General features: G+C 35.5%; 13 protein-coding genes across 19 annotated transcripts in view; 7 read left to right on the forward strand and 6 right to left on the reverse strand.

Annotated features, from left to right (window-relative positions):
* The first annotated feature begins 14,172 nt into the window (after positions 1-14,172).
* On the forward strand, positions 14,173-45,352 carry LOC6648760. 3 transcript variants are annotated; one of them, XM_047011454.1, is made up of 11 exons: positions 14,173-14,344; positions 31,824-32,125; positions 32,317-33,303; positions 39,128-39,224; positions 39,286-40,204; positions 40,274-40,801; positions 41,238-41,351; positions 42,931-43,212; positions 43,274-43,429; positions 43,842-45,026; positions 45,103-45,352. In XM_047011454.1, the coding sequence occupies exons 3-11, from the start codon at positions 32,653-32,655 to the stop codon at positions 45,161-45,163; spliced, it is 3,993 nt and encodes a 1,330-aa protein (XP_046867410.1). In that variant the 5' UTR covers positions 14,173-14,344; positions 31,824-32,125; positions 32,317-32,652; the 3' UTR covers positions 45,164-45,352. The 3 variants fall into 3 exon arrangements, with proteins under 3 accessions (XP_046867410.1, XP_002071837.2, XP_023034927.1); XM_002071801.4 differs by having other exon boundaries at positions 31,824-32,112; XM_023179159.2 differs by lacking the exon at positions 41,238-41,351 and having other exon boundaries at positions 31,824-32,112.
* LOC6648733 lies at positions 27,931-29,433 on the reverse strand. Of its 2 annotated transcripts, none has more exons than XM_023179272.2 (4): positions 29,174-29,433; positions 28,811-29,118; positions 28,305-28,731; positions 27,931-28,244 (listed from the first exon to the last, which is right to left on the reverse strand). In XM_023179272.2, exons 1-4 carry the CDS (start codon positions 29,287-29,289, stop codon positions 28,163-28,165), a joined length of 933 nt encoding a protein of 310 aa, XP_023035040.1. In that variant the 5' UTR covers positions 29,290-29,433; the 3' UTR covers positions 27,931-28,162. The 2 variants fall into 2 exon arrangements, with proteins under 2 accessions (XP_023035040.1, XP_023035039.1); XM_023179271.2 differs by having other exon boundaries at positions 28,305-28,734; positions 29,174-29,431.
* Positions 34,825-37,054, reverse strand: LOC6648761. The gene is made up of 4 exons (XM_002071802.4): positions 36,797-37,054; positions 36,508-36,672; positions 35,912-36,375; positions 34,825-35,854 (listed from the first exon to the last, which is right to left on the reverse strand). The coding sequence occupies exons 1-4, from the start codon at positions 36,849-36,851 to the stop codon at positions 35,702-35,704; spliced, it is 837 nt and encodes a 278-aa protein (XP_002071838.2). The 5' UTR covers positions 36,852-37,054; the 3' UTR covers positions 34,825-35,701.
* A 5,624-nt stretch (positions 45,353-50,976) lies between the features above and the next one.
* LOC124460470 lies at positions 50,977-51,609 on the forward strand. The gene is made up of 2 exons (XM_047011343.1): positions 50,977-51,029; positions 51,099-51,609. The coding sequence occupies exon 2, from the start codon at positions 51,109-51,111 to the stop codon at positions 51,424-51,426; it is 318 nt and encodes a 105-aa protein (XP_046867299.1). The 5' UTR covers positions 50,977-51,029; positions 51,099-51,108; the 3' UTR covers positions 51,427-51,609.
* A 1,202-nt stretch (positions 51,610-52,811) lies between these two features.
* On the reverse strand, positions 52,812-59,627 carry LOC26529302 (regulator of G-protein signaling 7). Its single transcript, XM_015177249.2, has 4 exons — positions 59,611-59,627; positions 59,325-59,559; positions 53,387-53,483; positions 52,812-53,325 (listed from the first exon to the last, which is right to left on the reverse strand). Exons 1-4 carry the CDS (start codon positions 59,625-59,627, stop codon positions 52,880-52,882), a joined length of 795 nt encoding a protein of 264 aa, XP_015032735.1. The 3' UTR covers positions 52,812-52,879.
* LOC124460442 lies at positions 55,563-57,803 on the forward strand. The gene is made up of 4 exons (XM_047011233.1): positions 55,563-55,815; positions 55,941-56,105; positions 56,238-56,698; positions 56,756-57,803. The coding sequence occupies exons 1-4, from the start codon at positions 55,761-55,763 to the stop codon at positions 56,906-56,908; spliced, it is 834 nt and encodes a 277-aa protein (XP_046867189.1). The 5' UTR covers positions 55,563-55,760; the 3' UTR covers positions 56,909-57,803.
* Positions 59,628-61,326: 1,699 nt separating the features above from the next.
* On the forward strand, positions 61,327-62,965 carry LOC124460443. Its single transcript, XM_047011234.1, has 4 exons — positions 61,327-61,470; positions 61,596-61,760; positions 61,893-62,347; positions 62,405-62,965. Exons 1-4 carry the CDS (start codon positions 61,416-61,418, stop codon positions 62,555-62,557), a joined length of 828 nt encoding a protein of 275 aa, XP_046867190.1. The 5' UTR covers positions 61,327-61,415; the 3' UTR covers positions 62,558-62,965.
* Positions 62,966-66,905: 3,940 nt separating this feature from the next.
* LOC6648765 lies at positions 66,906-68,929 on the forward strand. The gene is made up of 4 exons (XM_002071806.4): positions 66,906-67,050; positions 67,176-67,340; positions 67,473-67,933; positions 67,991-68,929. Exons 1-4 carry the CDS (start codon positions 66,996-66,998, stop codon positions 68,141-68,143), a joined length of 834 nt encoding a protein of 277 aa, XP_002071842.3. The 5' UTR covers positions 66,906-66,995; the 3' UTR covers positions 68,144-68,929.
* Positions 68,930-69,440: 511 nt separating this feature from the next.
* LOC6648764 (phospholipid-transporting ATPase ABCA3) lies at positions 69,441-77,535 on the reverse strand. The gene is made up of 12 exons (XM_047011186.1): positions 77,237-77,535; positions 76,582-77,185; positions 76,372-76,515; positions 74,545-75,589; positions 73,870-74,474; positions 72,918-73,816; positions 72,507-72,853; positions 71,239-71,574; positions 71,021-71,168; positions 70,752-70,949; positions 69,775-70,695; positions 69,441-69,706 (listed from the first exon to the last, which is right to left on the reverse strand). The coding sequence occupies exons 1-12, from the start codon at positions 77,533-77,535 to the stop codon at positions 69,508-69,510; spliced, it is 5,745 nt and encodes a 1,914-aa protein (XP_046867142.1). The 3' UTR covers positions 69,441-69,507.
* Positions 77,536-79,712: 2,177 nt separating this feature from the next.
* Positions 79,713-81,633, forward strand: LOC6648766 (beta-ureidopropionase). The gene is made up of 4 exons (XM_002071807.3): positions 79,713-79,978; positions 80,315-80,577; positions 80,652-81,271; positions 81,336-81,633. The coding sequence occupies exons 1-4, from the start codon at positions 79,875-79,877 to the stop codon at positions 81,507-81,509; spliced, it is 1,161 nt and encodes a 386-aa protein (XP_002071843.1). The 5' UTR covers positions 79,713-79,874; the 3' UTR covers positions 81,510-81,633.
* A 3,069-nt stretch (positions 81,634-84,702) lies between these two features.
* Positions 84,703-137,523, reverse strand: LOC6648767 (nuclear factor of activated T-cells 5). Of its 4 annotated transcripts, none has more exons than XM_023179031.2 (10): positions 107,084-107,354; positions 102,662-102,786; positions 100,977-101,428; positions 96,332-97,090; positions 94,854-95,274; positions 94,624-94,780; positions 94,304-94,551; positions 94,049-94,232; positions 85,175-87,313; positions 84,703-84,999 (listed from the first exon to the last, which is right to left on the reverse strand). In XM_023179031.2, the coding sequence occupies exons 1-10, from the start codon at positions 107,337-107,339 to the stop codon at positions 84,995-84,997; spliced, it is 4,746 nt and encodes a 1,581-aa protein (XP_023034799.1). In that variant the 5' UTR covers positions 107,340-107,354; the 3' UTR covers positions 84,703-84,994. The 4 variants fall into 4 exon arrangements, with proteins under 4 accessions (XP_023034799.1, XP_023034801.1, XP_023034802.1 ...); XM_023179033.2 differs by lacking the exon at positions 107,084-107,354 and adding an exon at positions 136,802-137,523 and having other exon boundaries at positions 84,704-84,999; XM_023179034.2 differs by lacking the exon at positions 96,332-97,090 and having other exon boundaries at positions 84,705-84,999.
* A 636-nt stretch (positions 137,524-138,159) lies between these two features.
* LOC6648768 (DNA ligase 4) lies at positions 138,160-142,310 on the forward strand (the record flags this gene model as incomplete). Its single annotated transcript, XM_002071809.4, has 5 exons — positions 138,160-138,538; positions 138,609-138,794; positions 138,853-139,778; positions 139,839-140,291; positions 140,366-142,310. Coding segments are annotated over 5 exons (2,856 nt in total), but the record flags the coding sequence as incomplete, so codon positions are not given.
* Positions 142,311-142,801: 491 nt separating this feature from the next.
* Positions 142,802-143,697, reverse strand: part of LOC6648769 (platelet-activating factor acetylhydrolase IB subunit beta homolog) — a 1,533-nt gene continuing 637 nt past the window's right edge. The window contains exons 2-3 of the mRNA XM_023179214.2: positions 143,624-143,697; positions 142,802-143,551 (exon numbers count right to left, since the gene is read on the reverse strand). The exon at positions 143,624-143,697 is cut by the window's right edge and continues 426 nt beyond it. Coding sequence (XP_023034982.1) covers positions 143,270-143,551; positions 143,624-143,697 — 356 coding nt within the window. The 3' untranslated portion in view covers positions 142,802-143,269. The remainder of the gene's footprint in view (positions 143,552-143,623) is intronic.

Genomic DNA, 143,697 nt, shown 5'->3' on the forward strand with positions numbered 1-143,697 from the left:
AAAAGAACAACAAATATCACAACACACTTAGAAAATTTAATTTACTTGTTTTGTTTTGTTTTTATTACACAACATGAAATCTTCATTAAGTGTAATTTAACATGAGTTTTTCCCACTTCTTCCAATGAATATATAAGTAGGAATAGAAAATATTTGCACATCTTTTGTATATATATACAGATCTAAACAAAGACGAATTGCTGCTAATAAAAGTTTCTTTGAGAATGATCTAGAAAATTCATTTTAAATGGTATTTCCTAACCCCAAGGAATACTGCATCGATTTTTCCAAAAACAAAAGAAACTAGAGAATATTAAAAAGCCAATTTGCAGAGGTTTTTTAAAACGTAAGTAAATAAAAAGAAACACACACACAAACACATAGGGTTAGTAGCTGCAAATATAGGACATAAATATATATGTTCTATTATAAAATTCGTTCTTGTTCTTATTTATTCACTCGTGTTTTGAACATTTTCTATTCACTCATTCATTAATTTTCAATTGTAGAAATTATCTCATATGGTAAATTCCGAAAATTATTACTTGTATGATTTCATTGTAGAATCTTTTCCTAGAAATGAATGAGTTACACGAGAAATGGTTGACCTGAGCTGTGACATTTCACATCATTATACCCATCATCATTAGAATCGTGGAACGAATGCAGATTTCTTCGAACTGGCTAAATAAATGGGATTCCAAACCAATGAAGAATTTCAAATTAACCAAAATCTGGTCTGTTTGATGCAATTATTGAAATCAAAACTAAGACAAGTGAGAGGTTGCAGTTGTATATATTTCATTTAAGCTGAATTGCTATACATATACTTAACTAATGACTAACTGATTGCAATGGAATGTTATTCAGTGGAAAAATGATTATTCAGAAAATTGTATAAGAACAATTCTTAGGAATTTGCCTTTGTATCTTAAGTAAAATCGAATTTTCCAAACAATTCGCATGAAAATTTTAGTAAAATTTCCTAGGGATCAACATAAAGTTCAAAATTTGTGCAAATATATTTTCAATTCGGAGAACGGTTCTCCAATCAGTTAAGAAGGTAAAATAAAGGTGATGATAAAAATGATGGAGAAATTGAATTGCAATTGAAATAGAATCTTGTTTGCCGTTAAAATATATATTTTACTACATATATATTTCTACACTTGCGACTATAAGTATACGGCGTTTATACCCTTATTCATTTTGGCCAGAAGTGTGCAACGGATTAAAGGAAGCAGTTCCAACCATATAAAGTATATACATATGTGATTTGACCTGCTATATAGTTCAGGGGTTGAATCGGTTGTATCAGTCGGACCATACACCCATAAAATGAAATGGTATATTAAAGTCGCCAAAATGTATGTAACAGGCAGAAGGAAGCATCTCCGACTCCACAAAGTATATATATTCTTGATCAGGATCAACAACCGAGTCGATCTAGCCATGTCCGCCTGTCCGTCCGTCCGTCCGTCCGTATGAACACCTAGATCTCGGAGATTATAAGAGCTAGAGCCACCAAATTTGGTATGCAGTCTCGTGTAGTACGTACAGTTATCGAGTTTGTTTCAAATTTTTGCCACGCCCCCTTCCGCCCCCGGAATTTACAAAAAACAGATTTTCTTAAAAACTATGTAAGCTACTGACATTAAATTTGGTATGTAGGCTAGCTTAATAGACGCGCAGATATTGATTATTTAAAAATTTTGCCACGCCCATTTCCGCCCCCGAAAATTAAACAAAACTGATTTTCTCGAAAACTAACAAAGCCAAAGTCACCAAATTTAGTATGTATATTAACTTAATATGCGCGCAGAATACATATATTTTAGTATGTTGCCACGCCCACTTCCGCCTCCATAATTTAGAAAAAACCGATTGGCTCTTGCAATTTTTTTACCATCGCGATCAAATTTGGCAGACTAATAAATCTTATCTATTTCTATCAAACTACCAAATTTGATTGAAATCGGACTAGAAACATACAAAATATACGTATAAACGTATTTTGCCACGCGATCCATAAGGGCAGAATTGGCCGTGGCGGCGCTAGAGTGCTCGTGTGTTTGTAGAGTGAGCAAGATAGCATATAGTATTTCACCTGGTGTATGGTATACCCAAGTCGGCGAGACGACTTACTTACTTCATTCTTAATAACTTTGTTATTTTCTACATTATTGTCATAAAAATATAATATTTGTCAAACTAATATATATTTTAATGAGTATGTCATATATCGTTAACATCGGATGCCTGTATTAGTGACTGCGATTATCAAACTAGTTAATTAATTTTTCCATATGATACCCTATAATTCTGAAAATATATACAAACATATATAGGTATATAATATAATGTCACCTAAAGTTCAGCCAAAGGTTTTACGCCGTTCTTTCGCGGAAATTCGACAACTCATTTTTAGATGAAACGTTTTTCCCATTTGATACCTGTAGGTGAGGAGAGAGTAACAGGGAAAGCTTTAAGGGTATACAAACTTCATAAAAATCAGTTTTTATAGCTAGTGAATAAAAAAACATCACATATTTTCATTTGGAATTTAAATTTTTATAAGTTTAAGTATCGGATATCGGTATTGTTTATCAAATTTAGATTCAGACTAAAAAAGTATCAATCCATTAGTGGATAGAGAAGTGCATAAAAAAATATGTTATATCAATTTTGAACAACTTCAGAAGTTTCAAGTCTGATTCAAACATTCTCCCAAATGCTTCACAGTTGTCAAAAACTAAAAAAATAAATTGAATTCTCGATAAAAGTTTTTTCAATCTCATTTTGAAAATGATCAAAATGCTGAGAGATGCAAAATTTGTTGCTGAATGTTTCGTTCGGTCTATGCTTGAATAATTGCAATTTCCACAATTTTCACTAAAAGAAAAGAAAATGTTGCCTTGGGGAGGGGCGAACCCCTATACCCAATAACCCGTAACCGCTCTTGCGAGGCGTCTCTTAGCCCACCAAGCCAAAAATTCTAATTACATCTGGCAAAAATACAAAAAAGGAAAAACAAAAACCAAAAAGAAGAAAAAAAAGAAATAAGAAACAAGTACAACAAATTTGAGAGAGCGCAGCGTTTCGGTTAACATTTATTCGCCGTAGACTATTGTGTGGGTGTGAGAAGAGGTGGGGGGTGGGTGGAGGGGGAGTTTCTGTAGATAGTGGAAGAGGTAACGGAGGGAGGCATGGGGATACACTGCAAAAGGCAACGCAATAACAGTACTTTCTGCTATGGGGTGAAATTTATAGACACATGAAAAGTGCCACACGCACACTCGGCCCCAAAAATGCCAACACCCACCCACCCAACCACCCAGCCAACCACCCAATCACCCACTCTATCCCCCATCCTTAATCACCTCTCTTCCGCTTTCGTTCTTTCTCTCTGTCTCTGCCTCTGTCTCATTCTTCCTCTCCTTCTCTTGCTATGTTTGTTATATAAACTTTATTACACACTGTCTGTGTGTGTGTGTGTATGTGAGTCAGATAGTTGCCTCATGTTTTATAGCCCATTTTATGCTATATCCCAAGCCTAGAGACGAAGCCGGGGCCAAAGTTGGCGTTTTATTTTTAAAGGCTTATGCTTTTTTACGTCACGAAGAGATATATACTAACATACAAACATACACACAAAACATTCATTCAACCACACATCTACTCTCTACTTATACAATACATACATACACACTTACATACAAACATACATACAAACATACATTTGTATCTGTAAGTGGACTTGCGTGCAAGTCGTTAATTCATTTCATTTCACTTACTGCACTCACGCCCGTGCGCCACTGTCACATTTTTTACTCACACACACACACAGAATGAGAACCGTTAGATTTGGAAATGGGGCCAAACAGCTGATCCCCAAAAAGCTGAGCCGCAACGAATTAAACTTTAGAAAATAAGGCCAAACTGGGACATCATAAACGCCTCCAAATAGGTTCAATTCAATATTTCTTTTCCCATTTTTCGATTATCTAATCAATAGAGTTGAATCTCGATTGTCCAAGGTTAATGGGGGAAACTCAGATAACACAGACAAATGCTACATGGGGAAAATGCAACATAATTTCTGTCATAACAACTATTATGAAATATTGACTTTCCAATGAGCATGCTCATGTTCTTTCTTAGCAGTTTCTTTCATCAGCAGGCTTAGCTTATCACTCCAGACTCATTAAGACAACACTAAGCCAATGCTGAAACTAGTTGTGAATTACAACTAAATTAGGTGTAAAAAGGAATACACAGCATAATCAATAGGCGTCAACAGTTAAGCAAGTGTCCATTTGTGTCCAAGTCCTTAGTCGATGGGTCAAACTATAATACTTTTGTTCTCGAATTCGATCCCCGACTTAGGTGGCGTTTCTCCAGCGATGAATTCTAATTACTTAAAGGTCATTCCATCGTGCATAATGGAAGGGCTTGTGGAATGACGTATCGTTAAAAACTACAAACTAGAACCCTTAATGATATATATGTAGGTTCTCATGATATGACAAAATGATGATTTGGTGGCATTTTGGACAGCTAATTCACATAGGTTTTGCTTTTTGCTCCTTTTTGTAAGTTGTTTTGTACAAAGAATATATTAGGCAGCCCAAAAAGATGACAAAGTATTCTCTATGGCAGGTCCTTTAATGTTAAAACTAGTGAGGAATCACAACTTAACAAAGCAAATAAATTTAGACTAAACCTAATATTGCATAAATTCCCTTTTTGTGGAATATCAGGAAGGTCACATAATAGACAGACTGGACAAATGTACATCAATTTGTATCATTACATATGGATTTTGCATTCCGAATTTCTGTAAAACGTTTGTTATCTTATTTTTGCTGATTTATCTCTACGGCCGGTTGAGTTATGGGAGCGGAAGGAGTGCTCGGTGGCATATGTCGATCATACGTCTTGATCATGTGCTGCACACGATTGCGCAAAAACTTGAATATATTCACCCAGTATAAATTTTTACAAAAATACACAACAAAACTTACTGGGGCCGACTATATAAGTAGTGGCCTCTAACCGAAGTTTGTATACCCTTGTGAATTTAGTGTTTCATCAATAGAAAGTGGGACAAAGTAAATACGGTTTGAAGCAAATTTGTATCCAAAGGATGTGATGATTTAGTTTACATGCCACAGTTGTGTGCAAAGTCCGTATGCTCTGTCGGTTAGAGTATATAAATGGAATGAAATTGCAGACAAAGAGTGTCCGGTCGTCCAGTCGTCCACCTTAACCAAACATGTGTGAGTCGAATGGGCATGAGCATGAGCATGTGTGCCGCCTGCTACCGCTCCCATTACCCTTTCCACAGTCCCGTTCCCTATTGCCTATAAGTTATGCCCACATTCGCCAACACACACACACACACACACACACTACCTCTCTCTCTCTCTTGCTCTCTCTCACTCTATCTCGCACATTCATGAAAAAGTTGAATAAAAACGGTTCTTGTGTATACAAAAGATACAAAGATAAACAATAACAGGCAAAGGCAAAATGTCGACGCGTCGATTGCAACAAGAGATGGATTAACAAAGGGAGGCGGGGCAGTAAGTAGCGGGTCAGTGGTCGGGAAACGGGAGAGCGGGGGAAGGGGGGTTCAGCAGCAGCAACACAATGGATATATCTGAATCTGGTAGCAGCCAGCCAGCTGGTGGCAGGAGAAGAGGCAGAGAGAAAGAGACACACGGAGACAGAGGGCGCTTATCAACAAAATGAATTTTGCTCACGAATTCGAATTGGTGAAAACAAACTGCCAAAAAAACAAAAAAACAAAAAAAAAAAACCCATGGGAACAAATCATTTGGATATCGAACAAAACAACATTTGGCTAAAATTTATGATTCAAAGTTCCAAATAATCATAATTTTGGTCAAATGCTAAACGATTTTAGATGGCATGATAGATTGTTTTACCACCAAGCCGTACACTGCAAAAAACAGAACAAAAAAGGAAGAGAAACAAACCTCTTTCTGACACAAATAAAAATCTTTCTTGAAAATCTATAGGAAAGATTAAAATATTATTTCAAGTCTCGTTTATCATTTCTTCTCATATTTTTAAAAACCAATAGAGCTCAGTAGAGTTTATTATTAGCTTCAATTCCATAAGAAGAATTTAAAAATTCGTTTAAATTTGCTAAAACGGGTAATGTTTGAGATTTAGCTTTCAATATCTTATTATAGGAAGGATCTTGAGATCTATATCAGACAAAAGCCTACATTTCCAGTTTTGTTATGTAATTTTTCGATTAAGAATAACGAAAATATACTTAAAAGTCCTTTTAAATTCCTTGTTTCAAATTATATAGAACCCTAGAAGTATGCAACGAAAATAAATTTTAATCCATTTGTTTAGATAAATTGTTTGTTTTCGAAGGATTTATGATTTCTTGTGATTATTTCATCGAATAATATCTCTTAACAATTAATTAAACTAGATAATCTTTCTTAACTCGATCAACTGTTGTTGGAAATATTGAAGTAATAGAAGAAAACAAAACTAAGTGTAAAATCGTTAATATAAACACTGAAATTCTAACTATTAAAAAAACAAGCCTTTAAAGTAGGTTGAATTAAATTCCAATTCTGTACTAGACAGAGAAAAGAAGCATGTGAAAAGGAAAACCCAAATTTTAGCTTGGCTAATAGAACTTTTGTTTTTCAAAAAGAACGCCTAGCCACTTTTGCGATAGGAGCCAGCTTGTTCTACTTTGTCCATGGCTTCGATTTGCGTGCCAAGCTAAATGTCAGAATATTCCGTCTTCGTCTTTGTCTCCGCCTTTGCCATGGAGCGTTTGCGCGGTTTGGTTTTGGTTTTTTTTGTTTTGCTATAAGAAAATATGACCATGACCATGGCTACCTAGCATTGCTGCCGCCATTCGCAATCTTCGTCTTAAACACCTACGCAAACTATGGGAATGAAACGAGGACGACGCCGACGCCGAGGACATAGACGAGGAAGAGGATGAGGACGAAGAAAGAGTAAAGTAAAGAGATTCAGCCTGGGGCGGTGGCTGCAAGTTAGGGCAGCTTATGCAGCTTTTTAGAGCTGCATATTCGAACTTTTGAGGCGCCAGGCCTGGGATATTTTTAGACAAATCCAACAAGAAAGAGAATTAGAGAGACAGAGAAAGGAGAGAGAGAGAGAAAGCGACAATGAGGAAAGTGTGTGTGAGAGGGAGAACGACTGGCTAAAGAGGAAAACGAGAGAAATCTATGCGTCTCAGACTTGTAGGTGGGGTGGGTGCTGATGGCGAATGAATGTGGGGTCTGGGATAACAAAAGCATCAGCCACTGCATAAGTAAGATCAAATATTTAACAATGAGAAATGCCTGAATGCAATCTGCTTAGACCTTAAGCGATTTTATATGCACAAAGACGAATACAAATACAAATACAAACACAAATATAAATACCAACATGCACTTAATCAATAATCTCTTTTCTTATTTCCCGTCTGCATATCTCAATATTAGTATCTCAATCTCTGTATCTGGCCATCACCCAGACCTTGAAATCTGTTATGTATGTATGTATGCATGCATGTACATACATACATACATATATATGTACTTATGTATGCATATGTAAGTGCCACATCGACCAAAATGGGCTGTCAAATTGCTGCCACACCCACGAACATATTTGGCAGATTGATTAGCTCTCGTAGTAAATACTCAAGCCTCTACATACATTACCAATAGCAATATCTGTCATTTGAAAATGTGTCATATCTCTCTCTCTCTCTCTCTCGCTCTCACACACACACACTTTTACCCGGGGGCATTCACAAAATTAACATGCCAGTTTATTTTCGTTAATCGACATACTTATCTAATGAAACAATCTAAATTTTGTTTCATTGCAGACAATCAATTTTTAATAGACATCAAAATATTTCACAATTTTCATTCCCAGAACATTTCATTTTCAAAATGCGCTTTGATTTAGAGGATTTTGCAATGCATTTTTGTCATCCTCAATTCGAAATGGGCAAACAATTATTGATAATTAATTATACAATTTTTTTTGTTTTTCTCATTTAATTGAATTTTAAATCATATTTACTAATTTGTATAAAGGATTTTAAAGGATCGCAGAACAACAATTTCCGTCCTTGAATTTTCCTAATCAGTGCTCATTGTTTAATGTTGAGGCAGCGATTTATGGACGAGTTTGCACCTTATGTTTGTAAGCTGAATACATTTAAGGCTACAAATGAACAATCGCAGGTCCTTGATGTCCCGAAATTCGCCAATAGACAATTTTCTTGGGCCGAAAAGCCACAAAAATTCAAAAATGGCAATTTAAATGTGAAATGGAATTGAAATCAATCGTATTCAAATTCGCAAAGAAGTTAACTTTGGCTGAGTCCTTGAAGTGCGTGCCATTGTAAAATCGTTAATATCGTTAACATATCGACTCATCTTTTCATGCTGATCCAATATATGTATATATACATATATATTGATGCATCGGATATGTCTCACGTGCACTGCGATAGAAGGAAACAAAATCGATCGAGTTTTTACTACTTTATTTTTAGTTGTTCTTAATACGGGCTTAAAAACAGTTACATAAAAGGTAGAAGAAGGTATGAGGTTGCAGGATTATCAACTCAATGGAGTACCTACACCATGACGTGGGTCTAGGATGGGCCATCTTTTTAGGTTTTCTAGCAGGTTGATGGCCAATGGGTTAATGTGCCTGTCGGGGCGGTCAATATGGGATTCCCAGTGCCTTCCGTCTGTGTCTTGGATGGAGAAGGTTAGCATTAGATTCTTGTTCCCAAAACGTTAAATGATAGGTATAATAGATATGCAAGTGGTTCTTCAGACTGGAATTCCATACGTAAATAGAGGTTTCAAGATTGTGTTAGGGTTGCTCTGAGTGCCAACAGCCTGAGGTATTTTCTAAATTTCCTGTCCATTAACTTCCGGCCCAAAAAACTTATACTTAAAATAATTTACATTCTTTAGTGCTAGGGCCCCAAAGTTTTGGCTTTTGGGTTTAATTCCTTCTGGTCCTCCTCTTTCTGTAATATGGAAGAATCTTTTTCCACTGATTCTAATCATGTTTAATATGAATCAACAAACTTATCAAGCTTCATAGAGTCAATAAACTCATCAACTCACTTTAAGGCATTATAATTTACAAATAATTATAACCATTAGCTAATGTATTAGATCAGCTTAGCGAGATAACGAATGAGACTCTTCAGATTTCTAACAAAATAGTGTGAATTCGCATTAAAGATAATTATCCATCGATGTGAATACATATAGATAAAATCACTGAGTAGATAGATATTCAGCAGACTTTTGAAGAGTATTTTCATTGTCACACTGCTTGCTAATTGCTCCTATAGGGTATATGAAAAGTTGTCAGTTTGTATGCTTAAAAAATTTCATTTTTTTCCTCTTCTCTTTGCTGTAATTGAAAATTGGAAATTTTGTTCATTTTGACTTTCGAGCAGGGATGGGAATCAAGGAGCATGATGATGACGTGCCGCAAGGGTCGAGGATGTGGAAATGAAGATTGGTTTGCCCATTAACAAATGAATCATTGAGCAGGCAGAAATCAAGCAGGCAGCAGAGATCAAAAGGCACGCGGAATGGCAACTCACACGGGGCGCATTCTTAATGAGCAGACCGAAAAAAAATAAAGTAAAAAATAAAAAAGTACAAAATGCGAAACAAGAAAAAAAGTGAAAAACAAAAGAGAAGGCAAAAAAAAGTAAAAAAGAAAAGGCAAAGATGAGTGGAGAAGCAGAAAAAAAGGAAACTGTGAAATTGCAAATCTTTGATATTAAGATGATATAGCTGCCACTCGCCCTGCACTCCATTTCTCTTCACTCCAACCCTCCCCCCCTTGCAGAAGTTGGTGGTGTGGTTGGGGTCGGTTTGGGGGCCATGGGAAGGTATATACTTTTACGCTCGTGTCTGACCCAAAACCGGGACCCACTTGATTTATTTATTTGTAGGTACTCAGTTTTTGTTTCTTTCTTTTATTATTTTTCTCGATTTGCCGATTTTCACAATTTTCCTCAATTTTTTTTCTATTTCTATTTCATATTCTTTTTTTTTTCCTTTCCTTTCATTTCATTTCGTTCTTGCTGCCTGGCGCAATTTCGAATTATTTATTTTTGCGGAACTTAATAATTTTCGACAAGCGAAATCGTAGAAAACACGCAAAACAAATAGCCACGCCAAGGGGAATGCCAAATAGCTAAAGTTGCCCCAATATTTTATTTATTTATATAATGGCCAACACACAACAACAACTAAAAGAAAGAATGAAAAAAGAAATACAAACACAAACACACAACGAGTGGGAAAAACAAAATGATAAAAAAAATTCAAGAATAAAAGAATTTTTAAAAGTCGGCCAAACTAGATGATTTCTATATACTTATATTCCATAGAATAAAAGCTTTACTTTTTTTTTTACCCTTGCAGAGGGCATTATACATTTTGTCAGATTTAATTAAATTTAACGCAGACAAGAAGACGTTTTCGATTCAATATATTATATACATTCTTGATCATTGTAAAGAAAATTACATACACAAAAAAGTTCTCAGGGTTTTCTGAATGGATCACTAAAACATAAACACATTTAACCACAGGAAAAAACAGTGCTACTGAGTAAATTTTTTAACATTCAAAATCAATCAATTAAGACAATTAGAAGTTTTGTAATTTATCAGAAATTGCAAGCAGAGGAAATAGTCTCTAATTCTTGGTGGATCTTCATCATCATCTTATCTTAGGAGTTTTTAAGCTCAATTGCAAATATATATATGTTGTTGTCTGATACTTTCAAAATAACTAACTTTGCTATATATAAAGACTACATATCTTGCCGCTCGTTGAGTTCTCAAAAAAAAAAAACAACAAAAATTTTTAAATGAGACTAATGACTTTATTGGTTTTCATAATATTCCCATATTTTTCCTTTTCCCTTAAGACACCTCCAACACACGGGTTTTGAACGCTTCAACTCCTTATTTGTTGACCAGTTTCTTTTTGAACTTAAAGGAACAGAAAGAAGTCATTAGGCCAAGTCAGCCAAAACAGGACTCTTGGGCGTATGAGTCATCAGTTCTATATTTGAACGGCTGTACAATTCACAATGAGTCGTCTCTGGCAGTTCAATTCATATGTCATAGGCGGATGTAGGGCTACAAAATGGTGACACATTGCCCCTTTAAATATGCAATATGACAAAATAGTATTCAATGCCATCAACGAACTTCTCAGATTTTGTAAGCATGGTAACTTAGAAAGTCTTTAGAATTAATGTTTGCTTCAAGGATTATTTTTATTTCATGGTACAATCAAATATTTCTTTATGAAATACACAAAAGATATTTTGTGGTCTTTTTAATTACCTGTTATGAACTTTCTTAATATTTTCTTACTCCAATAGTCGACAGTCTTTCTATGAGCTTTTATGACAATTAAGTGTGGATGATAAAATATTGTCTTTGCTAGTGATTTTCGATCTATGAAGAAATAAGTTTATTGACTTTAAACGTTGTGAAAATTAATCCAATGATCGTACCCTCTCGAGAAATTCCCATTGTTTTGTCAAATTTATTTCTTTAGCTTATTGTAAACCAAAGAAGAACTAATTGTAAATAAGAACGTTTTACGTACATAAGTAAATACATTCAATTTGGCGTCGCGAAATTTACGTATTGACACTAGTATTGCGAAATCGCGAAACCCAGATCCTCGTACAACTTCTATCCTTACTTGTTACATCGTTTTGCTTGACTCCTTTCGGACTTAATAATTTGTCCGTCTTCTAATAAAAACAATAAACGAAAAGTTGACTGCTTATTAAAATATGAAACTTAGTTTTTGTTATCGAAATCGTATAAAGAAAGCTTGAGAAACCTTCAAACAAAAAAACAGCAAAATTATTTGAGCGTCCCATATTGCACATTTGTATGTATGTGAGTTTTGCTTAATTATGCGATTTGTATTTCAGTCCGCTGGAACATCAAGTTAACATAAATGATCTGAGTATGCAGTTAATTATTGCATTTGGCAGCAAAATTGAAATTTAGATTTGAAATTCGACATGGATGAGTCGCATTTATTGTAAATTGATGTTGTTTAGCGTCAATGGCAGATGGTCCGATTTAGTGCGAAATTCAAAACCGAGTCGAAGGAAATTCGATCTGCTGACAAGGTGTGTGTGTCTGTGTATGTGTATGTGTACGTGTGCGTGTATCATACTATGAATGGGAAGAATGAATGGTTGAATAAAGCAGGCAGGCGCAGGCCGAGGACGACGAACCATTCATTATCTGCCATTGTTTATGGCAGTTGCACTACCCACATCTGTATGCATGTGTCTGTGTGTGTGTGTGTGTGTGTGTGTGTGTGTCTGTGTGCATATGTCTCTGTGTTCCTTGGTCAAGCGAATTAGTACAGTTACGCCTTCGACAGTTGAATGCTTGGCCTAATTGTGTGATAAATTGAATAGAATCGAACCATGTTATTATTGGACATGATGATAATATTGTGTTGGCAGACATTTTGTTTGTCCATCTGAGTGAAAGTCAGATTTCAAACTCTGAATAAGTGAGAACTCGAAAACCAAAAGGCTTTTTCATAACAAATTTCATAGAATTAAATGACAATGAAGAGATGTTATCGATATTGGATGAAATGAATATCATATATCATATACTTTTGATTCAAAGGATATATATAATAGGCATTTTGTTGAAATTGGAAACAATATATGAAACATACATACTTACATATCATACATACATAGATATAATATATATATTTCTATATATTAATTCTGGATTCTCTGTCTCTCTCTCTCTCTGTCTATGTTTTCGCCTTTCGCAGGAACTACAATAAAAGTTTAATTGCAAAAAAAAAAACCAACAACAAAAAACGTTTAGCAACCAAAAAGTGGAAAAGAAACGAAAAGGAGGAGAATCTGCTCTAAGCACACACACATACATAAACACGAAAATAAAAAACAGAAGAATAAAATTAAAGGAGAGAGAGAGAGAGAGAGCAAGAAAGAGAGAGTGCAAAAAGAAAGAAGAAACAAACGAACGAACGAAGGAACAATAGAAGGAAAATATCGGCGCGTTGGCATTTATGCGAAATAAAAACAACAAAAACAAAAAGGCGCAGCAAATTAATAAACTTTGTGCCAACTGTGCGCGGGTGTGAGGCTATATACATCTGTACAAGTTGTGTGTGTGTGTGTGTGTGTGAGCGGTGTGTGACCGTGTGCATGTGTGTGTGTGCCAAAGAGTCAACCAAAAGCAACAGCCATAACCATAGCCAGAGCCAGAGCCAGAGCCAAAGCAGGAACATAAACAGGGCAAAAGGAGAGCAGCGACGAAGGCGACAGCATAAAGAGGCATAGAGGTGGCAGGAAACCTCCTTGGCAAGGCGGAAACTCATTTGCCAACAGTTTGAAACCAACTTCCGGCCCCAACAACAAAAGTCACATTTCAAATCAAGAGAGAAAGCGAGAGAGCTAGATATTGAGAGGGAGAGATCCAAAGAGGGGGAGCGAAAAAGAGCACAAGGCGAAAACCAACGACGACGACGAAGCAGAAACAAAACAAGTCAGAGAAGTGAAAGAGAAGAGCCAAAGCCAAAACGAAAGCCAAAGGCAAAGCGCGAAACTAAAACTGAAATTGTCGCCAAATTAAAAGCTAACAAATTAATTAAAGTTGAGCGAACTTCAAAAAACAAACAAGAAGAAGAAAGAAAGGAGAGACGAAGCGGGGACATCAAGAAGCGAGCAAGAGACCGACACAATACAAATACCTTTACCTCTTTTCAACTGCTTACAACAAAAAAAGGAACACAACACTTACACCTACACACACGTACACGCACATACACACACTCACACACACACACACACACCCACACACACACACACATATATATATACCGGGACATACTCAACACATGCACACGCACAACACTAAGAAATTTTATCATTGAGCAAAACTGAAAAGAAGAGAAGAAAAACCAAACTGCACAGCATCAATTGGTGACAACAATTTCGCCATCGCTCGTCTGTGTGTGCGTGCGTGCGTGTGTGTGTGCGCGTGTGTGTGTTTGTGTGTGTGTGTGAGTGGGTGAGTGTATTAGTGTGTGTATATATGTCAGTGTCTGTTTATACATGAGAGCTAAAACATTCCACCACAACCACCACCAAATACCAACAACCACCACCACCACCACCAACACAAACACCACCAGCCGCACAACAGCCGCCGCCATAACTCACAAGTCCAGAATCGGTAAGTTATTCACATTTACTATATACATACGTATGTATGTAGAATGTACATTCATTAAACGTACATATATTTACCCTAATCTATGACAAATTTGTCTAACATTTGCCTAATAGTTGGCCAACTAACGCTCAAAACATTAAGAGGATAAATAAAACAATAGAATGTTAGTAGAACTGCACAACCAACAAACCAATTTGCCTTTCAGCTTAAAAATATTAAGACATCACTTGGGCTCAAAGGCGATGCGATTAGTCAAAGAAAAGTGCAATTAGTCGATCAATTAAATAATTAATCTGTTCCAAATATCAGTATCAATAACACCTGCTAAAAGGCACAAGAAATCTATATACCACAAGGCACTTATTGGTTAGGAGTGTATTCTTGGTTAGGAAACATTTTATTCCTTGGAGTATTCAGAATATCGTCTGAGAAGAATTTTTAGAAATTCAAATTTTTCTTGAGTCATTGTGATATTTTCATTTGAGGCAAACTTCCACCTTTAAACTCGTTTGCCTTGAAACTACTTTTTTTGAACCGACGGCAAAGATACTATACAACTCGTAACTCTAAGCCCATTTCAATGAAAGAGAGCGCCTTCGACGCAGAATAGCCACAGTTCTGTGGCCAGTAGGCATTGGAGGCCGCGAACTATTTAAACAGCACTCCTATCGAGGAGAAGTTTTATTTTTTTAACTTCAATTTGCTCTTAAGTAAAAAAACATAATTCCATTAACTCTTTCCGTTTTTTGTTTCAAAGGGTGAGCCAATTGCATCCATAGCTATTTAAAAGGACCAACAAACCGATTTTGCTAAGGACAAACTGCAAACTTCTTAAACGTTGAAGTTGAGAATCATAAGTCACTAAAAAACACACTATTTAAAGTAGAGACGAACTTTGTTCAGCAATTGTTTTGAATAACAGATATTTATTATTTTACGGGTTTTAACCTTATGTAAAGTTTACTCCTTAAACCTTGAAGCTTGTTCGTTCGAAAGTAATATTTGAACGTAAAGCGTATACTTGTTATTATTTCAAAATGAATAAAAATAAATAAAAATTGTAAAAAGAACCTCTGTACAATAATATAAAATTATAAGACAGTTTAGTTTCAAATATGCAATATCATATCACTCGGCAGACGAATGGCAACAATGAATGAAAAATTATATTGTAAATATTACGTATACGCCCTGTTAGATCTGCTAACTAAATATTCGAAATCCTGTATACTCTATTTCATTCCCGACACCATTTGGAGTTTTTCAACAGGAATTTGTTTGATAGGTTTATTTTGGTTCCTCTAGTTGAAAAGAAATGATTATTTTCATACATGATTAAAAGAAGACTCGAAAATGATTCCTGCAAATACGATTTTTTTTAAAGTAAGCCGAAAACCAAATGCAAGGCTAAAGAGTGTAAAAGAAGTTAAACTTGATTAAAGCAACTTATCAAGATAAGTCGTTGCTAGGGCTTTTTACGATATAGAAGATGATTTTAAATTATATTCGTATATGAACAGAAATGTTATCAATTGCAGAATGGATTGTTGTTTTTTTCCCCTTTTTTTGTACACTATCTTTCTGTTTGTAAACTCGTAATGGTTTATTTTTCTATCGATTTCAAAGCTGGGCTTCTTGTCGGAGTAATAATCAATTAATTGCTATTGTGCGCATGCCATAAAGTGCATTCAAATCGCTGTTAATGACACAATGACGTTGTTTAATATACATACACGTATGCATGTGTGTGTATGTGTATGTATATCTATATATGTATAGGTGTACACCTCTATACAAACAATTGATTGATTGACTGATTCAATTATGGGCCAATCTGAATGCATATCATTCGAATATGAATGTCAATAAGGATCGCATTGAGAGTGAAAGGCGAGTGTAAAACACAGAGGTCCTTCCAATTGCCATCTGCATTCATTTTAATGCTTTCAGGCCAAAGAGTCAATCGATTGATGACCCCCTCCCGCCAACGACGCCAACGACGCTAACGAGCCAACGAGCCAACGAACCATCGGATGTGAACATGCAAATTGCCCGATGGCTGGGTCAGCAGATGAAAAGTGCAATGCTATTGGCTAGGCAAAACGAGGCATGCGAACCACATAATGGCCAAAGGCCATCTCTCTCTCTCTCTCTTTCTCACTCACTGAACTAAATTGAAAACTGCCAGCTGATTGTGATTGTGAGAGGAAAAAAACAAACTTGATAAAATAAAGCCTTTATCAAGTGTTTACCCATAAGCCATACTATTAAATTAATAAATATTGAAAAGCCAATTGAATATATTACCTACTAAAGCAATTGTAATTCCCATTGATACAATTTTGCAAGGATATTGAGTCTTAGTTCTTAAACGAAAGCTTAAACAATAAAAAAAAGACAAGATGAAAACGACCAATATTATATAGTTGTTTGGATTAGCATCGCAAAAGACAGAACTTACACAAGTGTGAAGCACTTCTGGGATTGCGGGAGTGGCGGGTGGGTGGGGTATTGCTGCTCCAAAAGAAAACAAGAAAAAAACAAAACAACAAAACAACAAAAAGAAAAAAGAATAAGAAGACAACAGGGCCATTTCATCTCGCTTTCGTTACATTCTCTCGGTGTATTGGCGGAGCATCTTCGCCTCTTGTTTGCCTGTCCTGTTCTGTCATGGCCATGCCAACCGATTAACTCTATATACTTACATACAAACATATATCAGTCTGTCGGCATTATTCTGTTTCAATCGAGTCCACTGATGACCGACAATTTAATATTAATATGCGGAAAGACAAACACCAACAGCAGCAATTATTTACTTTCACTCAATTTTATACATTTTAGCACTTGTATATATAAAAGTATGAATACACTTAAACTAATACATATATAGTTGGGCATTTCAACATTCAAATTGAATTTCATTAAATAAATTACCTTAAATGTAATTGAGGCAAAGTAAACAGTGTAGTGTGCAGAATTCTATAATGTTAAAAATATAAATTCAATTTAATAAAATGGAAAATTCATTCATTATTTAAATAAATGTTAAACGAAGGCTTATTTTAGAACATCATTATTTTCATAAAATATTTGAACTTATGTATATCTAAACAAACTCTGTTTTAAGCGGGGAAAAATTAATAAAAAGATGACAAATTACAAAAAGAAGCGGAAATCAAAATCGTTTTTTATTTTCATACATATAATGTTATTTTAAATCATTTTACTGTTTAAGGAATTCCCATAATCTCATCTAAAATTAAATCGGCCTGAGACTTCTCGTACGACAAATTTTTACCTATTATTCTGATCCAATAAATCAGTTAAAATGTTTTGATTCATAAAAAAATCATTACTTTATGCGTGCTCAGGTTAATCTTATTCTTAACTTAGATTTCAAAGGGCTAACCTGGCTAAAAACTTTATCTGTTTCTGCATTTGGCAACGACAGAACTTCAAGGGCAATTATGGACAGTTCTAGATACTGACTGTTACCTCCCGAATCTTCATGATTATATACTTTAAATACAGTGATTACCGTTCATACATATTGGACTTTCTGTAAATATATAGACAGATAAACACATTCATCAGTCATCAGGCTCAGTCAAGGTATCCTGTATTGTAAAGAAAACTCAATTATTAGGCTTTTCAGCTATGTATGTGTGATGAATTCTAGGATACTATGAGTTATATGGCACATAAAGCCGATGGACTTGTATATGTAAACTTGGTTGGTTCCTTAGGGCTGACGAGTTATACATATGTGTTAATATAAAGCGTTTGCTTATGTGTTCACTTGGGCGCAGTTTGATATGATTTCAGAAGATAGAAGGCACTGCATGTATTTCACTCAAAGTAGAATAATCCAATACTCAGAGATGTTAATTAAAACATGACTTGAACGAGTTCAACGAGTACCCGTTTACGTTTTATATGGCAATTACACAAGGTATATATTTTATTGTTGTTTCAAGAAAAAATCCATAATAAATACATAAATGTAGTTAAGTGCTTTCAGTACACAGAAGTTGGAGACTGTAATGCACACTAAATTGTTTATTGAAAAAGGAAGAACGAAACAAAAAAAAAAAAAAAACAACAAAAGAAAGTAAAGGACGAGATTTTCATAATTAAATTAAAAAACCTTTTTCAATTTACTGGAAAAGCGGGCAGACTATTTGCACAATTTGCTGCTGACAGGATGCTGTAAACGATGATGATGATGATGATGATGATGATGATGATGATGATGCTGGTTATTATGGAGGCGATATGAAATACTGTTGCGCCAAAGTGTTATTATTGATTGCAATTTAAATGTGGGCATACGCACACGCACACACAAATACAAAGAGAGACACACTTTCTTACTCACAAATAAAATGTCAATCGAACATGACAATGCTACTGCGTGGGAGTGTAAAATACGAGGCAAGTCTAAACAGTTATGCAATAACAAGGGATGAGGTGGCTCTGAGTCATTTTAAGATCATTCATTAGCAGTCTTTGCTAAACATTTTAATGCCAATACTAGTTGGGAATTACAAGTAGATGAATTGGAAAGACAAAAGTATAGCGTGCAACTTTTTAATTCGTTACAAATTAAAATCAATATTATGGAAACTCTTTTTAGAATATTCAATACAAACAAAACTTTTCTCCACAAGCCCATGATCAAAACGGAGCATAGCTCTAACGCTAAAAAAGGTCCCAATTCTGTAGCGCATCTCAACTTATAAGCCCGCTAAGCAACTAATGAAATATCCAATAATGGATACACGGAACTGATAAAACATCAGATGAATTCCAATAGACATTGATGATTCCATACCGTTTTAGAGTTTATAAAAAGCAACCAAACACACATGAATATAAAGAATTTCTAAAGGGAATTTCGAATAGTTGACTTGTGTAACAAAATAGGACCCTTTGCAATAGTTTAGATCCAAATTAACTATCCTAGAGTTGATGTACATAGATATCCAAGTAAAATAATATCTAGCTAGATTGTTAACCATAAAATTATATCAGGAATTCCATCTGCAAAACGCTTAGATTACATTTATGTCAATCGACTTAATCTGTCATCATCTGATCAATCAAATATAATTCAGTCCACCCTCGTTTGTACAAGCGTGGGCGTTGTGTGGTTGGTGGGTGTTTAAGCCCATGGGTGGGCATGCATACAACGCACCTTTTCTGTGTTGCTTTGTTTTGTTTTGCCTTTTGGTTTTTTCTCTGCTTTTTTTTGTAGTTTTGTGCTGACAGTAACAAATAAACAGTTAATGCAGGCAGCGATGTTAAAAATAGCTTTCAATGTGTAGTCTTTGTGTGAGCATTAAATACACACACACACACACACACATATGAATATTGGACGTCTAATCAGCGTTGCAGTTGCAGGCATTGTTGCTTTTATTGTGGTGCATTTAATTGACTTTTCATGTGAAATTGAATTTCTTTGCAATTGTTGTGGTGGTTTTTGTTGTTGTTGCCTCCTCTCTGACATTTCGATTGCAAATTTTTTTAAAATATTTCTTGTAATTTGTTTTTTCTTTTCGTTTATGTATGTGTGCGTTTGTGTGTATGTACGTGTCAGTTTTTATGGCCTAAAGCAATTATTTATATTTCTGTAAATTTTAGTGCAAATATATACCTTTATTCAAATATTTAATCTAAATATTATTTAATGTACATAGTTTGATTTCCATCCGGAGGGTATTTTTAAATGTTTTGGTTAGAATTTCGGGTTCATTTGAAATATATGGTGTGATATATATATAAAATTGTAGACAGAAAATATATGAACAATAATATGAACGAATATGAATGAATAATATGAACAATTTTTTGACGAATTTCATTTGCATTTCAAATGATAATTAATATTTTGGAAAATTTTTTAGCAAAAAAACTTTTATACCATTTTAAAATATGGTTGATTAAAATTAAACTTAAATGTAACTTTTGAAAATCTATAATGCTGTAAATGTTTAACCAACTTTTCACGTTTTTGTAAAGTTCTTTGCAATTTAGATATAAAACCCCTTACTAAGATATAAAAATATCTCCCTTGTGGAAATACTAAAATAAATTTATGATACTAAGAGTTTCGTTGCAAAATTTTCGATCTAAGATGGTCTTCTTAATGTCGATTCACCATATTCAACGGCTTGATTTCTTTTTGACAAATATAATAAAAAAATGAAAACTCAGCTAATAGAGTCGTATTTAAAGTTATTTGCATACTTCAAATTCAAAATTTGAATTAAATATTATTTAGAAACAAAAAAACGGTCACAAAACTTTAGTACGATTGAAACAGAAGAGGGAATAAAAACAGAGAAATGTAAAATGGTCCACACCCTGTCCTCTATGGCAATCGTTCTTTCTCTTTCTAACATTTTATAAACCTTTCATTTGCTTTTTTAATTCTTTTGCACTCTATCTCATCCTCTCTCTCTCTCTCTCTCACTTTCTTATTGTGTGTGTGTGTGTGTGTGTGTCTCTCTCTCCCTTTCTGTTTTTCTGTGGTTCTTTCGCTTTCTGTTTGCAGCAGTTCAAGGCTGTTTTAGGCAAGGTCAACTGCACAAACACAAAGGTGCAGGCGGCTGCAGCCACACAAAAGCAAAGGGGAAAAAAATGTATATAGGTGAGTGAAAGTCACAGCAACACTTTTGCTCGTGTTTATGTTCAGCCTTGCTCCCTGCATTAATTGTTTAAATAAACCTCAATTCAATCCGCATGACCCAAAAAAGTATGCTATGAAATGTTAATGCTTCGTTAAAGGTGCATTATTTAATTGATTTACTCAATTTCCAACTGCATCTATAAAATAAATAATCAATTTGATAATAACCTTTCCCCACTAAAGTCAAATGAAACTTTATTCATGTAAACACATGCCGTATACGTAATGTATGAAAAAAATTTGGTCATTTATAAGAACTATAAGAAGTTGATGTGGAACACTCGATATTTAGTATAAATATTTTTTAGAAGTGATTTTAGTGAGCTAGTTAAAATGTTCCTTAGTGAGTTCAGTAGTCGGTTTTTGTGTTCTCTGAACATTTTTCCCCTTTTGATTACTTCCGACGATTATTTCTTCATTTCTCACACAGTGCTTCTTTTTGTCTTAAGATAATTCGAAAAATTAAATAATGTATGATAATTCGAAAAATTAAATAATGTAGAAAATTAAATAATGTATGAAAGAGCGAAACCTTTAATCAAATGGTAGACAAAAGTCATTTATTTGAGCCAAGTAAAACACTCGAGCTAACTTAAACAAATTTTATTGATATAATATCATTAAGAATGTTTGATTCATTTCATTTGTTTTTCTTTTTTGTCATTTTGAATTATTTGTTTCAAGATTTCTTAAAATAAAAAAAAGGATTTACATACCTTTATGTATGTCTCTTCATATCGCAACTCATATTCTGTTCCTGTTAGGACTACCCATTTAGAGGGATAGAGTAAGCGAAAGGGAAACAAATAGAACAGGAAGCACTCGAAAAGTTATTAAAATTTTGAAAACGTTGCAAATGCAGAAAAAGTTACGACGTCACAGAATTCACTTAGACGTCCACATCCTGCACACACACACGCACCCACATACACACACTCACACATGCATATAAGGAATCTGCAGACCACAAGCCGTTGCCGTATACTCGTATGTGGACAGCTGCTGTTGCTTTGTCGCCCTCCTGCACCAAATGACCTCCTTGCCTAGTCCACACTAATTACAATGCCTAAGACATCAAGAGACAGTTGGCCACGGGGGCGTGAAAGAGAGAGGCAGCCATAAGAGCAACATCAGCAACAACAACAACAACAATAAATACTTGAGCTTTGCACAGGGCAAAAAGGGCGAGTACCAGGAAAAAGAGATGAAGCAAAAGCACTGAATGCACAACTGTGTGTTTGTGTGCGAGTGTTGGCCGTTTGTAGGTATTTTCTATTTTGTACAAAAAGTGCATCGTTCAAAGCCCACTTTCGTACACAACACGCCCACACACACACACACACTCGCACACGCACACGCACACTAAGTACTATAAGTTTTTCTTTAGGATGGACATTTTATTTTATAATTTGCATAAACATGACTTGTAAATGCCCTATACCTATACATATACATATATACCATATCCTGTTGAAATCGGTATTTAATTTATTTGAGGTTATGTTGTATATTCCTAAATTGAAAGACGTTTCTCGGCTAAAGTCGATAAATTAGTTCAGATAAATCATGGATAACAATACACTAATTTGAAATACAATAAAAAAGGATTTTAAAGAAATCATGAATAAGTTTAATTTTAAAATAAAATATTAACATATATTTTGATATTTATTAAGGACTTTGTCAAGCATAAAATTTAAATATTATTGAATTTTGAGCCTCAAACAAAATAAATAAAAAATAAAGCAAATCAATAAATTCTTGGAAATGTTTTGCAAAGGAAATAAAGGGAATAAAAGAAACAGAAGATATTATTATGCTCACACACACACACACAAACAAATAAATATACACACTCATACAGAGAGAGAAAGAGAGAGACAGAGAGATTAATGTATAGAAAGAGACAGAAAGGGCAGGGAGAACCACACATCGCATGTATTTCATGAATGAATTTTCCAAGCTGCTGATTTTAGTTTTTTTTTCTTGTGTTTGTTGTTCTTTTTTTATCTGTAGTTTTTTTTTTTTGCTTTTATTTTCACAAAAAATCATAATACCCGGAAAGTATGCTACGAAAAAGTTTACAGCTGCAACAAATTTTTGTCGATTTTCTTATGAATGCAATATTCCGATTTTTTTGAATCTTAATCAACCTCCTCTGTCCTGTGTAACAATAGAAAATCCCAGAACGAGAGAACGCAAAGAATGAGAAAGATAGATAAAAGGTTAGAAAGGGATGGTGGGAGGTAGCTAAATTTTTAGTTAGCTGTCATCCAAGGCATTTCATTTTACCTTGGACTTGAAAAAGCAGAATTCACATCTCTTCCGATGAACAATGAGTGGCTCAGTTCGTATCTCAAGCTTCCACACAAGCTTAAGGTTTTGAGTTTGAGAAAATTGCAGAGGAATAGAAAAACAATATGGAAATCCTCTCTTAACAGCCAGTGACAGCCAGGCTTCAAAGAGTCTTGGATTTAGTCTTGGTCTTAATTCCTTAAGATTAAATTCTTTTAAAGTTCTTCACAATACTTTACACATATGGAATATATATATGTATATATATATATTTATAAATAAATAGGCTGGTATATATTGCATAGATTTATTTTCTTATTGACCTCATTGGGTTTTCCATTTAGTTTTGGCTTACGATTCGGTTTAGTCACTGAAATTTTTCAGTACGTTTCATCAAGTTGGCTTAGAAAATTGCCTTCAGCGTGTGTTTTATGTCTCATCACCCCAAACCCAAACCCTACCCTACCCACCCACGACCCACACACACACACACACACACACACACACGCACACATACGAAAAAAAGAAGAAAATAAATAAATATGTATTAAATTTTTCTCTATTTGCGCTTTTCGTCGTCGTCCTCATCGGGGCTTCCTTTTCTTGCGCACAGTGCGCACAATTTATCTAATGGAGGCCACAGTCCGCCATTGCCAAATCTAGGAATAGAGAAAGAGTGATAGACGGAGAGAAAAGGAGAGAGAGAGAGAGACTCAGAGAGGTAAAGTGACAGGCTACAAGAAAAAGAAGAAGAAGAAGAAAGAAAGAAAAGCAAAAGAAACGTCCATAAAGTCAGACAGAGAGAAAAAGCAACAGACAAAGAAAGAGACCAAGAGACATAGAAAGTGCGAGAAGGAACGAGAAAGTGACAGCCTAGCAGAACCAGAAAACATACAAAGTCAGCGTCGTCAAAAAAGAAAAACTTATATAAAAAAAAGAAGAAAAACAGCCAAAAAAGCAACAACCAAGAAAAAAGCAACCATAACATAAAAATACACACACACACACACACACACCCATACATACACATATCCATAAACTCAGACAAGGCAGCAAATTGAAAAACACTTTTCCGCATGGGTGCACAAAATACAAAAAAAAAAAAAAAAGAAACAACCAAATTAGGAAAAGAAAAGCAAAGCGACGAAACAAAAAAAAAAAGAAAGAATAAAACTAAACCAAACTCCAATCGAATCGAAACAAAAAGCAAAGTCGTCTCTTTTTTTCGCTACATGCGTTCCCCCGTTTGCGTATACGCAATATTTTCAATTGTTAACACAGACTTTTGCTCTCTTCTCAACATTCTTGTTTTTTCTTTTGGTTGTTGCTGGTTTTATTCTTCTGTTTTATTTGTTGGCGGCCACTTTGAGAGAGAAAAAAACAACAAAAAAAAAGAAAAAAAAAAAAAACAATAGCAACAGCTTCTATTGTAAGTTACACGATTATCGCTGGAAGACAATTCTTTAAGAAAGACATATTACAGAAGCAACAAATCTGAAAAATACCAAAAAACTTTTCACAAAAAATTTCAATATTTTTAAATGGACAAGGGAAGCAAAGGAAGAGTAAATACAATTTAAAAGAGAAGTGTTGAAAAAGTATTTACAAGTAGATTGCATGACTTTGTAGGATTTTTTGTAGCCATTTATATTAATTGAAACGCTGAAATCGTAGACAGCTCATCATTAATATCGGATTGTGAATTTACCATATTTTTCGGTGCCGATTGGCTGATTTCCGTTTATAAAGCAAATATCCCATGCGAGTAGTAATCGAAATCAGTGTTGTAAAACGGCATTCAAGTCAAGAAATTTGTAATTTCAAGTTTATTTATTTATTTATCTTATGTCTTTGTTCGCATTAGATAGATGTAAAAATCGAATTCAATGCGATTTAGTTTATGCGCACATGTAAGAAAAATATTTTTAAAATAATATTAAACCAAACAAACACGCACACAGATGTATGAATTTATGTGTACGTGTGCGTATGTTTAACCGAGTGTGTGCATTCGTGGATGGAGTTGGAGAGGGTGTAGGGCAAGAGGGGAGCAACGAGCTGCAAAGTCAAAGTGAAACGCCGTATAAATTATTCATCAATGGCTTGATGATGGCATTAGCTGAGGTGAGGTAGATAGGTAGGCGGAAATGTTACGGGGTTGCGTTGCAAGGGGCTGAATTGGTGCTATATATATATATATATACCTACATATATATATAATATATACATATACAAGCTTTTGGCTCTGTTTGAACTGCAGCTGCTGCCGCTGTTGGGAATTAAATGACGAAATCGGGGGCGACGCTTTTCTACTTTGTGCGTGCGCCTGATGAGCGCTTCACACACACACACACACAGCACCCCTCTGCCCGCCGTGCGCGCAGGTACACACGGCCATTCCACCACACTTCACTTGCGACCTATCTAGTTTATGTAAGTATGTCGCCAGAGAAGGTTGCTTGCGTGCAACTCGATGGCGTTGCTTTTTGCTCTTTTCCACTTCCATATACATCACCTGCCATCACCACAACCACCACCTCCTCCATCACTTTCTCTCTCTCCCTCTCTCTGCTGCTCACTTCTTTTTTATGCAGAAGGCACAGGCAACGGCAAATATGAACAGTCTTTGTGCAACGCAGCATAACTATATGTGTATATTCATATTTGTATACACATACATATGTACCATCTGGCAATTTGAAAATGATCAATTTTCTTTTAGATACCCTATAAATACATAAGTCCACATCAGTGCATACTCTTAAACCTATCTACAGCAATAAATAAGTATGTTTGAATAAACAATTTCTTCAACAAGGAGCAAGTTATATAATTTAAATCAAAATGATAATAATGTGGTCTTAGATGGTCTCACTAGGTTGTTTCTCTTATGTTTAAAGTTGTTTCGAAAATTAAGTTTTTTGGGTTTCCAGCATTTCCAACATTTTTAATATTTCTGGACTAACCAAAATATCTGGGTATGCAAGGAGATCTAGACTTCTAAAAACGTAACAAACATTTTTAAAACTACGTAAATACAAGAAAAAAATTTATTTAAAATTAAAAGATTCCAAGATGACAAAACATTTTCGATGCCAATTTCAAGTCCATTCAGTGGTCGACTATTTTATAAATTGGCGTTTTTTATTAGATTTAGGTAAACTATAGTGTCATAACAATTTGTTTTTGTCTTCATTTAGTTGTGATTCTCAACTGACTTAAGTGTTAAAAACAGTCCTGTACCTGGTGAAGGCAAATACAAACTGATTAAAACGACTAGTCGAAGAAAAAACAAGTAAATCGATGTTACTTAAAGGGTATATTCAAATTTGTTCCATTTTATCTTCTGTGAAGCAAATGATATTTAAAAGAATTAGAAAAGATATTTCAAAGCACCAAATTTGGGCATAAAGTTACTTTGGTGGAGCTCTTGCTTCAGAGTAAATAGATACTCCATTTCTATGGAAATTCCTATTGCCAATTAAACAATATCGACAAGCTGAAAGGTAAGAGGTTGAACTCGTCCTGAATTTGAGAAATATTATTGGTCCTATAAAGGCGTTTGTATGTAAGAGTTTTTGTTGTGAATTTCTTTTAAAGTAAGTCGATTATTTAAGCAACTAATCGGTTAAACACTAAATTCATCGAAAGATATTTTTCCCAACAGATAAATCGTATGTTTAAGCAAAATTATCGATTGTTGCGTATCATATGATTAATAGTGCCATCACTATTTGCACCTGTTTTAATTACTTATCCTAAGTTAGTTTTTGCATGTCTTTTAATAATGTTTATTTGTATTTCACAATCCTCCTGCCTCTTGGATGAGTAGCTAGCTGCATGCTCAGCCATAGCTCTTCGACGTCCCAATCTCGAAATGACAAAAACTTGGATTTGGATGTTAAATCTTATGCTCGGCGCTTTTCCTGAGGCTCAACCTCTGCATTCTGCTTGGAGGGATATGCTTTTGCCGAATTCGTTTGTTAAGTTACCAAGTAGTTGCTGGCTGTCATTGTTTCTTGGCCTTGTCGTAGACATCCATCCAAATCCCTCTCACTTTTATCAGTCTCTAAGCTAACCCCATGTCGCTATCTGGCACTCGCACTCTCACTCTCCATTCGCAGTCTCATTCTCGGGCTTGGTTTTATTTTTATTGTTGAAATACTTTAATCAAAAACTCAAGTAAGCATAAACAAACAACAACAAGAGCGACAACATTGTTGTTGTTGTTGTTGGTAATAATAAGGATAATGTCTGTTGGATGCTGACGTCTTTCTGCCTTTGCTGAGAGGTTGTCAATGACGGAGAAAGTGAGACAGAAGTAAATATAGAGGACAAAACGGGACAGATAGATAGATAGAAAGTAAGAGAGAGAGACAATGATGTTTACAAGGTTTCAGTTTTTGTTCCTCCATCTTCTGCTTCGGCTGGTACGTTGACAAGGCAAACAAAAAAAAAAAAAAAGAAAAAAAAATTATCCACTTAGCTAAAATAAAATCCCAGTGAGCGGAGCACATCCTCATAACTAGAACAAAGGCTAATATCTATGTAAATACAAGTGCACATAGACCGCACACAAACATACACAGAAAGATATTCACAAGCATTTATATACATACATATAAATGCACACATATCAACGTGTGCGTGATTCTCCAGTTCATTGCAAATTTGTATTTTTCCTTTTTGATTCATGGCTTAAAAAATATAAAGAAAATTTCCAAATACATTTTTTGCTACCAAAGTTCTTTGATTTTTGACCCATTCAATCTTTAGCATTATTGAATAAGCCATGGATAGATATAAATGTAAAGTATTTCATTTGATTATGTATCGCCAAAGAGAGCATGATGGACTGCGTCCACGTCTACAGCATCCGGATGATTCGAGTTGAACGCGGCACGCGAACTAGAAGAAGAAATAAATGTTGATTATAGAAATTTAACATTTTTCATTTTACTTCCTTACCCATTGGTCAGAACAAAACGCTTTGCGTAAGGCGATGGCACTAGGACACAATGCATTGGCTTGTTATCAAAATAACGATTATGATAGACGAAAACTGCTTTCTCGGCATCCTTAAGGCACTTATAGAAAACTTCGGCTGTGCCTTGTCGAATCACAGAGGCATCTACTATGGGCCCAATATCAGCAAAAAGCTCTTTGATATCGTGTGAGGTAACATCGCCTGCCAAATTGCTGACCAATACACGAAAGCTTCGTGCCGGAGCTGCTGAAGGTTGTAAATATTGCGCTTGGAAATGATATTTAGCTGCTCCATTCGAACAAAATTCATTGTCATCATCTTGTGACACTTCGAAGAGTTCTTCGGTAACAGAACGAGAAACACTTGATTTTTTCGTACTCTTCGAGACGAGAAGACGCATTCTTTGTTCTTCTATTGAAATTAATAGAATGGAAAGGATACACACAAACGGAAACTAAAAGGGAACCGCTCTCAAAAATTCTCTTACCAGCCTCCAGATGACTCATATCATCATAGTCCACATACAAGTTTTTGACATGTCCGCCCATTGATTTGGCAAAGCGCCGGTTTCTGGTCGTCAATGGTCTCTTGAAAAAGTCATCCCTTAAACCTAAGGATTGAGTCTTTTGTTTTTTATTTTTAGGCTCATCAATCGTTAAGTCGGCTAGCTCCTGATGCAGTCGTTTACGACTGATAATCTCACGGGCATCCGTAATGCGCGACCGCTGTTTCTGCATTATGATCTGACGGGCATCAAAGCCCGGGGGAAACGATGATCTCTTGCCTTCTTGGTGGCTGCGGCGAAACGGAGGTAGAATCTGTTAAACTTCTTAACCTCTACAAAACTTACCCACTCCTTTGCAAATTAGACGGTCTTAGCTGCTGTCTAGATAATTTTTTTTTACGTTGAATAATCTCATCCAAAGACATCTCCAATGCCGAAGAATAGTCGCCATTATTTGCCATCTTTATACGGGGGGAAAAAATTGCGTGAAAAAACTTCCTCCTGGATCGAACTTAACTCGTCAAGAGACAGAGTAAAATAGGCTTGGACACTCGAATGACTAGAATGTGCTGACATTAAAAGCAGAGGTATTTACTTTAGATGACATTTCTGTTTCATTTCTTTTTTTTTTTGCTTGCTTCCGATAAGAGGATTCGATGTTATCGATAGCAAATGTCAGCTGTTCTTTGAATTATACCGAGATCCTACACAACGCATCAATTCTGCGATAATGCCATAGACATAGACTATTCTATCGATGCTTTTCCCAGCTCTAATGCCAGAGTGGTGTGGTGGTAGTTGGGAATAGGATATTTAAAGAATTCATTGTGCCGTTTTAACCATAGACAAAATTCTATAAATATTTATAATTTACCAAACGCAGATGCTTTGGAACCAAATATTTTACCTCAGACACAAAAGTAAGCCCAAAACTCAGCTTTGATTTGGATAAAAAATATATTTCAAAATTCGTAGTATGGCAATACTGCACAAAGTTTCATGATTGAATAGAGGCAATAATATTTAAATCAAGTATCGTAGAAACTGTTATTTTCTTTGAGGAATCTAACAACTGTCAATAAATGATTGCTGCTATCATATGTTCCAAAATAAAAAACCAAAAATTGTACTTGTCTCAAAGGAAATCTAACTTAGCACTTCCCACTAAACTAAACTAAAGGGTTATTGGATACTTTTCTTATTGAATCTATCAAAGCTTTTCCATTGTCGTTTTTGAAACTTTTTGTTTGTTGGACTTCATCTGATCAATCTTGATCTTAATTTTAAAATAATTGGCTTTGCACTTTTTAAGAATTCGTTCGAAAATTCTCCAAAACTGGTGATATTAAATTTAATGTTAATTAAATATGTAGATATGTAGAAAATATGAATATTTATAGAGTAAGTACAAGGCAAAACTTAAACGTATGATAGTAAAGCTTTTCTCTAAGTGTATGTGTGAGTGTGTGTGTGTGTGTGTGTTTGTGTTTGTGTATAAATGAAATTACATTCTTTGTGCAGAAGAATATGAAGAAACGTTCTTTGAAGGCGCATAAGAGTGTAGAAATAAACGCAAATCAAGTGCGGCACTGAGAGCATCTAAGCATCTACACATGTATGGGCATAATTTTTCATTAAGGACATGAAAAATACTTGAAACGTCCTTGATTAAATCATAACGCTGAGAGTGCTTTTGCTAATCATAATCATGTTGTACACAAACAAATCAACGAACGAACCAACACACAAAACACAAACAACAACAAATATGTAGTATGTAGATACATGCATATATACAGTGGCAATGTCAGTGGGCAGAAAATACGAGGATGTGCCAAGGAGACAGTAGACCGAGAAAACGAAAGGGAGATATGTACATTGTAAGATAGAGAGAGAGAGAGAGAGAGAGAGAGAGAGAGAGAGAGAGACAGAATGCCAAAGACACACACAGACTCAGACACATGTGCGCACTGAAGTGCCCCATCAGGAGGGGCATCATCATCGTCAAGTGAAAAAGTATCCTGCTGACTTTCAGACAGACCAAACTACGACCATCTCCTGCACCCTTGCACACTGGGCCGAACCTTCATTTGTCAAATATTGGACATATTCATCTGAAACGGACCACCCATATATGACAACAGAGCGTATATGCAATCGGCAAGAGTTTTAAATAAAAAAGCTAAAAACTGAAAGCGAATCGAAATATTTTTTTAAAGTAATAATCGTTATTTAGTTTTTAGTTTTTTTTCCTGTTTCGTTTTTCCACATTGTTGTCGAGCTTCCCGTTCTTTTCTATCGAGTGAATCAATCGAGTGTCAATCGTTTTCGAAGCTAAGTTCGAAACCTTTAAGTTTTGCCTACTAAGTCAGCTTACAGGGTTGCCAAGGTCTATAATATTTTAGGCATAAATTAGTTTTTAATTGCAAATCCTGACAAAAATAACTCGGGTTTCATTTGCGAATGGTTTTCAAACTAATTTGATTGAATTTTTTATGAATTTTTGAATTTTAAACAAATTTCACATCGATGTTGTTTATCGTTTATTATCAACCATCAAAAGTGGCATAAACATTTTAAAGTCTTTTAGTCTCTCTTTTTGAACAATACAAATTACAAATACAATGCATTTTCCAATTTTTCTTTTATTATCCAGGTGAATCATTTTACATACATTGTACATATATGGACAATCCGTTAATCTATTGAGCTAAAAGTATGCCATCTATTTGATAATTCGTCCCAGTGTGCCTTGTAGTTTTTTCAGCTCTTCCTTCCCTTCCTCATATGTCACCAATTCAACTTGAAAATGTAAAAGGAAATTGCGACCTTAGAAATCGTTTCCGTCTGCAAATTAATTGCAAAAAAAAAAAAAACAGAACAGGGAGGAAACCAAACCAAAACGAAGAAGCAAAAGGGACCTTAAACTGCACTTCACAAATTCCTTCAGCTAATTAATATTTATGCTCTTATGTCTTGTCATCTTATTTTACAGGAACAACTACATGGACCATGGCAAGGTTCCAGTGCCAGGATCTGCTCTTCCTGCTCCGTCGCCCGTTCCACAATCGCAGGTCCCCCATCAAGCAGCAATAAAGAAAATTTCCTTTACTATAACTACAACTGCAATAAGCAAATCAAATTCTGAACAACAAGTGTTCAGATTGAGCCAGAGGCGGATACTTCCAATTCCATTACATTTGAAAGGACATTGAATGCGAATGGAATAGATGAGAGCTAACGCCTTACAGGCGACTAGAAACGTTAAAACAAAATGAAACATTGTAAGTGGTAAAGGTGAGCCAAAATAAAAATGTTATCGATCTATCTGATTGATACCGACTACACTTTGCTGAAGTATGATTAGTCGAATGATCGATTTAAATTAAAGCCATTAAATATATCGACTGATTTTGAATACACTAACCAGCCGAACAAGTTAAGTTTCACCTTAAAAGTTATCCTTTTTTCTTTCCTTTTAATCGCAGCAAATATTTCCATACAGAAGGATATGATGGAATTTGGCTAAATAAAGAAAAAAGTCTAAAAATAAATCAAAATAAAAAACAGGCCAACATTTAATACCAGAGAAGAGCAACGAAAATAACAAATAAAGAACCCAGTTTTTTACATAAAAATAAATAACAAGTGTCAAGAACAAGAGAATATTTAAATTTTAAGAAGCGTTTCCCAGAAACCAAAATTTAAACAGCAACAACAAAAAGTTGGGCGAAAACAAAAGAGTATAAAAACCGAAAATCAAAAAGAAAAAAAGGAGTGCCATATTAGAGAAGGAGAAGGACCACGACGACGACGGCGTGGCCATGGAGCCACCCGGCGGATTGCCGCCCGAACGGGATCGTCAATTGGTCCTTGCCAACAATTCGACGGCCTTAGTGCCTGTCCCAATTGCAAATCAACTTGCAATTGTGCCAGCATCACAGCAGCAGCAACACCAATCGGTCCGCCTACCACAGTGCATTAAGCCGACAACCCTAAGTCTCCAGCCTCAGGCAGCAACGTCGGGTACGGTAGCAGCCGCCTCCTCCGTACATCAGCAGCAATTATCCCCTTCGGCAGCAGCTGCAGCAGCAGCGGCTGCAGGTAACAATAATCCGGCCACTAGCAGTGGCAGCGGTAATGCCAATTCCGGCACTAGTCCAGCCTTGGCCTCCACTGCCACCGCCATTTCGGCGACCACACAGGCGGCCACAGCATTTAGCGGCAGTTCGGTTGGCCATCATCATCTGCAACATCATCATCCGCACCATCCGGCACAGCAGCAGCAGTCGACGGCATCGACAACTGCTCCGACCCATCATCACCCGCAGCAACATCCTCCTCATCATCATCACCATGGTTCCGTTTCGGGCACAGGTGCCGCACTCCTGGGCTCAACTGGCTCTGGTGGTGGCAGCCAACAGCAGCAACAACAAACCATCGAGAAGCTTTCAAGGCCCATGGCCTTTGATAAGGTGAGTGAAAACAATAAGTGGTTTCTATATGCTTACCTTAGGAATAAAACAGAGCAAAATTGTTAAGCATATTGTTAGTGATTTTCACTTATAATTCCCAACTGGTTTAGCCCTGTCGTTGTAATACCTTTCTGGTTATGCAGATTTGTGCTCATAATGTTTATACCCTTGCAAAAAGGGTATATTAACTTTGGTCAAAAGTGTGCAACGCATCGAAGGATGCATCTCCGACCATATAAAGTATATATATTCTTGATCAGCACGACGAGACGAGTTCAAATAGCCATGTCCGTCCGTCCGTCCGTCCGTCCGTCTGGATCAACGCAAACTCCTCCTAGACCGTAAGAGCTACAGAGCTGAAATTTTGCATGTAGGCTTGTATATACTGCAGGCGTTGTATATCTCGGATTCAGCCGGATCGGATCACTATATCATATAGCTCCCATACAAATGGCAAAGTCACGAACAGTGACTTTTCTTAATAACTTCGTTATTTTCTGAGCTATTGTCGTGAAATTTAATATTGGTGAGTTAATTACACATATAAACGACTATGCCAAATTTGATCAAGATCGGGTGACTATATCATATAGCTCCCATAGGAACGATCTTTCGAAAACAGTGACTTTTGTCAATAACTTCGTTACTTTTGACGCGATTGCTTTTAAATTAAACATTTGTTAGTTTAATATATCTGTCAATGGCTGTGCCAAATTTGATAAGGATCGGGTAACTATATCATATAGCTCCCATAGGAACGATCGGTGGAAAACTGTGACTTTGTCCAATGACTTCGTTATTTCCTATGCTACGACTATTGGCCGTTCTTTCGCAAACATTATCCTTTTTAGATAAAACGTTTTTCCACTTTGATAGCTATAGGTAAGGAAAGAGTTACCAAAAAAGTTGCAAGGGTATACAAACTTTGACGCGGTCGAAGTTAGCCCCGGCCCTCTGGTTTTAAAATCATCTGATAGCTTCCTCAATTGCGAAGTATTTTACAGTTTTTTGATTAAGTTTTCAATTTAAATTAACTAAATTTAGTACCACCATGTTCTCAAACGCATAGAAAGCAGCTCCAATCATGTAAAGTATATACATATATTTTTGATGAGACGAACTCATATAGCCATGTGGGTCTGTTCGTCTGTCCGTCTGAATCAACGGAAACGTCTCGTAGACCGTTAAAGCTAAAATACTTCATATAATCACTTCGTTATTTTCTGAGCTATTGTCATAAAAATGAATATTTGTTAGTTTTGTATGCATACAAATGCATGTACTCAATTTTATCAAGATGAATATATGAAATAGTTTCCATAGGGTATTGATACCCCCACCCACAGACTGAAGAAAACACCTTGAGCCACCAAGTTGTTTGTAATAATCAGCTTCTCCCGAAAGTCCGACGTGCTTATCATCGACCCATTTGATTACTCCGGCATTAAGTGAAAAGATTGTCCCCAAACCTTGGAGGGATATGGGATACACCCTTGTTGGCTTCAGATAAAAGTCCAATTGTACACTTTGAATTTGGGATTTTATTACACATTAAAATTTAGATGATGACAATACGAAAAATTTTGTTTTGTCAGACGAAGCGAAATATTTTACAAATTTTCAAGATTAAGTCCTTTTTGTTTTAGATGCGTTTCCTTATGCGTTAGTATTGAGCAACAAGAAGTTTCGTAACCAGGAGGGCACTTGGAGGTGTATGTACGTCTGTGTTTCAAGGTGTAGTCCTTTTTGTTTTAGATGCGTTTCCTTATGCGTTAGTATTGAGCAACAAGAAGATTCGTAACTAGGAGGGCACTTGGAGGTGTATGTACGTCTGTGTTTCAAGGTGTAGATACCATTGAGCAACAAGAAGTTTCGTAACTAGGAGGGCACTTGGAGGTGTATGTACGTCTGTGTTTCAAGGTGTAGATACCAGTAGAAGCGCGCCGTTTCGATCGTGTACAAGTGTGAAAGCCCTAATCATTGTGTATGTGTCTGTGTAGTGAATGATTTTGCTTGCCTTCGGTGTATATAGTGTATTAGGTGTCCTTGATCTTTCGTGTATATAGTGTAAGCCGGAGTAGAATTGAGCAGAGCAGATGCCAGTGCAGTTTTCCGTGTGTGTGTGTGTGTGGATAAAAATGATTTTCTATAAAATAAACTTTAAAAAATTATAGAAAAATATGCAAAGCAAACTTTTTAACTTAGGAACTACACAATGTAAAACCTATCTATGCTTTCTTTTCGAAACTGTCTGCTACTTTAAAAAATAGGATTCAGTAGAAAACAAAAAGCAGGATTCAAGAAGACAAAAAACCACAGAAATAGATTAAAAAGAACACGTTAAAACCTTTCCTAACCTACTCTCCAATATAAAAATGTGTAAGTGTTGATCTTGATTTCAATAGCACGAACAAGATGATGCATTATCACCATGTCGATCCCTCCGCTTGCTCAGCGCATCCATCCAGTTGTCATTTGCAGATAGGATCCTTTCGTTCAGTATTTTAACCAGCTGATCCTTCAAATTGTAGAGTTCTTTGGCAGTTACGGTCTGAAAAAGGAACTTAAATGGTTTTGCCAGGAGATTTTGTATTCAAACTCGACTTACATCTTTGGCTTGAGACACGACACCTGTTTTCGTTCTCATTTTTGGCTGACGTTTGCGTCGAAGCGAACGCGTGGGTCGCATTGAATGGCCACTACTGGGCAGTGGTAGTGGCGGGCCTGTTGGTCCTGTTGGTCCTGGTGGTTCTCGTGGTGGCCGTGCCAACTGGGCAGGGTTGGCAACGTGAAGTTCTTGGAGCTTTTGTAATCTAGCTGCCATGGCCTGTTCGTAAATAAAGTCGACGAGGGGACGCTTTATGAAGCCGCAAACATTCTCAACCCAACGCATTCGCCTAGCCTTGTCATCCTCCTCTAGCTTTACGTCATTTGTGTGGTTGTTGTCGCTGTTGCTGTTGCTGTTATATCTGGACTGATTTCCTTTGTCCTGTTGCCGTTGTCGTGTCGTGATGGGTGAGCACTCAATATCGTTCGGTTGTTGCGGTCGGAGGACTGCATCCCGATTGAACACTGCACACCCAGACCCAGACAGGGACAGAGACAATAAGAGTGCGAGCGACAGAGAGATAGAGAGAGAGTAGGATGGAAATGGTAGTATGGCTTGATTGACTTTCACTTGGCACTTTTTACAATGAAACTTACTTTTCATGGCCACAGCCTTGCCTTTTTCTGTTTTTGCTGCCGTTTCTTCACCTCCATCATCACGTTGTGGTTTCCGTCCCTCAAACCGTTCTGACTCTTCTTCTTTGGCCACATTCCGTTGCTTATAAACCTGCGAAGCCTGCCGTGTGCAAAACGCAATACCAACTGCGCAACAAATTTAATTGGGATGGAAAGCGTTGGTAGAGCACGAGAGGCAGAGAGAGGGGGGAAGGATATGCCATGCATGTGCAAATGGATGGAAATTTAAAAATTTTTATTTTTCACATACCGCACATAAGGAACAGCCATGCCAGCCAGAAGCTTGAGCTGGTCACGACCATCATCGAGAGACCGTCGAAAGATGTTGATGATCACAAATTCGTCCCGTTCTTTTCTTTTTTTTTTTTGTGTTTTTCCTGTTTTTTATTTCAATTTGTTTTAATAATTTTGTTCCGAAAAAAATGCTCTAGAATTGTTTACTTGATTTTTTTTCCACTTTTTTTTCACATATTTTTCTACATCTTACTACACGGACGAACTAAAATAGACTGAATGTTTAGATTGCCAGCGTCGAGTACCTCAAAAAAATTTCGTGTTGATTCGAAGTCATGGATTGCTTTGATTCCCTAAAAAACAATCATGCTACGATTTAACAGCCTACTTTGTAAAGACTATCGATTCCAATTTCATGCAACACTCGATTACAACGTAGTTTACTTTCTAATGGGCATGACCGCTCTTATACAGGCAGTTTGCCTAAATCATAAATTAGAGTAGCCATAAATGTAATCACACACATCGTCATTTTCAGAAAGAAAAACTACTTACAAAGTAATCGATTACAAAGCTGGTTACTATTGGGGGAAAGTAAGCTACAGTGTGACCAATTTCTAATCCACAACTCTTTCCATTATCTCCGATAGAACTAACTTTAAGTATAGTTTCATCGTTATCGAAACTCGAGAGCAACACATATAATCACTTACTTATCTAATTACTGCTGTGAAAAAGTAAGCAGCTTAGTAATCACATTCTCAGTAAGGACCCTTAAAAATATATTAATATTCACATCGATGTGATGTGGATCACTATTTCGATAGTGATCGAAGCATTTAAAATGTTGAGATTTGAACCCAAGTCTTAATTGTATTGTGGACAAGGAGTTGTATATCTAACAGCTGCTTTTATGGCTTGTACCCGTTTTATTAAGTTATTCCATAAATCAAATGATTGAGTCGCCCTGCTATAATTTACCCAATTTTCCAAATTTTACCTTGAAAAGATTTAAATTGGACCTAAATCTTTTAGTGCAATTTAAAGGAAAACTTCCGACTATTCTCTTAAACATAATTCCGCATCCAATAGACTTGGAGCACTGTCCACCACTTACGTCTGCAACATTTTAGAAATAACTCCATATACTTTAGCTTTATTATTGTTTTTCTACCATATTAAAAAGTTAAAAAAGAAAAAGAAATAGAAAGTTTTCTTTGAAAAGATTTTCGTTTTTTTCACAGAGATTTCAATCTCTACTTTGTATATGTATATATACATACAGTGGTGCTCATAGACTTAAGCCACAAGACTTCAACCAAGAATTTATACGATAATTAAAAAGTAAATATTTCACAGCTCCAATTTTTTGTGCCACATTAGTTCTATATATCAGTGTTGTAATAGTAGAAGACCAAAGTTATAAAAATATATATTCAACGAAAATTAAAAAAATCTAAAACCATCTCCGAAATGTCCTGCTCACATACTTAAGCCACCTGGAAAAAATGGTTGAAAAAGTTAACATTTGCCTAATATTCCCTATAGTTTTAATAAATTTACTTTAATATTGAGTGGGATGAAGAATAAACGATTGAAAAATTAATTGTCATCATTTTGTGGCATCAATAAGTACATTGCCATGTCCTATTTCTAAGTATAGAAACAAGAAATAGTCTAGAAAAATACCTAGATCATTGCTCTCTTGTTTTTATTATTTTAGCAAATATTATTAAATGAAATCATGAAATGGGGTGGAGTCATCAGTCCGTCTCTAGACATCGCTAAAAATATATTATTCTCATTGTTAGTTTCATTCTCTTTGGTAAAAAGATGGCAATTCATGAAGAAAGTCTTGTCCCTAATCAATTGCATGGGAGTGAATACATACATACATATTTTGTGCTTTATATGAAAACTTTCAATTAAATGGCATTATTTCATTATGTGTTGCAAAACTTTATTTACTTTCATGAGATTCGGATAAATGCACAATTTTCAATTTGGCATATGTCAATTACCTGTCAAATATGATTAAAACTTTGCCTTCCCTTAAACAAAATTGCCAAGCCGCATGAGTTTCATTGCAAACTAATTTTTCAATTTTCATTTTAATTAAGGGCGAACTACTGACAAATTGTGGTTATCATATCTGCATATGTTCACGTACATACATACAGAAAAAAAGGGAAAAGTTTTATAATTAAATTTTCCAAAATCGTTTTCAACATGGCTAACAAAACTTGAAGGCTCACAAGGAGGATTTTTTAGTGTCACCAACTAACTCTATGCCAATCGAAGGCTGTTTGATAAGAAGAGCTAACCATTTCATTCCTTTTGCTTGCAGATGGAGTTGCTGGTGCGCGAGATGCAGGATCAGGAACACGGGGTGCCTGTACGACAGCAAAAGATGTTTCTTACCTCCATTCCCTATGCGTTTATGGGTTAGTATGATGGTTTATGAGAGAATTTTCGGGGGATATTATTAATTGTGATTTTTTGTAGGCTACGATCTTATAGAATGGCTAATGGATCGACTACAAATCGAAGAGTCCGAAGCATTGAATATTGCCAATCAATTGTGCCTTCATGGCTATTTCTTTCCCGTTAACGATTCCAAGACGTTAGCTGTCAAAGATGATTCGTCGCTATATCGCTTCCAGACCCCATACTATTGGCCATGGCAGCACAAGGCGCCCGATAATGTCGAGTATGCCATCTATTTGGCCAAGCGTTCTCTACGCAATAAGCAGCGACACGCTCTGGAGGACTACGAGGCGGAGGCTTTGGCCTCGTTGCATAAAAATCTAAAAGGCAAATGGGATTTCATTTCAATGCAGGCGGAGGAGCAAGTGAGATTAGCCAAGGAGCGTAAGAAGGGTGATAAGATCGTTGGGGACTCACAGGAGCGGGCCTATTGGCGAGTCCATCGTCCGCCGCCGGGTCAATTCACACCGTTGGAGCCGTGTCCGGTGCCATCGCGTGACCGCCAGGGCGGCCTGAAGACCAACAAGAAGAAGACTGTCGACGATGTGCAACGAGAGGTGGACTATCTGAGCAAATCGCTCAATCGCACACGCATGAAAATGTCACAGGCCTGCGAGTCGCTGGTCTGCTATTCGGAAACATTCAGTGAATATGATTTCTTTCTGCAACCGGCTCTACCCTCCAATCCCTGGGTCACAGAGGATACTGCCTTTTGGCAATTGAACAACACCTTTGTGGAGATACCCACGGAGAAACGCGTGAAACGCTGGGCCATTTCGATTGAGGAATTGGTATCGGATCCCACGGGCCTCCAAGAATTCACCGGCTTCCTTGAAAAGGAATATTCCCATGAGAATATTCGTTTTTGGATTGCCGTGAATCGTCTGCGGCGTTCGGCTCACTCTCAGGTGGCACGCAAGGTCAATGAGATCTATGAGTGAGTATCTTTTGTCGCTCATCCATCGAGAATCGTTAAATTGTATATTTTTGTATGTGTTTGCCGCAGAGAATTCCTTAAGCCGGGTGCCCCCTGTGAAATAAACATCGATGGCAAAACCATGGAGAGTGTCCTGCGGGGCCTGAAACAGCCATCGCGCTTCACCTTCGATTCGGCGTCCGAGCATATTTACATGTTGTTGTTGAAGAAGGACTGCTATCCACGATTCATACGCTCCGAGCACTATAAACGTCTCCTGGACACTGGCATTCAACCGTCGCATAAGAAGCGTTTCTTCAATTTCGGTGGCGTTTCTGGTGCCAAAAAGAAAATGACCGCCGCCTTGTCCAGTCAACCGAATTTGGGTGCATCTGGCGATGGGTCGGGCAAAGGGTCGAGCTCTGGTGCTGGAGGCAGTGGCAGCGGCTCAATGATGCAGGCACCGCCGCCAGGCAATTTGGCGCGTCGACGTGGCTCAGATCGTAGCTTAACCGGATCGGCGCATGAATTGGCCGTAATTGGAGTCAATAAGGATGCCGCTGGCACGAAAGTGCCGCATTCGCATTCACAAAGTAATCTAAGCGAGATGCCCTACAGGTAAGTAAGCAGTTGGTTACACTCGGTGTGTTTGTGCGCCTGTGTGTGTGTGTGTGAGGCAGAGTGTATGTGTGCGTGCGAGCGTGTGTATATGCCAATATATACAAATACATGTTTGGTTTTCTTATTGTTTTGCATTATTCTTTTGCTAATTATAAAACGAAAAAAATTAATTGTCATTAAATTGAAATTCAGCTGGTCGTCGGGGTCACCACGAATCGCAAACCAAAATGAAAGAAAGTTGAAAACATCTCAAATTGAAAATCGTATTAACCGTTTTATTTCTCCTTTTATTTTTCGCACTCATTTTGATTCGAACAACAACCAACCAACCAACCAACCAACCAAACCAAACAAAAAACAAACAAAACAACAACATTTTCACATATCATTCGAATATAAATATATATACACAAATCTTGGGCACGTTTGGCAGTAGCGATTCCATATACCGAGGCGATATGCCGCAACGCCATGCCATGGCGTCTGTCATTGATGCCGGGATCTATGCCGCCTATGGAAATCGCGAAAGTAGTTTGCAAACACATCCGTAAGACATATTTGCCTTTTTGCGTTTTGTTTGTTCTACAAAAACTAAAAAAAAAAAACAAAAAAAAAAAAAACTACTTATAATTAATTCCTACTAAGAAAAAACATTACAAATAAATCAAAACTTCTTACTTTTCAACTTCATTTTCTGTAATAATGCGAAAACGAACGTTTTATCCTCTTGTTTTCTCGTTCCCTCATTCCTTTGTTCGTTCGTTCGCTCGCTCGTTCGTTCTAATTGTATCCTAAATGATTCCTTAAAAGTTCTTTACCCTTTCACTACCACCTCCACTTGGCTCGCTATCTTCGAAGCTTTCTTTTTTACATACATATATTATATATACATATATATATATCTACATACTTTTGTTGTTTTTGGGCGTGTGTTTATGCTCCTTTCCAATCAATCAATCAATCAATCAATTAAGCAAACCACCAATAATCGTCTTCTATGTAAACCATATTCATTTTCTAGTTAGTCCCCTCTAACTATTTGCTCCATCTGTGTACCCGAACTTCATCTATGTATATCCTAACTGACTTCCACAAAATATCAAAAATCTACATTGTCCACTATGCAACACATTTGTCTAGAACATTCCTAAATAATACTTACATATAGGTACATATGTATATATATGTATATATAAGTATTTCCCCCTAAGTTCCGTCACTGAATTTTACTGCTCCATTTAGCAAGTTACATTAAAAAAATGATCTTGCTAAGAAGGACAGAACTCTTACAGTGGCGGATCTAGGGATGTAACTTAGGAAAAAAAATTAACCCCTAAAGTATGCAATGGACAAAAAACTTAATTTCTTAAAAAATTGCATCTTTCTATTGCATAATTCAGGGGGCAAACGTTTCATTCACATAGGATAAAGCGATAGCATATCTTATATGTAAATATTTCCTTAGACAAAGCTAAAACTATCGCTTTATCCTTTCCAAGACAGAATTGTTTGCATAGTGTCACTATTTCATATTCTTTGTATTTTTCGTTGGCTTTTTTATGTGGATATTTTTCCCCCCAACCCCTCCCTTTAACTGTGTATAGCGAGAAATTTTCCCTTTCTTCCATAATCGCATTTCTTTCATGTGTCATAATATCGTTTCGCTTCTTTCACTAAGCTCTGTTTGCTGTTAATTTTTTCTGTATTTTTGTTTTTTTTTTTTTTGGGTTTTTTTTTGTTATTTGTTATTTGTTGTGTGTGTCTGTGTAAGTATAATGTGTTTCAAGAAATTTAGAAAAGAAACCGCGGCTCGTTTTATGTGTCATGTGTCTTATGGTTCTCCTCAAAAAAAAAAAAAAAAACCAACAACTCCCCCTCTCAACTTACTGTCGCTCTTCTTCTCTGTGTTCTTAAACCAATTTTCGATTACACAATGTAAATAATATGCGTATTCTTACTAATCTAAATGTCAACACATAAAACCAAATGAAAAAGAACGTCTTTCTTACTATCTTGATTTTGTTTCTGTTCTTCTTCATTTTATTATTTTTGTTTTGCATCACTTGTGAAATTTCGTTTATCTGCTATCGCCTTCCAATAATTCTCGCATACATTAACCTCCGCAGAGAAACAGTCAAATCGAAACCAGCTCGACTAGAGACAACAGCGGAGGCCAGAACCTTAACAGCATCAAAGACGGCAACGGCACCAAGTAGCAGTGCGGTCTGCCCTTGGGACGAACCGGCTGTAGCTGCACCGGTGGCCCCCACCGCACCCACAGCCTCCCAGGTCAAACTATCGGTGTGTCCCTGGGAGCAGGACAATGTTGAGGCCGAAACGGCAGCATCTCAATCATCAGCTAAGGCGCCAGCTTTGCCAGTGAGTGCTCAGCCCCAGCGTTTGGCCAGGTAAGAAACGAGTAACCTGTATGAAATTCCTTTGAATATATCAAGTTTTCTAATTAACCAGCACTTCGTCGGATATCAGCGATGTGGCGGAGCGTATGCAACGTAATCTGGGGATACGGCATCAGAACACTGTCGACAGTGGCGAGGCGGCTGGAATGAAGCGTCTAATGCCAAACTTTACTGAACAGCGTCGGGCTTCCGTATCTTTTACACCGAGGTAAATTATCTTATTCTAATATTTTATGAAGTTCCGTTTCAATCATCGGATTTCTCCTTTAAAGTTACAAATACTCTTAAATATCCACTAAAAACGACGAAGTTCATCATCCTCGTAGTGCGAGCCTTTCTAAAATATTTTACTACCTTCAATAAATTTCCTTGAATAAGTTTTGTTTTCGAAATATTTTTGGATTTTTAACAATTTTTCTACATTATGATAAAAATTTTGCTATATTTCTACTGACATATTTCTCAATGAGTATGTTATAGTGGTCCAATTTGAGGAATTGTCCCAAGTTTCATTCCAGAAGCCTGTTTTTCAGGGTGTTAGGTTGCGAATGCGCAGATGAATATAGAAATTAATTTATTTTCGATGCTAATTGCCAATTCTTCTTATTTCTCTTCCACAGTCGTTCATCAGACTATCAGTTCGGAAGGACGTCGGTGTCAACCGCCATGACTTCACCCACTGTTGGCACACAGAGCCAGAGCCAAAGCGTGGGAGGAGAGAGTGGAGGTGGTGGGCCGGCAGCAAGAAGCTCTTTCATCATTGGCAGCGGCGGCGGCAGCGCCAGTGGCAGCAGCAGTAGTGTCATTACCAAAGATCCGCCATCTGGGGCATCCGATGCTGATGCTGAATTTGAATTGGAAGAGCTTAATAAACTAACGCTATCGGAACGAAATAGCGAATCGTCAGCGTCGGAGCTGCCAGCTGTGGCGGTGACTCCAACGCCGACACCAACGCCACCCCCCATCACAAAGATAACACCACCACCAGAGGAACAGCAGCAGGTGCAGCCGCAGCCGCAACAAAGTGTCCAGAGATCAGGTACTAGCACACCTGTTGATCACCAGCAAAAGCATGACACCACTAGCGTGGCTCCTTCGGTGTCGGATGTAGCAGTGGAAACAGAACCGACTCTAGCCATAGTCCAGGAGGTGCAGATCGAGCTTATTGAGACGCGAGCATTTGTCAATAGTGGCGAGGGCGATGCAGACAAGCAGATGGTGGAGCAACTGGAACTGGTTATAACGACGCCCACCATTAAAGTGCAAGAGCCAGCCGGAGCTTCCGACGGTGAGGCGGTGATAGAGTCGAAGGAGATGCAAACAGAAACGGAGCAGACGGACATTGAACTTGCCCAAATGAGAGATTCAGAAATGATAATACCAGAGGAACTATCTCCAACTACTGATGAGTACCAGGAGGGATTACAATTCGGTGCCGATGGCAAGGATGTAGTCTATGACTATGATATTGTGGATACTGATAGGCACTTGGGTTACATACCGCCAGCACCGACTCCGGCACCATCGATGGCACCGCTGGCTGAACTGGACGTGGATACAGTCGATGATGAGCCATGCGAATCAGCCACCTCAGTTGTCATTGTTGCCTCATCTAGCCACGAGGAGGTGCGTAAGAAGCGTAAAAAACGTAATTCAGATGGTAGAAAGATTGGCTCGTTGGATGACAAGGATAAGGACAAGGACAAAGACAAAGAGAAAGAGAAAGAGAAGGAATCGAAGGCATCAACTAGCACTGGCGGTGGCACGGATCCTGAACACAATGCGGTCTGCCCCTGGGAAGACGAGTGAGTAGATGAAGAGCCAACAATGTTGTCATCCAAAAACTCCACCTAAATCATCCACCTCCTTCTCCACCCACAGAAACGTGACCACCACAGATGGCACCTTTGTGAAGACGTATGCTACCCTGGGCTATTTATGAATAAAACCGAGTCTCTTTAAGACCATGGTCGGCAAGCTGCTTAAGAGGAAGTCATCGCCAATCAATACAACTACCAGCAACAACTACAGCAACAACAACAACAGATACAACCAAAGCAAAAACTAAGCAGTAACCAGCATACAACAACAACAACACATACACAAAAAAAAACATACATAAAAATATATCAAAAACAAAACAAAATATTAGTAAATATATATATATACATATATATTTATATGTATATACGTATGTATATCTAATTTAAATTGAATGTATAAATGTAAACGCTTCGTAAGTTCAACTGAAAAACGCTGAAAAACCTAAAAAAAAAACAAAACAAAATAACAAAAAATCCCTAAACAAAACCAAAATACGAATTCAATATACATACATACATCTTTAAGTATATATAAACATACATACATATTCATATATATGTATATTATATATTTTTTTGGGGCATATTCCAGCAGCAATCGAACTTAAAGCGATGCCTGGCTTAAATCCCGAGATCACCCCCACCCCCACCACAACCCAAAAAAAATCCCCTTAATTAGCTGAGAGAGAATTATAAAATGCTAGCAAAACGAGGTACTTTATTTACTGACATAGATTATTATTATATACAACCAAAAAATTAAAAACAAAAAAAAAAAAAAAACAAACCAAACACAAAAACCAAAATTATATATACATACATTTTGTGTAATATTAAAATAAAAGAAACAAATGAAATGAAATGATTATAAACTGAAATGAACAGAACAACAAGGAAAAGTCAAAAGCATGAAAGAGGACAAATTCTATATAAATTGTTAACAAACTAAGGAAAAACCACAACTAAAACGAATCAAATATGAATATAATTTTCCTTGCACACACACGCGCATACAAATGCATACATACATATATAAAAGGGATATATGATTTACTTTCATTTCAATTTACAAATTGTAATTACATTTATCAAATTCGATATTTCAAATCAAACTAATTATCCATTTTTATGAATTAAATCGCCTGAATCTAATAGAAGAAGGCAATAGTTATGGTCTCTGGATCCGGTCTCTGCAATTGTTATAGATATTTCTGCGCTTTCTCTAATCACTCTATGAGCAAACCTTAAGATCCTTGGTCCTAAGCATAGTGCCTTTTGTTAGATACATGTAGACAACTACCTGCATAGTATATAAAAACGAGATACGACAAAAGTTTTCATTTCCTCGACAATCCGATCCAGATCCATTAACTGCATTACCGAAAGGCGTCAATGAGTTTATATTTGCTTTCTTCATTTGTATGTATGTATTATGTATGGACTATTGAAATCTTTCGCTTCAACAGTGAACCAAAAACAAATTGAAGTACCCTATTTGAAAGGACTTGAAGTGATTTAAAGAGGATGGTAGAAAATAAACAATTAAAACCAAAAACAAATCTTACTAACTAACTAAACAAACTAAATAGCCAACAAAGTTTTCCATTTTCCGCAAATAAAAAACAATTGAATGAAAATTGAATTCTTTTTAGCAGCAAATTCAATAAGAAATAAACAAAAACAAAAACCAAAAAAAAAAAAAAACAAAACAGAAGAAACAAAATCAAATCAAACGAAAAAGCCTCGAACAGCGTTTTGACTTAAGGAAAGTATATAATAAGATTATATAGAATGTATATCTAAAGATTGGCTTTTTTAGATTGATCGTAATAGATATGAGAAAATGGAATTTTGTTTTCGTGTACTTGTGATTTTATCTGGAAAACAGGCACCAACAACTGACTTGGTAGGTCCCAAAAGGAGCTACCTGTTACGCATACGCAACGTTGCCACATTCGAGTTGCATGTCACTCGGGAGGGAATCTGTCGCTTTGAGTGTCGGATATGTCACTCTTTGGCCTAGAAAAAAACTTAGCAACACTACATTCAATCTTCAACGTTAGTCGATTCCATTAACTGGTCATCGTGGCGTATGCTTAATATCTTGTATGGCTGGGGGTTTCTCTGCTTTTGTTTTGTAGATAAAATCCAGCAATTTCAACATTTATTTTTATAGTTTTAAATAGTTTTTAGATACACACACACACATATGTATATAAATACATTTGTATTTGTGTATATATGTGTGTATGAGATAGAGTTACATATGCACAAGTTACTTGGGATAATTTGTTCGAGTTTCATTTTATATGTTGTTTGCATGCAAAAAGAAGAAAAACGCAAAGACAAAAAAGAACAAAAAAAACTCACGAGCCCCAAAAGAAGAAAGAAAAAAAGCAAACAAACAAATTGATCAAGAATTCTCTCTGTATGCAAATGAAAATGAAACAAAAATGTTCTTTCTCACAATTTAAAATAAAAACAAAAACAAAAAAAACCCAATTAAATCAAAGCTTATTAAACAATTAAAAATTAAAGTTAAATAATATTTCTAAGTGACGCATCAACATTGCCATATTTACACCAAAACTAAGCAAAAAACAAAAAACAAAACTAAAATTTAAATGAAATATATATATTGTTATTGGAAGTTGTTTAACCTATATACATCTTTAGAAACTACAAAAAAAAAAAGAAATATTAAAAAAAAAACCAAAAAAAAATTGAGTATATGCAAATAAGAAGATATATCTATGTATATATATATACATATATATGTATGTAGATATACACATATATATATATATATATGACTAAGAGATACGTATAAAAAAGAATGCTTGTTAATTGTTGAATTTTTGTTTCCATTAGCTTGAGTAAGGAGACAAATCTGTATTGCATCTCTAATGAAACATAATTTTGATTTGATTATTATTTTTCACTTAACCAACAAACCAATGCCCAAATGACTTGTGTATTTTGTAATTGAAACTAAAATTTGAATACGGATGAGACGAAAGTTAGTATAGTGAAAGACGAAACGCTGTCGATGGCCCATAGTTTTACCAGTGACAGAAAAAAAAAACAGAAAACAAAAATGAAAAAAAAAACCAAAAAAAGTAAAATAAAATAACAAAGGCAACGCTATCTCTTATCAATCAGAAATATTTCAAATGAGCTGTAACTGTAACTGAACAAACACACACACACATCCACACACACACATCCACACACACGCACACACACATAGACACACTAGAAAAACAACATACGAATCTTAAACAATAAAACAAATTTCAAATTTACCTACTGGTTGTTCGCGACAATTAAACAAATATACTTACATATACATATATGAAACCAAATACAAAAAAAAGTAAAAACTGAAAGAAACTCTTAAAGCAAAACAAAAAAAATTACTCGTACTCTTTTCATTCAAAAGTTTTATAGTGACAAAACCAAAATTCTTAAAAAAAGAAAATACAAAAAAAAAAAAAAAAAAAACAAAAGAAAAACCTAAGCTACTTTAGACTTTAACCAATTACAAACTAAAACAAATGAATCTAAACAAAAACTGAAAGTAAAAGTACCAGATGATTGACTATTACCTAAATGAGTTATATTCAGTAAAAACCAAAAAAAAAAAAAAACAAAATATATAGAGAAATCAAAAATAAATGTTGTATGTTATATATATACACACATATATATGCATACATATGTATATATATATATATATATATATGTGTGTGTATAAAAACAAAATGTTTGAGACCTTGGCGAAGGCATGAAAAACCACCGTTAACTTTGAGAAAATCGAAAGAAAAACAAAACAAAAATTTAAAAAAAAAAACATAAAAAATTGCAACAGTTTTAAATTGTTGTCAATGTTTAAAAAAAAAAAACAAAACAAAAAAATATATATATTAGAGCAGCTTATAAAACAACACCAAACAGAATAAACAAAAATAAAAGGAGAAAAGAAAAAAAATGAGAAAATATTTGTTTTTTTATGATTAAAATCTTTTTGTTCATATTTTTTTTTATACAAAAAAAAAAACATATTATGCGTAAGTTAATATGCCAAAACCAAAAACCGGAAAATACAAAAATATATAAAACTAAGTTGAATGATTTATTACTTTATAAAGCTACAAAGACGAAATGTTTTAAAGTTCCACAAAAGTTGAATAGGAAATCAAAAGAAAACAAAATATAAAAAAAGAATAAAGAATAAATTCTAATAAAAGAAACAAGCAGCAAAATGCACCAGAGCCATTTTGATAAAAAAGAAATTTAAAAAAATCAGAAAAAAATCAACAGAAAAGTAAAAACAAATCTAAACCAACAATTACACACACACACACACACACAAACAAACACTACAAATGGGTAGCAGCATTGCCGTGCAAAATATTTACTTTAGTTTCCACATATACATATACATACATATATGGATGGATATGTATATTTATTTATATATATTTACATATACATAGTAAGATTTGAATAAAAACCGAAATCCATTTGCTGTTTACCAACCATTCAAGACGCTCTAATGAAACAAAAAAAAAAAAAACAAATAATAATAATAATAATACTAACAAAACGAAAAGAAAATTGCGTACACAGATATATAGTATATATCTATATACATATATATAATGCAGGGGATAAATAACTTATCCAAGTGTATCCCCTGCAAATTATTTATAGCAAATTTATTAGCTAAAAAACACAACAAAAAGAAAAATTAAATTGTTTGTCTATTTATTACGTCATTACTGCAAAAAACGGGAAAATTATATAAACAAATATATGTTTATATATATACATATACATACATATAGATTGACTTATATATATATATTGCAAAAAAAAAACAAAAAGGAAATAAAGTATGTAAATGTTTAAAACATTCGTCAAACAAATAAAATTTAAAAATGAAAACTAAATGTAGACTATAAAAGCGAGCATCTAGAAAAAAAAAAAAAAAAAACAAAAACAAAAACCAAAGCAAAAATGAGAATGAAAATGAAAAGTCAACGTGTTACGAGAATTATTAAATTATATATATATATATATATAAAGAAAAAAAAAACAAATATATAGGTATATACATCAATATATATATATTGATATATATATATACATTCGTATGTATATTATTGAATTATGCTGATGAAATTATAAAAACAAAAAAACAAAATCGAAAACAAGAAAAAAAACAAAATGAAATTATGAGAAAAAACAAACAAAAATGATTTAAATGAAGTACAATAAAGATTCAAGTGAAGTAAAACTGCGTAATCCAATTATCATAAGGAAACCAATGGGAAATGTTAAGTGAGTCCTTTGAGGTCGATCTAAATAATTGTTAATTTTGTTGAGAGCAAGGATTGTAGGTCGTGGAAATCAAATTTTTTATGCGAGTTGAAATTTTACATTTTAGTTCTTTTCCCGTTTGTCATCTGAGCTAAATATGACTTATGATGGATCCGATCTAAATCATCCTCATTTATTGTTAAAAAACTTCAATTTATGAAGGTTCTGTAACCCAAAAATCCATTTCACAGCTATTGTTTTCAGAAAAAATTACGTTCATTAAGCAACTAATGCTTTGAGTTAAAATAATACATCGAATGTTTATCTACTAGATCGGGCCATATTTACATGTGCGTTATGAACACATAGATGAACAGAGAAAGGGTGAGAGATACAGAGAGAGGGAGAGGAGAAAACACACATGACAGCTGTGTTTGCTGGAGCCAAGTGCCAAAAGGCTTAAAGCATGAATGCAAATCTTTCAAATAAGTGTAGGAGTTGGATAAGAAAAATCACCAATTTTCAACACAAAACAAGAAAACAATCAAAGTAGCCCAGAGGAATATAGACGAAATAGAGATATCAGGTTGTCCTTGCTTTTTTTTTCACTCCGCTAAAGTCAATGTCAGGAGCTGGATAGATTTGTAGACTCATTTCATTGTAAGCTTGTTTACAAAAAGATTCATTTTTCTGGCTTCTTCCTATTTTTTTTTTTTTTTGTGTTATTAGATTAATTACAATGGAAATTTTAGTAAACGAATCAAAAGTAGTGAAATTCCTACGGAAGAAGGTGGAGCCGCAGCAGTTGCGCCAAATAATAATGCACTTTAGGAATCAGACCAAGGATGCGAACAAGTGGGAAACGACGCTGAGGCAGCTCATTAATGTCTTAAAGACAGCCACGAAGTCTGGTGTCATACAGGAGGTGAATACATTTTACTTTGCCAACACCCATGTCGAAGATGTTCAAAAGATTATGATGGCTGAAGATGATTGGTTCATTCCCAGTGATACTTCTTTGGGCAGCACAGGTGTCTACAGACACGGCAGCCACTAAGAGTCCGGATTCATCAACGAATTCAGAGTCCACCTAACATTGTCCAACCGCAGTGGGATGCAGATGTGTTGTAAATATGGAAATGATGTCCTGTGGACGATATTTGGTCTATTCTTAAGTGTTTCCACATGTCATTTAAATTAAATGTTCTAAATGTTCTGGTAGATCAACTGGTCGTGGTAATGGACTGTGTTTATTGCTTCCAACCGAGCTTCGATGTATCTCTTATGACATCTACTTAGATTGAGAACTTTCTTTATTGCCACGTGGCTTCTTAATGGCAAAGCCTTTCCTTGAAATGGCAATGACTTTTCACACAGGTAGCGCCGGGAATGGGGCGGAGGGGGGATGCCGGTTATTGCGGTATTGCCATATTGCATACTTGTTTATATAATGCCAACTCAGCATTTGAGCCGGTAAGTAATTAGTGAGTGAGGGTTGGCAGTTTGGCGGGTTGAGTGCGAGTCACGGCAAAGGGCTTCAGTAAGTACACTTCAGTCCAGCATGGATTTTGGCAGATTTTATTACAAAGAATACTACAAGGATCAACAGTTTGAATGTGTAGAAAACTTCTTAAACGAGTGATCGCCACATCAGGTGGAGGTTAATCCTATTCAATCCATTTCAAATCCTATTAGCAATAGAAAAAATTTAAATTTACATTTTATAAAATTAGCGTGAAATTATACATAAGTCACCAAAATGTATGCTAAAGGCAGATGGAACCATTTCCGACCTCATAAAGAATATACATGACCAAATCGGCTCGGCTGTTGATGCTGATCAAGAATATATGTATAAACTTTATGGGGTGGGGAACGTCTCCTTCTCTTCGTTACAAACATCTGCCCGCTTCTTCGTTTCTGCATACTCTCACTCCAAGTGCGTCGCTTCGATCGGTTAGTTGGTCTTCTTCTACATCGCGCTTTTAGGTGACTGCAGCTACATCCTTCTTATGAAGATGCTAGCTACTAAGTTAATATTTATGCCGATATAAATGCTAAACGAATTGTTTAAGGTTTTTTCTCCCCACTGATATTTATACAAATAAACTGAAAACTAGGCAAATAGTAGGCCGTCTGAACTCGTTCTGGTCGAGCACATGAATTCAATTTCATTCTCGTTGTAACATTCTATATAGGTTGACAACATTTTTAGGCTAAAATTTCAGTTAGTAAACTAATTATTAGTTTATTAGTTTTTCAACCAAGCATGATATTTTCAACTCATGACAAATTAGAAAATGATATTTCAATACTTTCGTGTACTTGCTATTTCTTCAAAGTTTCGAAAGAACTTGGGAAAATTTAGTAATTTAGTAGAGATTTCAAACGAAATTATTCAATATTTTAGCATATCCATAGTTATGTATAAGATTTTCTGTACAATCTTGAAATCCGTCTATTAGCTTAAGAGCGGCGTAACACATCAGCAAGAGTTGTTGCTTGATTTTCTACAAGCATTTCTCGATAAGACACCAAAGAGACATAAACCTAGGAACTAAAAGATTTTGTAAAAAAAGAACCAGGTTCCCCATTAAAAAGTAACGAGTCACATTATCGAGCGCAACCCAAATGAAATCCAATTTGCCTTTTAGATTTTTATGCAACGAGGCCAAAGCCTCCGCCTCGTAGTCCTCCAGAGCGTGTCGCTGCTTATTGCGTAGAGAACGCTTGGCCAAATAGATGGCATACTCAACATTATCGGGCGCCTTGTGCTGCCATGGCCAATAGTATGGGGTCTGGAAGCGATATAGCGACGAATCATCTTTGACAGCTAACGTCTTGGAATCGTTAACGGGAAAGAAATAGCCATGAAGGCACAATTGATTGGCAATATTCAATGCTTCGGACTCTTCGATTTGTAGTCGATCCATTAGCCATTCTATAAGATCGTAGCCTACAAAAAATCACAATTAATAATATCCCCCGAAAATTCTCTCATAAACCATCATACTAACCCATAAACGCATAGGGAATGGAGGTAAGAAACATCTTTTGCTGTCGTACAGGCACCCCGTGTTCCTGATCCTGCATCTCGCGCACCAGCAACTCCATCTGCAAGCAAAAGGAATGAAATGGTTAGCTCTTCTTATCAAACAGCCTTCGATTGGCATAGAGTTAGTTGGTGACACTAAAAAATCCTCCTTGTGAGCCTTCAACTTTTGTTAGCCATGTTGAAAACGATTTTGGAAAATTTAATTATAAAACTTTTCCCTTTTTTTCTGTATGTATGTACGTGAACATATGCAGATATGATAACCACAATTTGTCAGTAGTTCGCCCTTAATTAAAATGAAAATTGAAAAATTAGTTTGCAATGAAACTCATGCGGCTTGGCAATTTTGTTTAAGGGAAGACAAAGTTTTAATCATATTTGACAGGTAATTGACATATGCCAAATTGAAAATTGTGCATTTATCCGAATCTCATGAAAGTAAATAAAGTTTTGCAACACATAATGAAATAATGCCATTTAATTGAAAGTTTTCATATAAAGCACAAAATATGTATGTATGTATTCACTCCCATGCAATTGATTAGGAACAAGACTTTCTTCATGAATTGCCATCTTTTTACCAAAGAGAATAAAACTAACAATGACAATAATATATTTTTAGCGATGTCTAGAGACGGACTGATGACTCCACCCCCATTTCATGATTTCATTTAATAATATTTGCTAAAATAATAAAAACAAGAGAGCAATGATCTAGGTATTTTTCTATACTATTTCTTGTTTCTATACTTAGAAATAGGACATGGCAATGTACTTATTGATGCCACAAAATGATGACAATTAATTTTTCAATCGTTTATTCTTCATCCCACTCAATATTAAAGTAAATTTATTAAAACTATAGGGAATATTAGGCAAATGTTAACTTTTTCAACCATTTTTTCCAGGTGGCTTAAGTATGTGAGCAGGACATTTCGGAGATGGTTTTAGATTTTTTTAATTTTCGTTGAATATATATTTTTATAACTTTGGTCTTCTACTATTACAACACTGATATATAGAACTAATGTGGCACAAAAAATTGGAGCTGTGAAATATTTACTTTTTAATTATCGTATAAATTCTTGGTTGAAGTCTTGTGGCTTAAGTCTATGAGCACCACTGTATGTATATATACATATACAAAGTAGAGATTGAAATCTCTGTGAAAAAAACGAAAATCTTTTCAAAGAAAGCTTTCTATTTCTTTTTCTTTTTTAACTTTTTAATATGGTAGAAAAACAATAATAAAGCTAAAGTATATGGAGTTATTTCTAAAATGTTGCAGACGTAAGTGGTGGACAGTGCTCCAAGTCTATTGGATGCGGAATTATGTTTAAGAGAATAGTCGGAAGTTTTCCTTTAAATTGCACTAAAAGATTTAGGTCCAATTTAAATCTTTTCAAGGTAAAATTTGGAAAATTGGGTAAATTATAGCAGGGCGACTCAATCATTTGATTTATGGATTAACTTAATAAAACGGGTACAAGCCATAAAAGCAGCTGTTAGATATACAACTCCTTGTCCACAATACAATTAAGACTTGGGTTCAAATCTCAACATTTTAAATGCTTCGATCACTATCGAAATAGTGATCCACATCACATCGATGTGAATATTAATATATTTTTAAGGGTCCTTACTGAGAATGTGATTACTAAGCTGCTTACTTTTTCACAGCAGTAATTAGATAAGTAAGTGATTATATGTGTTGCTCTCGAGTTTCGATAACGATGAAACTATACTTAAAGTTAGTTCTATCGGAGATAATGGAAAGAGTTGTGGATTAGAAATTGGTCACACTGTAGCTTACTTTCCCCCAATAGTAACCAGCTTTGTAATCGATTACTTTGTAAGTAGTTTTTCTTTCTGAAAATGACGATGTGTGTGATTACATTTATGGCTACTCTAATTTATGATTTAGGCAAACTGCCTGTATAAGAGCGGTCATGCCCATTAGAAAGTAAACTACGTTGTAATCGAGTGTTGCATGAAATTGGAATCGATAGTCTTTACAAAGTAGGCTGTTAAATCGTAGCATGATTGTTTTTTAGGGAATCAAAGCAATCCATGACTTCGAATCAACACGAAATTTTTTTGAGGTACTCGACGCTGGCAATCTAAACATTCAGTCTATTTTAGTTCGTCCGTGTAGTAAGATGTAGAAAAATATGTGAAAAAAAAGTGGAAAAAAAATCAAGTAAACAATTCTAGAGCATTTTTTTCGGAACAAAATTATTAAAACAAATTGAAATAAAAAACAGGAAAAACACAAAAAAAAAAAAGAAAAGAACGGGACGAATTTGTGATCATCAACATCTTTCGACGGTCTCTCGATGATGGTCGTGACCAGCTCAAGCTTCTGGCTGGCATGGCTGTTCCTTATGTGCGGTATGTGAAAAATAAAAATTTTTAAATTTCCATCCATTTGCACATGCATGGCATATCCTTCCCCCCCTCTCTCTGCCTCTCGTGCTCTACCAACGCTTTCCATCCCAATTAAATTTGTTGCGCAGTTGGTATTGCGTTTTGCACACGGCAGGCTTCGCAGGTTTATAAGCAACGGAATGTGGCCAAAGAAGAAGAGTCAGAACGGTTTGAGGGACGGAAACCACAACGTGATGATGGAGGTGAAGAAACGGCAGCAAAAACAGAAAAAGGCAAGGCTGTGGCCATGAAAAGTAAGTTTCATTGTAAAAAGTGCCAAGTGAAAGTCAATCAAGCCATACTACCATTTCCATCCCACTCTCTCTCTCTCTCTCTGTCGCTCGCACTCTTATTGTCTCTGTCCCTGTCTGGGTCTGGGTGTGCAGTGTTCAATCGGGATGCAGTCCTCCGACCGCAACAACCGAACGATATTGAGGGCTCCCCGATCACGACAAGACAACGGGACCAGGACAAAAGAAATAAATCCAGATATAACAGCAACAGCAACAGCAACAGCGACAACAACCACACAAATGACGTAAAGCTAGAGGAGGATGATAAGGCTAGGCAAATGCGTTGGGTTGAGAATGTTTGCGGCTTCATAAAGCGTCCCCTCGTCGACTTTATTTACGAACAGGCCATGGCAGCTAGATTACAAAAGCTCCAAGAACTTCACGTTGCCAACCCTGCCCAGTTGGCACGGCCACCACGAGGACCACCAGGACCAACAGGGCCGCCACTACCACTGCCCAGTAGTGGCCATTCAATGCGACCCACGCGTTCGCTTCGACGCAAACGTCAGCCAAAAATGAGAACGAAAACAGGTGTCGTGTCTCGAGCCAAAGATGTAAGTCGAATTTGAATACAAAATCTCCTGGCAAAACCATTTAAGTTCCTTTTTCAGACCGTAACTGCCAAAGAACTCTACAATTTGAAGGATCAGCTGGTTAAAATACTGAACGAAGGAATCCTATCTGCAAATGACAACAGGATGGATGCGCTGAGCAAGCGGAGGGATCGACATGGTGATAATGCATCATCTTGTTCGTGCTATTGAAATCAGGATCAACACTTACACATTTTTATATTGGAGAGTAGGTTAGGAAAGGTTTTAACGTGTTCTTTTTAATCTTTTTTTTCTGTGTTTTTTTGTCTTCTACTGAATCCTGCTTTTTGTTTTCTACTGAATCCTATTTTTTAAAGTAGCAGACAGTTTCGAAAAGAAAGCATAGATAGGTTTTACATTGTGTAGTTCCTAAGTTAAAAAGTTTGCTTTGCATATTTTTCTATAATTTTTTAAAGTTTATTTTATAGAAAATCATTTTTATCCACACACACACACACACGGAAAACTGCACTGGCATCTGCTCTGCTCAATTCTACTCCGGCTTACACTATATACACGAAAGATCAAGGACACCTAATACACTATATACACCGAAGGCAAGCAAAATCATTCACTACACAGACACATACACAATGATTAGGGCTTTCACACTTGTACACGATCGAAACGGCGCGCTTCTACTGGTATCTACACCTTGAAACACAGACGTACATACACCTCCAAGTGCCCTCCTAGTTACGAAACTTCTTGTTGCTCAATGGTATCTACACCTTGAAACACAGACGTACATACACCTCCAAGTGCCCTCCTAGTTACGAATCTTCTTGTTGCTCAATACTAACGCATAAGGAAACGCATCTAAAACAAAAAGGACTACACCTTGAAACACAGACGTACATACACCTCCAAGTATCCTCCTAGTTACGAATCTTCTTGTTGCTCAATACTAACGCATAAGGAAACGCATCTAAAACAAAAAGGACTTAATCTTGAAAATTTGTAAAATATTTCGCTTCGTCTGACAAAACAAAATTTTTCGTATTGTCATCATGTATGTCAAAATTCTAAATTTTAATGTGTAATAAAATCCCAAATTCAAAGTGTACAATTGGACTTTTATCTGAAGCCAACAAGGGTGTATCCCATATCCCTCCAAGGTTTGGGGACAATCTTTTCACTTAATGCCGGAGTAATCAAATGGGTCGATGATAAGAACGTCGGACTTTCAGGAGAAGCTGATTATTACAAACAACTTGGTGGCTCAAGGTGTTCTCTTCAGTCTGTGGGTGGGGGTATCAATACCCTATGGAAACTATTTCATATATTCATCTTGATAAAATTGAGTACATGCATTTGTATGCATACAAAACTAACAAATATTCATTTTTATGACAATAGCTCAGAAAATAACGAAGTGATTATATGAAGTATTTTAGCTTTAACGGTCTACGAGACGTTTCCGTTGATTCAGACGGACAGACGAACAGACCCACATGGCTATATGAGTTCGTCTCATCAAAAATATATGTATATACTTTACATGATTGGAGCTGCTTTCTATGCGTTTGAGAACATGGTGGTACTAAATTTAGTTAATTTAAATTGAAAACTTAATCAAAAAACTGTAAAATACTTCGCAATTGAGGAAGCTATCAGATGATTTTAAAACCAGAGGGCCGGGGCTAACTTCGACCGCGTCAAAGTTTGTATACCCTTGCAACTTTTTTGGTAACTCTTTCCTTACCTATAGCTATCAAAGTGGAAAAACGTTTTATCTAAAAAGGATAATGTTTGCGAAAGAACGGCCAATAGTCGTAGCATAGGAAATAACGAAGTCATTGGACAAAGTCACAGTTTTCCACCGATCGTTCCTATGGGAGCTATATGATATAGTTACCCGATCCTTATCAAATTTGGCACAGCCATTGACAGATATATTAAACTAACAAATGTTTAATTTAAAAGCAATCGCGTCAAAAGTAACGAAGTTATTGACAAAAGTCACTGTTTTCGAAAGATCGTTCCTATGGGAGCTATATGATATAGTCACCCGATCTTGATCAAATTTGGCATAGTCGTTTATATGTGTAATTAACTCACCAATATTAAATTTCACGACAATAGCTCAGAAAATAACGAAGTTATTAAGAAAAGTCACTGTTCGTGACTTTGCCATTTGTATGGGAGCTATATGATATAGTGATCCGATCCGGCTGAATCCGAGATATACAACGCCTGCAGTATATACAAGCCTACATGCAAAATTTCAGCTCTGTAGCTCTTACGGTCTAGGAGGAGTTTGCGTTGATCCAGACGGACGGACGGACGGACGGACGGACATGGCTATTTGAACTCGTCTCGTCGTGCTGATCAAGAATATATATACTTTATATGGTCGGAGATGCATCCTTCGATGCGTTGCACACTTTTGACCAAAGTTAATATACCCTTTTTGCAAGGGTATAAACATTATGAGCACAAATCTGCATAACCAGAAAGGTATTACAACGACAGGGCTAAACCAGTTGGGAATTATAAGTGAAAATCACTAACAATATGCTTAACAATTTTGCTCTGTTTTATTCCTAAGGTAAGCATATAGAAACCACTTATTGTTTTCACTCACCTTATCAAAGGCCATGGGCCTTGAAAGCTTCTCGATGGTTTGTTGTTGCTGCTGTTGGCTGCCACCACCAGAGCCAGTTGAGCCCAGGAGTGCGGCACCTGTGCCCGAAACGGAACCATGGTGATGATGATGAGGAGGATGTTGCTGCGGGTGATGATGGGTCGGAGCAGTTGTCGATGCCGTCGACTGCTGCTGCTGTGCCGGATGGTACGTGGTGGAGGGCAAAGAGTATAGCCTTGAGGAGAATGTGCCACAGGACTATACACCCATCCAGCCGCGCCTCTACCAAGTGCAATTGGGCATGGGCTATCTGGAACTGCCTCAAGTGGAGCTGCCCGATCAGAAACTTTGCCACACATTGCTAAATAACAAGCATGTCTATGTTCTGGATTGCCAAACGGATCTCTTTGTCTGGTTTGGCAAAAAATCGACACGTCTGTATAAATAAATAAATAAGAATGAATTCTTAGGAAGTTAATATACATGTAATTTGGTTACAAATATTACTGATATTAAAATCATAATAATATATAGGAAGAAAATGCCAATGCCAAAGCTTTGCTCCGCTGTTCTTAAGCAGAAAGGTCATCCCACTCAATATTAAAGTAAATTTATTAAAACTATAGGGAATATTAGGCAAATGTTAACTTTTTCAACCATTTTTTCCAGGTGGCTTAAGTATGTGAGCAGGACATTTTGGAGATGGTTTTAGATTTTTTTAATTTTCGTTGAATATATATTTTTATAACTTTGGTCTTCTACTATTACAACACTGATATATAGAACTAATGTGGCACAAAAAATTGGAGCTGTGAAATATTTACTTTTTAATTATCGTATAAATTCTTGGTTGAAGTCTTGTGGCTTAAGTCTATGAGCACCACTGTATGTATATATACATATACAAAGTAGAGATTGAAATCTCTGTGAAAAAAACGAAAATCTTTTCAAAGAAAGCTTTCTATTTCTTTTTCTTTTTAACTTTTTAATATGGTAGAAAAACAATAATAAAGCTAAAGTATATGGAGTTATTTCTAAAATGTTGCAGACGTAAGTGGTGGACAGTGCTCCAAGTCTATTGGATGCGGAATTATGTTTAAGAGAATAGTCGGAAGTTTTCCTTTAAATTGCACTAAAAGATTTAGGTCCAATTTAAATCTTTTCAAGGTAAAATTTGGAAAATTGGGTAAATTATAGCAGGGCGACTCAATCATTTGATTTATGGATTAACTTAATAAAACGGGTACAAGCCATAAAAGCAGCTGTTAGATATACAACTCCTTGTCCACAATACAATTAAGACTTGGGTTCAAATCTCAACATTTTAAATGCTTCGATCACTATCGAAATAGTGATCCACATCACATCGATGTGAATATTAATATATTTTTAAGGGTCCTTACTGAGAATGTGATTACTAAGCTGCTTACTTTTTCACAGCAGTAATTAGATAAGTAAGTGATTATATGTGTTGCTCTCGAGTTTCGATAACGATGAAACTATACTTAAAGTTAGTTCTATCGGAGATAATGGAAAGAGTTGTGGATTAGAAATTGGTCACACTGTAGCTTACTTTCCCCCAATAGTAACCAGCTTTGTAATCGATTACTTTGTAAGTAGTTTTTCTTTCTGAAAATGACGATGTGTGTGATTACATTTATGGCTACTCTAATTTATGATTTTGGCAAACTGCCTGTATAAGAGCGGTCATGCCCATTAGAAAGTAAACTACGTTGTAATCGAGTGTTGCATGAAATTGGAATCGATAGTCTTTACAAAGTAGGCTGTTAAATCGTAGCATGATTGTTTTTTAGGGAATCAAAGCAATCCATGACTTCGAATCGACACGAAATTTTTTTGAGGTACTCGACGCTGGCAATCTAAACATTCAGTCTATTTCAGTTCGTCCAAGTAGAAAGATGTAGAAAAATATGTAAAAAAAAGCGGAAAAAAAGTAAAAAATTCTAGAGCATTTTTTTCGGAACAAAATTATTAAAACAAATTGAAATAAAAAACAGGAAAAACACAAAAAAAAAAAAAGAAAAGAACGGGACGAATTTGTGATCATCAACATCTTTCGACGGTCTCTCGATGATGGTCGTGACCAGCTCAAGCTTCTGGCTGGCATGGCTGTTCCTTATGTGCGGTATGTGAAAAATAAAAATTTTTAAATTTCCATCCATTTGCACATGCATGGCATATCCTTCCCCCCCTCTCTCTGCCTCTCGTGCTCTACCAACGCTTTCCATCCCAATTAAATTTGTTGCGCAGTTGGTATTGCGTTTTGCACACGGCAGGCTTCGCAGGTTTATAAGCAACGGAATGTGGCCAAAGAAGAAGAGTCAGAACGGTTTGAGGGACGGAAACCACAACGTGATGATGGAGGTGAAGAAACGGCAGCAAAAACAGAAAAAGGCAAGGCTGTGGCCATGAAAAGTAAGTTTCATTGTAAAAAGTGCCAAGTGAAAGTCAATCAAGCCATACTACCATTTCCATCCCACTCTCTCTCTCTCTCTCTGTCGCTCGCACTCTTATTGTCTCTGTCCCTGTCTGGGTCTGGGTGTGCAGTGTTCAATCGGGATGCAGTCCTCCGACCGCAACAACCGAACGATATTGAGGGCTCCCCGATCACGACAAGACAACGGGACCAGGACAAAAGAAATAAATCCAGATATAACAGCAACAGCAACAGCGACAACAACCACACAAATGACGTAAAGCTAGAGGAGGATGACAAGGCTAGGCAAATGCGTTGGGTTGAGAATGTTTGCGGCTTCATAAAGCGTCCCCTCGTCGACTTTATTTACGAACAGGCCATGGCAGCTAGATTACAAAAGCTCCAAGAACTTCACGTTGCCAACCCTGCCCAGTTGGCACGGCCACCACGAGGACCACCAGGACCAACAGGCCCGCCACTACCACTGCCCAGTAGTGGCCATTCAATGCGACCCACGCGTTCGCTTCGACGCAAACGTCAGCCAAAAATGAGAACGAAAACAGGTGTCGTGTCTCGAGCCAAAGATGTAAGTCGAATTTGAATACAAAATCTCCTGGCAAAACCATTTAAGTTCCTTTTTCAGACCGTAACTGCCAAAGAACTCTACAATTTGAAGGATCAGCTGGTTAAAATACTGAACGAAGGAATCCTATCTGCAAATGACAACAGGATGGATGCGCTGAGCAAGCGGAGGGATCGACATGGTGATAATGCATCATCTTGTTCGTGCTATTGAAATCAGGATCAACACTTACACATTTTTATATTGGAGAGTAGGTTAGGAAAGGTTTTAACGTGTTCTTTTTAATCTTTTTTTTCTGTGTTTTTTTGTCTTCTACTGAATCCTGCTTTTTGTTTTCTACTGAATCCTATTTTTTAAAGTAGCAGACAGTTTCGAAAAGAAAGCATAGATAGGTTTTACATTGTGTAGTTCCTAAGTTAAAAAGTTTGCTTTGCATATTTTTCTATAATTTTTTAAAGTTTATTTTATAGAAAATCATTTTTATCCACACACACACACACACGGAAAACTGCACTGGCATCTGCTCTGCTCAATTCTACTCCGGCTTACACTATATACACGAAAGATCAAGGACACCTAATACACTATATACACCGAAGGCAAGCAAAATCATTCACTACACAGACACATACACAATGATTAGGGCTTTCACACTTGTACACGAATCCGGAAAACCGGCGCCAGCCTTCTTACTGGTATCTACACCTTGAAACACAGACGTACATACACCTCCAAGTGCCCTCCTAGTTACGAATCTTCTTGTTGCTCAATACTAACGCATAAGGAAACGCATCTAAAACAAAAAGGACTACACCTTGAAACACAGACGTACATACACCTCCAAGTATCCTCCTAGTTACGAATCTTCTTGTTGCTCAATACTAACGCATAAGGAAACGCATCTAAAACAAAAAGGACTTAATCTTGAAAATTTGTAAAATATTTCGCTTCGTCTGACAAAACAAAATTTTTCGTATTGTCATCATGTATGTCAAAATTCTAAATTTTAATGTGTAATAAAATCCCAAATTCAAAGTGTACAATTGGACTTTTATCTGAAGCCAACAAGGGTGTATCCCATATCCCTCCAAGGTTTGGGGACAATCTTTTCACTTAATGCCGGAGTAATCAAATGGGTCGATGATAAGCACGTCGGACTTTCAGGAGAAGCTGATTATTTCAAACAACTTGGTGGCTCAAGGTGTTCTCTTCAGTCTGTGGGTGGGGGTATCAATACCCTATGGAAACTATTTCATATATTCATCTTGATAAAATTGAGTACATGCATTTGTATGCATACAAAACTAACAAATATTCATTTTTATGACAATAGCTCAGAAAATAACGAAGTGATTATATGAAGTATTTTAGCTTTAACGGTCTACGAGACGTTTCCGTTGATTCAGACGGACAGACGAACAGACCCACATGGCTATATGAGTTCGTCTCATCAAAAATATATGTATATACTTTACATGATTGGAGCTGCTTTCTATGCGTTTGAGAACATGGTGGTACTAAATTTAGTTAATTTAAATTGAAAACTTAATCAAAAAACTGTAAAATACTTCGCAATTGAGGAAGCTATCAGATGATTTTAAAACCAGAGGGCCGGGGCTAACTTCGACCGCGTCAAAGTTTGTATACCCTTGCAACTTTTTTGGTAACTCTTTCCTTACCTATAGCTATCAAAGTGGAAAAACGTTTTATCTAAAAAGGATAATGTTTGCGAAAGAACGGCCAATAGTCGTAGCATAGGAAATAACGAAGTCATTGGACAAAGTCACAGTTTTCCACCGATCGTTCCTATGGGAGCTATATGATATAGTTACCCGATCCTTATCAAATTTGGCACAGCCATTAACAGATATATTAAACTAACAAATGTTTATTTTAAAAGCAATCGCGTCAAAAGTAACGAAGTTATTGACAAAAGTCACTGTTTTCGAAAGATCGTTCCTATGGGAGCTATATGATATAGTCACCCGATCTTGATCAAATTTGGCATAGTCGTTTACATGTGTAATTAACTCACCAATATTAAATTTCACGACAATAGCTCAGAAAATAACGAAGTTATTAAGAAAAGTCACTGTTCGTGACTTTGCCATTTGTATGGGAGCTATATGATATAGTGATCCGATCCGGCTGAATCCGAGATATACAACGCCTGCAGTATATACAAGCCTACATGCAAAATTTCAGCTCTGTAGCTCTTACGGTCTAGGAGGAGTTTGCGTTGATCCAGACGGACGGACGGACGGACGGACGGACATGGCTATTTGAACTCGTCTCGTCGTGCTGATCAAGAATATATATACTTTATATGGTCGGAGATGCATCCTTCGATGCGTTGCACACTTTTGACCAAAGTTAATATACCCTTTTTGCAAGGGTATAAACATTATGAGCACAAATCTGCATAACCAGAAAGGTATTACAACGACAGGGCTAAACCAGTTGGGAATTATAAGTGAAAATCACTAACAATATGCTTAACAATTTTGCTCTGTTTTATTCCTAAGGTAAGCATATAGAAACCACTTATTGTTTTCACTCACCTTATCAAAGGCCATGGGCCTTGAAAGCTTCTCGATGGTTTGTTGTTGCTGCTGTTGGCTGCCACCACCAGAGCCAGTTGAGCCCAGGAGTGCGGCACCTGTGCCCGAAACGGAACCATGGTGATGATGATGAGGAGGATGTTGCTGCGGGTGATGATGGGTCGGAGCAGTTGTCGATGCCGTCGACTGCTGCTGCTGTGCCGGATGGTACGTGGTGGAGGGCAAAGAGTATAGCCTTGAGGAGAATGTGCCACAGGACTATACACCCATCCAGCCGCGCCTCTACCAAGTGCAATTGGGCATGGGCTATCTGGAACTGCCTCAAGTGGAGCTGCCCGATCAGAAACTTTGCCACACATTGCTAAATAACAAGCATGTCTATGTTCTGGATTGCCAAACGGATCTCTTTGTCTGGTTTGGCAAAAAATCGACACGTCTGTATAAATAAATAAATAAGAATGAATTCTTAGGAAGTTAATATACATGTAATTTGGTTACAAATATTACTGATATTAAAATCATAATAATATATAGGAAGAAAATGCCAATGCCAAAGCTTTGCTCCGCTGTTCTTAAGCAGAAAGGTCATCCCACTCAATATTAAAGTAAATTTATTAAAACTATAGGGAATATTAGGCAAATGTTAACTTTTTCAACCATTTTTTCCAGGTGGCTTAAGTATGTGAGCAGGACATTTTGGAGATGGTTTTAGATTTTTTTAATTTTCGTTGAATATATATTTTTATAACTTTGGTCTTCTACTATTACAACACTGATATATAGAACTAATGTGGCACAAAAAATTGGAGCTGTGAAATATTTACTTTTTAATTATCGTATAAATTCTTGGTTGAAGTCTTGTGGCTTAAGTCTATGAGCACCACTGTATGTATATATACATATACAAAGTAGAGATTGAAATCTCTGTGAAAAAAACGAAAATCTTTTCAAAGAAAGCTTTCTATTTCTTTTTCTTTTTTAACTTTTTAATATGGTAGAAAAACAATAATAAAGCTAAAGTATATGGAGTTATTTCTAAAATGTTGCAGACGTAAGTGGTGGACAGTGCTCCAAGTCTATTGGATGCGGAATTATGTTTAAGAGAATAGTCGGAAGTTTTCCTTTAAATTGCACTAAAAGATTTAGGTCCAATTTAAATCTTTTCAAGGTAAAATTTGGAAAATTGGGTAAATTATAGCAGGGCGACTCAATCATTTGATTTATGGATTAACTTAATAAAACGGGTACAAGCCATAAAAGCAGCTGTTAGATATACAACTCCTTGTCCACAATACAATTAAGACTTGGGTTCAAATCTCAACATTTTAAATGCTTCGATCACTATCGAAATAGTGATCCACATCACATCGATGTGAATATTAATATATTTTTAAGGGTCCTTACTGAGAATGTGATTACTAAGCTGCTTACTTTTTCACAGCAGTAATTAGATAAGTAAGTGATTATATGTGTTGCTCTCGAGTTTCGATAACGATGAAACTATACTTAAAGTTAGTTCTATCGGAGATAATGGAAAGAGTTGTGGATTAGAAATTGGTCACACTGTAGCTTACTTTCCCCCAATAGTAACCAGCTTTGTAATCGATTACTTTGTAAGTAGTTTTTCTTTCTGAAAATGACGATGTGTGTGATTACATTTATGGCTACTCTAATTTATGATTTAGGCAAACTGCCTGTATAAGAGCGGTCATGCCCATTAGAAAGTAAACTACGTTGTAATCGAGTGTTGCATGAAATTGGAATCGATAGTCTTTACAAAGTAGGCTGTTAAATCGTAGCATGATTGTTTTTTAGGGAATCAAAGCAATCCATGACTTCGAATCGACACGAAATTTTTTTGAGGTACTCGACGCTGGCAATCTAAACATTCAGTCTATTTCAGTTCGTCCAAGTAGAAAGATGTAGAAAAATATGTAAAAAAAGCGGAAAAAAAGTAAAAAATTCTAGAGCATTTTTTTCGGAACAAAATTATTAAAACAAATTGAAATAAAAAACAGGAAAAACACAAAAAAAAAAAAGAAAAGAACGGGACGAATTTGTGATCATCAACATCTTTCGACGGTCTCTCGATGATGGTCGTGACCAGCTCAAGCTTCTGGCTGGCATGGCTGTTCCTTATGTGCGGTATGTGAAAAATAAAAATTTTTAAATTTCCATCCATTTGCACATGCATGGCATATCCTTCCCCCCCTCTCTCTGCCTCTCGTGCTCTACCAACGCTTTCCATCCCAATTAAATTTGTTGCGCAGTTGGTATTGCGTTTTGCACACGGCAGGCTTCGCAGGTTTATAAGCAACGGAATGTGGCCAAAGAAGAAGAGTCAGAACGGTTTGAGGGACGGAAACCACAACGTGATGATGGAGGTGAAGAAACGGCAGCAAAAACAGAAAAAGGCAAGGCTGTGGCCATGAAAAGTAAGTTTCATTGTAAAAAGTGCCAAGTGAAAGTCAATCAAGCCATACTACCATTTCCATCCCACTCTCTCTCTCTCTCTCTGTCGCTCGCACTCTTATTGTCTCTGTCCCTGTCTGGGTCTGGGTGTGCAGTGTTCAATCGGGATGCAGTCCTCCGACCGCAACAACCGAACGATATTGAGGGCTCCCCGATCACGACAAGACAACGGGACCAGGACAAAAGAAATAAATCCAGATATAACAGCAACAGCAACAGCAACAGCGACAACAACCACACAAATGACGTAAAGCTAGAGGAGGATGACAAGGCTAGGCAAATGCGTTGGGTTGAGAATGTTTGCGGCTTCATAAAGCGTCCCCTCGTCGACTTTATTTACGAACAGGCCATGGCAGCTAGATTACAAAAGCTCCAAGAACTTCACGTTGCCAACCCTGCCCAGTTGGCACGGCCACCACGAGGACCACCAGGACCAACAGGCCCGCCACTACCACTGCCCAGTAGTGGCCATTCAATGCGACCCACGCGTTCGCTTCGACGCAAACGTCAGCCAAAAATGAGAACGAAAACAGGTGTCGTGTCTCGAGCCAAAGATGTAAGTCGAATTTGAATACAAAATCTCCTGGCAAAACCATTTAAGTTCCTTTTTCAGACCGTAACTGCCAAAGAACTCTACAATTTGAAGGATCAGCTGGTTAAAATACTGAACGAAGGAATCCTATCTGCAAATGACAACAGGATGGATGCGCTGAGCAAGCGGAGGGATCGACATGGTGATAATGCATCATCTTGTTCGTGCTATTGAAATCAGGATCAACACTTACACATTTTTATATTGGAGAGTAGGTTAGGAAAGGTTTTAACGTGTTCTTTTTAATCTTTTTTTTCTGTGTTTTTTTGTCTTCTACTGAATCCTGCTTTTTGTTTTCTACTGAATCCTATTTTTTAAAGTAGCAGACAGTTTCGAAAAGAAAGCATAGATAGGTTTTACATTGTGTAGTTCCTAAGTTAAAAAGTTTGCTTTGCATATTTTTCTATAATTTTTTAAAGTTTATTTTATAGAAAATCATTTTTATCCACACACACACACACACGGAAAACTGCACTGGCATCTGCTCTGCTCAATTCTACTCCGGCTTACACTATATACACGAAAGATCAAGGACACCTAATACACTATATACACCGAAGGCAAGCAAAATCATTCACTACACAGACACATACACAATGATTAGGGCTTTCACACTTGTACACGATCGAAACGGCGCGCTTCTACTGGTATCTACACCTTGAAACACAGACGTACATACACCTCCAAGTGCCCTCCTAGTTACGAAACTTCTTGTTGCTCAATGGTATCTACACCTTGAAACACAGACGTACATACACCTCCAAGTGCCCTCCTAGTTACGAATCTTCTTGTTGCTCAATACTAACGCATAAGGAAACGCATCTAAAACAAAAAGGACTTAATCTTGAAAATTTGTAAAATATTTCGCTTCGTCTGACAAAACAAAATTTTTCGTATTGTCATCATGTATGTCAAAATTCTAAATTTTAATGTGTAATAAAATCCCAAATTCAAAGTGTACAATTGGACTTTTATCTGAAGCCAACAAGGGTGTATCCCATATCCCTCCGAAGTTTGGGGACAATCTTTTCACTTAATGCCGGAGTAATCAAATGGGTCGATGATAAGCACGTCGGACTTTCAGGAGAAGCTGATTATTACAAACAACTTGGTGGCTCAAGGTGTTCTCTTCAGTCTGTGGGTGGGGGTATCAATACCCTATGGAAACTATTTCATATATTCATCTTGATAAAATTGAGTACTGGCGGAATCATTGCCAATATGCCATTATAGACAAAAAGGGCTTGCATACTGAAATTCATTTAAATAAATTTGCAGTTTACTTGATAACGATTGATTTCATTGTTAAATTATCGAGCAACAATGAGCTGAATTAAAGTACTCCTAGAGTGGAATAATATTCCGACTGACTGTATTTAGGTTATTGTTAGACTGTAATTTGGTAACTGAATCATCCGGCACTGCCATTACGTATTTCTCTCAGAGTTTAAAAATCAGATTTTTAATGGAATTCAAAGAGGTAGATATAGATATTTAATAAACGAATTGGCTAGTTCATTTCATGTTTTAGTTAATCGTCAATTGAAATGTCCTTCATCAGATGGTTTTCTATTGCTTTGTGTATGCGTTAGGTTGCGATATATGGAATCAGTTGTAGGCGGTGTTATCGAATACGAATAGAATGTATGCCGGTTTTTATGCAGAGTGACCAAGGTATTGGGAATACTATACTGTTTACTCGAGAGCCAAAAGCAAGCTGTTTGATAACTCATCTTTCTGTAAGTAATAAAAAAAAAAAACGGTTAACTTAAGTGTGTGGTTGGATGAGAATGGGGACTATCTACTTAATAATGGCATGAGGAAAGATATTCTCAATAAGTCTATAGACCATCCAATATTTTAGACGATTATTACTTTTCCATCGAGGTTGATCGAGACTCGATTGATATATACTTGAATCAACTGAGTCATCGAACTCGATTTCCCAATCTTCCTTATCGGGCGATTCAGATTCCAATTCAGATTCGATGTCGATAGAATTTACATCGTCTGGCTCAATAGTGGACACATCGAATTGGCTATAATCGTTGGTTTCTAGAGCCAAGACAAGTTGCATCACACTACGCAAATTGAAACGCACTTCAATCTGATAATAGTGGGAATATGCCACATTCTGTTGCAATTGCAAACGCTCGCCAATGCCCTCCATGCGACCAAACTGATTGAGGGTCACACAACGATGGGCCGGCTCGACGAAATGCGAATCGGAACAGGTATACAGCACTGCTCGACCATGACTGCACAAATTCTGTATTAGATAATATAGAACACGTTGGCTTATAATATCCAGATAGGCGAACGGTTCGTCTAGTAGTATGAGCCCGGCGTAGCCTATCATGGCAATGGCAATACTCAAGCGTTTCATCACTCCGCGACTGCAATAGGTTAATGAATGAAAACGAAATTTATACAAATCAAAAACCTGACACAGTGTTCGAGCCTCTCGTTTTACATGTGCACTTTTAACACCTCGTATGAGTAGGACCAATTGGAATGCTTCAATCACGGTGAGGCCATCCTTGATATCATCATCCTGGGCGCTATAACCGAAATGCTTATAGTCCTCATGTTCATGCAACTGATATGTCCCCTTATGATAGCTGGTTATATGCCCGCTACTTGGTGTCGGAAATATACCCAAAATGGCTTTGAACAGAACCGTTTTACCGGAGCCATTTCGTCCCAATATGGCCATCACTTGATTGCTATATGCAGCAGAGACTGAATGATTTCTGTTCCATATCTAAATCTATGAACTTACCGTTCTAGCATAAAGTTTATATGCTTAAGCACAACTCTTAGGCCAAAAAACATTCCCAAATTTTCCACATGCAACGCTTTATCTTTGATATTCGGTCGTTCCAGGGTACGGACACGTGACTTTTCATTAATCCATGTATTTTCCAAGTCTTGGCGTTCCTTCAAATGCAAAATATCCTGATCGTATTTGCTATCCGGACTATTTGGAAAGAAGAAAAACAAAACCAGCTAGAGCTGACAATTAACATGTCTAATCTCCATTTCACATACTCACTATCCCGGACGAGTTTCTCATCCTTTCGTTTATGTTTGAGACACTTCCATTTCAGTCTAATATAGAACAGAAACCACATTACCAATATTAACAGATGAGTTGGCAGCAAATAATTCGAGTATTGAAAATTTTGCAATTTTATTTCTGAAAAATGTAAATCACAATTTCAATTTACATTCCACACATTGTTTGATGGGAAATTGATTGTATTTACCACAACAATTTGGTTGAATCTTACATAGTTCCAAGTAGACACTTGTGGCAAATGTCTGACGATCACGACACATTTTCCGCGTTAATGACGTTTTATACATACGAAACAAATTATGCATCAGGGCATACAATGGGTGCAAATCCAGCATTATAAGGGCAAAATTATCTGCATCCAAGGTTTTCAACTCATAAAACAGTAGATACAACAATATGCCTGAACAGTAAAATATCAATATCAATACATAGCCCAGTTGGACATCCATTATCCAAATAGTAACGAAATTATTAATCGATAGAACACACACGACGATAGATAGGACTATATACGCATAGATTACTGTAATAATATTGTGGCCAGAAGAATCAAAGGAAACTGATTAGTACTTAGAAGTTACTACACAATACATATCTAAAAAAAAAATAAACCAGACATCATTTCTTAAATATACCTAGCACAGGCCGTCTACGCTTTTTAGATTGAGAATATGCACAAAGCTAACTGATTGACCTTAAATGAAATGGAGTTCATTTTGAAAAGGCTACAATCGTATCACAAGGACATCAAATTCACTATGGAAGTATTAATTAGCATCCCAAACACCCAAAAACTTGATTTTGAGCACGGTCAGGAATTTTAAAAGACGAAAATGAAAAAACGGACTTAAAGAATACTAAAGGACAGCGACTTTCCCAGCTAAATTAATAAAGCGATGAAGAATTTTTGGACGGAAAACTCTAATGAACCAAAGAAGGATGCAACAAGGATATCTAAATCTGTCGCCTTTAAAATCAAGATTATCTGAACATAGATCGGACAATAATATTATACACGATGTTATCTAAAGATTATATCCAAGATTGAAATATAAAAAAGTAGTGTCTCGCCCAAAATATGTCAAAATATGCGAAAAAAAAATCAATTTCAATTAAAATAAGATCAGTTTTAGACAAGAAATTAACTTTTATTATGCACAAAATAAACCTGATAACTTGATCTCTATACCCTTTACCCTTATTAATAGAAACTCCAGATTGAGCAAAGTTTAAGCAAAATGTATCTATTCATGGTTACTACTATTTTATGGTTACTCGAAAAGGATACATATCTTATATGCGATGGCATATTTGCCATTTCACCCTATGGGTGTATGGTATAAAAAATATATTCATTAAGTTTTCTGGGAGCCAAGAAAATCAAAATCATACTTTGAAAACCAAAAACTTCCTAACCGAGTGGCCACTGTATGTACATATGTTTATGATACTCACAATAGTTATCCACATTCATAAGAAGTTTATACCGAAATATGATAAGAGCAGCATTTATGGGCACAAGACCGGCAAACACCTTTAACAAGCCATAGATCTGGGTGGCCACCATTAGAGTACCTTGACTCATGCCAGCTAACAGTTCGATTCGCCCATAGCGATAGCCACGACTAAGGCTAATATTGAGCATAGGCAGGGCCCAAATGCAACAAAAGCAAAAGCACATTGTGAGTTTGAAAACAAAGTCGTAAGTACTTAAACCCGACTGTAGGGCAATTTTATGGATAGTGGCGTAGGGCAATGTTTCCTTGTGCACAATGATTCTTGATTCGGGACTCACATAGCCACTGCCAACATGATAGAAGAAGCACATGAGAAGAGGGTTCGGTAAGGGGTTTATCTTTAGCTTACACGGCTAGGGCATCCATGACCAGGGACAGGCTTAGCGGCGCAGAGCGATGTAAGTCGAAGTTGAACAACGCCTCCACTTCATCATTAGAAAAAATGGCAGCAACTACAAATTTCATGTCAGTTAACATAAAATTCTTCGATATATAATTTTGTATATATTCCATAAGATCGATATCAGCAGCCAATTGATGGACAATCGGTTCTTTCATATAGTGTTGAATGGCTGCATCGATGGGTTCGGTATGTGGGCCATTTTGTTGCATTAGACTGATGGAGGAAGCTTCATATTGGTTTAAGCTAAAGTACGTTGTGGGCAAGACCAGACGAGCAGATCTCAAATATGGCTCACTGAGAGTCCAGACGGCCAGTATAATGGGCAGAAATACCTGAAATGCAGGCAACACACTGTGTCTGATATCGACGAGAAAACGCTTCTTAAGCAGTTCCCCAATGTGGGCCAGGATCAATCGAATGCCACCCAAACGTTGACTCTTTCTAATCATCAAATGGGTCTCGTCGATGCGTCGAATCTTTTGAGCTACACTTTCCAGGACCTCCGTATTGGATGCAAAGGTCTTGAATGCCGATTTTCGATTGCTGTTTCTAAAGTGCTCTGCGTCGTATTGTCTTCCTTCTTTGCCAACAACTCCTTCATATGTCAGGGCATTGAACATAATGATATCTAGACTGGATTCAATTAAATGGTAGCTAACCAATTGCAAGTCCTCAAGACGCGTTGGCAACTGCTCCAACAATTGAACGATATTGATTAAATCACTGAATTTAATTAGATATACAAACGTATTGCCTAAGTTCGATTCCAGTTCTATTTTGGGTATATGGTATGTGAGATATTTCTTCAATTTGATAGTATCACAAGATTCCTTAACATGAAACATCTGACAAGAGAAAGAGTTGTGAAAATGTGCAAATATGAGGATGATGAACCCACCAAACGATAGGCATCCTTGTACCTTTGGAATATACTCTTCTCTGTAGCAAACGAGTGCAGATATCCCTTTACCAATATGGCCACACGATCAGCCAAATTGCTGGCTACCTTTGGATTGTTTGTGGTCAAGAATATTGTGCGATCCGCTCTCTGATCGGCGACAAAATTGAAAAATAAACGCATCTTATGCTCATCGACGCCCTCGAGTGGTTTGTCCAGCAACACGATCCTGGTACGTCCGGCAAATGCGCACAATGTTTGGAGTAGTTGCTTCTGGCCGGATGTCAATGACTTTACCGGCTTATCCCGAATATCCTCCAGTTCTAGTGATTGCACATAAGTCTCGACATCCGTCTGCGATTGGCGACGTCGCAGGCCACGCAATCGGCAAAAATACATCAGATGATTGGCCAATGTGAACTCGCCGAAAAGATCAATATGATGAATTGCCATGCCCACATTGGAAAACGCCTTTGTCGTGTGTTTTTCCACATTGTGGCCAGAGATATAGACTTTGCCGATTGTGGGTTGAATCTCGCCAGATAGTATTTTCATCAGAGTTGTCTTGCCACTAGCATTGTGACCCAGAACGACAACAACTTCATCTTTTAATCCAAAATAATGACAAAGGAGGAATGAATAATTAGTTCTTATCAGTTTTTCTTCCATACTTACCTTGAAATACTTTGAGTGAAAAATTTTTGAGCACATAACTTTTGCTATACTTCTTCCATACATGAGAGAACTCAATGATCGGAGATGAGAAAATGTCATCCACCTGGGACGAATTGAGATCAGTGTCAGGGCTATAATTATCCTTGTCAGTTGTCGTGTCAATGCCATATTTCTGAAACTTTTCATATTCAGTTCGTCGCCCCTCATCGTTAGGATTCGTCGCTGGGGGTTGTGGAGGAGGAGGAGGAGGAATTTCCCAAAATTTGTCCCACCAGGCCCAAAATCTGTTGCCTTGCGCAGCGCCTTCAACTGTCTTCTCGTCAGACTGCTTGACGAGTGTATCGGCTGTTCCCGCCGAAGATATAGACACTGCTGATGCCGATTTTAGTTCGGTGCGATCCTTAGGTACGAATATTATTTCTCGTGTGAATTGTTCCCTATTATCGGTTATCTCGGATATTCTACGCGATTCGGCAGCTCTTAGCCTGACAACATTTTCCCGAGCCTTTCGCCGTTTACGCTGACGTTTCTTGACCATTCTACGCCAACAATGCCATAATTTTCTGAAATATTCACCTTTCAGGGTATTCATCAAACATGGGCAAATAGTTCCATTCAAAATGAGGGCGACCAGTATATAGATAACAGTCTGTACATAGAAGTAACCGATCACCACAATCAAAGTGTGCTCGTGCCACATAATATTCGAATATAGATATTGATCAGTTGTCAATGGTGTGGGAAACTCCTCGAAACGCAACAATTTAATAAGACCATGGCTAAACAAGACATTGCAAAGAAGAATCGTTGATAACATGAATAGTATATTGGACCACTCGGAACCGAATGTCTGAGCGGACAGGAATGGTAAACAGGTGAGGAGCCAGCATATTGGCACAAGGGCCACAGTCATTTTGGTGGTACGCATTATGGCAGACATTAGGATGACAAAACCCATGGCCGATATCACATAGGATATGAAAAACAAGAATATTAAATCCAAGGGACACTTCCTTATGGCTGCTCGTTGGCCATTCCATTTAAGCTGAAATGAAATAGAAAGAATAAACTAAACTAAATAGATCTAGAACTAAAGTTTTTCGTTTTGACATAGTCCTACTATTTCCTATAAATGTTGTGTAATAATATTTTACTAAATCCTTGTGTTTTGTGGATTAGAATAATCTCTTATCTGCTATGAAAATTATTTTACTTTATTGTCTAGACGTTGACCTGTACAATCCTCAGCAGATAGAACTCGGTGCTTGCAAAGCATAGTTAGACGTACAGTGTTTCGAAGATAGATGAATAAAATTTCTGGTTGGTCTACAGGGTACAAATAGGTATAACTGGTTCAATAGCTCAGGAGAGTAGAACCAAGCATGACTCTATGGTTAATTAGAGAAGGATGACTAGTACAAAGAAAAATTGACATTGCGATCTCGTTTAGACCACAAGGAGCAGAAATCATAAATTGCTGTTGAACTGATTCAATTTTACGTTGGTGCTATAAAAAGTGCTGGTCATCTATAAAAAGACATAACTTTATATTTAGAGTCCTTCTGGGCCATGGCAAAAAGAGTTTAAATTGAAGTAAATATGCAACCAATTAGCTTGTTGATCATCTAATAGCAAATTCAAAGTTAGTATTTAATGTGGAAAAGTACCCAATAAAAGCATCAAGTATGATCTGATCGTGTTGAAGAAATGGTGAAGGCAATTATAAAACTTTCCCATTTCTTACTGCACAATTTCAGTCGTTTCGCAATTAAATGGTTATATAGATAACCGATATCGAAAGCTAGTTATTCAAAGATACATACATACCTTTAGCATCGTGGCCAACATAATGGCGGTTATTAGCAATTGACAAATGCCATTAAAATACCAGGCAGCTTTCTGCATGCTCATGGTAATATTATTGATTTGTAGACCAAAATTTTGACCCGTTTCACGTTCCTCAACGATTTGCTGAAGACCCAGTGGAAAAAGAGGTAAGAAAATTGTATGGCACATTGAATTCGATCATTGAATTACCTTGGCTAATAGGGTTACCGGAAATAGAAATCCAACAATCAAGGCCAATACATTCAATTTGTCTAGACCCTCGTCAAACAACCAAACAATATTTGGGTTCCCATCGAAACGTCGTAAGTTGACTTTTGGCAATGGTTTTGCCTTAGTCATGGCTGACATTTCCAAGTAAGTGTTACTTACGTAATATTGCAAGGGTATAAAGCCCTCACGTACGTATCCAGTACAGTCGCCATTCTCATTGATGTTATCTTGTCCAAAGAAATGACGATTATCGTAAATCCGATCCATTGTCCAGCTAGAGCCCAACCAAGTTCTCTCATAGAGACGAAATTCGGATGGCATCACTATAGAGAATTTCAATTGTAGTGGCAAACCATTGGGCAAGCTTTCATCCTTCTCTTTATCGTAATTAAAACAGATACTGGCTATATACTGATCCGCTGAGGCACGAACTCGAAGCGTTTCACAGCTATCGAAGCCAGCAATTTGGTCGCCTGTCAAGGATAATTTACCCAGCGCCACATCCACTAATCGATTGATGGCAACTGTGTCATTGGGTGCATAGCCGACAATTATTTGTGGTACAAACACATTGCTCTGAAATCTAAATACAGATATTAAAAGGTTTACGACGAAATAAGTTTTGACAACTTACGATGATTGCTCTCTGATCATTTCATTGCGTCGCCAATTGATCTTCTCCAGAAGTCTTTTCCAGCTGTCATCCAAAGGCACGGCATTGTATTGTATCCATTTCTTCTCTGGCTCGTTTTCAATCGAATAGCCATTGAGCACCAATGTCAGAGCAAAGATCACTGGCAAAAATATCGAGATTAATAGGGTGAGTTTATTTTCCGTTTGCTTGTGGAAATTCTTGATCACCAATAGACCAAATATTTCACATTTCCTAAAGCAATATAAGCAAAGCCAACACCGGCCACAAAAACAGAGCATTTTCCCCCCAAAAATTCAGTTGGGGAAAAAAATGTCTATATAGACAACCAGGGAAAAGCCCTCTACGCAAAAATGTATATAGGGGAGAGTTGAGCTAATCGGCGCATGGGGCAACCCGGCGTAGTCGAATTATCTTGAAGCATAATAGCACGATCCAAAGAGTGATAACTGTCCTAAGCTTGCATTTTGGTAGGCTATATTTGGATAATAAACTTAGAAGTATCCAATTCGTAGTATCCGAAATTTTTGGGATTATGTAATTTTTAACCTCAAAAATCATTTTTTTCGCCAAGAAATGGTTTTAAAAACATTGATTAAATTTTTAATTTTGATCGATGTTAACTAAAACAGGTTCCGACATGTATTAACTTATGGTGTGCAATTCGGTTTTTATACCCTTGCAAAAAGGGCATATTAATTTTGGTTAAAAGTGTGCAACGCATAGAAGGAAGCATCTCCGACCATATAAAGTATATATATTCTTGATCAGCACAACGAGACGAGTTCAAATAGCCATGTCCGTCCGTCCGTCCGTCCGTCCGTCTGGATCAACGCAAACTCCTCCTAGACCGTAAGAGCTACAGAGCTGAAATTTTGCATGTAGGCTTGTATATACTGCAGGCGTTGTATATCTCGGATTCAGCCGGATCGGATCACTATATCATATAGCTCCCATACAAATGGCAAAGTCACGAACGGTGACTATTCTTAATAACTTCGTTATTTTGCGCTATGAGCTATGATCATGAAATTTAATATTGTTAAGTTAATTACACATATAGACGACTATGCCAAAATGAATATACCCTTTTTGCAAGGGTATAAAAATGCGCCGATTAGCCCCACTCTCCCCTAATAATTTTAACAATGTATTAATTCCCCTTCCATTAAGAGCAAGGCGATTTACTGCAAAACGTGTTAAAATTTATTGCTTAAGATCAAAATATATTTCAAGCGACCCCCTCAACTTTGAGATAATTTTTGAGGTATACTTTTGGGCCGTCCTATGAAATAAAGATAGAAATTTTCAAAAAGAGCAATCCAAGATTGTCTATAATTATAATTATAATTTATTTATGTAGTTTATTGCTAGAAAGCATTTATAAACAAAAAGATGACCTTGACATATAGACCCGAATTTAGGTTTTTGGAAATATTTTGTAAATAAAATATGGACTAAAACTCTTCTTAATTGTTCCTTTCTAAGCCATACCTCCTGCCGGAACTTCCATCTAAATTTAATTTCGATCCGCTGATTCTGAATATAAACTCGGTTTTTCCCATCGTATACAAAATATGAACCCACAAGTATACTATAGACGGTCTAATTGTAAGTATTTTTTTTTTACATTCCAAATCGATTTTGTAATTTTTTGTTTACATAACATAACTAATAGACAAAATTCTTTAAAATGAAAAAACAAACAATTCTTCAATTCCTCCGAATCTCTTTGGCATTTTGTAAATTGCTTTTAAATTATTTCTTTAAGATACCTAATATTATAATAAATATAATCAAAAATCAATTAAAATAATGAGGGTTTAGTATAATTCCATGTTTTTATTATAGAAACAAATATTGCAAATGCAATTACTTTAAAATATTTAAACATATTTTTTCGAAAACCTGACGTGATGTAGAAAAACTAGGTGCACGGTGGTGATCAACACCCTTCAATTACTATTGAACTCGGAACTCGTTTTTATGACCTCAAGAATGTCGGTCTGTTTAATTTTTATCAAACTTAAAGGCATTTTGCCCACAAATTGCCAAATACGAAAATATTGTATTTTGCTCCCATAGTGCACGAGCACAGCTGCCAGCTACTGAGAGGAGAAGGGCAACAGAGAGAGAGAGAGAGAGAGAGAGAGAGAGAGAGAAACAGAAAATGAGTTTCATTATTAACCCCATGTTGGGCCTAAGGGAAGTTTAGCAGTTGCAGTTTGCCATCAATTAAAATGAAATTTTTTTTGTAATATACTTAACTCCCAGAATTATGCATAATTGAGGCCCAAGGTCAACAAGGCCAGATCCAAGCATATGGCGACCATAACATGTGTATGTGTCTGTGTGTGTGTGTCTGTATCTGTACTAGAGCATCGTATGATCGTGGGGGGGATCAGAGGGTGGTCAGAGACATATGTAGACCTGCGATTGGACCGAATACATTCCACTACGAGCACCCATCGAGAGTGGTTGTCAGTAGTTTTCTCTCTCTCGGCAAGCCAAACAAAATAGAAAATACAGAAAACAAAAAAAAACTCGTCAAAGCGTATTTTATATATACATACATTTGATTTGATATTTTGCTATTGAAATTGTTTTACATTTGAATACAATGTCCGAATTCGAATTACAATCACTCAATGAATGCTTGGAGAAGCATTTGCCCCCAGCTGAATTGAAGGAGGTTAAACGCATTTTGTATGGCCTTGAGGAGGAGTAAGTACCCAACGATCTCTCTTATCAATTAGTCTGGGGATTAAGTGTGATAACTTAGTGCAATGCCTGATATGAAACTTAAAAATAGATTTCCATGGTTTTTGGCTTAGTTTATTGTAGTTCCATTGATAAACTAGCTGGACGAATTTAATAATTTCAGCGTGTCACATGTTCTCAACGGCTAACATTTAAATATAGCACATAATTCTACATATATGAACGTATTTTATATATGTATGTATATACTTGTCGAACCATTCCGATACGGCAAGGGAAATGTCGAAATTTTGTTTACCCATCGTGGAATATCTTTACTTTATTTTTGCCTTTTCTTAGACAGATTCTCGAAATTCCTGCAAGTGCCACAGATTTGGCCAAAGAACATGATTTTGAGATCAAGGGCTATCGTTTCAATGCTCGGCCAGAGCAAACCCGTCGCCCCCGTTTGGTTCGTGTGGGAGCCATACAGAATTCCATAGTTTTGTCCACCACAGAACCGATTGAGAGGCAACGTGAAGCCATTTGGAACAAGGTGAAGACCATGATCAAGGCGGCAGCTGAGGCCAAATGTAATGTGATCTGCACACAGGAGGCTTGGAGTGAGTAATGAAAAGGGCAATGGACCAAAAACATTGAATTAAATGAATACAATTTCCTTTTTATTTCGCTTTAGCTATGCCATTTGCATTTTGCACACGAGAGAAATTCCCATGGTGTGAATTTGCCGAGGAGGCTGAGCATGGACCGACCACCAGAATGCTGAGCGAATTGGCCAAGGCCTACAACATGGTTATCATACACTCCATACTGGAACGAGATGTGGAGCATGGGGAGACCATATGGAATACAGCTGTTGTCATCTCAAACAGTGGCCAGTATCTGGGAAAGCATCGTAAAAATCATATTCCCCGTGTCGGTGACTTCAATGAGTCGACCTACTATTATGAGGGGAATACAGGACATCCTGTATTTGAGACGGAATTCGGTAAATTGGCCATTAACATTTGCTATGGTCGACATCATCCACAAAACTGGATGATGTTTGGTCTGAATGGAGCTGAAATCGTCTTCAATCCATCGGCCACAATTGGACGACTCTCGGAGCCCTTGTGGAGCATTGAGGCCAGGAATGCGGCCATAGCCAATAGCTATTTCACGGTGCCCATTAATCGTGTTGGCATCGAACAATTTCCGAATGAGTATACATCCGGTGATGGACAAAAGGCCCACAAAGATTTCGGACCCTTCTACGGATCCACCTATGTGGCTGCTCCCGATGGTTCTAGGACTCCTGTAAGTTCATTCCTTGTCGAACACTATGATTGGTTGAACTATTGTTTACTTTCTTCATCCATAGAGTTTATCACGCAGTCGGGATGGCCTTTTGATTACCGAAATGGATTTGAATTTATGTCGCCAGGTTAAAGATTTCTGGGGATTCCGCATGACCCAACGATTGCCGTTGTATGCGGAATCATTTCAAAAGGCCAGCGAACCGGACTTTAAGCCGCAAATCATTAAAGAGACTTAACCTGGCAGAGCATTTATTCCACCCATCGATCTGTATCTCTTGGACTTAAACACTTTTATTTCGGCTCAAATTTGAGTAATTCTTTCCTTATTGTAAATAAATCGTTTCGCACAATAATCATCTATAAGACAAAAGTTTTTTTTAACATTGAATATCCTCCTCGATATTTGTTTCTGAAGTTACGTTGCAAGTAAAAGATTAGATTCTTTGGATTAAATCCATTTTTTCTTTCGGTAATTGTTTAAAAATCATTAAATTATCTTAGCTGATTAGACATATCGAATCAAATACATGTCTCTAAAGATCCAAGAAAACATAGATATGCACCGATTTCTAAAATACGGTGTAGTCTGGCAATGAACAAAAAACTTCGATGCATCCAAAATCGAAGTTTTTTGACGATGTTTTTCGATGTTTACCGATATTTTTGTTGATGGCGATGTTTTGCCAAAGCATGGGTGTTGTCATTTATCAAATTTATCAATTTTATCTTATAAATTTATGAAGTTATTTTCTAAATGCCTTTTGAAAGGTTTTTTTAGGGACTGCCAGTATGTTAAGTTAACATTGTTAAGAAAGAAAACAAGTTGACCAAGCCCGAATCAACTAAACTTAATTTACTTTCGGAAAATGCAGCTCATAGTTTAAATAGTTATTGAAATATGTGGCTCACTATAAAAAAAAAGAGACAAGATTAGTAAATCCTTTGATCACAGAAAACATCGGACAAACATTGATGCATCGAGATCTTAGCCCGATGTTTCAATGCAACATCGATTGAAACAATCGATTAACATTGACATCGATGTTTTTTTTTTTTTAATTTACGTCACTAGAATTTCTGCGATCAAACATGGACATTCACAGGACCGGCGAGGGAGCAAAGGGGGGATTCCAAACCCATTTTTCTACCCAAACTTTATGTACCTTCTAAATAAGTGAACATACACGAACAACTTCCTTCAGTTGGTGAGTGCAGAAAGTTGACTTGCTCACTAGTTCACTCACTTGTTTTTTTTTTTTTTGACTCACTACTCACCGACTTATCGTTAATAGATTCACTAGATCACTGACTCACTTGTTGATTACACCTATTTGCCACAGACTGTAGTTTCATCGACTGAACAAGTGAGTGAACAAATGAATGAGTGAGTAACAAAAATTGTTCGGTTCTTCAAAAATAAGTCAGTTTCCTCTAAGGTTAAGTTTTTCGATCCAATACTAACATACATTGTCGTCATTTACTACCACAATCCGGGAGAAAATTGTTCTTTTATAATAAGAAAACTATTGATTTTGTTTTTTTTTTTCGTTTACACATTTTATTTCACATTCAAAAATAGAGATAACGAATCGGCGGCAATTTAATCTTGAAGTTGTTAGCTTTAATTGCTGTCTTTATGGATCGTCTATAATATTCGTTATTACATACATACATACACATACATCGGTATATAGTACCATATAAGCATTTGATTTTGGATTTATTTGTCTTGTATTGGTTTGAACAACATTTAACAATTAATATTTTGTGTTTCGTGTTTCTTTAATTGATACGCGTTTAATTCATCAGTTACACCAATATACATACATAATTGTGTATGTATTATGTATTAAATACATAAATATTAGTGTATATTTTGCTCAATGGCAAAAATAAGGACATCAAAAATACATTCAATCTTTTATTCAGGTAAAGTTATAGATTATTTTCGGTATTTTAACAATCTCTGAGATTGTTTTCTTTGTATTTTGGTTTTTATTAGTTAACATTAAAATCGTGTGAAACCCATGATTTACGTATTTACTGTTTATCGTTGCTCTTTGCGATTTCGATTGGCAAATGCGGGCAAGTTATGTAATATCGATATGTTCTCATATCGAAGTAATATCGATTACAACTTTGGAAGAGTCAAACGATCAATAAGAGGGGCCGGATTGGAAATTGAAACAAGATTGACAAGTTTTATACAATTTTTTAGACAGGTTCTTGAGTTTTGAGAAAATTCGTATGGATATATTATTATATATACCTTTTTATTGGAGTATATAATATGTAGGTAAATTAGTTTGTGGGTTCTACAAATGCATAATTTCTTCGAATTCATTTTATTTTCATTCTACTGCTCTACAATTAAATCGATTCATTTCGTTTCGCTTCTCATTACGCACAACAATCAAACAAATAAGAAATGGAAACACTGTATATAGCAAATACATATACATACATACATACATAGATATAATATACATATATAATGATGTAATACACAGCAAAAGCCATACAATTTGTTGCACAAGTATGTTGGATCCTATATGTATATATGTATAGTACATACATATACATATGTGGGCTGAACTGCAAAATGAAACGAGTATTTTGCAGCACTTTTTCCTTCGTTCCTACAGTGTTGGATAACTCCGTTGTTTTGAAACTTATATAATTACATCTATATATCATTTAATCACGTTAGACAACTTCTAATAACAAGAATAATAATAATTGTATTCATAATCATAATCATAAACATAATAATAATAATATAAGCATTATTTCATAATAATAGTTCAATATTTCTTGTAACTTTAACAGATATATATATATATATAGAAAAAAAAAACTTTTTGCTTGACATCTTCCTTACATTTCCATCTTCTTCTTCCTTTATGTAGTGTATTTTATAGTTATTTGTTTTTTCTTTTATAATGTTCTGTTTGTTTAAATAAAAAATTTTAATAAAAAGTCTTTTGGAATTTTCGCATTTTCATATTCGTAGATTATAAATTATATATTGTAAATATATTTCTCTCTCCCCTATATGTTTTCGTTAGCCCCACAAAAAAAAAATATTAATAATAATAATAGTAATTATAATAATTATGTTGTTTTTAGATTTACAAATCAGACTTCAACTTTACCGACAGAAATAATAAAGAAAAAGAAAAAGTATTCATAATAATAATAATAATAAGCAGTACATGTGCATAAATATAAAATTTATTTCTTTATGGTCGAATTTCGTTTTCTTTTTTCATTTCTTTCATTTTCTTTTTTTTGTAGGGTATATGGCAGTCGTTATCATTTTTGAGATAATTTGACTTTCGCTTAAAAAATCAATAATTAACAGAACAAAAAAAAAATTTCAATCGTATAATAGTAATTACAATATATAGTCATATAGAAATTATTGCAAAAAAAAAAAAAAATTAAAAACCAAAAACATTTCTTTTATTGTTTCCCAGGTTTTTTGCGCGGTAAGGAAGGAGGAGGGTGATTCTGAGGGTGGTCACCATTTAATATATATATATATCCATCATTAAATCCTCATCTACATCCATATATATGTATCTATTATCTATGCTTAGTATCTAAGCCTGTGTAGAGAAGTAATATTACGTAACATTATGTGCAGAAATCATTACAATTAGATTAAAAAAAAATAATTGCCACAGACTTAATTTGATGATCGGCCAAACGGATGTGTTCAAACTGCAACGAGAGGAGAGAAACGAATGAGAAACATTGGCAATTGAAACAAAAGCAATCGAAACGAATGTCATTCAAAAGAAAACTAAAAGCAGTTTCCAATTCAACCTATTGACTTTGCCTTTGGGAAGATTCGATCTTTTAGTTTTCTTTTATTTTGAATATATTTAATACTTACGCTGATCGAAGGTACTCGGATTTATGTAACTAATCAGATCCTGATCCGACATTGTGGTTAACTCCTGTGGTATCGGCGGTTGGACTGCCTGCTGCACAGCTGCGGCAGCAGCTACGGCTCCAACAGCGGCGGGCAGAATGCTGCCAGCAGTTGTTGCCGGCGTCGAGGCCTGTTGAGTCATAACGGCACCATTGGTGGTCACAGCGGCGGTGGCCACCGACTTTTGTAGAGCATTTTCCGTGGCCAAGGCAACAATGAGAGATTCTTGTGGTGTGGATGGCACAACGGGCAAATGCGCGTGCGTATGGGCATGGGCGTGGGCATGGGCATGGGCGAGGGCATGGGAGTGCGAATGTTGATGGCTGTGGGGGTGAGAATGGGAGTGGGCATGGGCAACGGCAAGCGACTGGTAATTGGCCGCCTCGACGGCAGCTGCTGCAGCAACAGCAGCTGTTTCCGGTGTGCTCGAATGATTGCCCAGTAGCAGATTAACCAGCGGATCGGTGGAAGCTCCTGCTGCCGTTACAGCAGATGGGACAGCCGCCTGCTGTGTGGGATGATGGGGCATCGTTTGCTGATGATGGTGGAAATGATGCTGCTCCTGCTCCTGGGTAGTAATGAAATCGGCAGCCGCCTTTAGAATCATATTGCTAACAGCCGTTGAGGTTGCTGTCGCTGCCACCGGATCCGATTGAAGCGCTGGCGCTGTGGGATTAAGGGGTAGAGCATCGGCTGTGACCACAGAGGCATTCGGTGGACTCATCATAATGTTGCTCAAGGCCAATGCTGCCACAGTAGCATCCTGCTGGGTGGGCTCCGGTTGCATGGCAATGTCATTGAGTATGGAATTGGCCATGGTCACCTGATGGGGAGCCAAAATGTTGGGCACCACAGCAGTGGCAGCGCCATTCGCCGAACATAGAATGGTCGATGGTGAGACAGCGGAATTCATAATTATATCGGTGGACAGGGCATCGACTGCACCAGTGGCGCCTGCTGCCACTTGCTGTTGCTGCTGCTGTTGCTGTTGTTGCTGTTGCTGCTGTTGTTGCTGCTGTTGCATGGGCAATCCGGCTCCCAGGGCAGCAGCTGGCTCTGAATTGAGTATAATATCCTGTGAAAGTGGCGAACTATTCGGTGATGGTTCACTGCCGCTCAGTGAGCTACTCGAATTGGTGGAGCTCAACGAGAGGCTGCGCTCCAGAACTGCGTTCGATGTTGCTGCCGTTACCGAGTTCACTTTCGATTGCAGCATATCGGTGAGGGCATGATCGATCACAGCCGATCGGGTGAATAGAGCTGCAGCCGGTTCGGTGACAGTGCCATTGCTACTGACCACCGATGTGGATTTGGTGAGCTCTTCGATAAGCTGCTGCTGCTGCTGCTGCTGCTGTTGCTGCTGCTGTTGCACCACATGCTTGACTATCTCATTCTTGACGGCCATCTCAACGGCCACGGCCACAGCAGCCGGATCGATGTCGACGGCGGCGGCCACCGCTGCAGCGGTGGCTGGAGCCACCACACTGGGAAATCCGGGCAAGCTATTCGATTGATCATACATTATGGTATCCAGACTTGTCTTACGTGTCGCGAAACGAACTGCTGCCACTGCGGCCGCTGCCGCTGCCTGCTGATGGTATTGCTGGAGGGCACCGTTTGGACTGCCCGGATGCAACACAGGCTGATCGGCACCACCGGCACTACCGGCACCACCAACGCTCTCCGATGGCGTCAATTGGGCTACGTTAACCGATATCGGACTGCTATGCGAACTATTCTCGTCGAGCAGCTCACTCTTGAGGGCTGCCGCCTCGGCACTCAAATGGACCAATTGCTGATCGGTTATCATTGGTGTCCCAGCCACACTGGGCAATGATGAGCGTCGCACACCCATCGGTATTTGTGTGGTGATCGGCGGTGGCATCATACCGGAATCAATTTCATGTTTCGTCTCCACTTCGCCACCAGTCACCAAGGCCACTGGGGATAGGCCACCGTTGGGATTGCTGCCACCACTGACTACTACTCCACTCACATTGCCGTTGACATTGACACTGTCCGACCAATTGCTCGAGCTGCTGCCGACTATATTCGAATTGGATGGAGCTGCTGTTGTATCCATAAAGTTGCTCACAACATCTACAATAGATTGAGATAGAGATAACAAAATTCCATGGATTTAATTACGAAATTATGTAAAATCAAATAATTAGCGCACAAATGTGATGTGCGATCAAGAAAATGAAGGGCAGAGAGTAGAGTGGAGAGGGCGAGGATTTGGTGGTTTGGTTTTTAGGTGGTCATGGTCATGGTCATGGACGTGGGCATTGGCGAGGGCATGGGCATGGGTTGGGGTAAAAAGAGAGCGGGTTATAATATGAAAAAATATATTAATTAATAAATTTAAAAATACAGTCCAAAATAATAAAAAAAAAAAAATATCATAATTATTATAATAATAATAACAAATAAACAAAAAGTGTTGAAAAATAAAAATAATGAAAAAACGAAAAAAGGGTCGAAATAAAATCTTAAAGTTGAGAAAAAAAAATAAACAGAGAGACAATTGGAAAGAGACTTTGCTATATGTATATAATATTATATAGATAAAAAAAACTGTATGTTTATAATTATGGTTAAAGATATTTTTTGATTTCTATTCGTATGCTAGGTATAATTATCGTGGATATTACTTGTACCATTCAAATCATTCACATAGAGCACACCATCAAAATGGGCATTCATTCAATCAGATTCAGATTCAAAACGGCCAAACCCTCTTCCTTCCCTTACATGATGAAGCATATATGAACTTGTATATTATTTAAATATATATATATGTTTGATTCCAAATCCACACAACAAACGAACAAACAAACAAAAAAAAAAAAAGTGGAAAATACAAAAAGCATTGAACACAATTCAAGATGAAGAGCAAAAACCATTGGGAAGATCAGCAACAGGAGCGCAAACGCCCGATCAAAAATGAACCACAGGATCACAGTCAGTAGAAACGGAAATCGATCTCAATTCAATCAAATACTTTCACTCTCTCTCACACACACACACTTTCACTCCAATTCTCTCTCACACACATACATTCTCATTCTCTCATTCAAACTTCTTGTCAAGTAATACCCAAGGACGATTCGTTTTCTTAATAATAGTTATTAAAATTATTGCAAGTTAATCTAACTTATTTATGGTGTAAATTGTAAATTGTAATTGGTTTGGTTTTTGGTATTCTTTGGTTTGGCTTAAACTAAATTTAAATTTTAAATGTTGGTTAGTTATAAATACGAGTAGGTTTTATTAATATATATATATATATATGGGCATATAGGTATGTATGTATATGCCGATCCCCAAAACCCCAAAATGAAAAACATAATGAATAAACAACATATATATGTATGTAGGTATAGCAGGCAGCAGCAGTATATAGGAGAAATACCCGATTAGATTTAGCTCTGATCGTAATCTGTGTGTTGATGATATATCTCTTGGGCATAATGCTGAGACTTCAGAAGTCGAGCAATACTTAAATAAATTCATACTCGTTCGTAGACCAGAGAGTCCCATCATTAACGCTTTAAGAGCTTTCAAATGATGATCCGTTCCGTTTCCGTTTTCAGAGTCTAAATCTAATTTGGTATGGCTGCATAATTATATTTCTAGATGTATGGAGAGACTTAAGGACTTTAACCGACTTTGTTTTTCTTATTTTCATTGTACTGGACGAAGGTTGGTGGTGGTTGGGGATTTGGATGCTGTAATTTGGGAAACGTGTTGGCCATTTATCTGTATGTGTAGGTGTGTGTGTGTGTGTGTTGTGTGTTGTTTCCCCCACCCGCTGTTTGGGCGATGTCATTCACTTCTTTCCCGAGGATTATGGGTGCGACGGGCAGCAACTATAAAAGAATCTTGGGTTTCTGTCTTTGTTCTTTCCTTTTGGTTTTTCGTTTTTTAGATGTCTCTAGAAAGGGTTTTAATGGAATGGAACAAAGTGAGGTCAATATGAATGATCTAGATGTGGTGACCGTTCCCCTCTTTGTGTTGAACTATGTCATGATATTCCTAAGTCTAATTTCAGAAAGTCTAAAAAGTTCAGGGGGTTTTTATCTATTTTCATCTGACGCTAAATTAAAAAGGAAAAATAATTTTGCCTTTAATTTTTTCAACGTTGAAAGGAAGAACCTTTTATTTTTATTTTCATCTTGAAAAGAAAGAACTAAAATTTTGTTTGCCATTAATTTTTTATCTTTTGTTTGATTTCAAATATTTCAAATTATTTTCAAGAAATAGCTTAATTTATTTGCTAATTAAACTTTGTATTTATTTTTTACTTCAAGACAAAATTACTTTTTGTTTATTAATTTAAAATCTTGATACTATGAATTTTACTTTTGCTTCAGGACGAAATTGCTTTTTACTTTTTAATGTGCAAAAATTGAATAGAAAGAATATTAACTAGAAGGACATCTTGACGATTATGTAATGTGAACAGAAAAGAGTTGGAAATAAAGCTAAATGTTATTAGTTTTCTACATTTATATTTTTTTACAGAAAGGTCCTTCTAGTTAATATTCTTTGAATTCAATTTTTGGACATTGCACATTTGCACAGGTAGGCAAAGTATTTCAATTAAATCAGATCGGATAATTTATAATTAACTTTCTTTAGCAATTTATTGTTTTCATAATTGAATCCTTTTACTTTCGCTATACGAGTCAATGAAAAACGCATATAATATGAGAATAACTGATTAAATCGGAACGATGGAATTTGAACGCTTGAGTAGCTTCAAATGACTTGCATACTTTTTGGGGTCAGCCTGATAGGGCAATGAAATGCCATTCAATGTTAGATAGTTTTATGCTTGATGAAGTTTTCGGATCTATATCTAAGAATGAATTCATATCGGTATATTGAGGGGTATATGTTTGTGGTATATGTGTGTGGTATATGTGTGTGGTATATGTGTGTGTGTTTTTGTATGGGTGTAATAGATAATATTATTATTATTAATTATAAAAGAGACGTATGTATGTTTATGTATATGTATGTATGTAAGAAAATGGGTGGTACGAGAAAATTGGCAAAAAAAAAATGTTGTTTGGGTCAAATTGCAATAATAATATTTCTTGTTTTTTTATGAATTGGTTTTTTGTTTTTTGTTTTTTTTTTTTTTAACCAGTACCCTAATCAATTGGTGAATTGTAGAGCTTCCATGTTGATGATGAGTTGATTGTCGCAGGTTCGGTTGGGTTCCTCAGTCAGGGTTGATGATCATCAGATGAAGAGGTGTGATCGCTGGGATGCAGTGGCAGTCTCTCATTCTCTTTATGGTTCAGTCTCTCTCTCTCTCTCTCTCTCTCATTCTCGCTCATCTTTTTGTGTGTGAAGAATGTGTATGAGGGGTGGTGGATAGGAGTATGTGGTGTTTGCAAAAATCGTTCGTTATCGTTATCGATAAGATCAACTCTGCATGTTGCTTTCCAGGCAATTTGCGGCACTTTATCTGAAGGCCATGTTGCTATATACATAATATGTATATATCTTTCTTTTTTTTGTATTGTATACATTTATATATATGTATTTGTATATATCTATATTTCAATTGATTGATTTTTGGAAAAAATTTGGCTTAATTTTGCACTATATTGCTAAGAAAAGGGGAAGGAGGAAGAATAAAGTAAAAATATATATATGTATATTTTTTTTTTTTTTTTTTTTTTGTTTGCTTGTTTTTAATAATTAATTTTTTTTTTTTGTCTTTTAGGTTGGTGGTCTTAGTGTTGCGAAAAAAGTTGCCTGCCTAGACACTAGATTCGATTCGATTCGTTGCCCTTTTCTTCATATCCTGCTGTTTCTTGATTGATTGATTGTTTGTTTATTTGGTTGATTGTTGGGGGGGTTCGTAGAAGCTGGGTTGGTCATTTCATCTTTTGTTGAATTTTGGTTGGCTTTATGGCTGAATGATGCATAAACATATGCAATATATGTGCATATTGATTTATTTTGTTTATATTGTTTGTTGTCATTATGTGGAAATGTGATCAAGAAAACTCGGCATTAGATTCTAACAAAACAGATGCAACAAATACAAATACAGATGATAGATAGATAAATGCACACCCTCACAGCACAATCGCTCACAATTTCACTCACCGCAAACACTCAATTGCCATTCACCCACTCACTCAATCATTCACATCGAATTGCACACACACAAACACACAGAAGATCTAGAAAACTCACACCAAAATCTACACACAAGATATGCCCAAATTGCAACTACTATGTTTTTCCAGCCTTTCTCGTATTAACAATTTCAAAGCGACAAGATCTCCAGCAGCAATGCCAGTCGAAAAAACAGGCTGATTAAGAATCGGATGGAATGAACCGATCGATCAATAGAATTAGTCAATCCACATTTCAGACAATAATAAAAGTACAAACGCCTTCACAACAGTCTACAAATCCAAAAACAGTCGAAGCAGTTCATTCTCCGGAGTCGGAGTTCCAGTTCATCCATTTAATAAACAATTTTAATGGACCGATGAATTTCGATTAGTTGAACAAATTCTAAGCTGACTTAATTATCTTAAAGAAATTGAAATTATACCAAAAGTCATTCATTCTACCAGAGTTGTTTCGATCACTTTCCATTCTTCTTGATTTAAGTTGTTGTTTTTTTTTTTTTTTGTTCTTTGGCAGATAATACAAGAGTCAAAATGAATATATATCTATCTACATTTATAGTATATATATATGTCCTAATTTAAATTGCCAGCTCGTTATGTTTCTACTTATTTTGTGATTTTATCAGAGTTTGTTCATTATTATCAATATTATTATTATTATCATTATTATTATCATTGTTATTATTATCATTATTAATCATTATGAATATATCTAACTTTGTGTTTGTTTATCATTATCTTAAATTATTTTGCTTTTGTGGCATTTCAATTTTGCTCTTTTATTATCGTATTTTTGTTTGTTTTTGTTTTCTCTATTGATATTCTATTTCTCTTGTCTTATGTCCTTTGATTTATTCCTACTTAACGTAATAATTGTAATTTGTTTGTTTGTTATTATTTATTTCATGCGTTATTCTGTGTATGGGAAATTTTGTGAAGAATGATTGAATCGAAAAAAACTTAGAACGAAAACCAAGAATGGCAAGCAGACAAAACGATTTTAAGGACATAATAATTAAATGTTTTTCATTCCGTTTAGTAAACCGATTTTGTTTAGGGTATGTGAGTTATGTGTATGATTGCTCTTAAATCTAGTTAAGATCATTACTTCGTTAAAAATAATGAAAAGTTCTTTACGAAAATAAATTCACGCGAAAATTGCTTGAAGCCTGTTTGACATCAGACTTGATTCTGGTAATCGTTATAAAAAAAATGTCTCAAAATCAACCGAAAATACAATTTACCACACAAAATGAAACAAACTGAATCTGGAATCCTTTCTAATTTAACTCTGTACTAGATCTTAGAGCTCTTTTATAAAACAAGAAATCTAGAGTCTCTGGAATGATACTGGCTTGCAAATGTTACGTAAAGCTTCATTTCAATTTACAAAGCATAATGGAACAAAATGGAATTGAAATCCCTTTTGTTATAGCTTAGTGGTAGTCCTTAGAGCTCTTTTCTATAATGGGTTATGAAATCTGGAGTGTGTGTAACAAATTGGCTAACAAATGTTAGGAAAAGCTTAATTTTAATTTACAAAACAAAATGAAACAAAGTGGAATAGAGAACTCTTCTGTTATAGCTTAGTTTTAGGTCTTACATTAGAGCTCTTTTTTATAACGGGTTATGCAATCTAAATTATATTGGCTTGCAAATGTTTAATATAGCCAAATTTGAAACAATTTCGGTTCCCGCCCTGCTGAGAAGCTGACAAAAGTTCATTATAGCCTTCAAATAACTCACATAACTCTCTTTATATCTACAGGTCAAAGTCAGTGCTATATTAGTTGTATGTGTGTGTGCGTGTGTGTGTGTGGGTTTCAACAACTTTTTGTTTTGTTTTGTGTTGTTTTTTTTTCTTCTTTTTTTTCGATTTGGCAATAGACGTGTTAATTACATGATCAAATTGCATATGTCTAGAGCTCTACGTGCTCCCTATATCTGAGGGTCTCATGGTGTGCCTCTGTCTGTGCCATTTGCAAGGCGTCATTAAACTTTGTTCGTTACAAACAAAAGTTAAAATGCGAAAACAAGAGAAATAAATCAATTGAAATAACATTGAGACGAGGAGAAAGGGAAGAGGACAAGGCAAGGAGAAGGAAAACAGTCAGAATAACGCATGAAAATGATACTTGATTATATAAATCTTTTCTTTTCTAAGATAAAGAAGTTTTCATTATAAATGTATGCCTATTTTATATGTCTATATAGATTAAAATTGATTTCAATTTTATATGCATATGTAAATTGTATAATAAATAATTCTGTTCCTTTTCTTAATTTCTTTCTTGTTTAATTATTTGCTTTCAATAATATATATGTATATTTTAAATTTTTATGAGCAATAAGAAGAAAAGAAAAATGGTACACAAAAACAAAAGAACATAATCAAGGAAAATTTCCTAATAACTTTGACTTTGACTTTAAAAAAAATCTCTAATTTTGTGTTTTTTCTGGTTATACATATATAATTGAAGTATATATATAAATTGTGTGTTTTGTGTGTTGTGTGTGTGTTTTATAGGATTCTTGTTCCTACTAAATATTTTGTTTTATTTTTTTTCTTTTGCATTTCATTTTCATTTCAGTGAAAGAATGATCATATGCAGTTTGTATGTAAGTAAGTGAATGAAAGGATTATAAGAAATAGTTAACAAATAAATACCTTGCGAATGTATTGTGCTACTTAACGTGCTGGCCGCCGCTAATGTTGTATAGGTGCCCTTTGGTGTATAGATAAAGTTATGCGGTTCACTCTTCTTGCCACTGGAAATGATTGACACTTGAACGCTCACTGGTTTCAATAGATTCTGATGCAGATACGGTGGCACCGTGCAAATGAGATGCGTCTGCAAATAGAAAACAATCCGAATTTAATTACTATCTGTACTAATTTGGACTGATTTTTATATGTATTTACCTGATGCAAATACTCCTTATCGGGCTGTACACTCTGCTCCCAGAGGGCGGCTGTACCCCCAATCATTTGCTGACGCACAGCTATCTCAGTGGCTGGATCATCGGCGTTAACACTATCGTATGTCTCCTGGAACACAACGTGTGTGTCCTTTAAGAAATTTTTACCAATAATAAACAATTCTAGACCACCATCGACGGGGCATGAGTTGAGGGACTTTTTACAAATCTCGGGCACACCGGGAGGTTGAGCTATAGATCAAAAAAAGAAAGCCACTTTAATCAGTAAGAGCATCAAAAATCAATGGGTTTCTCTCCACTTACTGCATATGATGGGATTTGAACAGACTTGAAGTGTTTCGGTGGTGCCATCGGCACGGGTTAATTGAGTGCGAAAGACCATGCGACAGCGTGTTGATTTCTTTTTGTTCTTCTGTGCCAAATGCTCGGGAAAACGATGCTCCACATCAACGTTGCGTTCCTTTATAGAAGAAAGATAACTCAAATTGTATTATCAAGTGCCAATGAAATAATACAAAAGTTCCAAAATATACCTTCAAGATGCCAACGCAATCGCATGTGATGGTCATATCGGTTTCAGGTTTAAAATCAATTTCAATGACCATTGTGCCATCTACTTTCTTCTCATTGCATTGGGTGGAGTTCTTGCCGGCAACTTTGCATGCCTGATAGAACATATGAGGGGCCACACGACCGATATCGGTGCCGATAAAGACCTGCAGAATGGCCGATTTATCGTAGCCAGTTAGACGGACAATGGGGAAACCATTGCCGCTGCGATCCTTGACAGCTCCGCGACTACCTTCAGTCTGATACCGGGCCCGATGCTGTTGTTCCGGCTGTGAGATAATTTCAAGCTGAACTTGTCCGTCATTCGAGCTGGCGATGCTGTTCAATGGCGTCTGGGGTTGACGTTTATTAGCCACTCGTTGCACGGTTCGAGCTGAGATGAATCTGTGTTAAAAAAGTAAAGATATTGATTTAAAATCAAATTTATTTTCAGTTTCTTCCTTTTGGTTAGGCAAACACAATTTCTTAAACTGTATTTCGTATAGTCAAATTTGGAATTTGGATATTTATTTAAGGATCATAAAAAATCGGTTTGCCCATTTCAAGGGCATACTTTGAACTTTTTTCTGTTTTCTTTTGTTTTTTCATATATACCAGATTTGGTATTTGTATAGAGCTGATCTACCAAATACATTTATATGTACATATGTATATAACATGAAGCATTTTCAATGATTTATGGGCAACGTCTAGATTTTTTTTAGATACTACATATGTTTCTTTTTTTTTCGGCTTTTTTAGATAACAAAACACACGTAATAAACGAATTTTATGAAACAGATCGAATGAACGAATGGTAAATGTGATATATGACTTTTGAGTTTACACACACACACACACACACACACGCACGCACACACATATATATACACAAAAACACAGAGATTTGTTAATTATTCTTGTAATAAAAATTCTTTTTCGCCAAAAAAAAAATTTAACTAAATATTGTATACAAAAACTTTGGCATTGTTTATTCGATTTCAATTCTGTTGCAGCATTTTGCATAATTTTTGCTTTTTCTCTTGTTGAAAATTTGCTTAAAAAAAAAAAAAATAATAACAACCAAAATCAAAATTAAAAAAAAAAAAACTACTAATAAATATTTGTTAAGGTAAGCAATTGAGTTAAAGCTTTTAATAACACACTCAAAACACAAAGAAAATATAAAAAAAAATGTAATTCAAACTTTTGTTAGTACATTTTGTGCAAAACCAATTTGAGTCTTGAAAAAATAAAAATTAAAACTTGTTTTTTAAATGTTCTTTCAAGTTTGTGAATTTCTTTTTTGTCGTTTTTAAAATTTTTAATTGTTTTTTTTTTTTGTCACTTGATTGAAATTTTGTTAAAGTTTTCGAAAGGGTTTTTAAAAAATTTGCTTAGTCTTTTGTTTGTTTGCTTTTATCAAATTGGTTTTTGTTGCCGACCCCTCTTCCCTGCTTACTTTGGCTCATTGCTTTGGGCGGCGATGGGGCGTGGCGTTTGATTGACATTCTCTACAAGATTCGCCTGTCGTTCATGGCTTGGCATCGAGTTGGCTATCTTTCGTATGAACTCATCCTCACTGCAGGCATCATCATTGTCCAGTTCGACATGGTTGCACTCGAGCTTTTTGCGTTTTATGTATTTGCCACCGCCGGATCCTAGAGTCCTGCTTCCTATTTCACTTGACCCAGAACCTCCTCCCAAGAGTAAGCCGGGATACGAGAAATCTTGCAATTGATGTTGTTGCTGCTGCTGCTGCTGTTGTTGCTGCTGCTGCTGGTGTTGCTGCTGTTGATGTTGTTGCTGCTGCTGATGCTGTTGAACAGCAAAGGCCGTTGCAGTAGCTGCAACAGCGGCAACTTCGGCAGCCTTATGGCTCATAGTTGCATTGAAAACGCCACCAAAAAGATCAAGACCGACGCTTTGATTTGCCTTTGTTGTTGATGATGTTGTTGATAATGAATTTGAATTTGAATTGGCATTGGGATTGGGATTGGTATTATCATTGCCAAAACCCGTATCCTCATCCAAATTGTTGAACATTAACGAGCATGAGTGCGAATCCTCCGACGACGATGCCGACGATGAGGCCACATCTAGGTCATCCAGATAATTGCTGTGGCTGCTCTGGTTGCTACTGCTGCTGATGCTGCCGCTACTGATGCTGCAGTTGCTCTTGCAACCAGATGAAGTTGTCATTTTCTTGGCATGCCGCGATCTATGTGTATGATATAACAATATGCACAATACATACAAAAATAGATACAGATGATTACAATTAGTTTCAATACAATTTTACAATTTTGTTTTTGATTTGTTTTTTATTTGATTCGTTTTGAAAATACTTTTCTACCTTGTGTATTGGTCTTTTTCTTTTTCATTTACAACTTTTGATTTAAGCAAACAATTATTCCATATAGAGATGGAAATGAATCAAAACTTTTAGCAAAATTTTAACCAAAGCAAAAAAAAAAAATAAATAAAACATAAATGCATAAAGTTTAAAGATCAAGCCAAAAAATTGAATTTTTCCCAATTTATTTATAGTGCAATATATATGTACATATATATTTTTGTTTTGTGATTATTCTCTCTCTTTCTCTCATTCACAACACTCACACTCTAGATTAAAAATGAATTATATGTATGTAAATGTTTTTTGGCCAAGGCGGGAGGCAAACTTTGAGTCACTTTTGATCAATTAATATTAAAAAAAAAAAAAACAAAACGAAATTTTCAATCTTTGTTTACTAATAAAACTCCAAAAACAAATCTGATTTTCAAAAACACCCAATATACATTTTTTTGTGCAAAAAATTTGGCATGCTCAAGACTTTTAGATAAGAAGAAATGTAGAGAAATGGGGTAAATGCAAAAAGTACACTTGAAAAAATTAAGAAAATTCTATTGAACTTTTGGAACCGGTTTTGAGGTGTAAAAACGTAAATTCTGATTCTATCATTAGCAATTTTTTAGCAAATTTGTTTTTTCACTCAAGTCTTTGTTTTTTTCTTTGAGTGTACCTAAAGCAGAGATAAGAGAAAACAACAACAAGCTGATAAGATATTTAATGCGATTGCATTTCAAATGCAGGCGGCGTTCTTTTTTTTTATTTGTTGTCATGTAATTACATTTTCAGTAAGCAATAGCAATAACAACAACTAAGACTACAACACCAAGCAAAGAACAAATCCCAATTAACAAATGCATATCAAGAAATTCTTAAGCTAATAATAAAAGAACGAAACAACAACAAAAACACATTCACCCTGACCTACAAAAAACAAAAAAAAAAAAGCAGAAATATCAAAAACCTGTCCCAATCTTTTCCAATCGCTTTTCGACGCGAAAAATACACACACATAAAAAATTAACTCGACTATGAAAATCGTTAACATACGCAACGAGAATGCAATTAAAACCTTTGATTAACTTGTTGATAATAATCGCATAGAATGTAAATGATGTAGCTATAACCTTTTAACCTTTACACCATTTATCGATAACTTTTCGCGCCGTTTTTGAGATTAAATTCAAATAGAATTTATTTAAATTAAGAAGAATAGAAATTATGTAGCTACATTTACATAGATTTATTATTATAGTTCGTTAATCCCAAATTTATCCAAACTATCGATAAAATTCGATAATAGTTCGATAAATTATCAACATATTGCTTCTTATTCCAAAAGATTATTATTGCTGTCTAATCCGATGGCGAAATTAGCTTATAATTTTGGGTGGTGGAGATCGGCAAAGGAATTATTTTTGGTTATCGAAACGTGATCAAGTTTCAGTTTGGAGTTCACCAAAATAAATCGTTCCTCTAACTTATTTCGCAAACTGTTTTTTAAACGAAATACAAAACATAAGTTGTATATGTATATGTTATAGAGTATATATGGTAGTCGTTACCTCATCGATTTCTATTACCAAATGTTTACTGTTCAACTTAAGGCAGCTTGCAAAACTTTTGTGATGCATTTTCTAGGAAAATGTTTGAAAAAAATTACAAATATCGTATATCTTGCAATTGAAATCGACTTCATATCTTTCACTTTGTTTTGATAACTCGAATTCATTTGACATCACACACAGGCACACGAACACACCCACAATTCACAGAACTTTCAAAGGAGATCAGGTGGCAAAAAGGGAAACTTATATACTCTACTTATATACTACTCATGTATATATGTATTGTATATATATTAGAATTCACTCACATTCGATACATGTTGAACCACAATCAATTTTAGTTTGGAATTCCTTTATTTTATGTATGTTTGTTATAAACAAAAATTTTGTATAATTAGAAAAAAAAAAAACTAATGTATAGTATTCCTTTTCTCTATTGGATTTATTTTTTGCAATTTTTCTTTTTCCTTTTTTTTTTGTACTTTGTTTGTACTTCCTTTCGTAACCAACTGCTGGTGAATACTGAATTGTGGGTGTAAATGAAGAGAATCAAACCATATCCAGTAAGGGGATATATATGTATACGTTTGTGCCTGTGTATGAAAGGGTGTGTGTGTGTTTGTGTAGTGAAAAGTTTAAGTTGCAAGTGTGTATTAAACAGAATAAAATTAGCTGGAAATCAGAACCAATATAAATTAATAAACAGGTGACCTGAATGGCCAATTGAACACTTCTCCCCCTTTAATCCAAAACAAAGCTGTTGGATGTGTGTGTGTGTGTGTGTGTGTGGATTGAGGTGATAATAAAAGAAAATTAAAATATATTCTATACCAATTGAAATATATACATATATACACGAACAATTTAAATCTCTTGTCGTTATCCGATGTACATGTAAATACAGAGAGAAAAAGTTTCAATCTGTTTTAAACCCATGTAGGACAGTTGATTTGCTCTCTTATATTTCAGATTTGACATTATATATATATGTACATCGGAGCAGACATTATTGCAAAGGTGGCTCCGTCTATCGAGCACAAGATATCTCTATATTGCAAAATAGAGATGGGAGAGCAAAGAAAGATTATGAATCGACAATCGAAGTAACTTAAGAAAGCCTCTCTCATTTGATCGGTGAAAATCTTGTATGAAAAATGATAACAGCAGCAAATGGGAACGTCGAATGGGGCAAAAAAAAAAAAAGAAAACTTTTCATTATCACTTAAATCAGTGGCGTAGCGTGGATGTAGGGCAGCCGGGAGGAAGACCGCCTTCTCATGTAACTACCTCAAAGTATACTTAAATTCATTTCTAGAGTCAAAGAATTTAGCTAAATAAAATTTGCTTCCATAAGTAATCACCATTTTCACAAAATGTAATGCTACCATAAAATTTAAAATCTAATTTTAAAGTGATTTGTTCAAGTAATTTTAAAAATTGAAAAAGATTCAAGTCTGTAAAATCGGTATTTTAAAAAAATTCACTGATTCAACTCTTTTAAAGTTGAATTTTAAAAGAAATCAAATGCAAGAAATATTGAAGTTTCTAAAAGACTTTGAATTTTCTCAATAAAAAAAAGCAAAACAAATGCGCATTAAGCATCCAGTAAACTATAAAAAAAAAACACATTTTAATTATAAAACGTCTATTTCCTTGAGGGGACGCAAAGAGCGGGAAATTTACTTAATACTTAGTCGCTACTACTTTGTGCTTAGTATTTAGTCCATAGTATGCTTAGTCCTAACTATGTTTTTTAGTTTTCTGTGTTACAAGAATCTGTCTAATTTTATATTAGGCAGGCCTTCTTTTGACTAGTTGTTTTTTAATCAGTATTGACTCCTTTAATCATTCACGTTGATAGCATTTCATTTTGTTATTGTCAGCATATTCTTTCAGTCCTTTCTTTCAATAAGAAAGCTTAAAATTGACTTTTTAAGGTGATCTGAATGATGAATAAAGAACCCATTTTACAATCACAGAACTCGTATCTGCATGAAACTTCTTCTTTTCCTCTTCCAAAAGATTTGTACCCACAGCCTACGCCACTGCATCACTTGGACACACTTGTCTTAATGCCTTTTTGGTTTTCTCTCTGTGTATATGCAAATTTGTTTGTCCTTAATCTAGCCATGAACCAATCAATTTTCGCTTGCTCTGTTTCTTTTTCTCGATTGTGCAGAACTCACCTTGATACGGGTATGGCTCGAATTAAATGCTGTTGTTGCTGCTGCTGATGATGCTGCTGATGTTGATGCTGTTGCAGTGTGTTGCTTGCCACAGCCGCGGCTGCAGCTGCAGCTGCTGCAGCTACCGTATTAGTGAGAGACCTGTTCATGGAGCACAGATTTGCCCGCTGACCATTGGCCGATGACGAGGAGGAGGACGACGACGACGACGATGACGATGTTGATGACGACGATGATGATGAGGAGGAGGAGCTGCCAGTTGGGTCGCCACCAACAGCCGCCGCCGCCGCTGCTGCTGCTGCCGCGGCTGCTTGTGCGGCAGCAACTGCTGCTCCTTGTCGCATCTCCGTGTGCTGCTCGAAACCGAGTCCACTGTCATTGGAATTGTCACAGGGCGGCGGATGCGGTCGTTGTGGTATTCGCTTTCCAGGCACCATCTTACCAGGACCCGTCTGAAGCAAAAGCCAAGTAAATAAAATTAAATTATCTCTCAATCAATCTTAAATATATAAGTTTTCATGGCCAAATCTAGATATGATTAGGTTTAAAATTTATACTCGCACAGCATTTTTCTAAATATCGATCTAATAAATCAGTGTCTATAATATAAAATATAGTATATAATTTTATATAAATCAAGCGTTTTACAATTCCCGCCGCCCGGTGGGTCGTGTGGCGGAAAACTCGTTGTATAAATCAATTTTCGAGTTAAGGTAGTTGACAATACTCTAAATGGAATTTGGTTTTGAATCGATCAAACAATCAAGTTATAAAACTTTCACAATTTCGTAATTTTTCCCTAGATTAAATTATAAATTTTTAAAAGTCAACAAATGTTTATACTTTTTGTCGACTAAGTGAGTTTCACTTCTATGTTTTGTTGGTAAAGCTAAAGAAATCCAAACCAATTTTTGGCCTCATGGAGATAATGGGTATTTTTTATTCAAAAATCAGTTGAGCAGTTTTGAATCAAGTCAAAGCTCGAAAAGATTATTGGATACTCTAGAGTAGTGGATATCAGAGGATGATGACGATTTTCGTTGTTTACGGATGTTCCCCAACTTATCGATAATATAGATGCCTTTCTAATCTTTCTATCTAATCTATGAAGGATTATATGAATTTAGATTTTTATCACTATTTATTAATAACTATGACTTAATCCACACAAACTTAACTTTACTCTCTTGCTTAAGGAAAAGAGAGACAATGATTTTAAAAAACAAATCTTTAAACTTTAAAAAAAGAAGTAAGTTGTCTCGCTGACTTTCGAGCACTGTAGCGCCGCCACCGGCCAACTCCGGCCGTATGACCGACCAAGTGAAAAACGTTTATAGAAATAACTTGGTTATTTCTAGTCCGGTTTATATGAAATTTGGTATGTCAATAGGTATTAACAGCAGCAATTAGTATCTTTACTTTGATTACAATAGTGAACAAATTTTGGGAAACAATCGGCAAACACGAGTCCACATGCTAAATTTTGTGCCTATAGCTTTTATAGTTCTCGAGATCTAGGTGTTCATACGGACGGACAGATGGACATCAATAAATTGACTTCGCAGTTCGTCCTGATCAAGGATACATACTATTTATGGGGTCGAAAAAGCTTTCTTCCGCCTGTTACACAAATTTTGAAGACAAACTTAAGATTAATCCGGTCCTTAATTGCAAATTCAACTTACCCGACTTATGGTATGCAATTTGCCTGGCAACCCTTTGCCTGGTTGTCTTTTCGATGGTATGCGAAAGCCCTTTCGATGTATCCGCGGACTCATTGTGGAATTGGTTGACATGGTCATACGCATGCCTGTAAAATAGAATACAAATCAAAGTTGATAATAAATAAATTGGAATACTATTACCATATTGGTTAATTAAAAGAGTTATTCAAAACATTCAATTCATCTTAAAGCTATCCATATGTACCTACATCGACTAATTCTTCAGTGAATTCTATCTTATCGTTAACTGATCCTTCATGTGATGTCTACAGATTGTAGGTTTATACCCTTTCATGTGTACAGTAGAGATTAAATGGTAGATTAGAGAAAACAAAAAAAATAATAACGAAAACTATAAAAGGGAAATGTATGGAACATATTTTGTTGCGTGATATTTGGCCTATCCCAACAATGGATTTACCCCTATACATATATGTACATATCTATCGTATATTGTACAATCTTTCTATGTAATCGTTGGGTCTAACCCATGCTGGTGTTAGTAAACACTTAAAAAACAAATGGATTTTTGGTTTGTAAAGAAAAAGAAAGGAAATTAGAAGCTAGCACCCACTCAAGGGACAAAAACTAAGCATGAGAGCTTATATTTAATTAAAATAATAATAAATAAAGAAACGCAAATACAAATATAAGCAAAATGTATACGAATAATAATAATAATAATAATGAATATAATGAAATAATATATACGCATTCATTAATGTATATTTGAGAGGGTTGGCTTGGATTGGGTTCGTGTTGTCTGGGCAACTGGAGTGGTGGACTGCCTTGGTTTTTCTTATCAATTGTTGTTGTTGTTGTTGTTGTTGTTGTTGTTGTTGTTGTTGTTGTTGTTGTTGTTGTTGTTGTTGTTGTTGTGCCTCTAGATAACACACATCTTATTTTTTATAAGAATACATGTAGATGTGTATGTGTATGTATATATGTTAATATAAACGAACTCCTCCTCCTCTTCTTTGGCTTGGCTGCATTTTTTTTGCAACTAGCGAATTGAAATTGAATTGAGGCAACCAATTGAGCGCATAAAACTGCAAAATGCAGCAATAAAAAACAATGCAAAACGCAACTACAACGGAGAAAATTGCGACTGGAGCCGTACCGGACTGGACCGAACCGGACCATACACATATGCTCCATGTCTGATCTGAGGTTCTGGCTGGACGCTTCATTGGTAGAAGTTCAATGCACTCAAAATCATCACAGAAGAGTAGGAGTAAACGTTAGACAGAGACAGAGCGAAAGAAATAGAGAGAGAGAGAGAGAGAGAGAGAGAGATAGAGAAGAAGTGCTTATTGTTATCACCTCACAACAAGCCAAGTCTCTTCATTTACATTTGTGTTTTTTTTTTTCGCAGTTCTCTTTCTTTTTCATTGGTTCCCTCTCTCAATACGAATTGCATGAGGTACAAAGCAGCTAACAAAAATGATTTATCATACCAACATTTCTTTGACTTTTTACGTTTCAGCTCAATAGGTCCAGTCTAGATTAAGATTAGGTTTTTCAGAAACCCCAGATTTATATTTTAAATATATTCTTGATTCTTTCAAAATATTGCGTAGCCGTTTGTTATTTGTTGTGAAAAATAAACACTAAAAACCATTCATTAATTAAGTTAACAAAATTCAAATCTATGTTGTTTTTTTTTTTAATTAACCAATCGACAAAACATTGACGTCACCTTTTAGATGACTAAGAAATTCCAACTAAATTGGCTCCAAAAACAAAATAGGCTTTAAGCCATATTATGAATCGTTTTAATATCCAAAACGTCGTGCAATTGAAAAATAAAATTAAAATATTTGTAATAAATGAAACAAGAAACGGCGAGATCGATATTACTATTTGAAAATACTATGCAAAGATTGGCCAAAGCAAATCGAAAAACTTGGAAGGAAAGAAAAAAAGGAAAGCTAAAATCCATAACAATATAAAACGACAATAAAATCGAAATCAAACAAATTTATAGGCGTGAACAAGAAAATTCATTGCAATAAATGTTAACACAAAAAAAAAAGCAAAAGCAAACAAAAACAAAACAAGAAAAACAACAAAGGCAAGTAAAGAATACAAAATTTTACTATTTTGCCCTTTCAACTTTTCGTCTTTTTATGGCTGCCGCCGCCACCCGAAAGAAAACAAATATTTGGGAATGTTGCTGCTGCTGCTGCCGTTGGTTGCCTTTTGTGGCTCTCTACCTGAACGAAAAGCAATAACAAATTGTTGAATTACCTGGCCCATTTTTAAATACCTGTGTGCGAAGCGCGATAAGACCTGACCAAACTCGACCGGCCCGGGCGAATATCAATCGAAACAACCCCCCTGAAAATCCTCCAAGAGAGATTGAGATGATGCCAAATCGGGATAAGTTAATAATTTACACTGTGATTAATGTGAATTAATTCCCTCACACAAATTGGCTTACAAAAAAAAAATAAAACAAGATACAAAAAGAAAACATTTCATTCAATTCTATTTGCTTGGATCTTTTGTATGACCGAAAATCTGCAATTGTTATTGTTATTGTCGAATTAATATGAAAACAAGTTTTGTTTGTTGTTTCTGTTATTGTTGTTGTCGTTTTCATGCCAGTCACCAGTCGAAGAGAGTTAAACACAGATGTGGATACGACTCGGTAAGAGGAGGTCACCAGACCCCAGTTGGTTTTCTATAATTAAATTATTTTGCAGCCTCCCAGACGACAGACGAAGAGAAGGGCAGGCAGACAGACAGACAGTCGTAGATAGTCAATAAACAAAAACACTTTACCAAAAAAAAAAAAGTAGAGAAGATTAAACTTGAAAGAAAGAAGAGATTGAACCCTATGAATAACCAGACTTAATCAACTCTATTATACGAGGTGAGTCCGAGAAGTAATAACTTTAACTAAAAACAAGAATCCTTTATCAATATATATCAATAATTCTTTGCTCTAGTACAATTAATTTGTTAGCCTTTGGGTAGGCGGTTTAATAAATTTAATAATTAAATTTAATAAGTAAAATATATTTGTATTGTTTGGGTTTGGTTTGATCACCTCACCCCAAACCAAACCAAACCAAACCAAACCAAAGCAAAGCAAACCTCACCTTACCGCAACCTTGCCCTGCCTTGCCTCACCTCACCTCACCTCATTACACAGACATACACACACCTGGCACAACTTACTGACTTAACTCTTATGTGTTGGCTATCATTTGACTGGCGGCGACAGTTATCTTATCGCTTCTGGGCACAAACTTGGCAACAGCGAATACAACAAAATGAGAAAAACAACAACATAAACTAGCAGACCAACAACACCTATGCAGATTGACTCATCTAAATATACATATAGTGAGTATAACCAACTCTTTACTTCTTTGCCTTGCCGTCTCAGATTTGTTGTTTTTTTTTTTTTTTTTTGTTTATACACGTTTAATCGGTAATCGATTTTAATTATTGATATCACCAAAATTTTCGAGGTCAAGTGAGAAATTTTGTTTAGACATAAGGACTGTACTGAAAACAAAAATCATACCAAACAAATTATGCACAATTATGGACAATTACTTCCCAAAAACGTGATAAAATGGGTGTGAAATCAGGCCCCAAATGACACAATTTAGATTGAGACTAATTTTGGCTTTCTTGTTCAGTTGGTATTATGTATGTATGTAAAAAGTACATAAATTGTAGTTAATGGACTAGATTGAAGCTGCAATATCATGTAGAAGTTAGCATCGGAAAAATTACGCCGGGGTCACCAAATTATGGGTCTTGGATGTTTATGTTGTGGTTATTATCTTTGAGTTAAAAATCATCATAAATTTACGGATGCTTACATTTTCAAAAGGAATACATTTTTAGCTTAAATGTATTCTCAACAATTTTTCTTCATATTTAATTAAATATGAGCCAATGACAAAAGATTGAACTAAAATATATTGTAGTATATACAAGTAATATAATACCCTGATGTCTCTTCCACTGATTTGTTGATGCTATTCGGACTATTAAAACAAAAATGGACTTTAGAGTTGTAAGCTTTGTCTTTTTCGCTTTATCCAGTTGCAATTCCCAACTGGTTTTAGTGTTTTAGTGGTTAACAAAGTCTGCTTGCTGGTGAAAGTAAAAATTACCTGAATCCTATCGAAAGATTTGCATAAATCTTTTCAATTATATCTTGCATCAAAATCACAAAACAAAAAAGTATTTTAAACTAAGATCTAAGAAACTCTAAGAATAAACTTCATAAATAACTACCTAAACAAAATTCTATTATTTTCGTAAGACAAATATCAATTTCGAACAAAAAAAAAACACATCTAAGATCATATTTATTTTGAATGAATGAGCTAATATTAGATTTGATTGAATTCTTACCAAAATTACTTTTGTAATGATGTTGATAGGCTTGATGGATATTGCCATTGTAATTACTATTGTTGTTGTTATTATTATTATTATTGTTGTTGTTGTGGTGAAAATGACCATAATGATGACCGCCAGCGGGACCTCCGTTACCCCCGCCGCCGCCGCCACCACCACCTCCGCCATTCTGATGATTAAGATTATGCATTTTGGAGGGAATCCGATAACCAGATTCATAATGTTTATACTGATTGTAGGTGAAGCGCATTTTGTTTCAGATTTTTGTATTCGCTTTCTTATTGTGACGTTTTGGTTTTTGTCTTCTTTAAAATGTTTAATTTTTGTTTAAAGTTTCTTTTTTTTTATATGTATATAATAGTGTTTTGGTGTAGTTGTTGGTTTTTATTTTTGTCATTAAGTTTAAATTATAGTGAATGCATTTGTTGCTTTAATTTGTTTGGCACATTTTTTTTCTTATTACTGTTGTTGTTGTTTTTGTTGAATTATCTTCATTGAGTTTCTGTTGCAAGTTTTCATTTTGTAAAAGATTTGTTGATCATTTCATTCAGAAATTGCATCTGATTTGTACATTTTTTGTTGTTGTGATCTATTAGATAGTTATATGTGATTTATTTTTTGTTACTAATATTTGTTGTTGTAAATAAAAAAAAAAACCCCCCACACACACACACACACAAATCTAAGAAAATCAAAGACTTAGAAAAAACGACAGCACTTTAAAATCGTTAGCAATTTTTACTCTTACTATATATATTTTTTTTGCATGCTTATTTGTTTATAATAATAATAATAAAATGTTTGTTTGTATTTTTTGTTTTGCTATCGTCATTGTTTTTATATTTATTTATTTTTTGCGTTTTTCTCTTCTAAATAGGAGGGGACAAAGTTGAAAAGCAAAAAACAAGAGCATACAATAAAGTAAGAAAAAAACTGACGCGACCACAATTATTTTATTTTGTTTTGTTTTAGTTCGTTTTGTTTTTTTTTTTTCGAGTGTTGATTTGATTTTAAAACACAACAATTACCAACTATGTATATAAACTGTATACATATATGCTTATATCTTATCATTCAGCACAAAGTCGTGATAATGAAGAGCTAAAGGAAAGCGCATTGAGAAGAGATGAAGATGCACATTCCATTGGGAACTTGTTTTCGTTGCACATTATGTGAAACCTTGAGACTGTTCGATCTGTTTTTTTTTTGTCTTCTCTCTTTTTTTTTTCATTCGTTAACTACTTAAAGTTCACATAATTGTGCATATAACTTTATCTGATGCTTCCTTGTTTTACAGTTACAACAGGTTTAGCTGTCAAAATCCTTTTACTTTTCCCTGTCAGAATTTTCCACAACCGGAAATGCTTTGCACTAGTGGCTGAGAGAGAAAAAAAATCCTTTTACCATCTTGGCTCAAGGTCTGCCCTCTGTCTGGCTCAACCCGAATTCTCTTTTACACTGACGTTTGAATACTCTTCTTACTTTTGTTTTAATTATATAAATACAACTCAAATTGCTAATGAAAATATAAAAGAAAACATTTCTTTGAAAATTATTTGAAAATCGTTTCTAATCAGTGGTAAAGTTTTTTCTTTTCTTTTTTTCTTGACGTTTTTATGAGACTTACAAAAATTACCGAGTAATTCGGTTAAAGTGAACCGACAGGTTCCTCCTCCTACCTCAGCCCCCTCTCCAATAACCCTTCTAACTGACTGACTGAGAGATATGTGACACAGATAATTGTGTTAGCACCGGATGGTTTAGTTTGCTTTTTCGACTATTTTATTGTTATACAAAAAATATTGTATTCTTTTTTTTTGACAATCAAATGCCAAGGCAAGTTCTTGCCTAGATTAAATGCTAATTGATATTATACGTACAATATAAACGATAATCAGTTAATATTGATTATTATATAAAAGTAAATTATGATCTTGATTCATTGACCCAGATTGTAATTGTAAAACAAAAAACAAAACAAACACTCTAAGTGCGATTAGTTTGTCTAACTAAATCGTCTAAATCGATCTGCACCGAATTTGTTTGGCAATTTAAGCACAAAATCTATAAACTATAACCGATTAAAGTGTTTGATTCATAACCTATTAAAATATATACTTTGCCGACGGCAATTAATATAATCCCTCAGTGATTATATAAAATATATATGCACATGGTCAATTCCCGGATCGTCTTAATTGATTAACAAAACAAGGGCTTAATGAAGGCCAGGCAAAAAATGTTTTTTTTTTCTTTATTTGCATTCAGATTTAGAAGCTCTAATCTTTAATCAGACTTCAAGGGCTTACAGAGGAATAGTCCAGGAGGGAGATTAACTTAACTTCTGTTCAGTTTCTATGAAAACTCTATAACTACATCTAAATATATAGTCAATTAACTATCGCGCCAAATAACATGGATTCAATGCATATTTAGAAATCACATCTTGTTTTAGGCTATTTCTAAAACTCTAAGATAGACAAAAATGTATATTTTTTTTAATAATTTTAAACTGCACTTGTTCTTTTGTCACTATGATTTTTTATAGTTTATTTCGATATTTTATATGGATTTTTTTTCACACTCCTTGTTATTATTATTATTTTTTAACATTTGTAGACAATAAATAACAAAATTAAACAAAACAAAAAAATTGTTAAAATTTACGTTAAATTAAAAACGAGAGACGGAACCCACAGCAGTCCGTGAACTTAAAGTTCTTTACGCGTTCGCGCCTTTTTTCAAAATAATAATGAAATTGGTTTTTTAAATATTTTTAACAGAAAACCAAAGTTTAAACAAAACAAAAAAAAAAAGATAGTTAAGACGGGAGACAAAAGAAAAAAACACTGACTCTCACACCACTCTCCCTCTCTCTCTCTCTCTCTCTGTCGACACAAATATTGCATCTCTGCCTCTTTCTGTTTGTCTGTTTTTTCTCTTTTATGCTTTATGATGTAGTATTCGATAAGATAAAAAAAAATAATAATAATAAGCCCGTAGAGAAAACCGAACTCAGTCAATTTTTTGTTGTGTGATTTTTATTTATTTATTAAAAAAAAAAGCCAAAGAACAACAACAAAAAGAAAGAAATTGAAAAAAAAAATCGTGCTGAAGTCAAGTAAACCGAAACCGAATCCCCGAAATTCGAACCCGGCACCAGCCGCGTAGCGAACACTTACGCTGAGATCGATGAACTAAAATCCTAAAAGAACCGACACACTGTAAATGATGCCCCAGCCGATGCCGCGTCGTCGTCGCCGCCAGGCCTCTGCTGCTGCTGCTTTTATACCATGCACCCAGAGGGTGAAATGGTATATTAAGGTCATACCAAAAAGTATGTAACAGGCAGAAGAAAGCTTTTTCGACCCCATAAACTAAATATATTCTTGATCAACATCCACAACCGAGTCTATCTATCCATGTCCGTCTTTCTGTCCGTCCGTCTGTATGAGCACCTAGATCTCGGAGACTATAAGAGATGGAGCCACCAAATTTGGTATGTAGACTTCTGTAGGATGTGCAGTGATCGAGTTTATTTCAAATTTTTGCTACGCCCACTTACACCCCCTAAAATTAAACAAAACTGATTTTTTTTTTAATACTAGCAAAACGAAGGCCTAGTTGAGTAAGATTTAGTACTAGAAAGATGCAAACTATACGTAGGCTAGTAGGGGCTCTAGAGTTAGTAAGAGTGAGCGAAATAGCATATGCTACGAGGAATGTCAAATGAATTTAATAGACATACATTTGGTCTTTTACATTTAAAACATTTTTTCACTTGGTGCATGGTATACCGAAGTCGGCGAGACGACTTACTTACTTCATTCTATCTCTATCTTTAATTCTGCCGATGCTGAGAGAGCGAAAGGGAGAGCGAGCGAACAAAAGAGCATAATGATCGCGAGCAACAAGTGTACGCGTGGCCGTACAACAACGACGACAACGGGTTTAATTGATTTTGTTGTATTTTCAGAGTGTTGTGGCAGAGGCGGCACTAACAGTGGCAGAGCTCTCGTACGCGCACAAATTGTGATAAGCAGCGACTGACGACGACGACGACAGCAACAACAATAATAACAGAGTAATTGGAATCAATATGAATGCAGTTTAGTGGGGGTGTAAGTGGGTAGGGGGAGGAATTCTCTGGCTGGTCATTTCGTGGCTCTCTGTCTCCCTATCTCGTGGACGGAAGCTGCGTGCAATATGAGAGTACGACTTAACAGCGGCTGCCTACTGCCTGCTGCTACTGTTAGTTAACAGTGTCCGCGAGTTGTTTCACGCACTGCTAACTCTGATCAAAAATATTATTATGAGATACTATGCCATAATGATAAACAAAATTCAAATTCGCATTTATATATATATGTATATTTTTTTATATGTACTTGTATTTTCGTTGCCCAAGTGTGACCAGATCGAAAATCAATTAATATGACGACATCATTTAGTTTGTTAAACAAATAGAAATTATATGTAGAAATCGTGCCTACTTTACAGTTACTACGTTTTTTACGAAACAGATCGTCCACGTCTTGATCTAGTATCATGATCGAATGTATAGATTAATTCTATGACTTTTCTTACAAAATGTTCTCACTATACACACACATTTAGACACACATCAAATTGATATTGAGAGCATGTTGATCCTCAAATATCTTTGAGTTAATAAATTTATATTTGATTTTATTGATTAACAGAATTATCACATATGCATGTATGTGTGAGTATCTGTGTGTATGTACACAAACATATATACATACATATTTATGGATTAGAAGTCATAAGCGAAAGCAATTTAGTCGAACATGAATGTTTGTATAAAAATGTATCTAAGTTGATATCTTCACAAGTGCAACCAAACAGCGAGACATCATTTCATTCGGTCATAACGGTGCATTTTCTTTTTTTTTGGAAAAAGTAAGAAAAGTAAAAAATCTATAAGAAAAACCAAACATCGACTTTAAAAATACCCCATGTATAAAAATTAAAAAAAAAAAGCTAAATCAATTGATCACCATTTGCCTTTAAGAATCTAGATACAAATAATATTCCATATGTTTAGTATTTTATATGTTTATTTGATCCTAGCCTTAATTAAGCATAACAAGATCTCCATGTAGTCATATAAATATCATCATTTCAATATACCGTCTTTATTCCGTAGGGTCTACAGGGTATTTAAATGGTTTGTTTTGCCCCAAATTTGGTCACAACTTAACAAACTCTCAAGTCACAAGTGCGTCTTCAGTTCGGCTTGCTGGAAACGACGATCAAGCCTCTCATCAGATGCTAGCATCGTGTGAACAGCTGAGAGCAGAGACTTTGACAACGGTGTCGGTGACGGTGACGGTGACGGTGACAGCGACGTCGGACCTACGACGACGACGCGTCGTCGACCAAACGACAACGATTTGAGAGCGCCGTCAGCATCGGCATCGACATCGTTGTGTTAATATTAACACAACAACAGTTATAGTAATGGCGTTAAATTCTTATTGGTCGCCTTGGCTGTTACTGTTGCTGTTAGGGCCGCTGCCGCACAGTGGTACAAACTCACTTTGATAATGTTATATATTCTCTCATTCGATTCCAGTAAGGTATTATCCGAGCATAAATTCGAATTTGAACGCTTGTTGTATACAAACAAAGACCTCAGCCCACTGTGCGTCACTACAAGCCCCAAATATTTTTTATTCTCTTTATTTTTTTCAAAAAAATTTTTTTTTGTGATACACAAATGATAATAACAAAGACAAATATACACGAAATGGAAATGGAATGGGCGAATGGTGGGCCGAGTGAGGGAAAACAGCGCGTAACAAAGTAAATACAAGACATCTACATGTACAGATGTGTACCTGTATGTACGTACATGTGTGCATACACACGTATGTATGTATGTAAATTGAAAGTTGTCGTCAACATCGTCATCAACCTGGTCTTCGCGCGGCATTACCGCACCATCTAACCGCGCCTCACCTCACCCAAAACGCGTGCGTTATCACTATGCTCTAGCCCCAAAGCTGCAGACACTGTCGAGTTGCTCGGCAGCAGCGCCGCTGCGGCCCCATCACCAACATTGCCGCCGTCGTCGTCGTCGATGTCGACGTCGTCATTATCATGATGATAGTTTTGGTTTAGCATTGAAAATGTACTACGAACCGATCCATCCAAGCACGCGCAGGCGGCAAGCTCTTTAAACGCCAAAAAAAAAAAAAAAAAAAATAACAACAACAACTACAATCAAACAAACAACAAAAACTAGCCCCAAAGTGCGGCGGGACGAGAGCAATGCGACGAAAGATTTTCTTGCGCGTGTTCAGCTCGGCTCGGCTCGGTGGGGTTCGGCTTGAGTTGGTTTAGTTTCGGGTCTAGTTTTTCGGAGAAAAGAAAATTATGCCGCACCAGTGAACGCCCATTTTTTTTTATTATTATTATTATTATTTTTTTTTTTTTGTTATTTGTTTCATACATATTTAGTTATCAGTTTCTGGCCTTTAGTTAGTTTTGTGTGGTTCGTTGCTGGTGGCAAAAATGCGTTTTCAGTTTTTAGCCAAAGATAAGAACCAAAATCAAAAGACTTTTGAGTTCTGCGCAGCGAAAGAGAGACACTATTTCCGCTAAGGTAATAGACGACTTTCCAATACAGAATTTCAACTGTTTGGACACTTTGGAAAGATTGATGATCCTCCATTTGAGGAGCCTCTTGAAAATGACTCGAGACGGCAACTTATATAATAAAGACCTATTCAATCTAACGAAATATATTGGTTAAATCAGATTTCTGTTTACCTTATAAAAATAAATTAATAACAAATTTCTATATCTTACATAGTCAACATTTTCAACAATATTAAAAATTTATTAACAAAATAGGATTTGTTTTAGTTTTTTTTTTCTTTTTTGGGTTTCAAATTGACACATATAAAAATATTATAACAAAGAAATTTCTAAATAAAAGCTCACAGAATCAGCCAATAAAAGTTTTTAATATTTTAAAAACTCCAACGACAATTTGAAAACTAATTAAAAATCTTTATTTTTTTGAGATAGGCAAAAAAAATAATCAGTTTCAAATATTGTTTATTATATGTACTTTAGTTATATGTATGTATGTATATGTTAAAAAAAAGGGTTAAAAGGTATTCAATTCTAAACTTGTGTACTTTACTCTTCAAATTTTGAAACTATTTCCAAGCTATAAATTAAAAAGGTTTTAGTTAGTTTATAGTTAGTAGATCATCAAGAAGAGGATTGTCGTTAGAAAGCCTGAATATATTAAACCAATTGAATCCCGTTGGGTGGAGTAAAACTTGAACCCGGGCGTAGAAAACTCTCCAAGAAATAGTATGAAATTTTTGCTTTCATGACATTTGCACAGGTAATATGGAAAAATTCCAAAACAAATGAAACATCGTATAAATAATTATAGAGGGCTGGAAAAAGGAGAGGGGGTCAAGCATCGATTGTTGTTGTTCGTTGCAATTTTTTGTTTGCATTGTTTTTTTGCCTTTTTGTTAACAAAAGTACAATAAACCGTGTTAATAGGCACAGGGTTGTAACCTTGAACCCTTAAAACAGTTTTTTACTCTACTACTTTTGCTTAGTTGAAGTTGCTGCTCCTATTGTTGTTGTTGTTGTTGTTGTTGTTGTTGCAGCTACTAGCGATGCCACGCACTTGATGAGGATCACACCAAGTAGGGTATAATATAATACATTCATTTCGACGACAGAAACAACACGAAAAACATGAGATGTAATCATAATCATCATAGTAATCAGCATGATGATGACTCTCATCATCATCATCGTCACACGAATCACACACAATTATGGATCCATCTGTCATAATAAAATGTTATAAATTATACATATGTACTATCGAAATGCACCGAGAGAAAAATAAGTTAACAGAAACACGAAACTACAAACATCGGAATACTAACAATCAATTTGTATAAGCTTAACGCACGTTTTCGCACTATTTCAAATTCATTCAAATTTATGTATGAGTGGCGAAATACAAGCATTTTTAACAAGCGACTGAGAAAACGATTTAAAACCTCTCTCTGTCTGACTTGGCAACAAATGACGATCTACCGATCAAAGAAAATATACCAAAATCGCTTATGAAAAAACGCTCTAATCTGAAGGACATTCGGGATATCAAAGAGACAACAATGCAAAATTGATAACTTCTTCTATGAATTCGTGTGATTATCATTTAACAAACGACTGGAATCTTTGCATGGACATATGGGATGGGTCTCCTAATAGCGTGGGCTCACCGCATAATTAGTACATTCGCCCAAATTGCCAAAATATTTGCGCGTCGGACTCACGAACTCGTTTGAACTGGTGCCTAATTTGCCACCGCACAAACAAATCTTTCCGATTTTGATTTGCTGGCCCTTTAAAAAAATAAATATTATAAAAAATAAAAAACCAAGCCCAACGCACAGACTGAGGGAGAGAGACACACAGACAATCCACCTAACCTAACGTAACGAAACGAAATGAATTCAAATTCATATCTTAATAATGTTAAACGCACAATCACGATTTCATACAATTTATTTCTCATATATATCAACGACGACAAAGCGCTAACAACAAAAACAAATAACGAAAAGCCAAAAAAAAAAAAAAAAATACTAAATAAAAAATTTGAAAGAAAAATAACAAATTGTTTTTTGTTGCCGAAAAAGAATTTTTCTACATTAACAAACAAGAAGAAGATGAAAAAAATAACTGCGCTGCAATTTTTGATGTAAATATTTTTGTTTAAACATAGAAGAAAACAAAAAGCTCAGCAAAAGAAAAAGCAAAGATAAAATGATATTTGTTAAAAAAAAATTCTTTTTTTTTTGTTTAGACACATTGCTTTTTTGGGTTTACGAGCGAATTTTCTATTCTATTCCGTTTTGGCCATAAAACAACAAACAGCTAATGGCAACAATTACACATAGAATCTCATGATCAAAGAGCCAAACAAAAACACACAAAATACAACAAAAAAAATTGGTTTTTTATTAATTTGCCCAATAGTTGTATTCAATTTGATTATAGCCATAGCAGAAAAAAAGAAGAAAAATAACACTGAAAGAAACAAAGGAAAGTAAAAGAATACAACAAAAATCACGCATACGCCACATTGAACCGTCGACGAACTCAGCTGTTAAACGCATGCTCAGGCAGCGGTTGGCGGTTGGCTACCGGCAACCGGCCAGATCGATCAATAATGATGAGCTAGCTAGGTGGTAGGTAGGTAGGTAGCTAGCTGATGCCAAAGCACAGTTAACGGCTGTCAGCTTAACAGATATTTGTGGTTAACAGTTAACTGGGTGAACCGGAGTCGATGGCGAGCGAAAAAAATGAGTGAGAACAGTTAACACAGAGCTAGCAGACAGAGCCAGCATATGATTAGCACTCGAATTGCGCGCCGGCGCAAAGGAAAAACAAAACGACAATAACAAAAATCTAGCTAACCAAAAGCTACATATAAACTGGATCAGGATCTTGATCTAAGCAAAGGATTTTTCATAATTCTAGTAAATTACTTACTTACTCTTATGATATCAAAGAATGTTTGACAAAATGCATACCTGCAAAGAGCAATTAAAGAAAAATACATTAGTTTTTTTGTTTAATAATCAATAAATATAAAGCAAATGAAATAATGTAAGAAATCGCAATCAAATTTTAAAGACTTCAAAAACTCATTGACGGATCATTCCGAAATCAGTTTTCTTCAAATTTCTTATATGACAGAATTCTAATTCTAATGTGTAAAAAAAAGTAATTGTTTTAAAAAAAAACCAGAGGGCCGGGGCTAACATCGACCGCGTTTGTATACCCGTACAACTTTTTTGGAAAATCTTTCCTTACCTATAGCCATCAAAGTGGAAAAACGTTTTATCCTAAAAGGCTAATGTTTGCGAAAGAAAGGCCTACAATCTTAGCATAGGAAATAACGAAGACGTTGATCAAAGTCACTGTTTTCCACCGATCGTTCCTATGGGAGATATATGATATAGTTACCCGATCTTTATCAAATTCGACACAGTCATTAACAGATATATTAAAGATACAAATGTTTAGTTTCAAAGCAATCGCGTTAAAAGTAATGAAGTTATTGACAAAAGTAACTGTTTTCGAGCGATTGTTCCTATGGGAGCTATATGATATAGTCACCCGATCTTAATCAAATAGTCATTTATATGTGTAATAAACTCAGCAATATAAAATTTCACGACAATAGCTCAGAAAATAACGAAGTTATTGAGAAAAGTCACTGTTCGTGACTTTGCTGTTTGTATGGGAGCTATGTGATATAGTGGTCCGATCCGGCTGAATCCGAGATATACAACCTGTGCACTATATACAAGCCTACATGCAAAAAGAATATACATATATACTTTAAATGGCTGAAGATGCTTCCTTCTATGCGTTGCACACTTCTGACTAAAATTAATATATCCTTATTGCAAGGGTATAAAAATAAACCCCCAATAATCAAAATTAAGTAGTTTCCTTGGATAAGTGTTCAAAAATTACCCTTTTTTGGGCTAATTTTTAATGATTTACTTATTTAAAGCTAACTTATAATTGAAAATATGCTATGCGAGTTTTTCTTTTTTTTTTTTTGGGCTATGGCAACGGTGGCCTTCAGCTCGTGCTAGATATGTACATATGTATGTATTTATAAAGATTCTTCATTTTAATTTAGTGTTTAAAAATTGTATTTGCGTGTGATGTTTAATGTTTTACATGTTTTTTATGTTGTAGTAGTGAACGAAGCCAATATTTTATAGAGACATAAGTACATTCCACCTGTAGTATTTGCCTTTTTGAAACTATTTATATAAATTTTATACCTATGCTTATTTTATTTTAATTCCTTATCGTTATTTTTAAGACTAATTTGGCCATTCTCGCATGACGTCTATCGGTTAGAGATTATGCAAAGAGACTTGACGGCTTGCTCGGCTGCTCGAAAAGCTTAATATTAAGAATTTCTAGGAAGCTTCTGAGGCGATCTGATCTGATCTAACAATGAGATAGGCCAAGTTAAACAACGACGGCGACGACTACGACGACAGCAACGAACAACAATGATTGTGCTTTACCCCTAAACCACTCACACACAAAGGTAAGAACACAACAAATACACACACATACACATGCACACACCCAGGCAGTATGAGAATTACTGTGTGTGTGGCGGAGAATGAGAGTCAGGGATTGACACATTTTGAGCTAATTTTAACTTTCGGCTAAGTAATCAAGGGGGCCCAGCTTAAATAACAAATACTTTGCTAACAAGTAGAATTTAATTTTTGACTTAACTTTTTGTTAGTTCAATCTACGTAGAATCAACCTAAGTACATACATACATACATATGTATGTACATATATTTGTCTATTTATGTTTTTACTTCCGGGGGCTCCCTCTTTATCTCATTCTCTCTCTCACTCTCTCTGATGCCCTACAATCGGCCATGGCTTGGAGATAGAGAGTAAAATGATTTGAAGGTGTAGTGTCGTAATTATCATGTGGCTGATAGCAATCTAAAAGCCTGAATTGCGAACTAAGTGAATTTACCGTACATAACTCATACACACACAATTGCAACAGTTAAAGATAGTGAAAGTTACTTGATCTATTTTCAATATTATAAGATATTTGTGAAAAGTAAAACAACCATAACTAATCTTAATGTCCTCTTAAAAGCTTTACCTCTCATTCATTTCTTCAATCAATTTGCAATCATCAAATTTGTATACTTTGTATTTTTCATAAAATAAATTCTTGTTTAAAATAATTGTTTCGCGTGTTTTTTTTTTTTTTTTTTTTTTTTTTTTTATTTATTTGAACTGCCTGAAACAACAAATTACTAGTTTCAGCTACTTTATCGTTTTTGTTGTTGCTATTGCTATTTGTGTTGTTGTTTTCTGTTTTTTCTTTAATAATATGTATAGTTTTTTTTTTCTTTTCTCTCTGTTTTGGGTAATAATTTGCTTTTATCATTGAAAGATTATACCTAGTACTGAGGCCCACTTACCTTGGACTCGGGCTCAGTGACACGTGTAAAGTATAATTTCCTTCTCATCTTTATTCTATTCATTTTTTTTTCATTTTGTGTTACAATTATTGCAACAATGAAAACGAGAAAAATCTATAAGTTACAATTTTTTTATTGCTGTTCTTGTCTGTCTATCTATCATCGTATCTTTAATTTGCTCCCTTTTCTTTTGCTTTATTGAAATTCGAGGCAGACTTAGGAGTAATCAATGAAACAAACTTTTTTAACGATTGTCTCTGTCTGACCAACCATATGACTATCTGGTCTTGCTTATTCTCTTTTCTCTCTTTCTCTGTCTGTCTGGACTAGACAATGTCTTACAATTAGTGGTATTCGAGGGACATGTGTTGATTTTTAAATGTTTAGTCTTTGGCTAATAATACCCTGCAATTTAATTGGGCGTATGCCTATACAGCTGATCTATATGGAATATTTACATATACTGGTATAAGGATGGAGCTTTTAAGCATGTAAACTTTTAAAACATTCTTTTTGGTTTAAATAGCTTCAAAATATTGAGAAATAAAATTTCGAGTACGTAAGATATTGTGACTAATTGCAAAAACAATGTGTATCTACTCTGATACATAATTTTGAAAACAAAGTTGCAATAAATCATCCTTTAATATTTACTAATATGTGTTACATTTTATAAATATAAGCAATAAACTCTTCTATCTTAAAATGGTCGATAAATTAAAAAGATACAATTTTTGATATTTTGTATAAAACGCTTATATAATTTATGAAGAATATATGTACATATGTACATACATACATTTATACATAGATAAATAGATTTTTCGCTATATGATGTCATTAATGTGATTAAGCACTAAAAAGATATACCTTTCACTGGATTTACTATCGAATTGAAAAAATCGAAATTTAATGTAAGTTTTAATGGAACACTTTAAGGAATTTATTCAAAAAACCTCACATACTCATATACAAGATAGAGAATATGCATTTTATAATGTCACCAAATAACCAGAAACCGAACGATAATACATTAATATCTCAGTACCCGCTAGGACTATTTGGATATTGTTTATACAGATAACAGGTGTTGTCTGACAGCTGGATTCTTTAAGAGGACTTTCCAGTAAATCGTTGAGTGTTTTCATTTCAGTTTACAAAAGGACTTTTGAGTTATATCCAATAAGGAGGGACTACAATCTGACCAAAGGTCATCATCTTGGCCAGATTAATAAATGCGATCAGAAAACTGACACTCAAGGATTCGTAATATTATTTTGAAGTAAAATAAATAAGTCCCCGGAATAAACACTTCTAATGATTGTGATTATTGTAAGAGTCTCATCAATACCATATTAAAGATTCGATACAAAACTAGTGACAGCAATTAAAGAAAGATCAGATCAGTTAACCAATGAAAGCAACTTTCTGAAATGTTCTAACACATTACGACTAGAGTATCTAAATATCGTCTTGACCACTTTATTTTGTATGTGTCTGTGTTTTGTTGCTGTTTCGCCTATGTTGTGAAATTCGCAAGCACAGACGTTCGAAAAAACAACAACAACCAAAAAACAAAAAAAGGTATATACAAACGCACAGTATCTGTATCTTTATGAGCTGGGCGTGAGTTAGTAGTAATGTGAGCAATGATGCGAATGAGTTGGCAGTCAACCGCAGAAGACGGCGACGGCGACGCCGACAGAGACGTCGACGACAATCGGCTAGCTTTTTTGGCTGGCGCAGGTTTCTTTTGATAAGATTTTGTTTACTTTTTTTTTTGACGTTGACTCGATCGTTTCTTCTGGCCCAACCAAATGCTGCTGATCTTAATGACGACAACAGCGCAAAAAAAAAAAAAAAAAAAATCAAAATCAAGTGTAGGCCAATCGCATTCAAAAAATACATCACGAAACGAACACATGCATACACACACACACATATATATATATATATATATATATATATTGCATGAACGTAGCTAGAAATTTATCTAAGCGTAGCCAACAACGGTATAGTCTAATATATATAATTATTTTCTATTGCAAATATCAATTTATTTATTGGTTAGAAATTCAGCCAACAAAAGTTATCCATATTCTTCGATCACTACGCCCATGTCCTATCTATGGGATCGAATTTGTATATGTATGTACTTTTACCAGGCATCAAAGAATGGAGCCAGACAATGTGATAACTATGACAAACAATTGCAACGATTTCGGATTTACATATGTACATACAAATTGTTGAGATTTGTAAATGAATGTTGTCCAGGGAGAATAGTACAATTCCGAGTAGAAATCGAAGGAGAGCACAGCTGAGAGTACAAACAAAAAGCAGCAGCCACGTGGCCAGCGCGTGTCTTGGTCTATCTCTCTAGTCTCTCTCTTGTATGAGAGAGAAATCTCAAATCTATCGAATCTTGGCATCTCTTCTGTGTGTGTGTGTTATTTGTATTTGTTGTTTGTATTTCGATTTGCTTTTCATACAGTCTTTTTGTTGAATTTTTGGGCTTCATGCTGTTCGAAGAAAATGCACTTTGAACGCAAAATGCTTTTCAATTGATCGATCAATCAACAATGAAACGATATTTAGAAAAAACAATCAAATCAAATCACAAATCAAACCAAATCACGTGACTTGATGCCAAGAAGTGATAAGCAAATTCTGTTCATACATAATTTAGTAAATATTCTTATATTATAAATTTATAATTAAATAATGAGGTCAATATATAAATTAAATACGTTTCAAAAGCATAGAAGTGAGTTCTAAAAGGTATAAAATTGATTGCTAATCACATCATCCTTTTCACTTTTCAACACATATTAACAAAAAATATATTCCGAATACGAATTACGCATTCAAAGTAAATTCAAACTAAAATCTTGAGTAGAGGTTTCTTTCTCCTGATGGCAAAATAAGTCAACTCAATTTTTTTTTTTTTTAAGGTTGTCATTAGAAACTAACCTTAAGAGTTAAAACGAATTTTTAACATTTTTTGGGTTGCTTGTAAAATTTAATAAAAATGTTTTCGATCTTAGTATCACATATCACAATTTTATATGGTTTTTGTCACTAGCATACTTAAATGTTATTTAACGTATTAAAAAGGATAATAAACTTAAATATCTGCTGTATTGTATTTTCTAACCTCAAAAAAACAATTTTGTTCGCCAAAAAGAGGTTCCGAAAAAATTGTTAAAGTTTCTAATTTTGATCGGTATTAACTGAGTTGGTTTATGAAAAGTTCGTATTTGAATTAGTTCATATATTTTATGAATTTCTAATTTGAAATGGTAAAAGTTAGCTATATTTAAAAATAAACTTTTTATTTACAAAAACAGTTCATATGTCAGAGTCAAACGGATCAGAATACTATATCATATAGCTTCCATAGAAACGAAGAAGTTACAATCAACATTGTTGATGGCAAATACATGTTTAAAAAAATTCTGCTTGTCTTTCGAAAGTTTTTTTAACTTAAATAAAAGTTAGGCAAAACGCTGTTGTATGTCCAAAACCCCTCTCTAAGTTTTTAAAGATGAATCCCATCTAATCGTATCATAGATAAAAGATCCACAATGAATTAACCATTCATAAAGTGCTTCAAGTCAGGATATACATATATAAGATTTAAAAAAATATCCATTCAGGGGCTACTCAGCTCCAAACTTCTGAATGCATCCAAAAACAAGTAAAAAAAAATGTAATCGAGTCCAACTTTTTCTGTTAGTATTTACAGCTTATTAATTTAGTCAGGTTATAGATATATTATAATTTGTATTTACAATAATTTAGTTCATACTGATAATATCAGATTTCCAATTTTGTTGTGTTTCTTCAAAATATTAACAAATAATGTTTATATTGATCTTGATGCTGACTGAGCTTAAACCATTTATAGGAAATCGGAGTAGTCAGAAAAAGCAAACAAATTCGAAACAAGACGAAATAAGAACTTGTCGCCAGCCAAGATTAAGCAAAATAAATAAAACAAACAAACAAACTATCATCATCCAAGTACAATAATAATAAAATTGAGAGGATTTGGAGTAAACAGTATTTATTTATATTTGTTATATACAAAAATTTTCAAAATGCATTATACGTTATATTTTCTGTTTATTTATGCGGCATAAAAATACTATATTTCAATATGCATATTTTCGAATCTTTTTGCCGTTCATCTTACAGAGATCTCACAGAGATCTATGAAATTTTGCACTTTGTACCTACGTAACACACCCACACAAAGTGACACACACACACACACACTCATTTTGTGTAAATTTGGCTTTGGGTTTGCTAAAGCTGACGAGCCCCGAAAAAAAAATATCAAAGAAAGAAAAACTAAACAATTAGGCGACAACAAATTGTTACTGTCGGGCCCAGACCCAGACACAGACCCAGAGACCCAGCCTTTAACAAATACAAACAAAACCTAGAGGGAGGGAGGCAATTGAGGGTGTGTGTGTGTGTGTGTGTGTGTATAGGGAGGGGGTGGGTTCAGCAAATAAGACGGCAACAATTAATAGCAAAAAGCTAAGCAAAAAAAAAAGAAAGAAATTATTATAATAAAACAGAACGCAGCGTTTGTAGATACAATTGAAGCATGGACTTTCTAATTACCCTGCAAAAATAAGAATGATCCTTTCAATCATGATGAAAATATCATTTATCGCGGGCTTTTTGCCGATTTTCCTATGCGAATAGAAAAAATTCAGTTATTCCGAATCCTTTTTAATGTTTTTTCAATTATTTAAATTTTTAACAATTGAAAAAATAAAGAAATGAGGATAGAGCACTCTAAATATTTAAAGTTTTATTGTGTACTCACACTCTACCAAATAAATGATCATTTGAAAACTGATTAAGTATTGAATACAAATGAAAAACATAGACATTTGTGAGTATTTAAGCTTATGTGAAATACTTTTTGCAAATTGATAAACATATGCATACCTATATACCTTTCTTTTCTACAAAGATGAAAATTTGATAAGCCACAGACTGAGTGAGGGAGAAAGGTATCAAGAAAAAAATGTGGGGGAGTATAAGAGGATTCACGTCACGTGATTATATGTGGGCGAGTCACCCTGTACATTTATTGTAGGTGAAGACTTTTATTTCGCTTCAAACGAATAAATGCATTTTGAGTTCTTCACGTTTTTCTTTTCTTTTCTTTTTTTTTTTTTTTTGCTTAGGTGCTAAATGAACGACATTCAGATAATTCATTCAACAAAACAAAATGTTAAAGCTTTCCCCCTAACCTCTTCCGCCTCTATTCCATCAGCCTAACCCACACTCTCTGCTTTCTTTCTATACACTCTCTCGTTAAAATTGTGTGTTTGTGTTTTTTCTTCTTTGTTAAAAAAAACTTTTCATTATACGACACGTGCACACAGAAATCAAAAAAATACACAAGAATAAAATCCTATATAATATCACATAAATAAATTGTTGCTAATTGATGCCATTTGTATTTGTTTTTGGCTTTTCTTTATCTTTCAAAAAACAAATAGAATAAATAGAAGGCTGGACCAAGATGGACTGTTTTATCGTTGATACTCCATTCCATTGATACTCCATTCCATAATATTGCTCTCGGAAAATGTTATTATAATTAGTTTAAGATGGACGTGACTCTAAATTTAAGAAAATTAAAAACGTTCAGTATCTTTTAAGTCTTTAGGAACGGAATAAATTACTAAATTAACTAGCAAAAAAATTTGTAATGTTTATTATTATTTGTTCTTTTATTAAAGTTCCTTTATTCTTTGTCCAAAATCTTTTCCGAAATTTCTCATTCTATCAAATTCCTTTCTCTGCCATGTAAATTCAAGAATTCATTGTACAAAGCAATTATAGATTTAATATCTCAGTTGAAAATATAAGTCAATGAAATAAATTCAATAAAATAAAATCGTCCTTATTGATTTTCTTCCCTTAAAGAAATGTATTTTTGATTTAGATCTAGAGATATATTTTATTAAGTCTAAAAAAGTCAATCTAAATGTTAATCAACTTATGGATTTAAAAACTGTAAGAAATACTATAATATCTGAAACTATAAATTCCAAATTGTTATCAGAATAAAATTGACATATTTATAGGCAAAAGGTTAGTTCGCATTCTCTGGCAGATCCCAGAGATATGAGCAAATCAATTTCACGACTTTGTCACCTCAAAAAAGTATACATATATATTCCTGATCGACATAAGAAGTCGAGCCGATATACCCATATCTGTTTTGTAATAAATCATTCTCCCGCTTGAAATTTAAAATCTACTGGAATGAAACTTATTAGCAGACGTACATCAATTTTGAAAATTGAATGGATCGAAACACGAAACGATCACTCGAAAAGTTGGAATTCTTTACCAAATTTGCCATTTGGATAATTTTATAATTTAAAAAAATTGTATAGTATTACAATTCTTTTTTTAATTTTTTGTTTTTCTGAATGCACAACATCTCAAGAATAGTGTGTTACAATTTTAGATCGATCCGAGTAAAACTTTTGAAGTTATGGGCAGTTGAACGCAGGTTGGCCAACTGTTTTATATTAGATTTTTTGGTGTCCAAAACTTTAAAACGCTCTCCTGAAAAATTGCCATTTTCAAAGTCGGTGAACACGATCCTGCAAAATCTACTGCACGATTCGTTTTGAAATTTTGCACAGTACTTCTGTCGAGTTTTTTTATTTTTTTTAAGAATTTAATATTTTTACAACAAATAAATCGGGTTTTTGACTTTCAAGTGCCTTTAAAAATCGAAAAAAAATAAAATAAAAACTCGACAGCGTTACCTGTGGAATTTTGTCCTTTAACTAACGCAATTTGATTGATTGTTTCATTTCCGATGATTCTGTGACGAGTTACGATGTTCACCGCAAACCGCTTCTTTTTCGAGATTACTCTCACTCAATTTTCAATATTTTTGGATAAACTGAGACTATCCTTATCGCCAATAAAAAATTCTTATTAAATGACCGATTTTGCACGAATTAACTTTACCTCCCTTTAAGAATTGAACTTTCAATTTAAGGAATTTCGCCATATTTGATCACTTGTATTGTCGAAATCAAGATAAAGTAAGCACAATGTAGTCATTTCGGAACTTTTCAATCAAACAATTTGAGTCAAAGGCTTGAAAAGACTACCTTGTGCTAATTTCGACATGTTATAAATGATCTGTCAAAAACAAACTTAAACAGAGCAACAGAAGTCAGTTGCCGAACACCAAATTAAAGATACAACTAGCTGATAATCGTGTTTGGTTAAAATAGATGCAACATATATCCTTTTTCCTATGGAACATGATAAAAGGGTTAGCATTTTTTGTTTGTTTTTTTGTTTTGCATGGGCAGAGACAAAATCAATCAATGATGGCCAATATTATAGTTTATAACTTTTAAATTTGCTACAGCATCGTTTGCCCACTTTATTTATTTTATATGATTTTTCTTTTCCTCTATTTTTCGCGCTGTGTTCAGTCTGCGTCGCAGATTTATTTGTTTACACATTCAACACTGATATTTTTTATGCGCGAGTGGCAAAAAAAAAATAATAATAATAACAATAGCAACAATTATAGAGAAGAAAAGAGAGAGAGAGCGCCACTATACGAATGACAGAGAAAGAGAGAGGGAGGAGCACTGCAAATAAACATTTTTCTAGTTTTTTCGTAGCAGCAAAAACAAAAAAGAAAAAAAAAAACGAAAAAAACGCTTAGCACTCGCTCACGCGTTTTTTTAAACGCCTCTCAAGGTTAGAGAGTATGAAAAATTATTATATATTTGAAATTCCATAACGAAATTGTTTGTTGCTTTATTCCCTAAACTTTTATGCATTAATAAAACAGAATTTTTAGACAACAAAAAAAAAAAAAACAAAAAACAATTAAATGAATTGATAATTGAAAGCGTTTAGTTTTCAAACCTTTTGATTTATTTACTCTCAAAAATGTAATTTAAAGTGATCTAATCTGTCAATACATGGACAATCTATTGTCGAGATTTATTTTTAACTATTCAAAATGGACTATTCAAAAGTCAGTCCAAATCTGATTCGTAGTCTTAAGCACCTTGTGATTTTTAGAGGGTGAAATGGTAAGTAAAAGCCAACAAAAATATACATAATTTTATTATAGTAATAAGCTGATAATTCTCGTACTCTCGATAGGCATTTTAGACCCTAAATTGCAATACATATTTGGCTACTTATTCCAAAAACAAATTTCTTCAGTGCTTCTGGAATCTTCATCAGTCCATATCAGAATCAATTATCAATTCACTCTAAATTGTTCGATATTTGAGAAAAAAAAGAGTCCAGAGAATTCTTTACTTTAGAGATAATCAACTTCCACTCAAATTCTGAATTCTGATTTGAACTAACTTAAGTTTAATGTAATTTGCAATTTTTTTCGTACTATGGATTGCATGATCAATTGGTTTTTTGCCTTTGTGTTGCTGTTGTCATTTGGTATGGCATTAAATTCCATTACATTGCTTGATTATTTCACAACAACAAAATTGTCTAAGGTCAAAAAGACGCAACGTTATTTCTAAGAAATTGATATAGACCAGAACTAGATACATATAGCTATAATATAGATACAATGCGAGACTAACTATTACAGAAGCCAATTGACTGTAAACTAGCTTTTTTCACGACAATGAATGAACGGTTTAGGGAGAAGTTCCTACCGGAAATGCCTTTGAACTAAAACAAAAACAATCCGATAAAAGCGCCCTGTTTTTAGTGACGTAGACGTGCCCGGTTGTTGTTGTTCTTTTTGTTGTTGCATCGACTTTATTCCGTACACAAGTTGAAGTGAGTGTGATTCCCCTTTTCGTCTCTTTTGCCCCTCACGGTCTGGGGTTTTTAAAAAGCCGGTTTATTGTTTGGTTTTATTACAATATGATTATATTATTATTATTATTATATATCTACTGGGGCAGGGGCCGGGAGGGGGGCTCTATATTTTCCCATCAAAACCTGAACTGATTTAGAACCGTTTTGATCCTCATACTTTGGACCCTGAATAACCAATAATCAGCAATTGTCAATATCAATTTCAATGTTGACAAATCAAAACATTTGAATTATTTCAAGTAATAGCCAACCAAATTCCGTCCCTGTCTCCTTTGGGTTTTTTTAAGAAAATGGGGCAATTTTATTTACGAAAGTTTATTAACTCTTATTCGTTTTTTGTGTTTTGCCAGACTAAGCAAAAATACCTTTGTCGTTGTCATCGCTCCGCTCCTTACAACACACAACGCACTTTCAGTCCCAAGAAGAGCAAAAAGAAGAAGCGAGAGGGCGTAAGGGAGCTGGAGACTTGTCTTTATCATGACGTCAAATGTTCGACTGGCACCAATCGACACTGCGGCGCGAAATTTATTAATTAATAAATTATAATACAATCAACGTAATGGAGAGACGGAGACAAACAGAAACAGAAGCAAAAGGCACAAACAATTCAAATGTCTTACCCCACACAGTTGAATATACTCTTAACTGAAAGAAAATCATGGCAAAAAAAAAACCCTTGCAGTCTTTCACTGATATACACACACACAACTTAAGTATCTTTGCATCTGTGTGTGTATAACATATGCTGCGCCAACCTGCGCTGCGGCAACGTTTCTGCCGATTTACATTACCTGTAACTTAAGTTTTGTTCTTCCGATCTTATTGAAATTTTGGTATATGCTTTTTACCATCAAAAACTACACATATATTTAATTTGATAAAGATACTCATTGTTTTCGACCAATTTTTCGTTTCCCACTAGTGGTTGATCCAGTTAATTTTAGGACCTCAGTTCCTCAATTCCTATTCACATTAAAAAAGTTTTGTAGCATACCTTTTGGTGTTTACTATTGATTCTTACTATATATTTCATTTTCAAACGAAACTTTCCTCCAAAATCATTGTCAATTGAAAATAAATGTAACTTTTACGAGATATTAATTAATAGACATACATACATATAACATGAACATATGTCAAAAATGATTGAATAACTGGGCAAAAGCCATTTACGTTCTTAATATCCTATTTTTTCAGCTGCAATATGTGAAATGTCGTCTCTAGAAATTGTTTCTTTTGTTTGTTATAAGCATTTCCATTTCTATTAGCCTTGAACTCGGCTGAGTTTCATTCACCTACAGTCAATGAAATGATAACTTATAACAAGCAAAACGGAAGACGAAAAACATAACAAAACCAAAACAACAACAAAAAACACAAAAAAAAGGGAGGCCAAAAATATATATGCATATGTACATAATATTATCTTCTATCATCACACTCTTAGTGTGTTTTTTCACTTCGATATTGTGTTCTCGTCATATTTTTATTATGGATGTCTAGAGGGAAATACATATGTCCAAACGGAATGTTACTAAACTGGTCCCCCGTCTCATCCTACTCCTCCCTTCCTAGGGTCAAATCTTTGTTTGTAGTTAATCAAAGGAATCCCATGACAAATCCAATATACTCCTCCCCCCGCAAAATATATTGCCCTAACAATCAGCAAACGCAATTCGCATTCACTTGAATCGTTGAATTGGGGGCAATTCAGTCAGTCCGTCTCTCGCATTCATTCGAAATTCATTCAAAATTCATTTTCAGATGTCAGGAGAAAGATTCAAGTCATTCTGCATACTAACTACACACACACACACAGACAGACACATGTATATACATATATGTATAATTAATGTTTCAACCTGCCAAAACCAAAATAAAAGAAAAATTAATTTTATTCATTGACTAATGAAATCCGCACTCAAAATACCCTTGTCAAACAAAAAACGGCTTAACCATGAGTCTGAAAATCATTGTTTTCTCCTTAAATGGAATTCATAATAAGAATCATTTTGGTTTCTCTCGTTTTTCCCGCCTAGGTGACCTTTTGAAGTTTTATTTGACTCACTTTTAGGCTAAACACAATGCCAAAGTCACTTGCCTTTGTCTATAGGGTATACGTAAGACAAACATTTCAAGACTTTGGCCTACATTTTGCTTACTCATTTAACGGAATTTTGTGCAGAATATAGAAACCCAAAATCGCTGTTCATACTTTATATATACTACATACACATATATATCCTCGGCGCCTTCCATAAAAAAATTTTGATTGCATTTTATTGTTGCTTAAAAAAAAAAACCCAAAATGAAATACTTGATTTAACTTTTAAAGACGTTTGAATCGGTGGCTATCGATAAAAAAAAAAACACGGAGGGCTGGGCTGACTATTACTAACGAAGGTTGCATACCCTAGCAAATTTTTGTGTCATTCTTCCTTTTTCTATGGGTGTGAAAGTTAATAAAAGTAAATTTCTGCCAAGGAAAGTCCTAGCTGATACGATATTGTCTTCCGATTTTAATCAGTATTATCAGAAGTAAAGATTGGTAAGTGTAACAATTTTTTGACCTAAACAATTTTGGAGAAGATGGAATAGTTCCAATGGGTGCTATATAATATAGTCACACGATCTTGAAGAAATTTGGCGTCAATGACTATATCTAACAACTTAATACATAATGTTAAAGCAATTGTATCAAAAATTATGAAGTTATGAATAAAAGTCATAAATTTCACCCCAAGGTTTATAAACGTTATTTAATATTTCTTTTCGATCCAACTAAATCCGAGATATACAAAATTTTGGCACTGTAGGATATAGTTTGAACATATATGGCTATATATATACTTGTTTTATCGTGCTGATCAAGAATATATATACTTCATGTGATCGTAAATGTTTCCTCCTAACCAAAATTACCAATGTACTCTCTTGGCTAATTATGAATGTAAATATTCTCAAATACATCATCCAAAAAATGTTTGCATAATTTTCTTAAGGTTAAGTATTACATATATAAAATTATAATTAATAGATGATGTCAATTTTTCTCTATGTAGACCAAAAAATAATGAAAACTGCTTAAAGAATTTTCGACAACCTCTCAAAAAACAATAAAAAATTTAAGTAACGAAATTTTGTCTCTAAAAAATAGCTTTCTTAGACTTTTCTTATTGAAAGCTTTAGTATTTTATCAATACATATCCCCTAGGACTTTACATATCCTGCAAGGAGGCAAATATTTTAAATTCCGTGGAGGGGTCTGGACCTTCCGGATCCGTCCCTGTTTTTGTGTATATATTAAATTGATATGTTTTTTATGTTTTCTTTTTGTTTTTGTTTGGCTGATTTGCCAGGATTAAATTAGTTCAAATCGTTTTATATTCCACAACCGTCTGATCGTCTTTTTATGGCCAATTCAGTTACTGTAGTCAGCTTACTCTACTGGAATACTAGGGTAACTCTGCGAAGGCACAAATATAAAACAAACTCGAACAAATAATTATTGTTATAGTCGTTGTTGTTGTTGTTTTACTCATTTTTTAACTACCCATTACCCATACGATAAAAAGGAGTGTATTAGAGTTGTCGCGATTAATTTGTAATTAAGAAGATTTTTATGTTTTGGTTTATGAATCAACTTCGTTATCTACTTTTTGCACAATAAATGAAGGATAAACTGGAAATAATAAATGCAATGAAATCTATTCATAAATAAATAAGATAATAAGTGTTGGAAAACATCAAAAAAGATTTTAAAATAAGTACTCATCAGCAAATATGTATGTACATACATATGTATTGGATGGGTCAGTTTGAAGTTTGTGTTGTGTTTCGCCAGCAGTGTTGATAAAATAATATTTAATACAAAACTCAGTGCTGGCCAATGGGAAAATGTTAATAAACTAGAAGTTTAACAAAAAAACTTTGGTGCTATAAGCTTTTCCTGGGGTTTCCTTTATTAATTAAAAGAAAATACATTAAAATAAATTAACACTGATGTGAAGTATCTATGAATACCGTTACTGCTTTACTTTACTAATCGGTATCTAGTGGTCGATGTCACGCTATCAAATGAAATTTAGATTTGTTAATCAGTTTGTTTTGAACCAACAAAATTCTACAATATTCTAATGATGATGCATCATCATCGTCATCAGAATCTCCGCCTCCTCCTCCCCCTGCTACTACTGATGGGGCTCCTCCCCTTCCATATTGAATGGCGGGAGGGGACAGCGAGCGCAATAACAAAATAATTGAGGTGGGTTCAACTTCTATATTTTGGCATTTTGTTTTTGTGTCAAAAATACAAAAAACAAAAAACCATAAGGGAGAGATGATGATGAGGTGGGAAGAGAGAAAACACAACGAAAATAAAACGATTTTCATACATAATTAAATTGATTAACTAACTTGAAATTATTCAAGTCATTCAACGCAGCGACTGACAGACAACAGCGAACAATAACAACGAGCTTTGCATATCAAAAAAAAAAAAAAAACACGAAAAAAAATATACAAAAACCAAATAAAAACAATCGGGGAAATAAAACTTGAATGTCTCTTGATCATTAACTCAAACTAGAGAGCAGAAAATTGTATTCAATTAGACAATAAAATGAGTAAGAGACGACCGCAACGACGACGACGACAAGTCACGAGACTTTCAATGCAATTAGAAAGGTTCACAGCGAGGGGAAGACAGGGGGAAATATGTGGGGGGTGGTGAGTCGTTTAGGTAACGCTACGCCAACAAAGTTCAATTTGCCTCTAAGGCTTCTCATTTTGTGAGCTAGCTAGTTAGCTCTGATGAATGACTAATGTGGGTCGAGAGACTCGACTCGACTTGACTTGGTTAAACCAAAAAAAAGAAATCCCCCGTATGCCGCCTACTCAAGCGGGAAGCATTTCGAATGACGCACAGAAACTAACTAGATTTACCCTACTCATCTCATTATCATCTACCACACCTCCCACCACCTCCCAAACGACTAGACTCAATCAATTTAAACATCAACGAACATTTATTGCCCAATCCAAGAGAAATTGTCATCAAGGACTTTCGTATCAAGTGGGCCAAATACAAAACCATATCTAATAATCAGACCCAGTTCTATAAACTATTTTGAATAATTCAAAATATTTTTGCGTTGACTGCCATTTTTAGTTTCACTTCGCAAGATTCATGCCATAGCGAAAGTTATCCTTATTGAATAATTCTTCAATCGATTCACTGGAATTTCGGATACAGGTCCTTTTCTGTTCGGCAGAGAACAGGCCATACGAATAAGTCTATTAAGTTCCTTTCCACAGTGTAGCATCAGTGAAATAGTCTCTCAGTGTCTCTTTCAGCCTTTACATAGTGGAAAACTGAAGCAAATTTACAAAAGGCTGTCACATTTTGTCAAAAAACACTCCACCTGAGATTCTATTATTTCTTTTGTCTGCCACATATGTAATCGAATATTGTGTCTACTCTTTATTTGTACTCCCATTTTTGTCTGCATTTTAGAAACTTATAAAAAAAAACTAAAAGAACTAAATCTCTTAAAAGTTTTCTCTTTTCGCAAACAACCGATTTTTCTGGTATATATGTACTATATATATTAAAAATATCTGTCTAGATTACGACCTTTTTGGCGGCACATCTTTTATCGCTTCACTTAGTTGTAATTCTCAATTTGTTTTAGCGTTGGGGATTTGTTGTGGTTACTGCAATTCTGAAGCTCTTCAGCTAAATCGGCTGATGATAGAACTTGGTGGTTCTTAAAATAGCCATTGGTGCTTCTAATATATCATTCTACAATCTTTTGCAGGGAATAATCAATGAAATTGAAACATATTTTTATATGTTTTGAATAGTCCAAACAAAATACCACCTGATCATTAAAGTAATCTTCATAAGTGTATTTGCTATTCTTGTATAATAGATTGTTTTGCTTTAGAACTGAGTAATAAGATTTAGCGTATGATCATATATAAAAACATGACAAGTTGCTTTCCCCTCTTGTTAAACAGAGTATACTTAAGTCGGTGTGAGTATTGAGTTACTTACTTCACTTTGATAACACTGAAATATCACTTTTACTTCATTTTTTGGTCATTTCCAATCCAAACAGAAACCAAAAATGCGGTTGAGCCTTCTGATTGCCACAAATGATTTGCTGTAAATGTGCGCGGCAGTGTGTTTGTTGGGTCTGTGTGAAAATAGGTCGACTTGGGCAATTAATTGTTCGTCTATTATTAACTCTTGTCTTTGGTTTTGCTTATACTTTGTGGAACTCTCCTCTCCAAAATACACACGGTCCCCTCTAGAGCAGAAGTGAGTTTAGTAATTATTTTATTTATTTCCAGATTAATTTCAAAGAATGGTCGACACTCCTCTTGTTGTCCTATGATTAAGTGGCTAACCAAGTGGTGCACAAGCAGCCCAGGAAGGAAAGGCAGAAAGCCAACTTCCTGTGGTAACCTTGGTAGAATATATGTACTCAATTTGATTAAATGGAATGACAGAGAGCCAGTGAGAGGGAGAGGGAGACACAGAGACGGAATCAACATAGACAACAAGGACAACAGGGAAATCATATACTAAGCAAACACAAATGTGAAATGAGCAAAGGATTCCCAATTCAATAGAAACAACGACCCCTCCCGCTTCCCCAACCGTTCCACATAAAGACTCTCCTTGAAAACGTTTGATGTAGCCACGTGTAGCAAGTGACCTAACATAAGCACGAAAAATAAAGCACAAATAACCTTCCTCAAAGCTCAACGCAATGACAGCGACCCCAAACCAAATTTGCCTCCCTTGCCTCTACCCCTCCCTAATCACACCGTCTATCCATTCATTGGCAGCATATTAAATCTTGTAATTTATGTGTGTGTGTTTCTGTGTAACAGAAACACGTGGAAACTGTATCGCTATGTAAATGCCCATGGAGAGCAACGAGAAATATGTTACGGGGTGGCAAAAGGGGGGCGATGTATGGGATGCTGAGAGAGAGAATCTTATCAATTTATTCAAACTAACTGCATGCTCAATAATATGGACTTTAGGCGTCTTTAGAAGTTGGTAGTAGCGGGTAGATCTCTGGCAGATCCTTCCCCAAAACAGAATAAGCTTCCCCCATTGCAGTGGATATCACTGGAATCAAAAAAGATATTGTCCCATCTGTATTTAACCATTCAACTGAAAAATAAATATCAATACCATATTACAATATTGATTGTTTGTTTCAGAATTTACAGACAATTTTCTTAAAGCCATATTAAACACTTTAATCAGTAATAAACTGGGGAACATTCGAAAGGATAAAGTCAACAGCATAAAACTATCTCGATAATGAAAAATTTACTAAACTGCGTTTGAACAAAATGATTCGAAAATTGAGGCTTGGTCCTAATGAGATTGCGCCTAAAGTAGGACAGGGCCAGATCGAAAGAAGTAAGGGATGAGATATAGAAAGGTTGGTCGAAAGTTATCTTTTTGCATAGCGTTGACTGGCTTTAAGAGAAAATTCATTATTTCTTCTCTTGGAGGCACCGAAGCAACTTATCCCTTGCCAAAGTGTGTCTTCTTCCTTTTACAACCTAGAATATGGTATTTTGAAATTCAAGGTACTTTAGGAGATATGACGTTTATTTCGAAACCACATGTTTTTGAACTGTCGGCAAAGAATGATATTAGAGAATTAAGAATACTATCCTAAAAGGGTTTTTGAAATCCAAAATTTTATAACGCCCGTTATTTTGGAACAAAATGTGATCGGGACCAGAATTACATCTATGCTCTTAATTTCAAAGAATTTCAAGTTCGCAGCTTTAAACTTTGAGGATGGCAATTATGTAATAACCAAAATGTAATATGTTTATATAGGTACACTCATGGACAAATTAATAGGTGTGAGCCTCAGCTAGCCTTAACAAATTTAGTCTCAAATCTGAGAAAGAAATTTCTCTGCTTGTGGGGAACACGGAGCTGCCTAATTCCACATTTTATACAAAATAGTTCTAGCTACTTCTTTTACTTCATAATAGTATCAAGAGTCTTTGAGAATCAGTTTTCAGATCGTAGAAATTGCTATATATTTGTTGTATGGACATCTGTCAAATCCTCAGATTCACACCTAATTATTTGTCCATGAGTGTATATAAAATAAGAATAGAAGTAGTTGTAATAAAGCAAGATTAGGTTTGCCATCCAAGTAATAATAAAATACACCTAATGTAATACTTCTTTAAACTTATCTTATCGGAGAACAATTAAATCTCCAAGTGTCAATGATTTCACAAACATTTCAAACATTTGAAAATTCCAATTACTTAATACAATCCTGGTTATAAAAAAAGAGATTGTGGCCAAGCTGAATTGGTTCTGAATTGAATATTGATCTATTGGAAGAGACATATACACATAAACATATATATCATATTATAAACAATATTTTCTTACTTATAAACATTTTACCCCCACCCCACCCCACCACGCACAAAAAAAAACCCTCAAGAAGTATTGCCGATAAGAAAACTTGTTGTAAATTTGCTTCTTCTTTTTTTGTTTGTTTGTTTTTCAAGTTTTATATATGTAGTTTGTTATTTTTGTATTTTTACATTGTTTTTGTTGTTGTTCGCTCGCTTGCCCAAAAACAAGTGGTAAAAGTGGAGAAACAAGAGAATTTCAGACAACAACAACAATAACAATGCCAAGCAGAAGAAGAAGGAGAAGACGACAAAACAACAAAAAAAGTCTACAAACCTGTTCCGCGTGCGACATAGCTTGTGGTGGCCGAATTGGAACCAGTTGCTGCTCCAACAATTCCGACTCCAACGCCGACTCCGGAGCGCACAACTGTGGCCGTGGTGCCACCGTTGCTGGTTTTTGTGAATTTCAAAAGCATAATTTTGATCCGTTGTTGTTGTTGTTATTATTGTTGTTGCTATCGGTATTTTGTTATTAATGTTATCGTTTGCACACACACACACACACACACACACAAACACAGAGGGGCAAATGGACGCACGCAGTTCACTCTCTATTTATATTATTTTGTCGATTTGACGGTTCTTTCTTGGACCCGTTGGCAAGGAGGGCGGCGGCGGCGGCAGGGGGTCAGTCGGGCGGTTTGACAGGCTAAAACACTCTACTAGAAACACACAAATGAAGCCAAAAGTCCCAGCCAGAGAGACAGAGAGTGTGTGTGTGTGTAAGAGAATTGTGCTGCCTGCGTCAATTTGTTGTTGCTATTTTTAGATTTTCGCTTCGGCTTTGGTTTGCTATTGCCTCCTTCTTACCTTTTGCCTCCTACATTAAATGTTCAAATGATTTCCTATTCCTGGCGCTAAATTTCCCCCGCGCGTCACAATTATGTTTTATCAATTCTATTACGTTTTTTGTTTCCTCTTCTCTTCTATCTTACTCTTTTCTTCATACATAAGCGCAAACACACACGCACACACACATATACACTATTATTTTCGTCGCTGTGTTTTTGTGTGTGTTAGTTAGTTAGTTGCCTTTTTGTTGTTTGTTTTATTTATGACGTTTTGTTGTTTTGTAATTATTTGTTAAATAACAATTCTCTGACGATGTTCACTTGGTTTTGCATAGAGTTTTGTTTTTAACTATTAAGCAAATTCGCACTTGAAAAAAAAACGTAGTATTCGTATAAACATTCAACTTGTTGGACGTAGACCAGAGTTGCCTCTCTTGCCGCAGAAACGTTTAATGTCAATGAAATGGGAAACCCTAAGAGTATTTTTGGCAATAGTGTTAATGACTATCGATCATATCGATTTTCAAATAACCACTCGTCACTAGCATTGTCATCTTTTTTGACCCATGTGGCATCTCCATAAATACATTTGAAAAAAACTTTAAGCATAAAGTATTTCTTAGTGCTCTTTCATGAATTATAACCGGCTTTCTATAAGAAGCGCAAGCCCTCGGTAAATACACTCAGTATACAAAATAGCCACAAAATACATCAGCATCGTTATTCGTTCATCATCTATGTGCCTTATGAACAACTAAAAAGTTTGGCGGTCGTTTCAAAAAGAAAGTTATCGATATTTTTATCGAAATCAACTTACTCATCTCAATTGTGAAATAAATATTTTGGCCAATTTGTATTTTTTGTTTTTGCTTTGGCTTTCGATCTGACCATGGACATTGCTAGTACAATTAAGTTTCGTGACATCTGCAAGATGTTCGAGCAAGTCAAATCGCAAAAGAATCAACAACGCAAGGAATTGGTACTTAAACGCTATTATGAATCTTTTCAACGGCACCGCCAGTCATTCCGTCAGACGAGGCATGAACAGAATGACCAAAAGCAGGAAGCAGAGACAAATCCTGTAGAGAATGGTAGCAGTAGCTTCTACTCCGTGCTCCGATTGCTATTGCCAAGCGCCGATACGGCAAGAGATAATTATGGTCTTCAAATAACAGCTTTGGGGCGTCTCTATACCCGAGTCTTGCAGTTGGCCAAAGATTGTAAGGATATTTTGTAATATGTCGCCAAGCTCTAATCGAAAACAATAATCTGTTTCTTTGCCCTCGACAGCTAGAGATGCTATACGTCTGCAAGATCGAGGCTGGAACTCGTTTCGCATGGGCGCCAGAGGTGGTGAAGATTATGCCGAAGTTGTTCATGCCGTTCTCCTGCCCAGATGTCATAATCCGCCAAGTAATTTAACTCTCCAAGAGGTGCACAACATGCTGGACACTATAGCCAATGAGGACATGACAGGTTGGAAGACAAAAAAGTTGACCAGTTCGTTTGTACTTAAGATTTGGTCCACTTTCAGTAAAGGAAACAGAACTCATACGATTTACCGATTTGGCTTCGCCTTTGGAACAAAAATGGCTAATACGTATTTTATTGAAACGTCTAGAGTTAGGCATTGGAGAGCAGAGAATATTTGGTGTTCTTCATGCGAATGCCAAGGATATGTATCAACGTTGCTCCGATTTGGGCAGAGTGTGTAATCTACTTGCCGACAATAAGCTCAATGTAGGAAATGATTCAGCTGCCACTACCACTACACCGGCTGCTGCTCCTCCCCAATTCAATCTGAATTTGGTAATTGAACCATTCCATCATATACGACCCATGCTATGCGAGAGATTTCCGGGCAAAATTGAAGAGCTCATGAGCTTGGATGTCCTCTATATGGAAACAAAAATGGATGGCGAACGCTTTCAATTGCATTTCGCACGCGATCGTTTCAAGTATATATCACGCAATGGAGCCGATTATACACGCAACTTTGGCGGCTCCTATGACCAAGCGGATGGCACACTGACGCCTCATTTACGTGCCCTTCTGCCCCTCGGCATGGAGTCGATTATACTGGATGGCGAAATGATGGTCTGGGATGTGAATCGGCAATGCTATCGCGATAAAGGTGAAAATACAGATGTCAAACATTTGAAATTGGACGGCAGTTGGCGTCCCTGCTATGTGGTCTACGATCTGCTCTATCTGAATGGTCAAAGCTTGTTGGATTTGCCCTTTGTGCAACGTATGCACAAGTTGAATGAGCTAATTGTTGAACGACCAGGAGTATTAGGTATAATGCATGGTCGTAAAGTTGGTTCGATTGAGCAGTTCCATCAATATTTCCAAGAGGCTCTCGACTCCAATGCTGAGGGAATTGTATTAAAAATGCAAAATTCCACCTACAAGCCGGGCGTACGGGTCGGTGGTGGTTGGTATAAGGATAAAGCAGACGTAAGTCAGAAAGAAAACAATGCCTTGTCCCCTTAAACACAAATCTCTTCTTCTGATTAGTATATCAAAGGCCTGACCACAGAGTTTGATGTTCTAATCATTGGCGGGTTCTACAATCGAAAGATGACATTCATTGAATCCTTTTTACTGGGCGTTTTGCAAACGCAAACCAATAACAGTGGACGCGATGAGGTCTTTAGCATTGGCCGTGTGGCGAATAACACACGACAGCGTGTCGTGCTGAATGATGCACTGCGTTCGCATTGGCATAAGGCCAGTGCAGAGCCGCCTCCATTGTGGTTTCATTACAAGGCCAATGAGAAGGAGGGTTGTCCAGATGTTTGGATTGAACCTAGACACTCAATTATCCTGCAAGTGAAGGCAGCCGATTTGGCCCCCTATGGAGCATTCTATACGGCGAAATCCTTACACTTTCCACGTACCGAACTGGTGAGAGATGACAAGGTCTGGAATGAGTGCATGACGCTGCAGGAGTTTCAGCAATTATGTGAGGTAAGCCAAAGGCCCGGGCCTTCGCACAAAAGTGAGCGAGATGGATATAACAATAATTTTGGAAAATTTCACAGGGTCAAATTGGTATTAAGAAGCTAAACAAACGACAACTGCGACTCGATGATTTCACGACGGAGAGGAAACGCCAGAAGCTGACACCAGCGGAACGAAGTCGTCTGGGTCTGTCGGCCTATGAGAAACGTCGCTGTGTGCCATTGGAGGCGAATACCCTGCTTTTCGATGAGTTTAAATTCTGCATATTGAGCGGTTCGCCTGCCCGTCGCCAACACAAGCATCAATTGCGGGATTTGGTCCTGCAAAATGGTGGCTTTATTGTCGAGAATCCTCTGCCCCATGATCCCAAATGCATTTGTATTGCCGGCGATATAACTTATATGGTGGAGCGTCTAATGCAACAATTTGCTCGCAAATGTGAAATCGTACGCATGGATTGGCTCCTGCGATGCTGTGAGAAGCAACAGATCGAATTGCGACCCAAGGATGTGCTGGCACCCACTGAGCCATTGCGCCAACAGTTTGCCAAAAGTTTTGATCGTTTCGGTGATGGCTATTCCGAATCCTTTGCCACAATTCAAGAGCTGCAGGATGTCCTAGACGATATTACCGATGCCGATCTTGAGCAGAATGCCAAAGACTTCGAATCGCAGGCCTATCATGATCTAGAGCAATCCCTTGACTACACTGACTATTATATATTTCGCAACATTGTTGGCTATTTGTCCAACAATAATGATCCAATGACTCGTCTGTGGTTTCTTCAGCATGGCGGTCAATTGGCCAGCGATTCAACGGATCGCTTTTTAACTCATGTCTTTATCGATGTAACCAAGAAATTGGATAACTTGGAGCTGTTAATCCATCAATTGCCGGCTTATGTGCAAGTTCTTAATTCAAACTGGCTTCGGCAATGTCATCGTGAGTCCAAGCTGATTCCATCTAATCAATTTCAAGTCAATAATCATTGATCACAATGATTACAACCAGTTTGCCTTGTGCTCGGACGATCATTTTGTTTTTAGCAATAACTAAGTTAAAGTATTAGGGTTTGTGTTACTAAAAGTTAAGCGTTTTGTTTTTAGATGTTTTAAATGTGATTCGCACAGAAAAAGCATGCAGATTCTAGGCGACTTTCTTGATGTTTTTAAAGGCTTACCCATTTAGTCAGTTATTAACCTATTTGCTCATTCTCTGTTTAGTTTTTTAAAAGCTGAGATGTAAAAATCAAGCAAATCCAGGAATTATAAAGGTAAACAAATGAGTTAGCAAATGATAAGAAAAATCCATTCAAATCCATTTCAAAGCAACTACATTTTAATCACCAGTTTAAAATCTTATATATCTATATCTATATTTATATCGTTTTAAAAGTTCGCGGTCAACATTTTCAACATTATGCCAATAAAACTTATTGACGAAATCTTTTATATGTAAATTATATATTCTGAATGTTAAGAATGATATATACCGAGAAAACAAAAATGATTGGCAATATCTTTATATCAATTGTAAATTCTGAATGCTAAGGGGATTAACCATTTTTTTTTTTTTAATTTTTTTAAGAACTGTTTAAAACTCTACATTAGGGGTTGATTTATTTAAAAGTACACAAATTTTAATATACGTATGTTAAATTTTTGGCAATAAATAATAAGAATTATAAGAATATAAAGTAAAGTCTTAGTCAAAATTATTAGTGACGAAAAAACTAAAGGATTATAAAACTAGATAATAAAATCTAGGTTTTATCATTGCCGATTTGGAAAATATATACATTTTTTGTTTTTTAGTTTACTACTAGGTCCCGAAACAGCATAAGCTTTGCAGGTTCATTCACCATTTTGCTCTGTTTAAATTTATTTATATAATAACAGAAATAAATCAACAAATAATCGGACTTTAAAATTGTATTCAGTTCGAAATAATGTTGGCTCTATAGAGCTGATTTCTACGATCTTTTTATTGACCATTCTGTTTATGTAAATAATTTGAAAATTAAAATTAAGAGCGTAATCGATAAACAAATTTTAAGATACATTTAAAAAGAAAAAAGCAAGAATAATTTCATTATGTGTAGACTCTAAGCGATCCTTTGCAGAATGCTGAATGAGAGTCTACTGTCGTTTCCTCACGCTCGCACCTGCATAATCAAATGGAAAGGGAACAATTATTCGTAAATGCGAGCCTGTGTCATCGAAATAAAAGACGAAGCAACAGAAAAAATAAATCGAATGTCAAAAAATATATAATATTGTAGGGGGGATAAATACAATGAATTCATTAGTTTATGGGACATTTAAGTTTTGAAAAAAACGTGTTTAAAGTGTTAGAAATAACTTACCAATTCCCTCATGAGGCCTTGACAATATTCCTTCAATTATACTTAAATATACAGATGCATATACATTTAAAACCTACAGATGTATTGTACTCCTTGTAAAAGTCGATGTTAATAAAACAATTTGTTTAGTTTTTCTTTGTGGTTCATTTTTTTTTCCTTTCTTTTTGTTAAATATGTTTACATTAGGCAAATAGTTTTTATTGAGAGATTGTTTTGTTCTTTCTTTTTTTTTTTTTTTAGTTTAGGGAATGTATGTAAATCATGATGATGATCGATGGATGTAATTATGTATGTATATAATATATATAATTGTAAATGTCAAAATACAAAATTGTGTACATGGGAGGGGGAAATATATAGAATTCATTTCAAATTTCCATTTCGTTTTCTTATATTTCTTTGTGAGTGAGCTTAAGATTATATAGGAGGAAGTTATGTGGTTTGTATGCGTGTAATTATAATAATAGAGGTGTGTGTGTATGTGTGTGTGTGGGTGGGTCGTGAATGTGGAATAAGGAAACTTTGAAGTTCGTGAATTGTTGTTTTTTCTTTTTTTTGTTTTAATTGGATTCCAACTGACTTTTCATTGATTCGACCATTTGAAAAAGTCTGCATATCCTTATTCGGAGGGCGTGAGATCGCGTTCCAGCTCGTTCTCATTGAGTATTTGCGATAGCAAATCGCTTAGAGGTTCGAGTATCTTTTTAGCTCCTGTATTCGTTAGATTCTTGTAATCAAACATATCATGGTGACTGATGCTGCCGTCCGTTTGGATTAGGCCCTTGTCGATGGCCAATGTTTGAACCCGATCTTGACCTTTGGTTAGCTCTTTCACCAGATCATTGATTTTGGCATTTTTATCGCGCAGCTTATTAGGCTGTTGACCCCTCGGCAGGAGAGACTGAGATTTGGAAACGAAATAAATGTTGTTAATGGATGTTGGAAGTAAAACTAACAAGAGACTCAGACTCACCGGCAGCAGAATGTAGGCATTTGGCAGCTTTTGTCTTACTTTTTGCACATTGGCCAGAATACCTTCGGCGACTT

This window comes from Drosophila willistoni (assembly GCF_018902025.1).
Source record: "Drosophila willistoni isolate 14030-0811.24 chromosome XL unlocalized genomic scaffold, UCI_dwil_1.1 Seg141, whole genome shotgun sequence".
Classification (NCBI taxonomy): Eukaryota; Metazoa; Arthropoda; class Insecta; order Diptera; family Drosophilidae; genus Drosophila; species Drosophila willistoni.

Excerpts from the sequence above, each read along its gene's own strand:
- LOC6648764 (XM_047011186.1), bottom strand. The coding sequence starts at position 77,535 with ATGCTCTGTTTTTGTGGCCGGTGTTGGCTTTGCTTATATTGCTTTAGG. Across the intron at positions 72,854-72,917 it reads GTCATGGATGCCCTAGCCGT|TGGCTATGTGAGTCCCGAAT; the intron begins GTAAGCTAAAGA and ends TCATGTTGGCAG. Across the intron at positions 71,169-71,238 it reads GATTCAACCAAATTGTTGTG|AAATAAAATTGCAAAATTTT; the intron begins GTAAATACAATC and ends TACATTTTTCAG.
- LOC6648766 (XM_002071807.3), top strand. The coding sequence starts at position 79,875 with ATGTCCGAATTCGAATTACAATCACTCAATGAATGCTTGGAGAAGCAT. Across the intron at positions 80,578-80,651 it reads CTGCACACAGGAGGCTTGGA|CTATGCCATTTGCATTTTGC; the intron begins GTGAGTAATGAA and ends ATTTCGCTTTAG. Across the intron at positions 81,272-81,335 it reads CCGATGGTTCTAGGACTCCT|AGTTTATCACGCAGTCGGGA; the intron begins GTAAGTTCATTC and ends CTTCATCCATAG.
- LOC6648761 (XM_002071802.4), bottom strand. The coding sequence starts at position 36,851 with ATGATGGTCGTGACCAGCTCAAGCTTCTGGCTGGCATGGCTGTTCCTT. Across the intron at positions 36,376-36,507 it reads CAAGGCTGTGGCCATGAAAA|TGTTCAATCGGGATGCAGTC; the intron begins GTAAGTTTCATT and ends CTGGGTGTGCAG. Across the intron at positions 35,855-35,911 it reads TCGTGTCTCAAGCCAAAGAT|ACCGTAACTGCCAAAGAACT; the intron begins GTAAGTCGAGTT and ends TTCCTTTTTCAG.
- LOC6648765 (XM_002071806.4), top strand. The coding sequence starts at position 66,996 with ATGATGGTCGTGACCAGCTCAAGCTTCTGGCTGGCATGGCTGTTCCTT. Across the intron at positions 67,341-67,472 it reads CAAGGCTGTGGCCATGAAAA|TGTTCAATCGGGATGCAGTC; the intron begins GTAAGTTTCATT and ends CTGGGTGTGCAG. Across the intron at positions 67,934-67,990 it reads TCGTGTCTCGAGCCAAAGAT|ACCGTAACTGCCAAAGAACT; the intron begins GTAAGTCGAATT and ends TTCCTTTTTCAG.
- LOC124460470 (XM_047011343.1), top strand. The coding sequence starts at position 51,109 with ATGGAAATTTTAGTAAACGAATCAAAAGTAGTGAAATTCCTACGGAAG.
- LOC6648767 (XM_023179031.2), bottom strand. The coding sequence starts at position 107,339 with ATGCGCTTCACCTACAATCAGTATAAACATTATGAATCTGGTTATCGG. Across the intron at positions 102,787-107,083 it reads TCATTACAAAAGTAATTTTG|GCATGCGTATGACCATGTCA; the intron begins GTAAGAATTCAA and ends TCTATTTTACAG. Across the intron at positions 101,429-102,661 it reads AATTGCATACCATAAGTCGG|ACGGGTCCTGGTAAGATGGT; the intron begins GTAAGTTGAATT and ends CTTTTGCTTCAG.
- LOC124460443 (XM_047011234.1), top strand. The coding sequence starts at position 61,416 with ATGATGGTCGTGACCAGCTCAAGCTTCTGGCTGGCATGGCTGTTCCTT. Across the intron at positions 61,761-61,892 it reads CAAGGCTGTGGCCATGAAAA|TGTTCAATCGGGATGCAGTC; the intron begins GTAAGTTTCATT and ends CTGGGTGTGCAG. Across the intron at positions 62,348-62,404 it reads TCGTGTCTCGAGCCAAAGAT|ACCGTAACTGCCAAAGAACT; the intron begins GTAAGTCGAATT and ends TTCCTTTTTCAG.
- LOC6648733 (XM_023179271.2), bottom strand. The coding sequence starts at position 29,289 with ATGGCAAATAATGGCGACTATTCTTCGGCATTGGAGATGTCTTTGGAT. Across the intron at positions 29,119-29,173 it reads TCTAATTTGCAAAGGAGTGG|CCACCAAGAAGGCAAGAGAT; the intron begins GTAAGTTTTGTA and ends GTTTCGCCGCAG. Across the intron at positions 28,245-28,304 it reads CGTTTTGTTCTGACCAATGG|TTCGCGTGCCGCGTTCAACT; the intron begins GTAAGGAAGTAA and ends TTCTTCTTCTAG.
- LOC124460442 (XM_047011233.1), top strand. The coding sequence starts at position 55,761 with ATGATGGTCGTGACCAGCTCAAGCTTCTGGCTGGCATGGCTGTTCCTT. Across the intron at positions 55,816-55,940 it reads ATGGCTGTTCCTTATGTGCG|TTGGTATTGCGTTTTGCACA; the intron begins GTATGTGAAAAA and ends TTTGTTGCGCAG. Across the intron at positions 56,106-56,237 it reads CAAGGCTGTGGCCATGAAAA|TGTTCAATCGGGATGCAGTC; the intron begins GTAAGTTTCATT and ends CTGGGTGTGCAG.
- LOC26529302 (XM_015177249.2), bottom strand. Across the intron at positions 53,484-59,324 it reads GGCCCATGGCCTTTGATAAG|ATGGAGTTGCTGGTGCGCGA; the intron begins GTGAGTGAAAAC and ends TTTTGCTTGCAG. Across the intron at positions 53,326-53,386 it reads CATTCCCTATGCGTTTATGG|GCTACGATCTTATAGAATGG; the intron begins GTTAGTATGATG and ends GATTTTTTGTAG.
- LOC6648760 (XM_047011454.1), top strand. The coding sequence starts at position 32,653 with ATGGAGCCACCCGGCGGATTGCCGCCCGAACGGGATCGTCAATTGGTC. Across the intron at positions 39,225-39,285 it reads CATTCCCTATGCGTTTATGG|GCTACGATCTTATAGAATGG; the intron begins GTTAGTATGATG and ends GATTTTTTGTAG. Across the intron at positions 40,205-40,273 it reads AAGGTCAATGAGATCTATGA|AGAATTCCTTAAGCCGGGTG; the intron begins GTGAGTATCTTT and ends TGTTTGCCGCAG.